The sequence below is a fragment of the Chelonoidis abingdonii genome, chromosome 6, assembly GCF_003597395.2.
Source record: "Chelonoidis abingdonii isolate Lonesome George chromosome 6, CheloAbing_2.0, whole genome shotgun sequence".
NCBI classification, from domain to species: Eukaryota; Metazoa; Chordata; order Testudines; family Testudinidae; genus Chelonoidis; species Chelonoidis abingdonii.
Window position 1 is genome coordinate 131850286 of NC_133774.1, and position 144179 is coordinate 131994464.

Below are 144179 nucleotides of genomic sequence, written 5' to 3' on the forward strand. Positions count from 1 at the left end.
GTTGGCTTCTTTGGTTTTAATGTATTGCAATTTACATCTGTTTATAGATATAGGGGGTAAAATTATTGGAAACACCCAAGTTCCATTTTCAAAAGTGAATTAGGCGTCTAGAAGCCCAAGTCTTGTCGAAAGTCGGATCAGACTTATGCTCTTAAGTCACTTAGGTGCTTTTGAAAAGTGTCACAGTGTGAGTAACCTTTTCAAAAGCACCTAAGTGAGTTAAGAGCGTATCCTCCAATTACTGACCCAGTGCATGCTCTGGTGGTTGGAGCAGAGGACTGGGAGTCTGGAATTCTGGTTGTACTCCGGGCTCTACCACTGTGAGCCATTGCAATTCACAACCGCACTTTTTTTCATCAGCTTCTCCCTCTCTGAAATCCTACCTACCTCCAAGGGGCTTTGTGAGGATCGATGGATTGATGTTTACGAAGTGCTTTGAGATCACTGGACCAAAGGGCACTGTTTCAGGATGGGGAGGCACTGTCTGATCACTGGCAATGAAGGCTTTGTTCTCCTTAGTCTTCCCCCTGTCTTTGCATAGGTTCTCAGGGAAGGATAACCAGGCAGGTCTGAAGCCTGCAAGCCAGTCAGGTTCCACAGGAGGAAGGCAGGAAACTTCTAAGAGTATTTGGCTGGGGGAGAGAGAAGGAAAGGGTGGGTTAGAGCCAGGAGGACTTCACACTTTGTGGCAGGACATGACAACACAGAATTGTAACTAATTGGAATGGTAGGGGGAATTTCAGGAGTCAGGGAGTAATTACCATTAACACGCTGCCCGTTAGGCAAGGTTCTGTGGTGACGGCAATGACCACAAGTGACAGTAACCCAAACACCCACGACAAAATAAAACAAAGCAAGAGATAGGTATTTCTATGATCCCGGCTCCTTAGGAAAAAGTACACAATGACCTCAACTTTATGGAGGTATTTGATTTGTAATTTATGGAGACCCACTGGCATGCGCCATGAGGAAGTGAAATATCCTCCCTGCGTTTTGGGTTACAGTGGTTCTGCCTGCAGGCCATTTTTAGAACTGTCTGGAAGCTTGTTTTGTGCCAGCACCGGAAGAATGTGTCACTGCAAAAATGATCCCTGTCACGGTCTCCAGTACAGGCATATTAGCTAACTGTGATGAGTGAGTTGGCAGTTTTTCTTCTAGATGGTTTAACACAGACTAGAATCATTACCATCAAATTAACTCTTATGTTTCTTCTGTGACCGTCTCAGAGAGCAGGGTTATCTCTTCCTGAGTTCCCTCTGAGTCAACATTTTCCGTACTGTGATCCCCAGGATACAGCAGAGAAATGTTTTGGGGACATACCCCGCTCCATCCTAGCTCCACATCTAGCCATAAAGAAAGGGGAGTTGGTCCTGATCTCCCTGGACCTGTCTGTGATCCCCAGGTTGAGAGTCCACGCTTTAGCTCATTTAGTTAGGGTGGGTCAGTTAGTTTGGCTGGGACAGTCCCCTTTCTCAGCTCTGTCCTGGCCATCCCTACTTATTTATCAAAGCTGGGCATTTCTCCCAGCTGTAGGGCAGAGTGGAGATCAGTGGCTGCTGCCCCAGGGTCAGCCGAAGGCAGTGTTGAAAGGAGAAATTTGCAGCTGGTGAGCAGCACTGCCTTTAGAGCTGATCCTCTCGCCCCCCGGGCAGCACAGAGCTTGGGGCGTTAACCCCAGCACCAGCCGCAGGCAGCTTGGGACTCGGGGGGTCAGCCCCAGCCATGGGGATCGGCAGGTCAGCTGCAGGTGGTGTGAGGAGGACAGGTCTGGCAAGCCCTGTGCAGAGGGCAAAAGGGTGGGCAGCTCGGGCGAGTCCTTGGCCATCCTGTTTTGAGTTTAAGAAATATGGTCACCCTACCTTTAGTGATGTGTTTTGAAAGTGGACATGTTAGATTTAAATTTCCTACTGTGGCTGAGATTCAAGACTGCAAGCACCAGGTAGAGGGAAGACTAACATATAGACAAGCTAATGTATATAAGCTGCTTACAGGCATAAAAACTATTTTAAAATACAATTACTGTAATGTGGTGATGACCGTAATGAGTACTGATTAAAAGTAAAGATTACTGCCAGAGTTCTGTATAGGGGGTATCACCGGGTGACTGCCCCAGCCACATCTGGGCTATAATGAATTAGCTGCTTCCCAGTCTGAGAGGGTGGGACTGAGGAGGGCCAGGTGATAGTTATAAGGCCCAGGTATCCATTAAGAGGGCTGATAAAGCTTTGTTTGGAGAGTAGGGAGCAGGTAGGTTCTTGTGGAAGGTCCTGAGCCTCCAGAGGGTTGGGGACTATAGGGAACCCAGCCTGGGGCCAAGTGCTCTATCTCAGAGCAGGGAAGCATGCCAAGAAGAGAACCCAGCAGGGGCTAGGGTGACCCGATTACATGAACAAAATATCGGGACACATGGGGGGCAAGTCCAGAGCGCCGCCGAAGCCAAAAAAAAAAAAAGCCCCGAGCCAGAATATCAGGACAAATGGCGTTCCGACCATACATCTGTCAGGACACAGGACAAACAACTGAATATCAGGATGGTCCCAATTTTATCGGGAGGTCTGGTCAACCTAGCAGGGGCTGAAACAGTAATCCAGGAGAACCAGCGGGGGCCCAGAAAGACTCTCAAAGGTAGTTCAGAAAGGACTGGGAACAGGGCCAGAGGGAAGACTGATGAGAAGCCCTGGAGTGCAGAGGAGCCTTTTTATTTATTTGGGACTCCTTTGTTTGGATTTGTTACCCTAAAAGGGGGACCCTGCCAGAGGGCTGCGCCCTGTAAACCCTAGGAGAGACAGAAAATCCTGGGGAGGAGGAAACTGAGGGAGGGGGTGTCTGCGGCGCATGCTCAGCCAGCATGGGGCGCAATGGGCCAGCCACACCCCATAACAGGGGGTCTTTAGGGTAAATGAGCATTTGCCCCAACAAGCTATTCACACAGTCAAACCTATATGTAGAGCAGGAGATCTCTCCCTCCCTATCTGGGGTTTTCAATCAATAATACCATGATGTATCTTCCAAGCCTTGGCATTCAGGCAAAGCAAACCACAAATGCTTCCCCGCTGTCTGAGGAGAAGAAACCAAAACGTTTCTTTTGTGTCTGTGGAAAAAGTGATCCAAACCAGTAATGTTCCCTGCTGTGGGAGATGATGATAGAAGATGCTAATCCTCAATATCCGTCAACAGCAGATTATGTTGTAGTTTTCCATGGCTTCACCTTTTAAAAAGACTTCTGGTGTTGGGTGGCGTTATAAAGGCAGTTTGGGCATCACAAAGTAAAGGATTTTGGCATGTTTTATTAAATTCTGAGGCAGTGATGAAGTGCTATTGTCCCTCTGAAACTCGTTGTTGGCTGCAGAATCCATGGAGTCATGGTGAGTTTTGGAAATGTAAGTGTTTCCAATATACTGTACTTGAATGCACTAGCTGCACAAATGACAATTCAGTCCATCGCCATAAACGTCTGGAGATGGACAGCATAATGCACGCTGCACACTGATCCCTCTTGTATTGCCCTTGGATCATGTGTGAGGGTGGCAGAAATAGAGCAAAGCAAGGACAGAACCTGCAGGAGAGGAAATGCTCTTTAGCAGGATTTAAAATACTAACGCCCCTGTACTCTGTTGGCTAGTAGTCATCACAGAACCAGGAAATTAGAGACAGAAAAAACCTATTCTCTATCTATCTGATAGTGCAAGATTGCCCCTTATCCTACATACAGAGTGTTAGCCAGTTGCTTTCAATGGCTTTTCCTCTGTGGCCCAACTGCCCTCTCTACAAGCCATCAGAGCTGGCTGAGTGTGTGGCTGAGCGCATGTTACTAGCTTTCAAGGCCTGCATGTTTCCTGCAACGTCTACATGAGGTTCCAGCTTTGTTCTGTGATGCTACTAGCTGACCAGCCGGCTAAGGGAACCAGGAACGGGGGTAAGGATATGGCCCATAGTCTTTAATAAAGATCAGGCTGCTCAGCACGGTTCTTAGGCTGCCAATGTGGCCTGACTCCTATTAGACAGGAGGCAAAAAGGGAAAGTTAGAAGGAATAAAGGAGATGGGGACCTTTGGTTCATCTCTCAGGCATTGCTCAGGACAGTGATGTCCTCTTGCTCCATCTCCTTGTCTGCTCTGGCCAAAACATCACTAAGGATTGGAAGGGAGGGCTGCAGGTGTGATGGTAAATCCTTGCATTCCAGCTTCTGGTGGCAACCATTCTGGCAGTGCTGACGATGCCAGTTGTATAGTGAGGGTGATGCTGCATCCCATGCTAAGTAAACTGCCAAGTGCGCCCCAGAGATGCGCTGTCCCAGAGGGCTGGCCATCGTCTCCGGGCACCATTGACCAATCAGAAGGCATTGCTAATGGGCTAGGACTGGATGCTTCCTCTCACCTGAGAAGACTGGGGTTGCTGCTCTGAATATTTTGTTACCCCATTAGTCCAAACACACTCACTTCACTCCATCCTGCTGAGTCTATTCTGAAGGGTCACAAGGCAGAGGCACAGAGAAGGGAAGAGGGACATTAATGGGTTAAATCACAACATGAGACTAGGCGGGCGGTTAAAACAGAACTGTGGAAACCCCAAGTAAAGGGTTAAGAGACAGTAAAGAGGAGCAGCATGGGGCTAAATACGTAGATTGCAGGTAGGATTTTCAAAAGCCCTGAGTGTGGGCCTAGCTCTGCTTTCATTGTGGGAGTTCTACCGCTGCCTTTCATGGGAGCAGAGCTAGGCCAGTGGGAGCTTCGCCGTTGTCTTCAGTGAGAGCAGAGCTAGCCCGACTCCGAGTGCTTTCCAAAATCCCACCCTAAATTTCCTTCCCCACCCCTGGGCTTTGTCGGTATGTGGTCTGCTTAAGGCCTGACCCTGCAAAGCCTCAGGCAGGTGAGGACCCCTCACCCAGGCAGGTAGTTTCATTGACTTCAATGGCATTAGTCATGGGCCTGCTGCTGAGGTCAATAGCCAAACTCCTAGTGACCTCACTTGGAGGAGGCTCAACCTTCTGTGTGAGTGAGAATTAGCCTCGCTAGTAGTAATGGTAGGATCTGGCCTTTGACTGGGAGCTCTTCAGGGTGAAGGCCTATTTCCTTCGCTCTCTGTGAAGCAGCCTGCATGCACTTGGGAGCTGTGTCAGTAGTTGTTTACTGCTACCAGTAATAGTAGTTAAAGAGCCACATGCCTCCATTTTCAGGTGCTTATACTATTTCAGAATAATCACCCTTTGCCTGTAATTTCTCCAGCATGTTCTCAGCCTAAAAGGGAGTGGGTCTGGGAAATTTGGTAAAATTCTACTTGATCCTTTTAAAGTTATCCAAGGTTTTTATCCCACAAGTTAAAAAAAAACACCTGTTCAAAAGTATTTTCCTGTGGATAACTCAAACCTAGAGTTTGAAACCTACCAGTGTTATTGCATAGGTGGCCTCCAAGAAGAAAGGCCATCAGTATGTTTGAATAAACTAAGTGTCCAAGTAGCATTTTGCGTACTTGAAGTTACCCCCTTGCATCTGGTGATGGTTCCCTGCGACTGTCAGGCGTCGAACTGCCTGCTTATCATCGCAAAGTAGAAGCTGGATGGAACTGAGAGAGTTGGTCTTGTGGCCATAGGACAGGCAGAAAGCAGATAAGCTTGCTGATAAATAGAACAATGCTGCCATGAATGGGGTGCCAGATCACCTTCATTTACACCCTTGAAGAGAGATCACAGGACGGCTCCTTGAAGAATAAATGGCTCCCCAAGAACTTCTCACTAAATCCTTTTATAGTTACTCAGCATTAATTACCCAGAGCTCTGGCTGGTTCTGTTTCCTTCTTCTTCTTCTTCTTCTTCTTCTTGTGTTTCTTGTTGCGATCCAAAGTATCTGACTTACTGGAGGTAGGGATTGAGTTCATGACACTGCTCCCCTGCTAAAAGCTAAGCATGTGCTTAAGTTCTTTGCTGGATCAGAGCATTAAATTATTCCGTCCCTGGGAGCTCATTTATTTTAAAGATATCACTGACGATGCAACAACTTGGTTTATGTCATCGACTTGCGCTGCTTAGCAACACCACAACATTCTAGACCCTATGAGCAATGGGAGCAGGAAGTGTTGGAGAGACTGTCTAAAGTCCATTCCTGCGAGACGTTTTGGATTTTGGTGATCTGATCCTTAACTCCATTGATGTCAATAGCAAAACTCTTATTGACTTTAATGGTGCAGATTCAGACCCTGAATGAAATGACGGGAAAAAAAGAAGATTTGTATCAGTGGCGCCTACATAGCAGCCACTGATCAGTTCGGTAAGAAAGTTTGGTGGTAACAGTCAGATGCCCTCCAGGCTTCTGAACTGCTGCTCCTTACATCTTGGATAACCTATTTTTTTCTTAAGTTAGGGTATTATTTTATTTTCTGTAAAATTACATGTAATAATCCGAGGTTTAAAAAAACTAAACAACTTCAGGACATACATTCAGCATTAGAAATGCAGGACTGTTATGTCAAATTGGATTTGTAGAGTGTCTCTGAACAAGTGGAAAGTAAATTTTTTAGTCAGTTTTATCCTGATGACAAACTGCAAAATGTCCACCCATTTTCTGCAATCTTTGGTGAGGAGAAAAAAAATGCCCTGTTGGGCTGAAAGCAAAGCAGGTGCTGACTGAGCCAAAAGGAACATTTTAAAGAAAATTACATTATATGCTGCTGAAAATAAGGGTTAGAATGGAAGCTCTTCTATACTGTTGTTGCCCCAGTATGTTGTAGTAGTAAAAAGCATCCCTCTGTCATGGCAGCATGGCACATGCAGACTATTGAAAGGCTCAAACCAAAATCCTACTTCAAACACCTTGAACCTTTGGCAAAGTTCAGATCCTAGTCTCAACCTGGATGGAAACTTTGCAGCAGGCTCCTTTCTGATATCAGTCGGACAACTCACTGCGCATAAAGTTAAGCATGTGCATGAATCTTCGCAGGAGATGGGCATTTGATGGTACAGTCTTTGGGGCAGTGACAGTCACGTTGTTATGAGTGTACAGTACCTAACGTAACGGGGCCTAGTCCCTGAGTGGGACGTCTCAAGGCTCTGACAATACAAACAGATGAGAATGGAATGGGTTGCACCAAGATCCCAGATTCACATAGTCCCCAATCTTTGTTTGGATCTGGATCTAAAGCCAGCCCTGAAACTTGTAGCTCAGGCCTGCCTCTAGGTGAAAGTGGAGGATAGCCCTGTTGTAAAAGAAATCAAATGGGATACAAGTATGACTGCAGTGCAATCAGATAGGGCACCCCAGGAATTTAAAAACCACAGATGAAGTCACCTGTTACTTTGGGATCGGAATGAGTTTGGGATATTCAAAGTGGTTTTGATTGAATATGGGGGCTCCTTTACTAATCCCATAGATCAGGCCTGCACAACTCGTAAAGCGGCAAGGGCCATATTACTCCAAAGAAAACAGCTGAGGGCCGAAACCCCCCGGCCCCGTGGAAACACCCCGCCCCAGCATCGCCCAGCCCTGCAGAAAGAAACCCTCCTTCCCCAGCGCTGCACCACCAAAAGAGCTGTGGGCCAAAAATGAAGGTTGGGGGTGGGGAGGTGATACTTGATTTTAAATCAGCCAGGGGCTTCCAGCTGAAGAGGTGGCTGGGAACCCTCAGGGGCAAATTAAAGGGCCCGGGGCTCTGGCAGCTGGGGGAACCTGGAGCTTTGCGGGGCTGGGGCAGGGATTTAAAGGGCCCAGAGCTCCTGCCGCTGAGGGGAGCCCAAGCCCTTTAAATCCCAGCCCCAGCCCATCTGCTGGAGCTGCGGCCGGGATTCAAAGGCCTCTGGGCTGCTCGTGGTGACGGGAAGCCCTGAGCCCTTTAAATCTCAGCCGTGGCGGGAATCTCTGCGGGCAGCCCAGAGCCCTTTGAATCCTGGCCGCGGCTGGGATTTAAAGGGCTCTGGGTTCCCCGCCGCTACGGGCAGCCCAGAGTCCTATGAATCCCAGCCGCGGCTGAGATTTAAAGAGCTCTGGGCTCCCTGCCACTGCGGGAAGCCCAGAGCCTTTTGAATCTCGGGCGCGGCTGAGATTTAAAGGGCTCAGGGATCCCCACCACTGCCAGCTGCCCAGAGCCTTTTGAATCCCGTCTGTGGCTGGGATTTAAAGGGCTTTGGGCTCTCCACTGCTGCGGGCAGCCCAGAGCCCTTTGATTCCCCGCCCCGGGCCGCACAATGAGCCTCCACGAGCCACATGTTGTGCAGGCCTGCCATAGATACTGTGACTCATCAGCACTGTGGGTGAAATCCTGGCCCCACTGAAGTCAGTGGCAAAATTGCCATTGACTTCGCTGGATCCAGGATTTCACCCAAAGTATAATGTATATGGGGGGTCAGGTGTCGTTTGTTTGTATTTACCATTCACCCAGAAGAGTCGTTCCTGAGATTACAATCTGTACTGTCTAATTACAGTACACCTACAAATGATACCATTGTATTTTACTATCTCAGGCCAAGTCCTGAGATCTTTGCTCAGTTTTTGCTACAGTTGGTCAAAAAAACAGGAAAATGTTATGCAAATGTTCTTGATGAAAAACTCGTTCCTTCTTTGTTGTCAATGTTGTGACTTTCAAAACTGTCCTGCTGGCTGCTGTTTGGTCAAATAATCAGGATGAATTTTTCTGTGAAATTTTCTAAAAAATGTATCTTTCTTTTTTCACTGAAAGATTGAAATTAGGAAAATTTCCAGCTGCTCTAGTTTCTTCCTCAATTCTTTCCCAGGCAAATGCTCCTGGAATTTCCTGGAGGGCTTCAGGAATTTGCCTGAGTGAAAACAGAACAAGTATCTCAGCATCTCAGATGTGGGGAGGGATAGCTCAGTGATTTGAGCATTGGCCTGCTAAACCCAGGTTGTGAGCTCAATCCTTGAGGGGTCACATAGGGATCTGGGGCAAAAATCTATCTGTGGATAGGTCCTGCTCTGAGCGGGGGGGGGGTGGACTAGATGACCTCCTGAGGTCCCTCCTAATAGTCTATGATATTTATAATTACTCATTTGGGACTGTGTTGTCCCCTTCATGGACTACTCCCATCTAGGGGACAGGAAACTGTGAGTTTCCTATACATTTTTCCCATGTGGTAGGGAGGAGGTACAGAGAACAGGATGTGTAGTCATCCCTTCTGTTGCAGAAAGGGTATTCATCTCCCAAAACCAGTGGATCAGCAGAGTTCTTCACAAAGGATAATAATGTAACTAGCCTCTGTGAATAATGTACAGAGACCTTGGTTCTATTCCCAGCTCTACCATTAGCCTGCTGGGTGACCAAGGGCAACTCACTTTGCCTCTCTGTTCCTCAGTTTCTCCCTCTGTACAATGGGAATAATGATACCAAGCTCCTTTGTAGAGTGCTTTGAGCTCTACAGATGAAAAGTGTTATATAAGTGCTTTGTTATTTATTATTATTATTAATAATAGTGAGTTAAGTCTTTGGGATATCTGTTTTGACAGTGGCCCTTTAATTTCATCATTTTTTGTTTTTGTTTTTACAATAAAAATTAATACCTATTTCACCCCATTTTTATCAGGCTTGGCGTTTCACTGGTTCCTTGCTCTCATTTTCTAAACAATTGTTGTTTGATTAAATCCCTTTGGTGTTGTTTTCAGATGGGGAGTGGGAATGTAAAACTTTTAACTCTTTATGGCCTGAACTTCCAAATGCTCCTGTCGTTTTTGTTATTTCTAGAGAGCCGGGGTTAACGCAATTCAGTGCTCCCTGTTCTGGTCATGTACTGTCTCTTCATGTCCTTTCAGCACCTAAGAGATTTATTTTTGTTTAGCTTTCCTTCTCCATTCAAATTGAGATTACTATTATTAAGATGTGTTTAGAGTACAGCATGCCACTCTTTCCTCTTTATTTTGAGCTTCTGGCTGACTACGCGTGATAATTACATGTAACCACTTCACTTTGTAATATATTCCCCATATTTCCCTTCCAGCTGACCTAACACTTTCATACAGTAACATACTACAAAGTTCACTAACCCTTTTTATCTGGAGGCATAATTGGGGGTGTGTGTTTCTGAGTCTCTGAAGTCCACATCAATCCTTCTAAGCAAACTTCCTTTCAAATGCAGATAAAGTAGAGTACTCTTTCTCAACGCAATGAGAAAAGCTCCTTTGCCTCCGTTAGTGCCTGTTTTATGATATCTCTTTCATGATTTTAATAGAAAAATCAGCAAATTTAGCTTTCCGGACCATCCAAGCAGCACTGTGAATCTAGTTGTTCTTGATTTTGACTGTATCGTAAATTAGCCTATGGAGTCTGATAACTGTGATTTGAATATAATACCTAGACATCAGTGCAGATGCCCTTTGCCACAGCCTCTCCATGCCGGTACTCTCAGGGTTTGTGTATACATGAGGGGGTTTTAACATGACTGAAGTGATAGCCAGTTAACACAAGTTAGCTAAGATGTTTGTACATGACAAACTGGGTACCCCCTCAATGTCTGTTCCAGGACACACACATTTGTGATGTCTAGACTGCCAAGTACACAGATGTGTTAGTAACCTCGAGGTTACTAACAATCGGTCAACTCAAGTTAAAAACATAGTGTAGATACATTCTCAGTTTGCACAGAGGGGGAAGTTAAGGCCCCAATTCAGGAAAGTAGCTAAGCATGTGCTTAAGTTCATCCTTGTTCAGCAAAGCCCTTAAGCATGTGCTTAAGTCCCATTGAAGTCAAGGAGATAGCGATACAGGGACAAAAATAATAGACAAACCTGGATAGACAGAACTTAGCAACTTTGGTTTTCCCTCTGTGTTTCCATTAATGACAGTTAACTGTGGCTTTTAACTGAACTACAACACACTTGTACAGTTTGAAAGTATCTGAAAAACATTTCCTTTGCCCACCTCATGTCCTATTTTCCACCAGGCAATTCACCATGGATCAGTTGCTTTGGAATACACATCCATTCAAATGATACTGCAAGTGGCATTTTGATCTGTTTTGCCTGTGTTCCAGTGAGTTACATTTGCTCCAGTAAGTATTGTTGGTTATTTTATCTTGCCACTTTATACTCACAATTGACTGAAAATACCTCATTTGTAAGAAGCTATTTAACCAATTCAGTAGCAAGACTGCACCATACAAGACATTCTTGCAATGTACAGTTTCATCAATCTGGCATGTGAAAGTCATGTTGCTCCCAAACCCAGCCATGTAGATCATCAGATGTGGAGCTGGCTTACTAAACACTTGACTTTCCACCCATCATCTAGGAGGGCATTGTTAATGAGGACACTACTATGGTAGGTAAATGTTGTCACAGTATTTAGCACCTGGCTGCTAACGCTGATGATGAGTTTGAAACACTGTTTACTTAGCAGTGATTGGTTTACAGCCACAGTATTTGAAAGCCTAATTGCCTAACCAATGTCACATCTCTGGTTCTTCTTCATGGGTCTAGGAATGCCCAGTTATCTTCCAAAGAGGAGTTCTTTAAAATAAGATCTGTTGAAGAGATTACTTTACATATTGCATGTAAATTATATCCCTCGTCAAAACCAAGGCTCTTTGCCAGAAGAACACATTGATTTTTTTTAATGGTTAGCATGATCTGTTAAAAGAGTAATATGCATTTTATATATTGCCTATGCACGTAGTTATTTTTATCATGTGCACGCTTCCACAAAGCTCAGGAGGAAATTACAACTGAAAAAGTTAATACATACTTAACTCGAGATCTGAATTGGGCAAGCTTGTGGCAGCTTGTTGAGCTGGTCCTTTTTTTTGGAGATAAGCATTCATTACAAAAATAAAGGATGAATTTGTAACCCCGTTGAAGTCAATGGTTGTTTTGCCTTTGACTTCAGTTGGGTCAGGATTTCACCCCTAATCTCTGTCTCTTACTGTTGTGCAGATGAACTTTAAAAATGTGAACAGAGTGTCATTAATACAGTGGTGTCTGCCTGAGTCTCTAGCCAGCCTGAAACAATGAACCTGATTCTCCCTTGCCCTGCACATTCTATAGATCAGGGGGAGGTGGGTTTAAAATGCTGCCAAATCAGAATGGCAGCATTCTAGACCTACTTTTGCACTAGTGTAAATGACTGTGCCAAGCACAGGGCATCACAGAGTCAGATGCAGTAGCAATCAGAGAAGTGTGGCAGCCCCTACTCATCACAAGTGGGTATTAACTTTAAAGCCTAATAACCCTCATTTGAAATGTCCACATTGTTAATTCATTACTGATCAGTGCATGCAAAAATGAAGCAAGAGATTATGAAGGTCTGTGCCATCTGCTAAGAATGGCACTGCATTTTGTTGTCTTGGAGGATGGAACTTGGTTTGTGGATGCAGCTTTGGGGAATGTCAAAACTCCATACCCTTTCCCCTCCCCTCATGTGACTGACTTACTCCTGCAAGAGATTGGTTTCTTTTACTTGTTTTGGTCTCTAATAAAACAAGACAAAACAACAATCACCTCTACCCAACAATAGGTTCACATGCTAAGGCATGTTGTGGAGTGAGCTGGTGTCCAAGCTTTAAATAAATGTATTTAGATTTCCTCCTTTATTTGCTTAAGTCACAACAGTTTTGTTGTATAGGAATTATAGCAGCACCAATATAATTAGTTCCTATTATTAAGCTTGTTGAGGGATGCGACACTTGGCCATTTTAATTCACTTCTGGCTGGAGCCTGGCACACAGGCTCTTACCTTTAGTGCAACGTTTTTAACTGGAGATTACAGACAATGTAAAATTTTGAGATTTTAAATGCTTTTGATCAGTATCAGAGCAGATACGGTTGAACTTTGACAATTAAAATGTTGCAACAGGTTCTTCCATGTAAAGCTTTTTGAAAGGATCACATTGTTCATATGAAGGTCATGGCCAATGCAATAACTTTTCTGTGTGCACAGTATTTCTAAATCACAAAATGATGACAGAGGTTGGTTTCGTACTGCAATAATCTGGAGTCTTTAGGATAAGAGTAAGTCCAACGTAATGGCTCCCTTTATGCTGTATCCCAGGCCAAAAATGGTTGAGTGGAGAAAAAACAATGGAAGAATCATCAAGTTCCATTTATATGGAAACCGTTTCAGACAACCTGCAAACCCAATGTTATGTCAGTGAATTAGGGACTTCTACTAACAACCAATAAATTTGTGTATTAAATCTCTTAACATTCCCAGACAAACCAATTGATAAGAGGGGTTACAGCTGACAAAGTATCCTGTAATTTAAAGGAAAAAGCTGGAAGAACACTTTGGTTTAAAAACTTAAACGTTAGAAAACAGGACATTCTAAGTAAAAATTTAAAATAAAATCCCCCCAACCTTTGAACATAGGGAAATTCACAGAGAATCCTCTGCTCCCCTTATGTCAACCCTGGCTGAATTACTGTTCAGGTGACAGGTTTGGCCACTGGAGGATAACTTGGCAGTAATAATTTCATTAGTAGATCTCAGTGCACTTTACAAAGGAGATCAATATCATTATCTCCATTTTATAGATGGGGAAACTGAGGCACAATGTGGTGACGTGACTTGCCCAAGGTCACCCAGCAGGCCAACAGCAGAGCCAGGAATAAAAACAAGGTCTGCTGAGTTGCAGTCCAATGCACTAACTAAGCCACATTGCTCTCCATAGTCCCTGCCCTTTTGGCTGGTATTTATGTCTGGAAGTTGGCTGGTACATATATATGCATCCAGTTTTGGTCCTCCCAGTACAGAAAGGATGTGGAAAAATTGGAGAGTCCAGTGGAGGGCAATGAAAATGATTAGGGGGCTGGGGCACATGACTTACGAGGAGAGGCTGAGGGAACTGGGGTTATTTAGCCTGCAGAAGAGAAGAATGAGGGGGGATTTGATAGCAGCCTTCAACTACCCGAAGGGGGGTTCCAAACAGGATGGAGCTTGGCTGTTCTCAGTGATGGCAGATGACAGAACAAGAAGCAATGGTCTCAAGTTGCAATGGGGGAGGTCTAGGTTGGATATTAAGAAACACTATTTCACTAGAAGGGTGGTGAAGCATTGGAATGGGTTACCTAGGGAGGTGGTGGAATCTCCTTCCTTAAAGGTTTTTAAGGTCAGGCTTGACAAAGTCCTGGCTGGGATGATTTAGTTGGGGTCGGTCCTGCTTTGAGCAGGAGGTTGGACTGGGTGACCTCCTCAGGTCTCTCCCAACTCTAATCTTCTATGATTCTATGGTTTGAAGATGCCTGCTCACAACAACAGGAGCTGTGTACTGTTGGGGAACACAAATTAGCCCCCTTAATCCCACAAAATTCCATAGATGTTCATCTAAGGGTTCTAACCTACACACTGCCTAGTGTTAGCATCTAGTGCTTTGAGCTCCTGCAGATAAAAGGGCACTAAAGTAATGAAAAGCAGGCTATTGGATAGCACTCTCTGTGGCATCCATCTGTGCTGCTGTACCAGAGTTCAACTGCATGAGTTAGGAGCAGCTTTAATTTGTAATTTCCTTGCTGTTGTCAGATTAAAAGCGTGGCTTGGGTCCTTTTTTCTCTCTGTTGCGCTGGCATCTCTTGAAGTCCCACCATTATGTTTATTTTTATCCTAATTCTTTGAATTTATATTGTATATGAATAGTGCACCACAAGGACCTTTATGCATTCAGTTTCTCTCTCTTGCCCATCTAATGCAGCCACCACACACAGCTTTGGAGCAGTGTCACTCCCATCCTCTGCAAGCTTACTGCCAATTTTGCAAAAAGAGTCAGTCTTATTGCACCCTGTTTTCCCAGCCCCTGTCCAGTGCTGCCTAACACAGGGAGAGTTAAACTCTTCTAGTGCGTGTCTTGTATTTGCACTTTACGTTTTCTTTGAATAACTCAGAATGTTGTTTGCAAATGAATTGAACTTTTAACTATATACGTCTGTTAGTCTATAAGGTGCCACAGGACTCTTTGCTACTTTTAACTATAACTCTTCTAACTCTCACCTGTAGCTCAGGTCAGGTGTAATTTATTTTAGTGTTTAGGTCCCAGTCCTGCAAGGACAGATGAAGTCTATAAAATTAAGCACATGCCTTAGATTTTGCAGCATGTATCAATTGAAATCAAATCCAAACCAACTTGTCGCTGCTTTCGCTTCCATATGTTTTTATTCGCCCCACATCTTCCCTTGTCATTTCCCTTCCTGGTGTTTCAGTTTGATTTACTTGCCCTAGAACGAAAAGACCTGCTGAGAAGCTGTAGCTCAGACAGAAGTGCTGGGCTTGCTGCAGAAACTGCTGGGTGAGGGTCTCTGGCTTGCATTAAAATCTACGGACTGATTTTCCCTCTCTTTTCTGTATTATTATTCCTGCTGCCTGAGCCTGACCCCTCCAGCAGAGAGGAAGTGCCTGGCCTCCCCGAAAGAAAGGCCAGAGGAGAGCGAGGGGGCGCTCAGCCCCCCAGCCCTGCCCGGCATAGGGCAGACCCCGGGGAGCGGGCTGCTCCGAAAGCTGCCGGCCAGGGGCGCAGCCGTGTCCTTCCCCCGGGGCAGGGCTGGGGGCGTGGGGGGAAGCGTAGGGTTAGGCACCTCCTGCGGCCAATCGCACGGAGCGGTGACTTCGTGCCTCCATCCAGGGGCTGCGGCAGGAACTACAGAGCGGAGCCCGGCCTCCTGCGGGGAGGAGAGGAGCGGAGCGGAGCGGCCGGGCCCCTCGGGAGGGCTCCCCGCGGCTGCAGCGCCCCGTTCCCCCCCACGGCATGGCGAGACCCCCCGCCCGCGCGGCACGGGGACCCTTTAAGGGGAGGGGGCAGGGGCTGGGCGGCTTGGCGCGGGGGTGACTCCGCTCCCCTCCGGCCACCGCTCGCGGCTCGCCAGTCCCCGGGCTCGGAGCGACGATGGTGCAGCTCGCCTGGGCTTGCCTGGTGCAAAGCTGCCTCCTGCTGCTGGCCCGCGCGCGCCCGAGCAGGAGCCCCTCCAGCGGGGACCCTGCCGCCGGCTGCGAGCTCCACCGCAAAGTAAGTGCGCGGCGCGGTGCGGTGCGGTGCGGTGCGGCGCGGCTCCGTCCTGGGGCAAGGGCAGGGCTGCCTGGCCGGGAGCTCCTGGCTGCCGGGGCTGGGCGATTCCAGGCGTGGCGGAGACCCGCCCTGCTCCCCCGGCGTGGGGCATCTCCCCATGGGGAGAGCGGGGGGCAGCCGCCTGTCCCGCTTGGCTTGTGGGACGCAGTTCGGGGCTTTGCCCGCGCCCCGCGCAGGGAGAAAGGAAGTCCTGGATGCCCCCTCTTCCCCGCTTTCCCTGCCCTGCCTTCGGGGATCTGTGGGGTCCCTCCCCCAAGCCCCTTCCAGCTCAGCTCTCGTGCTCGGAGACCCGCCGGAGCAGGGGCGAACATCCCTCCAGAGACAGGGGAGGGGAAAGGAGCCGGGCACCTATCCCAGTGAATAGTGAAGTGATGGGATTTCCAGTGCCCGTAATGAGACCCAGCCAGGGAGATAAGGAGGAGTGAAGAGCGCCAGCCTGCTGTTTGCGTAGGTCCTCGCCTTGTTCCTGCCGGATTTACTTTCTGCAGCTCCGGGTCCTTCCCCAGTCACTCCAATTCCAACACCCCCCGCATCCTGCCAGCGGTCAGAAGTGTTCTCCAAATATGATCCTGTCAGTTCTAGCTCTTGATCCTGGGAAGCCACCAGCGTTTGCTCTCTCTGCACAAAATGGTTTGAATTAAACTGTCTAGTTCAATCTCCACTTAAACTCTTTTTGTGAAATCCTGCACATGCAACTAGCTAGGTCCATAGACTGTGCTAGACTTTTTAAGTCGGAATGAAACTGTGCAAAAGGCAGGCAAATCGGTTCACTAGCTGAGCCAAGTGTAAACATGCTGCAAACTGTCCTAAGCCTGCTCTGTGGATGACCCCTGGAACCTTTTAACTTGAAAGTGGTAACAGAACATAGATCCAAACAAAGTAAAACCTTGCTCCTGACATTTATTGCTTGAGAATATCGGACTGGCTTTTTAAATGACCATGTGATTCAGTTTTCCATAGAGTCTTTGACAGTACAGAAAATTTACAGAAGACTTGTTCTTTTGTCTGTTTCCAGTCCTCTTAGGCCTGGCATACCAAGTTTTATTAAGGTACCCATAATGTATTATTCCCTCATGGAAATCCTGTGGTGGTGCTCTCTTTTAATAAGAACTGCTGCAAGAAATGTGTAACTAAAACCAGTTTCTCATAAAGTAGCCACCAGCAGTTTTTCCTTAGTGCTCAGAAAGAGTTCTGGCTAGAGCAGCTCCTAATATAGAAGAAGGTGAAATCAGAGCACAGAAGGATTAAATGCCTACTGTGAGCATCATGTGCAAACAGAGAATTGATGGTAATGGACATAATACACCTTTTAGTTTAATTAATGCAGGATGACCTCAGTCTGTGCCTGCCTGCTATGGTATAGCTAAGTCTTGCTAGGATGGTTGCCTGGAGACAAACTAATAGTACAACTTGGCACTGATTTAGCATGTTACATGGTCAAAGACCTGTGCAAACATTAACTAATGAGTCCATACCCTGAGGAGGTAGCTATGGAATATTATGCCCATTTTATGGATGGGGAGAATGAAAGAGATTAAAGTGACTTGCTCCCACCCACAGAGTGGCCCAGCTTTCTGCAAGGGTATGTGCCCCGCATGTGCAGTGCCTGTTATGTGTGCAAATCAGGGACGTGCCCCTAGGAATGGGCATGCACAAATCCCAAACTTCACATCCACAGTGCTTGTTTGCACACACGAGTCAGGCACAAGAAAAGGATGAGCGCAGACTTGGGAGAAATGGGACTGTTCTGCTTCAGGAGGCAAGTCACTCCCGTGAAACAGATGGGAGTTACGAGTTGTTTGCAGTGTTGTAGCTGTGCTGGTCCCAGGGTATAAGAGAGACAAGGTGGGTGAGGTAGTGTCCTTTATTGGCCAACTTCTGTTGGTGAGGGAGACAAACTTTCAAGCTCCACAGAGCTCTTCTTCGTGTTTGGAGTTATTAGTGTCCTACAGTGCAGCTTAGCTCCAAGCTGTGGATGTAGTTTTGGGCTGGGCCGGGGAGGGGGCCATTGACCCCCCCCCCCAAAAGTGCAAGTCTTGGGCAGGCATGGAATTTGCCCTCTTTCCCCCCGCCACGCACAACCCTGTTGGCTTAACTGGAGCTGCCCCCACCTCCCAAATATAGAAGTCAGACTTTGCCTATGCTCCAGGCACCAGCCTGAATCTGAATCTACTTTCATAGTTTGTTTTACCTTTAGTAAAGAACTTCTCAGTGTCATGGCTTGCTGCTGGCTTTTGCCAAGACTCGTCGTTTCTGCCAAGGTGATCCGTTACTTTGGCACGCGGTTTGCCAGAATTGCTACCTGGCTGTGTTTCTGTTAGTTTTTATTTTTTATGAGGATAGACTATTGGCATATCGCTCAAGCCCCAAGCTGAATGGTTGACAACCATACTAATTTGCAAACTAGCAGCATAAACTTTTGTTATTACTGGCCTGTTTGAGGCCATCTCTACACAATTGAATTTGACTGTCTGAACACAATTATTCCCCCAGTGGTATTAGCTGACCCATGTTGAGCATGATTAAGCAGCAAGTGAGGATGAGGACAAAACATGATGAACAAAAGTATAAGGCCAAGATTTTCAGAAATAACTAGTGATTTTTGGAAGCCTCAGTTTTTGAGTGACCAATCTGAAACACTTCAAAGGGGCCTGACTTTCAGAAAGTGCTGAGTACCCACCCTCTGAAAATCAGATGCTTTTAAGTTCAGCATCCAAAAAATTAAGGCACCCAAAGTCACTGGTCACTTTCGGAAACCTTAGCCATTCTTTCTCTAGTTCATTAAGAAGTGCTGCAGTGTGTTGCTTAGAGGCAACCTGACCTGTTCTCATGTACCTCAGAAGATGCTCAACATGGTTTGCCCCATCCACGCTCACTTCTAATGTTTAGGCCTGCGTTAGCTAACGTGATTGCAGCCAACAATGTTCAGACACAGCAAATTTCATAGTGTAGAGCAGACATGAAAGTAGCTAAGATCCATCAACATGCAGGGCCCCTATAATTAGGGAGGTGACATCCACAATTGGCTCATCTCTGTGCACAATACACCCTTGGTTTTACAATGATTTAGGGATCCTGTGGCAGGATGTAGCAGTTGACCAGTGAGGTAAGGTTGGAGACCCTTGTCATCAGGAGCTGTGTGAAGGTTTGGTAGCTGGGAGAAAGCCAGGGATATCTTTTTATTGCTCTATCCACTTGTGAGCTTCTCTCCCACACGCTGGCTGTAGGGATGCCTACCTGCAGCCCACCTGTCTCATCCTGGGTCCTGCTGCCTCCTACTGAACTGTCCATACATCAGGCAGCAGTAGAGTCTGGGGCTTTCCCAGTCAGAATCAATCAGGAATTGGGGCTTTGGAGCACCATAGACTTGACCTCTTAAGAGTTGGTAAGACAACTCCCACCTTTTCATGTTCTCTGTATATATATATATATCACCTCACTGTATGTTCCATTCTATGCATCCGATGAAGTGGGCTATTGCCCGCGAAAGCTTATGCTCAAATAAATTTGTTAGTCTCTACGGTGCCACAAGTACTCCTGTTCTTTCTATAGACTTGATGTGTGTCACGCTACAGGCAGCTTATTGGAGATGCCAGAGTGGGCCTAGCACAGATGATGCTCAACACCTGCCAAGGTGGAAGGCGGTTTGCCAGCCGGCTAGTCAATTTATTACTGGAGCCAGGATGTAAACTAGATTTTAGTGTAATCAGTGGTGGCACTCTCATAAAACTGGGTCATGTCTGGAGCGCAGGTGCCAGACTGGGCTTGGCTCCCTTCAGAGCATGAGGTGTAGAAGCCATGGGCTTGTGTGAATTTGTAGCAAGGACTTTAAAAAGCAAAACAAAAAAGTTTTGGGGCATCTGTAAACTTTGGTAGAAAAAATTGTATTTATGGAAAGCCGCAAACCTCTGATTGAAAACAACATATTTTCACCAGCAGTTGATGCAACAAGACTTTTACCCTTTGTCAAGAAAACCTGAGGTGAAATGTGTTAATGATGTCTCATTATCTCCTGATTACTATGCCATTAAAATGTGAGACCGCCTGTAGTTTTCCATATTGGCAGTCTGCTTCCTCAGGTCATTAGGACAGTGGGAGAAATGACACTATTCAATGATAGATTTTATTTTCAGGTTGTATGAATAGGAGTATCCAGCTATTTTCAAAGGGGTGTTGTGTATAAAGGAAACACGCTCTTGAAATGCCACATGAGCACTTCTAACTCCATCTTTCTCTCTTTTTTTTTTTTTTTTTTAAACAACATTCCCCATTGTGCCTGAAGAGAATAAAGTTGTTGTTTTTTTTTAAATTCCAGTTCTTCAAATTATGGGATGTGTCTTTTTCTTACCTCCCTAAATTGCTTTTACACCTGCCTTCCTCTGTGACTCCCAAACCTTCCATCCTGATGCAAGTGTGTGTATAGGGTGTCTGAAAGAGATAAGTTGCTATTTTAAGGAATTGGCAAACAATAATTCTTCAAAAAAACAATGAGGAGTCCTTGTGGAAGACTAACACGGTTACCACTCTGAAATAATTCTTCAGAGAGCTTTCTTGTCAAAGCTCCATGTTATAGCTAAAACTGCAGCCAATAATTCTCCCCAAATCCTGAATTTTTGGCACAGTAGAAACCATTCTATGTTTTCCTGGGGGAAAAAAGCTTTTAAAAGAATTAATTTGCAAGATGTCTTTTGTGAACATTTAGGGTTTTCCCCATTCACAAACGAACTCTTTTGATCTGGTAGAGTATTTTGCTAAATGTTGATGCATGTTTATGTGTTTAATGCCAGCACCCAGGGATTAGCAGTTTAACTGTTTACTAGTGTAAGGAGCATTGTTCATGATAAATGGGCCAATTAATCTAAATGGCTAACTTTCCCCATTATATTTGTTTCAAAAGAGTATACACAGTTTGTCCCTTTATGTTCTCTCATCCGTCTGCTCTAAATTCTGGCTTTTAGTTTGAAAACTTATTTTTATTTTTCCTCTCTGGTGAAAAAGATATTGAATTTGGTTTATTTTAACAGTGTATGTAGTGCAGTCCTTTTCCCCAGGCAAACTCCATTAAACTAGATTTAGGATATTAAGTATGTCAGTAATTTAAAGGGGGGGAAATGAAGAGAATATTATTAGTAATGTATTTAACATTTGCATATAAGTGCATGGGGCACTTCACTCACTGTATAAAGACATAGGCCCTGATCCTCAAAAGTCATTAGGCACCTAAATATCTTTGAGGATCGGGGCACAGTCCCTGCTTTGAATAGAATCATAGAATATCAGGGTTGGAAGGGACCTCAGGAGGTCATCTAGTCCAATCCCTGCTCAAAGCAGGACCAGTCTCCAACTAAATAGCTACAAGCTAAGTGGAATGGGAAAAGATGGGACACTGAAAGAGATAAGCAGGAGACAAAGGGGATAGAAGGAGTGCAAAAAGCACATGCAGAATAAGATTTTGGGGCTGCTTGAGGGATGTATGCCTAGGTTTGTATTACAGTACTTTAAAAAAAAAATGAGACTATGGTAGTACATTCAAAGAGGCCATGTGGTGCAGCAGATTGGCCACTGGACTGTGACGCAGATGACCTGGGTTCTATTTCTGGCTCTGAACTATTACAGTGATAGAGGCCTAAATGAGACTGGGGCCACTGTACATTCACATAGTGACATTCCCTGCCCTGAAGAATGTACGGTCTAAATATGCAAGACAGACCTAGAGTGGGAGGGAAGAACAGAGGTGATGTGGCTTGCCAAAGGTCACACAGCAAGTCAAAACAGAGCTGTGACTAGAACTCAGTACTCTTGATCCCCAGTTCAGTTCTGTACCACTGCATCACACTGCCAGTGAAGAGTCCTTTCCTTGTTGATTTTCTATGTTCTTGCTCATTTGTCACTAGCTTTCTGGTAACCAGGTGCCCAGTGTAATTCCACTGGAGATCTTTGTTTGTTTCCATTGCTTAGCTGCATTATTCATTTTCTGTATCTTTGTAGTGTTTTACTGCAACCAATACAAGGGTCCAACGGTTTTGAAATAACTGTTGGGGAGGGAAATTACAGTATCCCTGATAGATGTGTTACAATAAAATACTTTGTGCGGATGTCATATAAACCTTCCTGTTTGGCAGGTTTTAGCTCTGATCTACCAACGGATCTTTGTCAGCACATGAAACGTTCTGTGTCAACAGACAAACGAAGTAGGAGGTGTATAGTTGGGGACTGAATGTTATGTCCCGTTACGGTCCTGTCAATGCTGCTTGTTTCCTCCTGGACAAGCAAGCTGGCAATTGCAACTAAACCTTTCGCTGTCCATTTAAAATAGACCAGTCCCCAGATTCAAGCTATTTCATGATGTCTCAAAAATAAATCCATGAAAAGGCTACTGGAAACACCTCTTTGCAAGAGCATTTGGCACCTCTGCTCTGCTAAAACAAATAAAAGGAAGTCAAGGTGCACACAGAGTTGTAAAAGGTAACTGGATCAGCTAATTTGGGGAGACAGCTTGGCCTAGTGGTGAGGGCACAGGATTCTGTTCCTAGTCTTACTAGCAACTGTGATTTGGCCTTAAGCAAGTCACTTTGCCTCCCTATTTCCCTCAGACTCTTTTCTGTCTTTGTGGGCTCTTTGCGGTAGAGACATATTATCTCCTATAATATGTGTTTGCAGTGCCTATGACAGTAGGGGTCTGATCTCTGCTGTGGCCTATCTAGCTATGGTCTTTATCTGGCCCTCCTCACTGTCATATTCGAGCACCTCACAGTCTTTAGAGTATCCACACAACAATGCTCTGAGGCCCGGTAGTGCTACTATGCCCATTTTATTGAGGGGAAACTGAGGCAGCCTGCAAACTGAGCAACCAAGGTCTCCCAAATCCTAGGCTTGTGTCCTGATCACCGGACCATCCTTCCTCTCCTCCTTCTGGCATCTAGGCATGGTCACAATATACATAATAAAGTGACTTGTGCCTAAACTTGAGGGTGGCATGATCCCCCTCTGGATCCTGAGAGTCTGATTTTCCTCTTTCGCTGGTGTAAATCAGGAATAAATCATTGAAATTAGCAGAGTTACATGGCCCCCTTTGCATCTCTCTGGCAGTGTCAAAGGGCTGTAAAGTGTAATGCCCACTTTCAGGCCCCTTTCTGCTGCTGGAGCACTGTAAAATGCCCTTAGTGGAATCAGACCCAGTGGCTTTATCTGCTAAATGCTCTTGAAACGAGGTGAGAGAGAGAGGCTGCCAACTATTGCATAGCCCTGGGAGGGTGAGCAAGCGTCACCACTGTTCCTGTGTTATCTCACAGCCACTTTGCACTTTGTCAAACTGCTCCCCTTTGGGGAGGGGGGGGAAGGGGGATGTTTGTTTACTTGCTTTTATCTCTAAACGACATGGAAAAAATACCTAACAATAGAAGAGCTGCACAAGGGCAAGTTAGGATCAGTGCGTGATACGCACAGGGTGGAGTTTTCAAAGGCACTCGTCCTGGCTGTGTTCTCCTCCAAGTCCAGGGCAGTAGAATCAGACCACTGCAGAATGCATTCTGCATGTCTGACCCACAATTGCCATCTTGGGTGCTTGGGTGGCTTTCAGTATCTTAGTATCTGAGCACCTCACACTCTGTAATGTGTTTACTCTCTCAGCATCTCTGGGGCGCAGGCCAGGGTGTTATCCCCATTGTACAGATGGGGAGCTGAGGTGCATGGGGACTAAGTGACGTGCCCAAGGTCGCAGAGGATGCCTGTGGCACAGCAGGGAACTGAGCCAAGCTCTCCCCATCTCAGCCTTGTGCTTTAACCACTAGTCCCTCCTTCCTCTCGCATCACTGCCACCTCGTACTCTCAGTCAATGCTGAGTAGCACTCTGGCACAATTAAGAAACTGTCCCTACTTACTGGACACCTACTAATCAGAGGCCTATAACAAAGTTGTAGATTTGGGGGCGGGAAGAGTGGGTGGAAGAAACATAAGGCAGCTCCAGAGGTAGCCCCTTTGGTGAGCTGCCCAACCTCCCCTGAACACCTTCAGTGTCTGGAAAGGGGGAGGCTGCTGGGGAAATGGGCATAAGTAATAACACCTGCTTTCCTAGGCGAGTCGGGGTGTCAAATGCTTTGAACACTAGCACCACCTTATGGCAGAAGATGCAACTTCCTGCAGCTACTTCTACAACTCTGCTTTGGCCAACGGGATTGATTATGTTCAAGTGTTGGGTTACTGTCCAGAACGGACTCTGCCGTGCAGTACTAAGGGTGTGCTTTCCTGCCAAATGTGCCGTCCTTCCAAAGAGATGGTAAATGGAGCCCATTCTGCCCATGGCTAATGCCGGTTCCTGTGGGAATTAAAGATCCCATAATAGTTTTCAGAGACAAGTGTGGAGGCCCAGCCTGCCCTCATTAGTAATAACTCTTGCTGCTGTTTAGTGCACAGAAATGTCTGTAATAACATCCAAGTACTCTTTAGGCACGGAGATCTCATCTGAGACTGGGTGATAGCCATTGCTAAGTGCATAACTGGGGCTGGCTTCTCCAACACAGTACACGGTACTTACAGACTGCAAACTCTTTGGGGCAGAGACCGTCATTCACTCTGTCTGTATAGAGCCTAGCATGGTGGGGGCCCTGATCTGTTTGGCCTGTAGATGCTACCGCAAAATAATTCTTTAATAACAATAATGTACTTTCAGTATCTGATTGCTTTCTAAAGGCCACTGGACTTCCCAGAGTATGTGAGTATTATGGCAATTATGCTTCTGGTGAGTTTGTTTATGATCCTGGCTTAAGCTCACTGTCACCCTTTATGTTCCAGCAGATAAAGCTCGGCTCTCTGCATGTTGGCTTTAGCCTTCCAGCAGCTTTTGTTCGGTAATCAGTTGAGCCAATGAAATTTTAAGCCAGCCAGGGGCAACTCTTTCCCTAAGATTCCTTTTAGCTTTGGCTCCTCCTGTGCATTGCCTGTCACATACAAGATCAGACCTGTTTAAAGTAAAGGATGCCCTTTCAACCCCATTCATAGCTAGGACTGCTCTCCTGTCATTTTGTTTGCTTGCAGCTAGTAAGTGACACCTCTTGTCACTCTGCCTCTCTGATTTCCATTTGTGATATTAACATCTCCCTTGCATTTTCCTATTAAGTAATAACTGGTTTAGTCACCTATAAAATTAAAATGCTGGTGAGTAAAAGGATCTTACACTCTTTAAAGAGATCTCATCAACTTGAAAATCACATTGACTTTCATGGGAGTGGCTGGGTGTTCTGCGCTTTGGAAAATAAGGCCATGTATTTAATGCCTAAATGTAGGCACCCATTTAGAAAAAAAAAATCTTACCCTCGAAAGTTTAGGCCCATGATGTGTGCTTTGGAAAATCTCCCTACCTCTGAAGTCAACAGTAAAAACTCTGATAGACTTCAGCGGGAGAAGGGTTAAGTCAACACTGAGCACTCTGGCAAGTTGCACCCTGAGCATCCCATTCTTAATGAAGGTTAAGACTGTGCAGAAGTTGATGACGGTCTGCCTGGGAAAAGCCTCTTTCCTTACCACAGATGAGTAGCCCATTTGTAAAGATTTCACATCCTGGATTAGTGGATTCTCATTAAGTCAAAAATAAAATAAATCAAAATGACTGTAAAAGCCCTGGGAAATGAAGCATCAGCAGTGCAGCAAACACCCAGTCAACACTTATTCCAAACCAAACCTCCCCTGATACAGAACCACAGTCCCTTGCCCAGGAAGTTCTCCCGTAACCATTTGGAGGATGGGGGAGATTTTCTAAGGGACCAATAGCAGTTAGGTGCCTATCTCCATGGAAGGAGAGTGGAAGTTTGAAAATCTCCTTGTTGGTCTTCCAGGCTTAATTCTACACAGTTTTCTCCTGATATTTAAACACTTGGGACTAGATTCTCCTTGCACTAAAGCCTGCTCTGGAAACACAGAGAGACCTTACAGCGAGTGTAAATTACTTTAGAGGGGACTCAGTGTAAAGGAAAATCCAGTGCTTGTGCCATCAAACTTCCCTCAGATTCATTTTAAAATGACCTCCCTTACTAGTGTTCTTAGTTCCTTTCTGTCTCCTGGCGCAGCTTTTCCTCCAGCTTTGCTGGCTTTCTCTTTCCGTTGTCTGTTTTGTTTTCTCTGTTTAATTGCAGTTACTGTTACATTTATCTTTTCTCACTTCCCCTTTCTGTTCACGGCACTTACCTCACTTAGGTCTTAATTCATCAAACCATCCTGATTCAACAAAGCACTAACCCACATGCTTAATTTAAAGCCTGTGCTTAAATTCCATTAAAATCGTTGGATTCAGAAAAACTTTCCTATTCAGGAAGGGGTCATGGACATGTGCCTACTAAAGTCAGGACAAGTGCTAAATTGGGCTTTGTTCCATGTCTATTTTCACTCTTCTGTTAGTTATTACTTTACATATTTCTGTCCCTTCCCTATGTCAAACCCCTCTTAGAATCATAGAATATCAGGGTTGGAAGAGACCTCAGGAGGTCATCAAGTCCAACCCCCTGCTCAAAGCAGGGCCAACATCAACTCTCTCATCTCTATTAAACCATCCTCTCCATCCTCCCCACTCTACTTTCTCTGTTTGCTTTTTCCTCATTCATGCCCTTTTCCACTTTCTTTTTCCATAGTCTTTTCCTCACGTTCTTTTCATGTCCCTGCCCTGTCCTTCCTCTTTTCCCCATCTAGCAGCGCATGGTCTATTGTATTTTTCTAGCCTCTTCCTTCAGGCCAGCAGGACCCTTTTGCTCTTGTTTAGCTTCCTGCAGGATGAGGGAGTCAAGGACAGAGAAATTGGAGAAATCCCAACGTGCCAGAAAATGCTGATTCAGCGATAGAGTGGGTTTTGTGGCATGTGTGTCAGTAACATATTCCAGTGTGCCATGCCAGCTGTGGGATGCACCTTTCACTTCTTCGGATGCATGTAACTTTGCCTCAGAACGCTGCAGTCCTCGCTTGATTTGGAGACCTAGCCTCTGGGTGACAGTAAAGTGGACTTGCTGGAGTTTTTGGCTGAGGAGTGCTATGATCTGGAGCTGTGTTCGACAGTGAATGCTCTCAGAAAACATTGTCTGGGATGAGCCACTGTGGAATTATCTTTCAGATTAACCCTTCTGGCCCTAGCCTTTCCACTAGAAATGCACAGGCAATGTGTTTCCAATACGTCTTCTAAGGAGCCTGTTCTGCATTTACCAGCCAGAGCAAGGCATCTAAGCTCAACATCCAAGCACACTTCAATCTAACCCCAGCTCTGGAGCTATCTTTTGGCTGAAAGCTGACCATATGTTTGAACTGAGTGTCTGGATGCCCCTGTTGGAGCCAGACATTTGATAGCCAGATCTTCCTGCCGGGCAGGGATGGGGTGGAGATTCCAGATGTTTTGTGCTTCCCGGCTTGTGGGCGATCAGGAGCAGCAGCTCTGCCTGCAGAGTGCCTCTTACAGCGGGGCAGACCCCATTGTGTACTCTGATTGTAGATTACCTGGGCCCGCTCATCAGCTGGTGGTGAACTGGCACAGCATCTTTCAGTGAAGCTGCTGGAGATGTGGTGACTCCGTGTATATTTACTGTCATGCCATAGACCACTCAAAGGCTTGATACAACATTACCCTCTGGGATTCTTTGAGATGTTATGGGCAGTTCCAGGGGAACACTTTAAATCATTCTCTGTTAAAACAAACAAACAGTGAAGTCTTAGAACCAGACACTGAAATCTAAGCCACCACAGGGCAGGATGTTTTCAGAACTAGTTCTAAGATTTGTTGCTACTAAAGTAACAAAGTTGTGCAGTTAGGACTTTGAAGGCATTTGAAAACAACATTTTTTTAAAAAAAGAAATATAAACGTTTTTCTCTATTTCAAAAAACATTTCTTGGAATGGTGGGCCAGGTCTGGCTGTCAAGCAGCATTCTAGCTTCCTCTTTTGTCTTCTGAAGTAATTGCCTTTTCCTCCCAAAGCTGTGTTGAGTGAGGTAGGTTACACCACAGGGTCGGGAATGGGCATCAGCCACCTGTGCAGCCTGTTTCCAAATATTCGCCGAGTCTGTTCCTTCTCCACCTGCCTGTTACTTTTCATGTTACGTGCTGACTCAGAGGCTCTCCAAGGATGTGAAGCTTGGCAAGAGCATTCCCTCACCAAACATATTTGCATCACAAAAAGCTGTGTCCAGGCTGTTTCCTGGATGAAAGTTTTCTGTCTCCAGCCATGTTTCCTTTTTACTGGAGGGCCTCAGAAATAATCCATGGACGCTAAAACCACAGGCTTTTCCTGGTGGAGAGGTTGGAGGGTGGAGATAGTGGCAGCGACAAGACTTCACCAAAACAATGGCTGCATTTGACCCACTCCATGGGTGGGGTGCCAGTGCCTTCCATGGAGATTGGCTAACTTCGATTCCACTCCCTGTCCGGTATCTGCAGGCAGTGATGTCACCAAGGGCAGAGCTGAAGTCTCTGTTGCTTGGGTTTTTCTGTGAGATGGAGAGGCCAGAGCCACTAGTTTTATTTTTAAAAAATAATGCAAATGGGGTTTTAGGGTTTAAAAAAAGAAACAACACCCGCAGGAAGAGAGGGGGGATTTTACTACCAAAGGAGTCTCACTAGTTGAAAAAACAATCATAGTCCCAAAAGCATTGCTGGTCCCCTGTTGTTAATAGTGCCTAGCTCTGATCATCAGTAGGTCTCAAAGCACTTTGCAAAGGAGGTCTGTCTCATTATCCTCATTTAACAGACAGGGAAACTGAGACATGGAGAGGTGAAGTGACTCCTCCCAGCTGGGCAGAGCCAGGAATAGAACCCAGGTCTCCTAAGTCCCCGCCCCCATGCTCTATCTACTAGGCAAGACTGTCTTCCTTTAAAGAGAGACCATTCCTGTGGGCACCGAAAGTAACTCTACCGGCCAGCAATGTCATGTGGCCCATTGTATTCAGGGTGCAGACTTGCCGGTGTGAGGGGAGAGCCTATTAAAAGAATGTAACTATTTATGGCATATGTCACTGCCGTAGGTATTTCTCTCCTCTCCCTCACTATGTGATTTGCTCCCCATACCCTCCTCCCCTCCCCTCCATCCTGCAGGCCATTGTTCATTTACTGGGCTGTGTTTCTCTCCCCTTCAGCAAAGCGAGCTTAACTCTTACCTGTGGACTATAAAGAGAGACCCCCCATCTTACTTTTTTGGCACCATCCATGTCCCGTACACCCGGGTCTGGGATTTCATCCCCGAGAACTCCAAGAAGGCCTTCCAGCACAGCCACATTGTTTACTTTGAACTGGACCTCACGGACCCCTACACCATCTCTGCACTCACCAGCTGCCAGCTGCTGCCGCAGGGTGAGAACCTCCAGGACGTGCTCCCCCGGGACATCTACCGCCGGCTCAAGCGCCACCTGGAGTATGTCAAGCTCATGATGCCTTCGTGGATGACTCCGGACCAGCGGGGCAAAGGGCTCTATGCTGACTATCTCTTCAACGCCATTGCTGGGAACTGGGAGCGGAAGAGACCTGTTTGGGTGATGCTGATGGTGAATTCTCTGACTGAGGTGGACATTAAGTCACGTGGCGTCCCTGTCCTGGATCTCTACCTGGCCCAGGAAGCCGAGCGCCTGAGGAAGCAGACCGGGGCTGTGGAGAAAGTGGAGGAACAATGCCATCCACTGAATGGGCTGAATTTTTCCCAGGTAAGAGGAAAATGGTGTTTGATGTGGAGCGACTGACTCTGAGGCTGTCTAATAAGGACAAATATTTGAATACAGGTTTCAGAGTAGCAGCCGTGTTAGTCTGTATCCGCAAAAAGAACAGGAGTACTTGTGGCCCCTTAGAGACTAACAAATTTATTGTAGCATAAGCCCTCGAAAGCTTATGCTACAATAAATTTGTTAGTCTCTAAGGGGCCACAAGTACTCCTGTTCTTTTTATTTGAATACAGGGACTCTCTGCTGGAGAACCTGTGAACACAGATCTGGGAGGCACAGCCCTCAAGTGGGGCCATGGCAGAGGGGAAAGAGTGGCCGAGCAGGCACGTGCTCCAGCCAGTGCAGTTACTGTGATACTCCTTGCCGTCTCTCTGCGCAGGGTCCCTGTGTGGGACTCGTCCTGTCCCCTCCCTGCACATATCAGGGAGCCTAGTCCTAGGGTATGGCTACACTTTGAATTTCAAAGCGCTGCCGGAGTGTGGTCAGAGCGGCAGCGCTGGGAGAGAGCTCTCCCAGCGCTGCATGTAAACCACATCCTTTACGGGTGTAGCGTGCAGTGCTGGGAGCTGCGCTCCCAGCGCTGCCGCCCTGATTACACTGACACTTTACAGCGCTGGATCTTGCAGAGCTCAGGGGGGTGTTTTTTCACATCCCTGAGCGCGAAACTTGCAGCGCTGTAAAGTGTGAGTGTAGCCAAGGCCCTAGTGTGGGTGGAAAAACCCACGTCCTTTCCCTGCTCGGAGCATTGAGGTGAGGGCTCCTGGCAACTTCTCCCCTCCCTACCCCTGACTCCTGTCCAGGGCTGGGCACAACAAGGCTTTAAATTGCTTGATGCAGGCACCACACTATTAACCCCTTCCTTGCTGAGAACTGGCCATTTAGTCTAATCTCTGAGCAATTTTTAATTCACGATTGGGGACTTTGCCTGTCTGATTGCATCCTTTGTCTCTCCTGTATGCACTGCACTGGTCAAGGTGACTTGCAGTGGGGTAAAATCAGTTTGTGCCCTTTCTTTGCCACTTTATGGTAAACAAAGAAGGCTGAAAAGTTTGGGGGTGAAGGGCTGGCCCTAGTGCAGTCAATGGGCGTTTCACCATTGACTTCAGTGGGACCGAGGTTTCACCCTGAGTATATCAACCCTTCAAAGAAAGTGTATTTTTGCTTGTTTTGTATGTGTCTTCTCAAACATACCATAAACACACAGTCTTTCCTGTTTTGTGGGAGGGTTTTCCTGGAGGGTCCAGCCATGCGGAGTAGGCGTTCTCTCTGGGCAGTGGTGTGACATTCAGTATTGCCCGGTCTCATGATTTCATCATGGATCTCAAGATATTTCTTCAAGCCCCAGCTGCTAGAATCAAGTGATTCTGTGAGAACCTCAGTTTTTCTTAGACAAAAAACAGTGTATTTCTAGCCTGGTGGTTGCAGAGAAAAGCTTGAAAATGTGACAAGAATGTGCCCTGAAGACTCAGACGCCAGAAGGCAAAGAAAAGAAACCGAAATGTAGTATTTAAAAAAATAAAACCACCGTGTTTTTTTAAGACAGTCTCTTGAGGGGGTGTGTGTGTGTGTGTGTGTGTGTGTGTATATATATATATATATATATATATATATATATATATATGTGTGTGTGTATATAATACACACAATTTTTTTTTTTTAAAGGGCCTGATGATTTTTTGACCCTTGGGCTTTAGTGATACTATAAATCTTTAGCACAAGAGCTTTCTTCTGACTGTTTGTTCAGGCAGCTGTGTTAATTGTGTGTTAATTACAGATCTTGGTTTTAACAGGCAGACTAAAATCGTGCCTCCTCTAATCATGTGTCACTTGAATGAGGACCGAGGTATCATGATCCTGTTAGTGCTGCAGTTATCCATATAGTCTTCCAGGGGAAAAAGAGAGACAGAAACACACCACCACCACCACATCTTTATACATGATAGAAAAGCAAATAAGGGCCCACCCCCATTTTTTCTTTGCAGATCATTATTACTTTAATGGCATTCAGGCAGGTCAGGGAGACATGATTTACCCACGCAGAAGCCTTGCTAGTTTGTTCATATTGTGTTATGCTCCTGTGCAGTCTGTGTTTTATAACCCCTGTTGCTGTTTGTTTGTACTACCCTGTAATTATAACTCCCTGGGTCACCCTTAGCACCTTTCTGAAGGACAGGTACGGTGTTAGCCTCTTGTCCCAGAGGGAGCTGTGTTTAGTTCTGCATGTTTCCGCACTGTTGTTGTGGCACTCTGGAAGCACAGCAACTCTTTGATGATGCAGTGCTGGCTGGCTTGTTGATGGGGCTTCTGCTAAGGGCCCACGAACTCCAGTTCAGCTTCCCTCCCCATATCCTCCAGCCTCCCCCTCGCCACATCATCTCCCTTCTCCCCAGTGGTCTATGTCCTAGGTTTGGCTGCTTCCGAATCCTCCTATTACCCGCATAGCTCCCTTCCCCATCCTCCTTCAACTCCCATCCAGTTAACACCAGTGTTTCAATACCCTTCCTTCCTGATACATTCTTTTTGGAGTGGCAGATTGGGCCTACAATCGGGGATGAGGGAATTCCTGATATGAATTGTACATTTCTAGCAGCTGGGTCCTGTGCTCTTCAGTATTCACAGAAGTCTCAGATGAACCCTTTCCCTAGGTACTGGCTTGGTATTGTAATTGAATGTCTGGGGTTGTTCTCCTTTGAGACCTTGATCTCTGATGTTGCATCACCTTTTCGAACTGCAAAGAGAAAACCGTGGGGTGCAGAGAAATCAGTTAGCCCTCACTCTCTGAGAGGTTATGCTCTTTGGCTGTGGTTGTTCTTCCTACTTCCTCTTAATCGTTATTTTTATGGCTCTGTCATACTGTATTTGCCAAAGGCATCTGTTCTTTACTAACTTGGGCTGCCATTCCTGCTTTGAAATGATACTTTTGGGTTGAATGTACTCTGTATAGCGCTTTTAGCCCTGCGGTGGTGCTCTGTCTTTTTTTTTATTCCTTTTGCTTTTTCTGAGCGCTGTGTAACTTCTGTGAATGTGAAAAGACTGAAACAGTCATCACACTTGGTCTGTCTCATTTATTTTCTAGCCTTCACCCTTCATGCCATTTCCAACCACATTTGTTTAAAAGTTCGCCCCTTGTGGGTCTTGGCGCAATCCCCTGTAAGGATGCGGACTGCAGTCATTGCAGAATCAGGGCCTGCGTTGGGAAGAGAAATGATTTGGATCCAGACAGTTAAACTTTGAAGTGTCAATCAGTGTTGGGCATCAGTTCTTTTGTTTTGGATCCATCCATCCAACATCTACAATACCAAGCCAGAAGAAAATGCTTTTTATCCACTGGCTCCAAAGAGGTATTTTATTAATAAAACGTTTGCCTTTAATTTCCAAGGTGGCAAGTTCAACTCTTGTGTCAGTTCCCGCTGTGCAAGACCACAATGCAAACTTACCTTTGGAGATAGCAATTCAAACAAAGGATCTCAGAAAAGGATAGATCAAGGAGCCATGCATGGCCTGAAGCTAAGGAAGGAATGGTTTAGGTTAGATGTTAAGGGAATGGTCTTGACTTTAAGAGAAATTGGCTGGTGGAATAATCTACCAAGGCTGCTGATAGAGGCCCCCTCACTATGGAGACTTGAGAACAGGTTAAACAGGACACTATTTGGAATGGGATGTTGTAGTGTTCCGCACCTCGGGTGTGGCTTGAAGGTGCATGTATTGTAACAACAATTCCTCCTTGATCTGATTGGAACATCAGGAAGTAGGGCTTCTCTGCACACAGGCTGGAACTGAAGTAACTGAATTGGTTTAATTTACGCCTGTAGTTATTTCAGTGCATGTCTGTGACACAGATTCAGTTATTATGGTTCCAGTTGGTGTGTAGATAAGCCCATAGCCTGTATGTCTAGACACAGAAGACAGGACATTATCTGGGTGTCTCAGCAGGGAAATGGTTAAGTGTCTGCATTTATGTTGGCATACTTAGACTTCAGTTAAGACATTATTAACTAAATTTGACAGTTTGCACCTCTGCCTCAGTGTAAGAGGAATGCAGTCACTGATTTGCAGTCTCTGCATTCAGAAGGGCTAGACGCTTCGTTTGTTCTAAATGAGAGCTTGGATTCTGTGGAAAGACTTTAAAATGACCAGCTCTGCACATTTTGCTCTTGTCAAATTTGAACTGTTCACATCTAAAGCTGCCAGGATTTGTACTTGTTCAGTTAAGAAACTAGTTTCCAATGGACTGTATTTCCTGATTAAAATTAATAATTAACTTGGCACACCAAACACTTGCCTAGTGGAAACAGTCTTCAGAACATGTGAGACAGTGATTGCGTCTGTCTCTCTCTGTCTACCCGTTACATTCCCACAGAGTACCCATCACTGTGTCATCTGACCAACTCCCAGCAAGACTGCAGGAGCAGATCAAGATACGATTTTCTCTTTCTTCTCTGTCATCAGGGCTGGGCTATGCTGGGGGGTTTTGTCGGCGGAGACGCCATGGGAATGTTCGGTCAGAGACGACATGGCTCAGGCATGTTGCTCTGCAGGCACTGACATTTGGGTCATTCTTATCTCTTCTGGCGATGAGTTCCAGGCTGATGGGCCAGTCAGTGGGAAAGTTCTGTCTGCTCCATTTACAAGCCTTGCCTTGGGATTGATAGTACCCCGAGAATGCACAGAGTCACTGGCTGGTGTGTGTGTTTGGGGGCGGGGGGGATGATGGTACAAGGTAACATGATCCCTGGGGTAATTTTAGGCCTATTCCACAGATGGTTCTGAAGGTGAGGACTGGAACTTCAAATGTGACCTGTTAATTTACAGGTCGTAAGTGTTAGGAGGGGAGCATAGAGGCAAAGTGCTTGCAGCCGCCTTCAGTGCTAGGCAGTGGATGATGTGTCCTGAACCAAATGGAGGGCTTTTTAAGATCACTGCTCTCCTATCTAGGTGCATAGAATTGCAGTAATCAGCCCTAGAAGTCACGATGGTGCGGCTCACTGTGGCTGCGACTGAATCCTACCCACAGAGCAGCATTTCCCAGCCACCTATAGGTGGGAAATAACAGCAGTGTTTGAAGGCCTGGCTGGTTGGATGTCTTGCAGCAGGGGGTACCAAGGCTGCAAACTGACTGCTCTGACAATCTGAGGACAGACACCCTCAATAGAGTGTGGCATTATATATACGGCGAGTGCTTTAAAGCACTTTCCTCTCCCTTCTCAGCATCACCTCCACCTTCCCAGCATGCAGCCTCAGCCAGGTGCTCACCCTCTGGGGGGCAGATCTCCCCCCAGCCCTCGGAGAGCCGGGAGGTGGTGCTGTTTGTGTGCGGTGAAGGTGATCTAGACTCAGGCATTGTCTGCATACTGCTGGAGTCTAGTTCATGCTAATCCATAGCCAAGTGCGCACTGCTCAATGCCCTGATCTGCAGTAGATGCAGGTGTTGCTGGTCCTGGGCCACTGGATGCAGAGCAGCTTTTGAGTCCAGCCCAAGGTACCACCTGTCAGGCCGCTTGTGGCCAGTGTTTCTGTGTGTATGTGTGTGGGGCTGGGTGGCGGGGAGAGAATGTCCGCTGAGGCTGTTAATTCTGTGCAGTGGGAAGCTGGAGGAAGTTGGGTTGTGACTGACCATTGTTTAGAAAGGAAAGGGTCTTTCCCAGAACACAGAGGAACTCCAGCGTGGAGTGGGAATCTGGATCCCTGCCCCTCATGGCTTCCTAGAACCTCACTCCTGTCTGCCGTGAGGACCTCACAGTACAGCCACCTTCCCTCCAGCAAGATGCTGCTGTTTCTGGAGCCTCCCCATGGTACTCCTGGTGAGCACCAGAGGGCATCATGAGAGTGGCCTAACGGCCTTTCTTCTCCTCCGAGATTTGACTGTGCTCCCAGCTTCTGCTGTCTCATGGAATGAGCTTGGGATCAGGACTCCCATGGCATCGCCGTCTTGGCCCGGAGATGGTTTTAAATGGAGTTTTAAACACTGTACTGCCTGTGAGTGTGTCTCTGTGTGTCACATCTGCCTTCTCTCCTGGGCTCCTATACTCAGACGTGATGTGCTTAGTAGGAAAACAGTTGGGCTGCTTTGATATTTCACTGAAGTGCTCTGAGCTGAATGGCACAAGCAGCTTCTAGGTAACTTTGGTGCCACTTTCAAAAGAATAACTTCTGAGTGGCAGACAAAATGGTGCAAGCACAAGTCTGCAGCTGACTTGTAGACTGCATAAAACTAGGAATATAAACACTGAGGCATCAGGTAGCTTCCTGACTCAGTTTGCCCACTGGGTCAATGAGAATGGAGCTTAGAATCCGATGAGGGGCATGTCAGTTGATCTAAGCCTGTGTTAGACAATATCCCAATTAGAACTTTCAGAACTCCCCCTCTCTTTGCATGAGGCTTAGCGCTATCTTTGCTAAGTGTACAAAGGTCAAATGTGAACAGACAAGTATTTGGGAGCAGCTTTCCCCAGTTGCCAATGCAATTTGAAACCAGCGAGAGGCTGGCGAGGCAATCCACGCCACTTAAATCCAGTCCCGTCAACGACAGCCAAGTGTCTAACAATGTTTAGGTTTGAGATTTATTGTAATCACAATCCTGTCATATAACCGTGTTAGGGCAGATTTATGTAGCCAGCCTTGTAAATTTCTCACAATCTGGTTACACTGTTCTAATAGGATTAGCAGGGTTGCTACATTTGGCCAGAACTTGAATTAATTCTTGGCTGAAAAACGTACTGCTTAAGGTTTGGTTTATGTAGGGCATCTGCTAAAGGCATTAAGGGAACATTCCAGCGAAGAACTTTGTTTGGGCAGCTTTTGTGTATTTCTCTGTTAACCTGTTTTGGGTTTTTTTGGAGGGTTCTCCATATCTGGTTTTCACAGAATCTGTACTCTCAGTACACTCACTGTTACATGGCTGATTTTCATCCTGTTTGATCCTCGTATATGTCATTTGCACTTCTTTCTTCAAAGTGCCCTAAAAGAATGAATGCGAAAAATGTTGGCACATCTTTGCATGCCATAAGAACTGCAGAAGTTTAAACCTGCTGGTGCCCCAACTGTAGAAATTTTGCATTGAATCCGACTGATTTTGTCAAACAAAATTCTTTGCTACCAGCAAACCTTTTTATTTTAACCCTTCTTAATGCACAGCCACCTGTTCTGTTCTTGCTGAGATGATCACAGTCCTTGTTTTGGTGTAATCTGGGGTGAGGTTTCATAACTCAAGGGTCTCAGAACTACAGAGACCCTGTTGATGGCTACGGTTCATGGTGGGAGCAGTGTATCCTTTGTGCCTGTTGAGGAGAGCCTGGAGTTCTTCAAAGCCCATGCATTGCTTTGTCGCTGGCCTGTAAACTCACTGGAATGAGGAATGCAGCATTTGGCAGGGTGAGGTGTTCTAAACTCCTTTTAAGCAGACACGTTTCAAAGCATATTTGGTTCAGCTGAGAAACAGGCAAGTTCAAGAGTCTGTTCAGCCTGTGACACAAAGCTCTGCAGTGTCGTTAGCATGTGTGTAAGGGAACGCAGCACATTATATCAGTTCTGTTCCATGCTCCTCACTTGCATTTCTGAGAGTTTGGTCTAGACCTCAAGGAATCATTCATATCTGGACTTTATGTGAGGACTGATGGCATTTTCCTGTTTTCCCGTGTTGTTTACATGAGAAGCTGTATGAACTAAAAGACAACCATAATCCTGTACAAATGCACCACTGAACACATCAGAATTTTCTACATAACATGCTGATGAAAGCCTTTTTACTGATGTCTGGGCCCAATCCTGCATCTTTAGTGCAGGTGAAACTCCCACTGACCTGAGCCCGTCTGGCCTTTGTGAGTCTGGATTAGGTTCTTACCTGGGTGTTGCTTTTCACCTCCTTCCCATCTACACACACAATTATTTCATCCAAGTTTAGTGATGCTTTCAGCTCGAGCTTGCTGTGTATCCTGGGGGTGTGGGCTAGAGTCTGGGTGCCTATTTAACCTGCCCGCTTTGCAGTGAGGATACACCTAAATCACATGGGTGCTGACTCTTTTCCAATGCCTTCCCGCAATCCCCCTCCCGCCCTTGTGCCCAAATAGATAGACAAGGTCTCCCAAAATTCACTGGGAAAGATCCTGCTTACTGCAGCACAAAGACTGTGGGATGTACCCCCAGAAGTCCAAGCAACATCCACAGAGGAGCGTAGTGACAGTGAGGACAAAGTGATGTGGGCAGGGCTTTGCAGTGCGTCAGCTCGCACCCAGTGCTCAGACTACAGTGAAAACGTACCCTTCGTTAGCAAACACCACGTAGTTAGGAATTGGAGTGGTTCACTGGGTGTGATGCACTCTGTGTAACCCTGTTACCTTTTTCTGGGCAAAGCATGTTCTAGGAGGAGTTTGCAGGTCTTTGCCTACCTGTGCATTCCTGCTAACAGCCTGTACCTCCCTGCCTACTCAAGCAAAACCGGAGTCAGGGGTTCAAGACCAGTCCCAGAGAGGCAAAAATAGTAGAGGTGGGGGCACTTCTAGGTCATGGTTTTACTACTACATGATTGGCACCTGGTCTGACCTGGAGCCAAGCATCTGCACAGCATGTCTGGGGGCATAGCCCACGGTTCTTTGTGCTGAGATGCACCAGAATTCTTTCTTAGTCAGTTGCGGCTAGGAGAGCTTGTCCATCCTTCAGGGGCAATTTGTGGGAAGGCACTGGAAGACCATAGTCCAATTCTCTCTCTCTCTAAAACTCAGCTGTCATTAAGGACAGTCCAGCTTGACATGAAGAGCTACAATTTCCAGGCTGGATTCTTCAGTCTGCACTGAATCCTGGCCAGTTGGATCAAACCAGGATCTTGAGCTCATTACTGTGGTGACAAGACAGCTTTCAAAATGCCAGCCCAGCGCTGCGGTCAAGGAGGGAAATTTCTCCCAGGTTCTGGATGAAGAGTGAACCAGTGACAACTCAGCAATCCAGCAGCCAGCTCTGCCTGCCAAGGCCGTTTTAACTCTGGTAAAGTTTCAGAGCCACTTGGATTCTGAAAAGGCTGCTTTGAATCCGGAGGGGTCCCTTTCCATTTGGATTAGTGAAGATGTGCCATCAAAAAGTAGCCTATAGTTTGTGCTAGCTGGAGTGTAATGTTTTCATAACTTCCAGTAATTATGAGCTTGCTATGGTCTCCTTGATAAAGGCATTTTTTCGTCTCTTCACTGCCATTAGTCATAGCATGTGAGCACCCACAAACGCTCCTCCGGCTTCGGATACTTGCAGGGATTACACACTTTGACATCTCGGGATCCTGTGATAGTTCAGAGGCCAGTCACACTAGCGCCACTTCGGAGTTTGGGGGATGGTTATAGTCACATTGGTTAAAAAGAGGTGCATGAACCATGCTAGTGAATGGAGCCAGTGGCTAGAGAGGTCTCTAAAAGTAACCCGCCTGCACATCCATTACTCGAGACTCTTCTCTGTCCTGGGAGTGTCTGACTCATGATAGTGTTTGAAATGAAATATAACCACATTTAAATAAGGCAGGTTCTTATCTGAGACAGTCTAGTGTTCCTTGTTTTAGAAAGTCCAACTTGCTGTTGCCTGCCAGTCATTAGTGCCCAGGATTGTAGTGATCCGCTTGATTTTATTGACTATTCTGATGCAAAACATACATGCTGGATGATCTCTCATGAGGATGTTGGACCAGATCCTTGACCTCTCTGTTTGTTTCGGCTGTGCAAAGGGGCTGTAAAGCTGGCTTAACCGTCCATTCAGGATTCCCCCTAAGTAAGGGGATTTGCCAGATGGCACTGAAAAGAGCCACTGGAGTGACCTCACACTATCCCCTCCCAGACCACTGTTTTGGAGGTTGATCTGGAAAAAGGGGGTGTAGGAATAGCGCTGCTGTGCTCAGACAGTTCTTGGCTGCTAAAATAGCCCCTTGGGGGCATGGGCAGCTAAGCAGAATTTAGAGCAGTCCCCAGACTGCTCTAAATTAGGTGGGGGGCCTGCTGCAGGACTGAGACTTGGAGCTCCCACCCCTTCGCAGCTGCAGCTGAAGAACTAGCCTATCGACTTTGGTGAACGAAATGGTTATCTGAGGAGAAAGGTGATTCAGACCAACCATGCGGATGCTCGCAGCCTGGAGGAGGCAGTAGTGTACGGGCTAATGCCACGGTAAGAACCCTGTCACTGTTGAGTGATTGTGACGCATATATGGACATTTTAGGCCCCGATGGAAAGAAACTACCTAGTAATTATCCCTTTTAAATTCTCTTGTGCATGCAGGTACAGCCGGCCCTTCTTGTTAGCTTTCAAAATGTGCCACAATGAACTGGCTGGCTAGCTGACTCCAGAAAAGTCCCATTTAGAACTGGCCTTGACAATAGCAGTGGATTCACACTAGCTTGATTTCCAAGTCTAAAGGGTTGGGACCAGGTAAAGAGTTCATTTTTGCCACTTCAAAATCTCTCTCAAAGAGCCAGTGGCGCTAAGTGTTGCTAAACCTTCGAAATAGCTGACTCTAAAATGCAGTTTTAATTGTTTGGGCGGGTTGAGAGGTACGTTTATTGTGATAGGAAGATGCTATTCAGTATTGTAGTGTTTTGCACTTGAAAACATACCTTGTATTACAGTAGCACCCAATCAGGATCAGAGGCTGTGCAAATCTACCGTCCCAGTCCTGAAGCGTTTCCAGTCTAATTTGGCCTTAGAATCAGTGAGGCTCCTCTGGACTCAAGGGAGCTCTGCTATTTTAACTCTGTAATCCCAGTTTTGTCACTCTCTTCTCCTATCTAAAGCTCTCTGTTCCATCTATTGTCAGCTCAGTTGTCCTGACCTCCACTCCACCTCCACTGCTCCCAATTTAACAATATCTTTGTATTGATCAGCTGCCCCTGATGAAAGTCAGACCTCAGTGTATTTCTGTTCAGCCCAGTGAAATGGAGATAGGGTTCCTTTTCCCCGTTTTCAGGCTGTCAGCACTGGCTCACATGCGGCGAGCTGTCTTCACAGCAAAGGTTAGAAACCGAAATGCTGGGTCAGATCCTCAGCTGGTGCAAATCAGCATAGCTCCATTGCTTTCAATGGAACAGTGTCAATTGAAACCAACTGGGGACCTGGGTCTTTGTTTTTAAATGAGAGGCTGCATCTGAATATGCAGTGCAGACTGGATAGGTAGATCAGGTGGGCCAGAACTAACCCTAAGAGGCGAGTTGCTTAACACCACTGGTTTATAACTATTAGAGATGTCTTGATGCGATTTTTCTGTCTGCCAGATAAGCTGTGGCCGCAAGTAGTCCACTGATGGACCTATACCTTAGTTGCTTCTTTTAGACGAACTGTATAAGAGTTAAGCCTTGGCTCTTTGGCACTTGAAAAAGTCCTTTAAAATTCTACGTTCACTTTTTCTCAATTTTTTAGTTGTAAAACAAATGTTAACATACCGGCATAAATGTCCTTGTGCACTCTCTGTATCATATTTACAGCAACAGTCCCAAGAAGATGTGGGGAAATGCAAGCAGTGCTGTTCCCAAGTCCATGGTTTTGAACCTAGCCTTCTTTCCGGTTTGGATAACTCCCAGGCCAGTGCTCCTTTCCAGACTCTTAAAACACCCTATTGGGTATGGCATGTTTGTCACTTCAGGATCAGTTCATGCCACACAAGATTCTACTCTTGTCTTGCAAATCATCTCCTGACATTTACAGGTGTCAGCAAGATGCTGAAGGGATTCCAAATAAACCCCAGGACACTTAAATGGAAATTGAACAACACATGGATATTCTTTGGAAGTTATCCAGTTTCTAAATCTTTGCTGATCAAGTAGATCAATTCCGGTCCTTCAACTACGAGCTATTTATTCCTCCCTACACCACCCCGGGTGGTATTTGGTTGAAAAGTGTGTATCGCAAGTAGCAAATGTATTAAAGAGACATTGTCATCTGGTTTAGATCTAAAATATAGTTTCCATTAAAGGTGAGCTGAAGGGTTTTATATATTTTGGGCTCATGCCCTTTTTTTGCCTAAGCACAAGGGGGCAGAATCAGAGCTGAGTTTTCAGGTTAACTCTGCATTCCCAGCTTGATTTCTCAGCTTTAATGTTGCATTGATGCTAGTTCATTTGCATGGAATACGTAGACACATGTATTTACAGCACCGACTGTCCTGATGAAACCAGTCTGGGGTTCCTGGGAAATAGTGCTAAGCAAGAACTTTTAGTTTCTCCACAATTTTTTTTTTTTAAAAATCCAAAGGCAAATACCAACGAGTGAACATGTAGGACCACTAAGGCACAAGATCTTAGCCTTCTGCTTCATGTGAATGGCAGTCCTAGTGCCGGCATGCATGCACTTCCTGCTAGAGCTCCAAAAATCTTTTAAGAGCACAGAGCCAGCATTCAGCCGGCATATGTTAGAGCTTAACTTTGGTATCAGCCACAATAACATGCAAAGCGTGAGGGGAAAAGTGAAGAGTTGAATGAAAGGGATGTTCACCTGTCTGTAACGCAAGCTGCACTAAACCTCCAATGGGCAGTCATTTTAACATGCAGTACCCATGAGATTTTGAAAGAGGAGAACCGGGACAAATTCCTGTCACTAGGGGAAGTCACAGCTAAGAAGAGACTTACAGTGCAAAACTGCATCCCCGCTGCTTCAAAGCTCCACTCGCTCTGCCCATCTGCCACAGACAGAGCTGTCCAGTGGGCAGTCCAGAATAGGGCTAGGGTTGAGGGGCTACCAGCAGGGAGGGTCCCAGAGCCTGGGCTCCAGCCCGAGCCTGAATGTCTACACCACAGTTTTATAGCCTTGCAGCCTGAACCCCGCAAGTTCAAGTCAGCAGACATGGGCCAACCGCGGGAGCTTAATTGCAGGGTAGACATAGTCTAAGACGGGTAGGCAACCTACGGCACATGTGCCAAAGGCGGCATGCGAGCTGATTTTTCAGTGGCACTCACACTGCCCGGGTCCTGGCCACCGGTCCGGGAGGCTCTGCATTTTAATTTAATTTTAAATGAAGCTTCTTAAACATTCAAAAAACCTTATTTACTTTACATACCACAATAGTTTAGTTACCGTATATACTCGTTCATACGCTGAATATTTTTAGTAAAAAAGTGATGCATCAAAGAGCGTGTAACAAACTGGTCTACACCAAAATTTGATGATTTTAAACTCTATGGAATCATTGAATTGAATATCTAATACACTGTCGTTTTGTTTACTTGGAACATCTGCGGGCACAGAGCCCCTCAGCTCCTAGTGGCGTCACTTCCCGCAGCTCCCATTGGCTGGGAGCGGCAAACCGTGGCCATTAGGAGCTGAGGGGCTCCGTGTCTGTGAATGCTCCAGGTAAACAAAATGCCCCAACCTGCCAGCGGCTTACCCTGACGGGCCAGGAGCCAAAGCTTTCCAACCCCTGAAATATAGGGTCGGCTTATGAAAGTGTCATACAGATTTTGTTATTTTTATTTATCCATGTTGGGGGGTCAGCATATAAACGAACGGGCTAATGAACGAGTATATACGATATATATTAGAAACTTATAGAAACCGACCTTCTAAAAACATTAATGTATTACTGGCACGTGAAACATTAAATTAGAGTGAATAAATGAAGACTCAGCACACCACTTCTGAAAGGTTGTTGACCCCTCGTCTAAGAGATTGCTCTTGTGTCTGGCTGGGATAATCTGCAGTGTAGTGGGGAGGCTGAGGATGGAACATGACCAGGTCAGAACGCAGGCTCACATCAACACTGTTGTTGCCGTGTTAATATATACCAATCCCACACACAGCTGGAAGGGTCTGGATTTCTAGTTCCCATGGCCATTCCTACCTTTCTGTGGGATTTTGCAGATAGGCGAGAATCCATCCCAGTTCTCATTTCCACCACAGAGGGCAATAGCAAATCCTCCATTTTCACTGCTGTTTTTAAAGACTTTCTTTGCATCTTCAGCACCTCTCTTCTTTTTCCTCTAACATTGTCACCAATTCAAAGGGGAGTCCTAATATCACCGAGCTTAGAAAACATTTGCTGTGAAGTTGGGATGAAAATCTGTGCCGCAGGTTTCATTTAACACCAGCCAAGCAAGAATGCCTGCTGCTGTGTTCACAATTATTTCACTGGTGCATGTCTGCTCAAATTCTGGTTTATCTTCTATTTCCGTTGCCCCTTAATCCTCATCCGTCTCTTGAGGCCAGCCAATTCATCATCTAGGATCTAGCCACAGATCTGCGTAATGGAAACCTGGAGACTCATCATCTGTTCAATCTTCCCCTTAAGTGCTATGAGTATTATGTGGTGGTTTTAACATCCTGTACATAACTTGGTCAATTTCCAAATTGCATTTGCCCCTGTAATAGTTCCTCTTTCGTCTTGTGCACCCTAGTCTCGGGAGCAAAGTAAGTGGAGATTAGCTACAGATAACACCTTCTTTATCTTGGCAACCGAACATTCCAGCAGAGATTTTTATTGACAGGCTCTTATAGCTGAACTGAAGATTATAGTTAATGCTGTTGGAAATACCTCTTCCTGAAAGCAGGGCTGTGTTTAGTGGGGGTGGTGAATTGCACTTGCTTCAGCCTGATTTATGTATGTAAAAGCGGTCCCATATCTTATTTGCTACAGAATCTGATAAGAGTGGCAGGGGGAAATAAGGTGTCTTCCTATTGCCAAGCTACTGACAGGAATAAAAACCAGTTAAAGCCCAGCTGAGTCTCAGATTGTGGTCTCTGAAGCCAGCACATTTCTCTGTGTCAGCTAACTCAGAGCAACTCATCTTATGTTCAGTCATGTGATTTTTGAGGAGTAGAATTAAGATGGGGAAGAGATCCATCCAGACGTGGGTCGGGCTGCAAAGGCTTTTCTTTTGGAGGATCGCTCAAGCAGGCTTCGAAGCCATCCAGGAGCAGCTACAGTGGAGAGGGGGCATTGCAAAGCATTTGGAGTAGGGAAATAGGAGCTGGGACTTAGGAAAACACATTCCAGAGGGACATAAACAGGAGAGCGTGAGGTAAAGTGGATGTGGGTGAGCTGCTTCCATCCACATCCTCATTGCTTTTCCTGTCATACCCCCTCAGTGTGTAAATTACATTCACTTGGCATGTCCACTGGAGCCAGATTGGTGCAAGTGATGTTACTTTGCAATGCATACTTGCTCCTAGTTTTTGACAAACTTGTAAATAACATGTCAGCCCCTTCTCTCTGCCCCCCCCCCATGTGTTAGGCCGGCTTTGGCCCAGGGGCTTGTGGGGGGGTAGCACCAGCTTACTTTAGGCCGAGTTCACTCTCCTAGCCCTGCCACTGATTCACTATGAAACCTTGGGCAAGTCATTTCATCACTCTATTTAATCAAGCCTTTATGTAATTATACAATTGAAGGGTGGGTGAGAAATGCCTGTCAAATGTATATTTATTTGACCATCTCCCGCACCTTTCATATATTCCTCAATGTTATAAGGTGTCCAAGTCTTCTGGCACCTCCTGGAGGGGATCCCAAGCCTCATTCCCCTTCGTGCCTATGAGGGGGGCTTTGCCCTGCTAGCCGAAAGCAGTTCCAGGGCTGAATCCCCATCTGAGGCAGCTCTACCAGCTGAGCCTCTGTAGGCTCATTGCCTTAGAAGAGGGATGTGCCGGAGAGAAGTCCTAGGGTTGTGGTGGTAGGGAACTGGGTGGGGCATAGTGGGGAGCTGCCTGGCAGAGTGTGTAGTTCTTGATTTGGATTTACTGATTGCAAAGCTGCATGGCAGGAAATGCATGTGAAACTGGAGACAAAGCTGGAGAGGGTGCCTGAGTGTTCAAACATTTCTCTGATCTGTCCACTCCTGGCCCTGCAGCACTCACTCTCTCATCTTCTCCGACGGTAGGTTTGCCAGGGCGGGCCCTGGGTCTTCTCAGGGCCTGAAACATTAGAGGCTCCAATCTGCACAAAGCCTCCAAGTGTTTCTGTCGTATTGCTATTTAATTATTAAAGTGCAGTGTTCCAAAGTATTCAACCAGTTCGAGGTCGGTCACCTGGCCCATACGGATCACATGTCCTAACACACAGAAGAAGGCAGCGTTGGCCTTGCCAAGTGCTCCACCCAGACCAATTCACAGACTAGAATTCCCTTACTTAGGCTGCTGCCTGCCGTACTGCTGTCTTATGGCATCTGCCTGCTAACTGGCTTATCTGTGAACCAGAGCCATAGAGCTGTGTTCTGCCTGAGGAAAGAGACAGCAGCCTGGTCAGAAAACCCCTTCTGCTGACTGTGGGTGCAGCTGAACTGGCATGGAATGCAGTTTTGCTGCAAAGTGAGAAAAAGTCCAGCAACGTTTTGGGCATTGTGGCTGAAACCCATCTTAGCCACGGGTCGTAAGCATTGTCTTGGGCCACCCTTGTGGTTAAACTGTATTCAGCTGCATTCGTTGCTGATGTCTTCATTAAACAAAACAATCCTATACCTGGATTACAGCTAGTGGAGTGACTGAGATAATACTTCAAAGTATTTCTCATGGGGTGCCTCCCTACCGTCTCAAATCCTTCCTGGCAATAGCCTGTCCTTGGAGGCTGATGTGTGGGAGGCAGCAGCACTGAACTCGAGGTGGCCTCCTCCTTTCACCCCATCATGCAGGCTGCTGTCATAGGGGTTTCAAGCCACCGATGGACGCTATTCATTCAGTAGCCAGATCCACCGAGTGCCTGTCAGGCTACCATCTGAAATACTGTAGACTCTCACTGACTAATCTGCAGATCACACATTTCTTAGAGGTGACTTGCAAAGTGAGGGTAAAAAATGATTTCTTGCCTTTTTTTTTTTTTTTTTTTCCCTTTTCACATATAAAGATGGCCCGAAACTCTTCCCCCAAATCCGTTTTTCACACTAATAGCTCCAGTTCTTGGCTGGCAGACTCCACAATGGCTGACAAAACAGCAAAACGGTAAGACAGCAAGAGCCAAGAGAGTGACCAATGAGCTATTAAGTGTGGGAGGGACTTTCAGTCACCATGTTAAAAAGTGGGGTTTTTGTTAATGCCTATGTAACATCAGTGACTAATTAACATTTTGAATAGAGGAAGTCTTTGTTAAAGGTTCATCACCCTCAGCTAAGCTGTTGGCACTAAACTTCCTAGAGACTTCCCAAAGGCTCTCCGTTGGAGCTAGGGACAGAGCAAAGCTGATATTCTTGATACTTCTAAGGAAGAAGCAAGCAGTTCAGATAAACCAGGCCTTCTTTATCTAGCTTAGAAAGGCAAACAAAGGTAAGCCCCATTTAATTATTGGTAGACTGCTTTTAAATAACCCCTCTGTTGGTCTCACCTCACTTCTCACTGAAGGTTTAATAGCCAGATATTGCAGTGAGGCCTCTTGTGACCAAAATTTCATCACTTTTATACAACATATTACAGTACATTTACTAGAATGTCAAGTGTGATATAGAATATTTCCAAAGAAAGAGATACTGCATCACAAGGCGTACTTGGTTATTTATATTATGTTCTGCTTTTCCAGGTACTTGGCAATTTGCAAAGTATGTTATGGTCTATAAACCACCTTTGTGTCTGAGGTGGTGCCACATATAACTCCCAGGTATGGCTCCCTTATTATCCTGGCTTTCTTTGTATGGCCCATAGTAACAGCTGCAACTGCAGCTCACTTCCGAGTGAGCAGAAATCGAAAACAGCTACTTTCTGTCCAGTGCCCTGTCTTAATACATATTTGTATGGTCAGAACGCTGAGGGTTCACCCTTTAAGCAAGGCTCTGTCTTCACTTCTTAAAAAGCGGTATTTTCAGGGCAGGGCATCCAGCGTGCATTAGCTATCCTGCTCTAGAATCCTGGTGGAGACAAGCGCTCTGTAGCTGTTACTGTGAGGTAGCTAAGTGAGGTCCACACTATACACCTGCTGGTGGGTCACCTTGCCTAGTTTACCTCAGTAAAACCCAGCATTTGTTCTTTTTAGCAATGAAGACAAAGCACAGGGTTTTGCAGCAAGATAACTATTGCACCCCTTTATAGCACTGACGACAAACCCGAAGTAAAGCCACTTTGAGCTACAGCTTGCCTACTAAGTGCTATAAAAATAAGTTCTCAATCCTGCAAACGTGTGAACCCATATAGCATGGTATAACCTTACAAACGTCTCTCTTGTACTTCAGCAGTGTCCGGATTAACAGCTGCTCAGCAGTATTTAAAATGAAGACACCTGGTTTTGAAGTAAAACCCTTAATTTTAAAGAGCCAGTGCCCACTGAAACATCACTGCTCTGTGTGTGTTTTAACTGTACATGTGACACCAAAAGCCCTGACCCTGCAAACAGTCAGACATATTGTTAAGTTCACAGGTGTGAGTAGCTCCACTGACTTCAGTGGCACTACTGACTTGTGCAAAATTAAGCCGTGCATAATTGTCATGGGGATCCCAGGATCAGGGATCTGAGAACATTGTGTGCCAAGGGAGGTCAGAGAACTTAATTCTCTTTCAGCTTGTTTGCCTTGGGTGTAGACAGGCCCCTTTCTCTTCACCCTGCACCTTCTGCAGCCATTTACATGTGTGTAAAACTGTCCTACTGATTTCTTAGTGTTAAACACCCACTTTGCACTAATGTGCTGGGCTGACTGTGCACAGTTCAGGGCAATGGTGAATTGAGCCTGTAATCAGTTTCCTCTGGTTGTGTGGGACTTTCCTGGGAGAGGAAAATGTGATGCTGACACAGCATGTTAGCATGGGGCTCCAGGACAGGTGTAGGAGCTGAGAATCAAGGATAACCTCTTCCCTAATGCCCTGGGTTTCAAGTTGATTGCCTTCATTTAAAGTGCTATGACTAGTTGTGCTGTGAATTCATTAGCGGTTCTAAGGCTGAGCTAGCTACAAAAGCCACATGACTGACAGTCTTGCCAACTCGAAGTGCTCAAAGCTCATGAGTCAGGCCACAACAATCATGAGAACGGCTTAAAAATCATAAGATTTTTGAAAAATAGATATTGGCTTCTTTTTACTTGCCTTCTGGTTTTCGATCCTGTTTCCAAGCTTTTATCTGCAGTCATGATGGTTACAAACTTATTTTTAAAATGAAAACTGGGCTGCTGATGCAGTCACATTACTCCAGAGCTGGGACTTTACCCAATAAACCTTGGGAGCGTTGACAACACAGCAGTGGCGGATGCAGTGCATTAAGTGAAATTCTTTCCTTCCAACTGGAAGGAAAGGGGGCTAATCTGAACACTAAATTATTGTACTGATGCAAAACAACGAGTAAGAAATACATCTGTGCAGCCTGTTGTGCCTCTTCCCAATACCTTCAGAAGAGCGTCGTCGTCAATGTTGTTGTAAATATTCCTAGTTTTTGGCTGCACTTTACAGCTAAGCAGTATGTTTGACGAATTCTCCCAATGGTCCCAGCCTGTACAATGCACATTTTTCCTTCAAAAGTAGAGAAAACGTACTCAAGTAGCTGCCCTTGCTTTCCGGATATGGGGAGGCCAGTTACTCAAACCATGTAGTCTAGTTTTTAGAACAAAAAGTTGCTCTATTTCTGCTGAAGTTGCTCTCCGTCTTCTTTTCACTTCTTTGGGGGCGATTAGTTCTGACATGCACCACGTAGCTTCCACTGGCTGAAATCGAGTCCACGCGTCTCTTACCAAGAGTCTTCAAAGGAGAGCGTTGGAGACAAGGTGAAGAATGGATGCAAATCCAGGTCGTTAACAGAAGGGACCGGTGGTGTTTCATTTGTTAGCTTTGGCTGTGGGCAAGCCGGGACAGCCATTTAGTCTGTTTGTGCCTCAGTTCCCCATCTGTAGAATGGGATGAATAGCATTGCCCTACCTCACTGGGGTTTTTTGAGGATAACTCCATGAAAGATTGCGCGGCTCTCAGATAGCACAGTGATGGACACTAAATAAGCACCTTATCTATCTAGACAAGGCAATTCTGCTATGCTCCTAGCCTTTGAGTACACATTGCCTTCTCTGGAAAGCAGACAGAGTCTTAGCGTGAAATTGCCTCTCCAGCACTGCTAGTCAGCATTGGCGGTGCTGGATGTGGTGCTGCTCTATACATTGCTTTAATGCATCAGGAATAATGTCAGCTAGGTATTATTGTTACCTGTGATCCATTTCACAGCTTTGTAATGGCATCGTTATTGCTGCTGTGGCATCATCACAGCTTCTCTTCTGTAGGACTGGCCACAGAAGTCATCCTGGAGGCTCACACTGGATCAGGAACTTAGTTCCCTAATGCTGCCACAATTTCAGGGGGATGAAGTGAGGGCCAGCCAGTGCATCGAATGCTGTTGTCTAGGCAGGGCAAAGTGAGTGGTCCCAAGAATAGAGAGAGTAAGAAAAGGAGCTTTACAAATTCTTGCAGCCGGTTCTGCAAGTTTGCTGTTCAGCCCATGTGACTTAGACCCAGCCAATCACTACTTTGGTAAGAGGTGGTTAGGGGAGGACCATAATCTTGACCGTAAGTGGAATCTTCCATTTGGTGGCCAGGAGCTCACTGAGTTTGTGGACTCTCAGCAGAATTAGCAGTAGGGTTGTTTGAGTGAAAGTAGGCTGAGAATATGTGCTACTAGGCCAGAGAGTGTGTATCTCTAGGAGAACATTTCTCCCTAGTGTAATTCTAGTGAACTCCTGGCCTTTGTTCAGAAGTGAAGCTTAGAGCAGAAAGCAATTTAAAAATGTCTTATTGCTCAGGCTGAAGCAAACTTTATTTTTAAATGGGAAAAGAAAAAAATTAAGGGATTAAAACAGATATTGGAATTTCTTAATAAAAGTGACTGGGATTCACCTCATCCAAAAATCACTGTTAATTAACTGTTATTCAAACTTATTCATAGATTCATAGACTCTAGGACAGGAAGGGATCTCGAGAGGTCATCGAGTCCAGTCCCCTGCCATCATGGCAGGACTAAATACTGTCTAGACCATCCCTGATAGACATTTATCTAACCTACTCTTAAATATCTCCAGAGATGAGATGTCACAACTCCCTAGGCCAATTATTTCCAGTATTAACCACCCTGACAGTTAGGAACTTTTTTCCTAATGTCCAACCTAAATCTCCCTTGCTTGCAGTTTAAGCCCATTGCTCCTTGTTTTCTCCCTCCGCCTCCTGATACCTTTAGATACCTGAAAACTGCTATCGGTCCCTTCGTCTCGTCTCTCTTTCCAACTAAATAATCATTCCTTTCAGCCTTCCTCATAGGTCATGTTCTCAGACCTTTAATATTCTTGTTGCTCTTTCTCTTTGGACCGTCTCCATTTCTCACATCTTTCTGGAAATGGCGGTGCCCAGAACTGGAACACAATATCACGTGGAGGCCTAACCAGCTCGCAGAGTAGAGCGGAAGAATGACTTCTCAATGTCTTGCTCACAACACACCTGTTAATGCATCCCAGAATCACATTTGCTTTTTTTGCAACAGTATCCAACATGTTGACTCATATTTAGCTGGTGGTCCATTATGACCCCTAAGCTCTTTCTGCCATAATGCTCTTCTAGACTCTTCCCATTTCTGTATGTGTAAAACTGTGATTGTTCATCCTAGTGGAGCACTTTGCATTCTCTCTTCATGACTTCACCTGGTTTACCTCAGACCATTTCTCCAATTTGTCCAGATCATTTTGAATTTTGACCCTGTCCTCCAAAGCAGTTGCAATCTCTCCCAGTTTGGTATCATCTGCAAACTTAATAAGCGTACTTTCTATGCCAACATCTAAGTCGTTGATGAATATGTTGTTTCTCTAAATATTAATAAATAAATGATCTAGAAGAAAAGGAAATGTCAGAATGAGTGCTCTTATTTACTGTAAAAGAAAGAAAAGGAGAAGACTGAAAGATTGCTTTAAATTTTCAGAAATGGATGATGTTTCTCTTTTTTCCCCCTTACTGTTTAGTAAAGGAAGGTTTTGGATTCATGTTGGATTGGTGTATTTTTAGAAACGCTTTCCGTAGGATTGACAGTGCTTCCCAGGACCTGGCTTTCGAAATAAAAGGATGATAATTCTTTATTATGTTTCCAAATAAATGCTGCGTCTCTGTAGACGGGCCCTTCGTCCGGAGACCACTCTGTCGCACCGGTGCCCTTTTATTTCCCTGTCTCTTCCCACCACCCCCTACATACAGTTCAGTATCCATCGGGTAGCCCTTGGGGAACAGCTTGCTCCTCCAGCTAGCTGGGAGCAGCAGGCCCTCACTCCTCACTTTCCTGTTCCTCCTCTTCTACTGCCTTCCTGCTAGCTTTATAGGCCTCTCCCCATCAAGCTCACAAGTGATTCTCTTCTAGCGCTTCAATCAGCCACACCCTGTCAGCTCCAATCACTTCCCCTTACTCGGAGCTGAGCTAGCAGGCTTGGAGCTAAGGGGGGCTGGGTCAGTGCCTTTTGGCCAGCACCTTGTTACGTTCTCCAACAGGAATTTGATTGCCACATTTGACTAAGGTTCTCTCATCAAACTCTCTGTTAGTTCAGAGCATAAATCTGCAGCAGAATAGCTCTCTGCATGCGTCTTGGAATAAATACTGCTGTCTAGAGGGTATTTTTCATTTCTCTGTGAAAAGGCACTGGGCTAACAGCTGAAGTAAATGAAACGGTTCTGGAAATTGGGAAAGTGATTGATTGGCATTTTGTCTCCAGCAGGCTGATTCTAAACCGATCAGCAGGAAAAGTGTCCATTTACATCCATTTAGGAAAGGAGAGATGCCCAAACATCAGCCAGTTTATTGGTGAATACTCCAAAGTGGCCTGATGCTAATGTCCTTAAGCTGGTCCTTTACCGTGGTTAAAGGAGAGTAGGATTAAGCCAAGGTAACTTTTATTTCCAGGCAAGGCTAATGCTGGATTTCTTTGTGCTAATTGTAATGAGCAGAGCCCTGACAGGCTGAGAGGAGGCTGAAGTACCTGCAGGTGCCATGGCAGAAGCAAAGTGGAAGTGACAGCCCCTTCACAATGTCTGCAGAACGCCCGCTTGGGGAACCAGTTTGCAGCTGCCAAGGCTCAGATCCAACATTTCAGAATTCACTCCAGGCCCTTTTTGTGCACGTTTAAAGTTTTCCAGATGGTTCGTAGGCTTGTTACAGAACTTGGCTCTGCATCCTTTTCTGCCATGCTGGGTGCTTGTGGAACACTGCTGCACTTTATGCAGATACGCACTGGCTGGGAGAAACTTCCAGAAGTACTCAGGAATTTAGGAGCACAGGTCCCATTGACATCAATGAGACTTGTGCGCCTAAATCTCCTAGCCACTTCTGAAAATCTTTTCCTGTTGGAACTATCTGGGCCATAGACCCAGTGACCTATATATCACTAATTTTAAAAAGTAGTATTTAAGTTGTTGTTGTTGCTTGTGAATCAAACTACTAGCAGGAAAACTTTGTGCCTGACTCCTCTTGTTACAGCCAATCTGCTCATGTTATGACAGACATGTCACGCCTGTCACAGCAAGAGAAGCTGTATGTGACTGATTTTTACCTATGTCAGTACAATCCAGCACATCTGGCTTATGGGTGTGTAGCGAGGAGGAATATCTCTGTGTTTTCTGAGTTGTCATACTGTTTTAAGAAGCGCACGAGTGAAAGGTTTCAGTGCAATTGTTAGCTACTCGAAGTACAAGTTCTTATGCTCTGCGTTACAAGATTGCCAAATACACTGTCAGTGGGGTACGTTAATGAAAGGGAGGGCAGGCTGGCACAGCTGGATACGTGCAAGTATTTTCCAACTCGACTATCTTTGGGTACTTGAAAGCACAGCATCTGCAAAACCAAAACCCAGTGTGGCTTGTACTCTTGTACACCTTGTATCCATGGCCCCCACATTGTATGTTTCTATCCAAACTTTGTGCAGAACTGCAGGAAAAGAGCTTAATCCTAAAGGAAATAAAACAAGAGAGGAGTCAAAATGGAGGAGAGAAGCCAAATAATTGACCTTTGCAACTTGGCTGGTTCCTTACCTTCTTTGCTATATTCTTTGCCAGCATCACTGACCTGCTTCCTCCTGTGCACCTGACATCTAATCTAGGTATTGCAGCTTTCCAATTTTTCAAAACTGGACACTACAGCACCCCTCACCGCTGGCAACATTCTCCCCTCCCCCAGGACTCACCTGCCACCTGCAGAGCCGGGCTGGGAGGAGCCGATGGGGAGCCTGCCTGTCCAATTGGGGCATGGCGGAGCAGAGAAGGGGTGTCAATCGCTGGAGCTAAGGGCCAGAGAAAGCACCATGAGAAGCCCCACCAGACCATCATGGGTAGTGAGTCCGACCGCCAGCCCCACTCCTCAAACGCTGCGCGCAGTCAGAATCCCTGCCCTTGGCAGCACCAGTACCTATCTCACTGCTGGAGCCGGGAGCCAGTTCCTCAGATTAAGCTTCTCTCCAGCAGCTGAGCGTCTCCAGCAGCAGTTGCTCTTCCCACCCTCCTGGCAGAGGAGACTAGTTACTGTGGTAACCGGACTTTTGGTGTCCCGTCAGCAGTACTGACCGGACACTGCACAGGTCCCCTTTCAACCAGACTTCCCAGTTGAAAACTGGACACCCTGGCAATCCTAATTTAGTCCCTCTATCTTGGAGGGTGTGGAGGCTTGCATATATATTCATACTATGGCATAATATCTCCCCAGCCATGCCTTATGAAAGTCCGAGTTAGAGCTGCATGGGAAATGGTTTTCCCAACTTGGGAGAATTTTTGAGATTTTGAAATTTTTTTCCCACCCTGAATGGGAACAAAAAATTGAATTGTCACATTTTTCCAAACAGAAAGTCTGAAAATAATTTCATAAGGGGTTAATCAAAAATATATTTTCACTATAAATTAACTTAAATTTTTAGACAAAAATTCATTTCAGCCTGAAAAAAGGAACTTTTTCCATTTCCCATTTTGAAAATTTTGAAACTTTTCGAAATGTTTTTGAAAGTGGAAGTTTGTTGAAAGCAACCTTTTACTGTATAGTTTGTTTTGACAAATTGGCATTTTCTGACCAAACACCGCTCCCCCTAAGCACTTCATTAAACCATTCCCCATCTGCTCTTGTGTCAATGTTCTCTCCATTTCAGCAAGAACACCACCTTTTAGGGAAGTCAGTTTTGGGGCCCTGTGCACATCAAAGTTCCTTTCTGTGAAGGTAAACTGCAAGGCAGTGCTAAAAATTGAGCTGACCACATAATTTGGGGCTGAAAGCCCCTGTCTGGCCAGGTTTGGGGTGGAGTGGGGGAGGGGACGGTCAGCTCAGAAATAAACCTCATCTAAGCTTTAAAAAAATCTTTTTTGCTGTAAAGTCTTTTTTGTACCTTCTCGTTTGCTGGAAACGTTTATATTGCAGTAACACCTAAATGTTCCAGTCCAGTCTGGGACCTGTTGTGCTACAGACTGTATTCACATGATCAATACCCCGTGGACTTTCCCTTGACTATGAAAGTGGCTGAATCTACGTCAGAGTTAGCTAATCCATGCTAGCTGAGGTCGACCTAAACTCTTTCCCCAGTGTAGATGCTGGGTAACAGCCTGTAGTTTAATCTAGCCGGTTGAACTGTAGTCAAGACAAGGCCATGGAGTGTACAAACTGAGTTGCCAATCCTGCATGTGCATAGGTTTATGTGTCCACATAGTCCTATTTCTCTTGGTGACACCACTCAGGTGCTTAAGTGCTCAGGTGCATATGCAGAAGTGCTTGCAGGATTGGGGACTGAGAATGTGTAAAGTCTGTGACATCACAAGTACCGTGAATTGCAATGAGATCTCTGGCATTCCTGTTGCTGCATGCTGGGGTATCATCTGCCAGCTGTTCCCACCTTGCAGTTACATAGTGCACAGTAGCCATGCATTGGTCTCAGAGCGCTCTACTAAAGTGGGGGAAAGCAGGTATGTTGTTATCTCTGTTAGCAGAGATGGAAATTGAAACACAGGCATGTTGAGAGACTTGTCCCATATCACAGTCACTGACAGATTCAGGGTTGGAGCCCAGATTTCTAGAGCCTTAGTCCACTGCTCTGTCTAAGCTAGGCCATACCCAGAGGGCTTCCTAGAGAGAACGCAGACCAGTGTTTTCACTCGTGGGTGCATACCATGAAGTTAGTGGCCGGATTGTTTTTCTCAAAGGTACTTAGAGCTCAGTAGCACCCAGTTACTTTAAAGGGATTTGGGGTGCTCAGAACTTCTGAAGAGCAGGCCACCTCTATCTAGAAGCCGACAGCTGGAGATTGACTAACTGTAGGCAACTACCTCTGAAAACTCTAGCCAGAATTTGCACAGAGGTGGTTAAACTTATTTCTGTGCTGAATGCTGACCCCAACCTAAATGTGGGATAGGAGGATTTGGGCCAGAAATCTGTGCCCGACTGTTCTCAATTTTGTCTTGCGGTTCACCTTTTAAACCTTCTTCTTCGCATTGCAGAGGAGTAACTCCAGCTGTCTCAGTCATATCCAATAATAAGGATTAGTTTTCTGTAATCTTCCTAAAAACTTGCACAATATTTCAAAGACTTCAGCTTCTCAGTGCCTGGGGCATCTGACCTCTTTCCCCTGCACCTTTGATCCGTTATTTGGTTAAAGTTATGAAACCCACCTGTTGTACTGAGCATGTTTCCCTTAAGGACCTATGTAACCAGTTAGAATCCCACCAGCTCCTCTGACAGATACTTCCCGACTATGAATTGCTCCATAAGTCAAGTCTGTACAAGAAGAAACAAAGTTTAATTTTTCTCTTTTATTGAACGAAAGGAAGTTGTGATATGAGAAGCAAATCTGAGTATCTTTCTGCAGTGTTGGGGGTTCATAGAAGTATTGTGGCACAGATCTCTCTGCTTATCCTTCTCTCTCTGCTTTTCTTTCCCGTATCCTTAGAATTTCTGTGGTTCTTGGGAAAATAAGACCTGCTGATGTTGCCTAAAGAACATTCACGTGCAGCAAGTTTATATGCACAGGGCCTGTTTACAGTATTTCAAATCTATCTACCAGAATTTAACCCTGGCCCCTGTCTTTTTTCCATTCTGCCAGGTGAGGAGTGTTGTGTAGCACACTCTCTGACAGGCCCAAAAGACACCCTTATATTCCATTGTCTCCCTTTTTTCTCTCATTTTGGAAATAGATTTTAAATCAGCAGATTATTTTCCTGGCCATTCTGGAATCCCCACTGGTATTTCATGGCCCAGCTTAGTTATTGGTGGGCCTGCTGCTGTATTACACAGGTAAAATCCTTATTCCTTTTTAACTGAGTTGAGCTCAGGGTGGATTTGATTTAAATCATGATTTAAATAACTAGTCAGAAGACTCGATTTAATTATGGATTTCTACATAAAAGTGCTTTCTTGTTGGTTGTTATAATCTTAATACATATCCTTCACCAGTCAGAGAGAGATGTAGGTTTCATTTTTAGAAGGTACACACTGTACATTTTTAAAATGATTTATTCTGAAAACTTTTCAGATTAGTTTTACAGCTATATCAGAAGATGAATGGTTGGTTGGTTATTTAATTTCCAACGGTAATTGAAGCAGATATTTATGAAGTCATTGAGAGGTAAACTATCTCCAATTCAACAGGTTAATCATTAATATTTGGAGGATTTTCTTGCCAGGCTGTATTAGGAGGAGAACATCACCAGACAGACATTTACATTGTTTTATTTAACTAAAACAACGTTATGTATTCTGGATTTTTATTTTAACAAAACAAGCATATGAATTTTTGAATTTAGTTAAACATTCAAGTTTTTTTAAATCGGGTTTGTTTTTGTTAAAATTGTTTTTAACTATTTTAGTTAAATGAAATATTAAATAAATTCACTATGTCAGCTAGGTCAACATGATAAACTTAAAATATTGACTTATGCAGCTAACTCAGTTGTCTTCACCTTCATTTTCCTGTTTGTTCATAATCTGGAAAAGAAAAAAAAGCTTTCCTACTTTTACAAGTCCCAAACAATTTCTCAGTTTGGAATGAATTAGTCCAAAGGAAGAAAATAGTCTTTCTACACTGGCTGAAGAAGCTACTGCTGTTAAAAGTGAGATGATCACTTCAACGGTCTCTGAATCCAAGTGCTTAGGTGACTTCCACCGGTTCACTGGTGTGACTTTCTTGAAAACACCATCAGCAAACATATTCTTCTTGAATGGTTCTTATTCTCAAACTGGGTCTCTTTTATGGCTTGCTGCCATCATAGGTTTTCCCTTCTAGTGCAGGGGCGGCTCCAGGCCCCAGCACGCCAAGTGCGTGCTTGGTGCGGCAAGCCGTGGGGGGCACTCTGCCAGCACCGCGAGGGTGGCAGGCAGGCTGCCTTCGGCAGCTTGCCTGCGGAGGGTCCACTGGTCCCGTGGCTTCGGAGGAAAGCCTGTCTGCCATGGTTGGGGTGGCAAAATGCCTAGAGCCGCCCCTGTTCTAGTGAGAGAATGGTGTGATAGATCTCAATTCAATGAAGGCTACACTCAGAAAGACCTCAAGACTTCTGGAATATGCTGCTCAAACAATTTCACTTTTGTTTCTACTGCCTGTCCCTCCCTTCTCACATGTATCTCCAGACTTCTTCTCCTTGTCCAGATCTGTTCTGCCCCCAACACTCTTCTATTTATTGAACTTTTTGAAACCTTGCACTTTTAGAGAGGGGTCAGGGATTGACTCTGTACACAGATTTGCAGAGGGACAATAGGGTTCAGGTCTGTTATTTCTCACCTCTGTATATTTATTTATTTAAAAACATTGTTGCTGTTAACAAGCCTGTTATCTCTGGAGACACAAATCCACAGTTGAAAACTGCAAAACTATGCATCTCTGATGGTATCTTCTAGATACCGCACTGATTCCCATTGGGTAGATAGAAAGATTAACTTAAATTAAGCCCCTGGAACCCTATAAAATTGGGTCCCTAATCCATGAACTATTGGAACTCATTTACAAAACTTTCCTTAAACATTACATGAATATGTTGTCTCATACTACAGAATTAGAATTTATAATCCCTATTCCATGATGAGATATCTTTGAGCTATAATGTATCTTAATTAAAACTATCTTTAGATTGCTTTTTGAAGAAAAAAACTTTTTTATCAAAAAATATGATTTAAATTGAAAAAATGATTTTTTTTTTAAATCATTGATTTTTATCCACCCTGGTTGAGCTGTTTTTCTGCTCTTTGCTCCTCCGTGTTAACTAGCACTCTCTATGTTGTCTTTTCCCCCTCACTTTGTTGCACGCTCTGTCTGAAGCCACATTATTTGTTCCTTCCATTCTTCTTTTTCAGTAGGACTTGAGTCCTGATTCTTTACAATCATCCATGTGTTTTTCTTCTCTGTCTCGGTAGCTGGCTGATACCATCTCTTCCGTCTTTCCCATTCCACCTCCTGTTTTTCCCATTTGCTCCCTTCTCTGTAATAGGAGCATTGGGTGGTTTTGTAACATTTAGGTTACTCGGTGTTTCTCTGCTGGACTTTGCAAGCAGCGTTGCATTTCCAAGCACACTGTGGTGGGTTGGCTGCATTATGGCTGCATCTGTAGTAGCATTTCTCAGAGACTGTCCTGGTAGTGCCATTTCTTCTGTACTTGTGCTTGTACAGGCAGATGTTTTTACCATTGTGTCATCTAAACCCTCTCACAGCAAGACTTATCAACATGATACTACAAATGACAATTCTCAGCAGCCTGCACCAGGGATCGCAACATTGGGGCCACCAAAAGTGTTAGCAACAGTGGGAATCCTCTGGGAAAGAAGCAAGGCTTTTCAGTGAAGCCAAGTTCAGCTCTGGGTCAGCTGCACTGTTGCTAAGACCTGTGGTCAGTACTGGGTGAATTGACTTACTGGGACTAAGACTCAAAAGGCAGATGAACACACCAGCTTTCCCTTACTAGGGAATTGTGCCATTGCCTTGGTTCTGAAAGACATTTAGACTTCTCTACAATGTATTTCAGAATGAAAATGAGGGAATCTGGAAAAGTAGAGACAGACATGGCATATGGGGAGAACATGGGCAAGCTGAAAGATTGGGGAGGACAAGAGAGGTGTCTGAGTCCTGGGAAATCTGCTTCCTTGTGGAGGCTTTTCCTCCAAAAGGGTCATGGGCCAGATCCTTGCCTGGTATATGTTGGTGTAATTCCATTGGCTTCAGCTGCCCTTTAATTCTAGTGGGAGGGGCCTGTGAGTAGCATCCTCCTAAAGTTTGTCTGCTGTTAGCATGAGTGGAGTGGGTTGAGAACTGTCCTGTAATACTCATGAATGGTCTGCAGTTCCCACTCCTCCAAGCTCCAAACTGATGTGCTCTTTGGAATAGTTTCATGCAATCACAGTGTGGCAATCCCTTCTCAGCCTCTTGTGGGTGTTGTGATTGTTGCTGTCATCAGATGACTGGACCCAGGGCAGACTTCTCTAAGCCTCTGCTGCATGGAAATCCTCAAAGAAAAACAGTGAAATGAACTTACTGTGCGATCAATGGAAGCATTGCAAACCCAGGTGTTAGGTAGTGAGGATAAACAACTTACTGTGGACATGCAGTCTCTCGAAGCTCATTTAATTAGAAATGAATTATCTAGAACATACTATATTTTTCTTTTAGACGTTGCTTTGTCTCTAAACCGCCTTTATTTTTCCCCCGCTAGATTGTTCTAAATTGATAGATTATTTTATTGTATATAATATCGAGTCCTGAAAAGACTCTTCTACCAATTTCAGCTTAGCAGAACATAACAACATCTAAAACTTTTTAATACAAAGAAACAAGTATATAAAAAAGATGAGTATAGATTTGAGCAGCCTGCCAATCAGTATTGGCTCATTGACTTCATTTGAGCACACAGTCTAGGTGCTGGAGTCTCAAGTATTCCCAGACAAATAAGTCAAGAAGCCTTTGGATGAAGAAACTAAATTTAGAAAATTGAGGGTCATCTCAGAGGCAACACTTGCAGAAGAAGGCAATTTAATGTGAGTACATTAAACCAGTGTTACAGTGAGTCACTAGGATGTTGAGGTGATGAGGGACATGTAAGTACTTCCATAGATAACCAAGTCAAACCCTCAAAGTTAGGAAATACCAGAATTAAGTTTCTGCTTCGCAGTCGTAATTCAGTTTCTTTTTGCACGTCTTCTGGTAGTCTCTAATTACGTGAGAACTTACTGTTTTCCCCTCCACCAGACCCCTTGGCACAAATACCTATTTTCTACTAGCTCCCTTCTCAGAAATGGTTGAATCATTTTTGCATGGACTTCTCCAAAGGGCACATACTGAGACAGGTGCCAAGCATGGAAAATGCCAGCCCAAAATATCAGTTGGACTAAGCCATAAACACCCAGCAACAGAAGATTATAATAGAAGGTCTTGGCAGTTCCAGGTCAAGGCAGTGCGGGACTGTAGGCCCACACCCACATAGGGCCCTACCAGGGTCACGACCCCAGCAAATGGGGGTGGCCCCCTCTCAGGTGCAGGATCAGTGGAAGGGTGACCTCCTCGCTGAGCAGCAGGGGCCTAAGCTTCTGTGGTGGAAGGTGTGGAAGCGAGTGGCTCCCTCCATGGCTCTGCTAGCTTTTCCTCCCTCTGCTGGATGCTGCCTGCAGACTTCGGCAGCCATCCCTGCCTCACTCTGCTCCGGGCATGCTTTCAGCATTGCCAGTCCCAAATATTTGGGTTCTGAAACATAATGAGATTTTACAGGATCATAAATGTGGGGATTTGCCTTCTGTGGTTTCATCCTTTAAAGTTCATGTTTCTTCAAGCTTTTCTCTGCAACCAAGCAGGCTAGAAAGTTGCTTTGACGCCAGGAGTTGGGGCTGTAAGAATCACACACAATGTCATGAGACTCTCTGTAGAATGACAAGAGTTGGCCATGCTTCATTGTCAAGCGTTTCTTCACAACTGTATGGCCTAGAGGCTTTTTTTAAAAATGAAAGCCAAAATTCAGATTCTGGGACTCTAAGCATGTACGTATTGTTCCTGTGCCTTATTTCGGCCTCAAGTATTGGAGCCCTGCAAAATTGACACATGTGGTAACAAGGTTGTGTCTACACTGGAGGCATGCACCCAGCTGTCCCAGGTGGTGGTGTCCAAATCCCCCAACTATTTATACTCAAGGCTTTTAAATGCCTGTCTAGGGGCACGGTGAACCCAAGCTGGCATGCTCCGTTGAGGATATGTGAGACAACGTGTGTTGAGTTGTGACTTAGCAGCTGTGGAGGCAGCAAAAGCATGGGCACCTGGCTTATGTTTAGACAGTCCAGCAGTGCCATTCCCATAGTTCCCTGTGTCTGTATCTTCCAGACCTTCTGGCCTTGGAATCTATGAAAGAGGCACTCAGTCATGGGCAGAGGTATAACAACCTAGAGGGATTATTTTTGGTTATTTGTATTGTGCAAATACCTAGAGCCCAACCAACAACAAGGCCCCCTTGTGGGAGACAGTTCACAAAGAGGAGTAATAGAATGCAGCAGGCCCAATGCAATGTCAGTAAACCATTCATACCGCACTCTGCCATCTTGTATTCCATAGATAGAGTCTCAGGGCATGTCTACACTACCCGCTGGATCGGCGGGTAGCGATCGCTCTATCGGGGATCGATTTATCGCGTGTAGTGTAGACACGATAAATTGATCCCTGTTCGCTCTCCCATCGACTGCTGAACTCCAGCTTGGTGAGAGGTGGAAGCAAAGTTGACGGGGGAGCTGCGGTGCGCTGCGAGGATGCGAAGTAAGTAATTTTAATTCGATAAGATACGTTGACTTCAGCTACGCTATTCTCATAGCTGAAGTTGCATATCTTAGATCGATTTTCCCCTCCCCCGCCCAGTGTAGACCAGGCCTAAGAGTTCACATGTGAATAAAGCCAAAAAAAAGAAGTGTTCATCCATATAATGAGGTGTTGGAAAGTGGTTAGGTGTTTACAGGGCTGTTATCTTTTAGTTATATTACAATAGCACACGGGTATTTCATGGCCCAGTTCGGGAAAGGATTCTCTCTTACAATCTTCTACTCCTCCCCAGTGCTTTTCCCAGTTAAGAAAAGAAAAATCTAGACTGAGCATGAGGAGAAATAGGCTCATGGTGAGATGTGTTAATGACCAGGCTAGTTTCCCATAGGAGGAGGTTTAAGGGCAGTTATATGAGACTTTTAAAACCTAGAAAACATATGGTGAGGACTGGAGTAGTCCTCCTTTTATGGCGTGATGGAATAATTGCCTCGTAAGTCACGTGTAACTGACTTGGTTAGACCTCCCATGTGTGGGGTGATTGCTTCTAGGAGGGTTGGACCAAATGCAATCCCCAGTTTATCCAGGAGCTAGGCACATAACATCTCATGGCAATAATACCTCAGATTGCCTTTTATCTTTTCTTTGCTGAAGAAATACATTATTTTAGTTCAATGCAGAACAGTTTTTTGGATGAAGGTAAAGTGTTGAAAATACAGGGATCTGTTTGACTCTAGGCATAACAGGTGAAATATTTGTCATAAAAATATGACCATCCCCAGCCCTGATCAGAACTCATAGCATTTGTCGTTTACACTTTATCTGCTAAGCTACATAGGCTCAATACGACCCAGTGACACACACATGTTAAATTTGGTACTGAAGTTAATATTCTGTAAACGCTTAACTCAGAAAGGGACTTAAACACGTGCCTAGATTTAAGAGAGACAAGGTGGGTGAGGTAATATCTTTTATTGGACTGATGAGAGAGACAGCCACCTTGGCACTCTAATATCCTGGGACCGACACTGCCACAACACTGCCTAGATTTAAGGCATTTGAATGGGGTTACTCACATGCTCATGGCCTGAATGCAATAGAAACATATACTTTATATCGTACTTAGTATTTCCTGTTTACTGCTTGTGCAGCACTTCAGGAGGCCTTTGTTGGAGGGACAGCATGCAATGATTATCATTGTAGCATATTAAGAATTACAAACAATGTAAAGGCTACAAAGTTTGGACATGTTGGATTTTAGTTGTTCATACAAAGACCTGATGCAATCAAAATGTCGTGCAAATCAGACAATTTAATGTATGTTTCTTGTTCATCTGTTTATTGAACAAGCACATTTTCCTATAATAGAGCTGTAGACTTATCCCTAAACAGGGCCTCCGTATAATACTTTTTGATTATGGTGTTAGTGCAAGTTGATTAGCAATGGGAGAGGACAAAAATCCCACTGTGAGCCCAATCAGACTCTGAGACAATCTTTTCCAGCCATCCAAAGGCACACATACCATGGTGAGGGGCTGTGTTAACAGCTCAGTGGAAAGATTCTTTACTTCTCTGATTAGTGACGACAAATGTCAATCCATAACTTGTGCAATGGTTAAAGGGAAAGTGGCAGATCCGTAACAGGTGTAAACCGTCATAGCTGCATTTGGAGCTGTGACGGTCTACCCCAGCTGAGGAGCTTTTCCTAGATTGTCTGAGTTTCAGGCTGTTCTCGGGACAGCCCAATGGGAGCAGAGTTAATGTGGTCTGAATGGCCTTACCCATGTGCGTGCTTTTGAATACCGAGAGGAGTGAGGGGGTCGTGTGACTTTGAACCCTAAGCTGGAATTTCTAGGTGTGCCCAAGTTTGTGTGTTCCTGGAAGGTTTCTTTGCTGCAGTACATGATAAGATTTCTGTCAAAGGTCCTTGATTCCAATAGAGATTTTGAAAATGAAGAAGAGTTCTGTTAGGCAAGATCCCAGAGAGGCAGGAAAAGGAAGTAAAAGATGGAAGGTCATAGAGTGATATTGTAAGGGAGACAAGGTAAAGGGAAAGTCCACTGCAACAGAAAATTGTGGTGAAGAGGAATAATATTGACATGTAAAAGAAGATGCGGTCTAGGCTTTGGTGCAGATTTTTGATATTACAAATGGCAGTTGAAAGTCAATAGAAACTAGGCATCTACCTGCCATTTGTGCCTTGGAAATCTTCCTTGTCTGTATTGGAAAAGTTCACTAGTTTCACTAAAATGATCTTAAAAATTGCTAGTTGAACCACTGCAAACTCTTAATGTAAATGCACTTTAGTTAACCCAATTATAAAGCAAGAATTAAACCACTGAAAGTCCATTGCATTATGGATTTCCACTGCTTTAAATATATTATTTATTTAAATCGCGAAACCTGGAGCATATGTATAATACAGACCATTCCGCAGAGCTGACCAGGGAGGGTGGGACAATGGAGATCAAATATTTGATTTTTTTTTCATGGCAACAGAATGTTGAAGAAATCTGTGCAAGGGGTGTCTTTGTTTGTGAAACACCCAAGACTCTGGAAATATCAATAATACACCTAAAACATAGACACGCCTTTTTGTAAAGAGACAGGGAAAAAGTGTTATAACGATGTCTGGGGGAAAAGAAAACTTCTGGCAAGAACAGCACTCTGAGAGGACCAAATATGAGTGGATGATGGGAAGGATGATCAGTATATGATGAAGCAAACCACTTTTAATAAAAAGTGCGTGAGCGTGAACCATTAAGAAGTGGTTAGAGCCGATGTTGTTTAGCCAGGGAAAGTTATGGACGTGGAGAAAAGAATATCTGGTAAAACTAAATATTTCTAAATCAGCAGGACCAGAGGACACACGTCCAAGACTTCTAAAGGAACTAGCACAGGATACAGCGGAACTGCTAGCCAGCATTTTTGAAAATTCATGGAAAACAGGTGAGACCCCAGAGGGCTGGCGAAAGTAAATGTAGTAACAATCTTTAACAGGGTAAAAAGGACAGCTTTTAGGAATCATAAATTATTAGGGTTGGAAGGAACCTCAGGAGATCATCTAGTCCAACCCCCTGCTCAAAGCAGGACCAATCCCCAAATTGTCCCCTCAAGGATTGAGCTCGCAACCCTGGGTTTAGCAGGCTAATACTCAAACCACTGAGCTATGCCTCTCTGAGTGGTTAGTCTGACTTCAGTAGAAGATAGCAACATTGTGAAAAGGAAGGCTCCAATTTGTAAGCATTTATATAGCGAGCTGTGTGAAATTTTTCAGCCAAAACTTCTTTTGGCAGAAAATTGGTAACATTGAGACATTTCTTGCATTCCTGTCAATTTTGCCAAATTGTTCTGGTTGAAAAAAACCAAAATCCTATATAAAAGGATCTGAAAAATCGAAATGTTTTTTTAACAGTTTTGTAACAAACATTTTTGATTTTTGATTGACTCTGTTTCAAAATTTCCTTTCATTTTATTTTTAAAAACGCAATTAAAAATGTTTTAATATAGTCAAAGTCAAAATATTTTGATTTTATCAAAACGAAATGTTTAATTCCACCTGAATTTTTTTTCAATGTTTAGATTTGCTGAAAATTTCAAAAACATTCCTTTTCAGTTTGATTCTTATACCAATTGTTTCCCCCAAGTTTTTTGAAATTGCTGGCAAACGAAAGAATCTGTTCTTCTCACAGTTCTACTTATGTAGACTATCATGTTGTTACACCAGGAAATAAATGTGGCTCAGTGAGATGCAAGCAGTGTGAGTTCATTTAAAAATAAAAAAAAAAAAAAAAATTGTCTGTCTGTGGGCAAAGTGAATGTAATTAACTTAAACCATTTGGCCTTCAGTAAGACTTTCAATACATTCTTGCCTGGAAAAAGAATAGGGCCATTAAGGGAATGTTTAAAAGGTATGGTAAAGTACCAGCAAAGGCTGGATCTCCTGGGCACACAAGCTAAGAAAAGGTATTCAACACATTCTGACCTTTGAACTTACCTTATCTTATGATCATTAACTATGCCAGGATAGCTACCATGGTACAATCCCTGTAGTGTGGATGCAGTTACACTGGTATAAAGGTGTCTCATTCTGGTATAGTTTATGGCTATACTAGTATAAGGCACAGGGGTTATACCAGTATAACTATTTTGCTAAAAATCACCACCCTAACTTGAATATTTGTCCCAGTAGAAAAACTATGTAGACCAGGTCTTAATGTTTGTAAAGCGCTTTGACATCATCAGATAAAATGTGCTAAATGAGCATGTGTGATTGTCACTGTGGAAGCTGGCTGCTCACGATGGAGCTAGTCATGAGGAAAAGATAGAAACCAAGTGTGCTTTTCAGATGGTCTGATGTGGGCTAAGTGCCACTCCCCTGTTGGCTGGGAGTTAAGCAGAACATACTGTGTTGATACATTACTGGCATTTGGCCTTTGCAAGCCGTTTTTAAAGGAAATTAGCCAATGAAGCTACTGAACCACTGACAACTATTGCTGAAGAGTCTGAGTAAGTCAGGGAGGGTTCAAAAGACTGAGGATAAAAAGCAACTGTGATCACAATTAATGTGTCGCTACAAACCAGACACACTGGGTTGTAATGGACAAGGATGATTTGTCCTGTCCCCCCACAAATGATACTAAACTGGGAAGTGTTGGGGGCAGGGCTGTGGGTCTGAATTGAGCAGCTCCAGGTGAGCTGAGGGGACGTTCTGTGTTTATCCTAGTGCCTACTACTTCAGTTGAACAAACCGGCAGCCAGGAGGGAGGTGCTGGGAGGGGGAGAGAGGGGGAGTTGGCTGCCAGTGGGTGATGAGCACTCACTAATATTTTTCTGTGGGTGCTGCAGCCTTGAAGCACCCATGAAGTCAGTACCTATGGTGCCAGGAGCTGTATAGAAACAGCACAAAAAGACCCTGCCCCGAAGAGCTTACACTCCAAGTCGTGGGGTTACTTCATGGCCTCCCTACAGAGCACAGTTAAGATTGTTTGAGTCACTTAACTGAGCATTTCTTATCTTAGTGTGTTGGGATTTCTTTCAAGTTTAACTCTGAATTTCCTGGGTTTGTAATATTTGGTTTTAGGATAAATATGCCAGCTTGTGTTGTGTTGTGTTTTTTTTCTTTGTTTTTTTTAACCTGTAAATTGCTGGATGACATGCACGCTCCACCTTACCATCTTAATCGTAGATTTTTTGTTTATTCATTCTATAGAGGTTTGGCTTAGCATGGGAGTTTTCTATCTTGCTCTGAGTCAGGACAAGAGGGACAGTGAAAGGGGAATAAGATATCACAATAGTAATACCGACATATAGGTTGTTTCATGAGTTTAAATGTTCTAGCGTTGCGTCTCTTGAGCTGTGGATGCATTCACCTGGAGAAAGATGTGGTCAGTTCTGCAGCTGTGCCAGTAGGAGACACTTTCAGGTGTTTTTGTGTGCATGTGTGTATAGACATTGAAACCTATAGTTACAGTTGCCTGATTCTTTCCATTATAAAACTGTTTGCAGTTGCTTGGAACACATGGGCAACCTTTAATTCTAGTATGTACTTCTGAGTGATTGACTTTGCAGCGTCATGTCCTTTTAATGTCAGTTATTTAGATGTATTTAGCGAGAGAGAGGTTCACTGATAGAGAAAATACATTCTTTTCTTTTCTCCATCAGTTATGTTGTAAGTTTAAAGCTTGTAAAGCACTTTAAGATACTGGGACAAAAGATGCTATATGAATGCAAGACATGAGGTGTACTTAGGGCTAGTCTACACTTACTGTGGATCAATGCTGCCAGGGGTTGATTTGCCAGGTCTAATGAAGACCTGCTGAATTAACTGCAGATCGCTCTCCCATCGACGCCAGTACTCCACAGAACGAGAAGCGTAAGGTAAGTTGATGGATAAGTCGAGTTTCTCCCGTCAACCCAGCACAGTGTAGATACCACAATAAGTCGACCTAAGCTATTCACATAGCTGGAGTTGCGTAACTTAGATTGACTTAACCCCGTAGTGTAGACCTGCCCCTAGAAGTGACTTCAGGATACTTACTACTACTTTGGCGTAGTCTGTTTTGTATTGTGGACAGATCCTTAAGGGGGGGGTGTGTGTGTGTGTGTGTCTCTCTCTCTCTCTCTCTCTTTTTTTTTTTTTTTTAATAAATCCAATTCTAACCCTGAAAAACAAATTGGACAAGGGAAAGTGTTGCTTTTCTCTCAGCTCTTCTCTTTGCTGTTAGGGTGGCAGCAGGGTGTATTCCATCTGGTGCGATATCCCACATGGTACATCAGGTGCAACATAAGGGCGGGGAATGGTTTGGAAGGGGATGTCTAATAGCACGCTTATACTCAGACCTCCTGCAGAGTTCCGGTAACTCTCTGAATGAAACTCCTGCTGTCTCCATGCCTTGAGTGGGTTTGCAGGGTTACTTGCTGTCGCTGGAAAGTTCAGGTTCCAGGCTTTGAGAAGGGCACTCCCAGCCTTTTGCTTCAATGGGAGTTGAGATGCAGCCACAGCACATCTAAGAAGTGCGTTGCATCTAAGCGAGGAGCCCTGCTTTCTTCTCAGCACTCAGTTTGAGCCATTACCATGACAAAGGAGGATTATTGACTTTCATTGCCACGATGCCTTTGATTCGAGGCTCGCTTTGATTTGGGGCGGCTGTGCTTACTTGCACAGAGGGACCAGTCTCCTTCAGGTGAAGAGGGAGAAGAGAAATGAGCGCAGGACTCAATTGAGTGGGTGACGGCAACCAATGCCATGAGTTGCTGAGAAGGGATGCCAAAGCAGCCGTAATGCCTTAAGACAGTTAAAAGCAAATTGTCTGGCTGAGCGGGCCCATAGCAAGGAAGATGCTCCCCCAAACTATAATTCAAGGGGTTGAATGCCCCTCAAAACTGAGAGCTGAGAAAAAACCCCAGAAGATGAGGCAAATGATCGAACAGATGTGAGCGCTTTTGTTGCGGAGACTTGGAGGCTAGCGGGATGGCGATAGGCTAATTTGAGTCGCATAATGCCAGGTTCCTTTCATATGCAGAGCAGCGCTTTGATCTGGGCTGGATGAAAGTGCTGAAAAGTGGAGAGGATGGCAGGGGGTCTTTTGTCTTTGACAAAAAAGGCATCTGCCGGGCTCTAACCTCCTCTTCCCCACCCCTTTAGCCTAGCAGGCTGTTCCAACAATGCCCGCAAAGGGGACAAGTGTCTTCTGACAGCTGAAGAAATCTCAGGGAGGAGAAAGACTTTCAGCAATATATATATACACCAGAGAGCTTAATCGATTTTTTCCACAGTACAAAAAGATGGGGGGCAGGGGAAGAGAAGAGAGACAGATCTCAGTGGAAATGAGAGGTGGGGGGGACCTTTCTAATAAACTTGTTACTTTTGTTCTCGGAATACATCTTTTCAGGAGATGCTTTGATGCTGGTGTGAATGCACTTAATGGAAAGCGGTGTTTGTGGGGGTGGGGGGGGGAAGAGGAATATTTCTGAAAGAAGGATAAACTTGGAGTGATTTCCTGTGGATCTCAATGCAAGGAAGATTTCTAAGTTAATATTATACAGTATGACGCAAGAGGTACTCGGAGAACAGAACTCTACCTTATGTACCATTGGTTTGCAAAATCAAGCTTAACACAAACAGCTGGCTTAATTGAAACACTCCCTAGCCATGCAGAATTAATTGTAAAGGTCTCTTGCAATTTACCGTTGCAAATTTCTGTCGGGCTTCCCCCTCTTCTCCCTTTTCTAACAGTGTACAGTAGCTCAGTTTCCTGCTTGCTGCAGGGGATTTTAACTTGGTGCCAACATCCAATTCAAAGGCTCTAGATCAACGGGGGGCCTGATTCCAGTTGCTTACTTGTCTTACCCCTGTGTAAGTCAGTAGAACTATTCCTGCTTTAGTATACCTGGTAAGTGAGATGAGACTCAGACCCTGACAGTCTAATTACTGTGGGCTTCCCAGATCAGCACTTTGTCATAGGACTAACATGTTCTCTTAGGGCTTGGCTACACTTGCAGATGTAGAGCGCTGTGAGTTAAACCAGCTCTCAGAGACTGCAGCAGGGAATGCGCTGCCATGTGTTCACACTGACAGGTGCAAGCGCACTGGCATGGCCACATTTGTGGCACTTGCAGCTGCATTGGGAGTGGTGCATTATGGGCAGCTATCCCACAGAGCACCTCTTCCCATTCTGGCACTGTGGTTTGTGGGAAGGGGGTGAGGATGCAGGGCATTCTGGGTCCTGTCCCAGTGCCCCATGATGCATCGCTTCACTTCCTAGCAATCCCTGTGCTTCTGTCCACATTTATTGCCACCTGTCAACATTTCACACTTGTGCGCTCTGTCTTCCCTTTTGGTCTGCGGTAATGATCCCGAAGTGCTGAGGAATATGCTGATGGGTCTTGCCAACACATCGCGTTTGGCAGTCGAGTTGCTCCTTAAGCTATAAACAACTGACAGTGAAGAGTCCTACCATGATATCGACTCACGTAACGCATACGACATGAGATTGCTTGTGGCATTCATGGACATGCTCACCACGGTGGAACACCGCTTTTGGGCTCAGGAAGCAAGCGATTTGGTGGGATCACATCGTCATGCAAGTCTGGGATGATGAGCAGTGGCTGCAGAACTTTCGGACGAGGAAAGCCACTTTCATGGGACTGTGCGAGGAGCTTGCCCCCACCCTGCTGTACAAGGACATGAGATTGAGAGCTGCCCTGACGGTGGAGAAGTGGATGGCTATTGCAATCTGGAGCTGGCAACTCCAGACAGCTACCGATGGGTCGCTAACCAGTTTGGAGTAGGAAAGTCAACTGCTGGAATCCTGTTGATACAAATTTGCAGGGTCATTAATCACATCCTGCTCAGAAGAACCGTGACTCTGGGTAACGTGCATGATATTGTGGCTGGCTTTGCACAAACTGGTTTCCCTAACTGCAGAGGGGCGATAGATGGGATTCATATTCCAATTCTGGCACCAGGCCACCTAGCCTCTGAATACATAAATCAGAAGGGATATTTCTCTCTGGTTCTCCAGGCGCTTGTGGATCACCATGGGCATTTCATTGACATTAACGCAGGCTGGCCTGGAAAGGTGCATGACGCACACATCTTTCGGAAAACTGGCCTGTTCAGGAAGCTGCAAGCAGGGACTTTTTTCCCAGACCAGAAGATCACCATAGGGGAAGTCGAAATGCCCACTGTGATCCTTGGAGACCCGGCTTACCCTTTAATGCCGTGGCTCATGAAACCCTGCACGGGGAGCCTTGACAGCAGCAAGGAGTGGTTCAACAACAGGCTGAGTTGGTGCAGAATGACCGTGGAGTGAGCTTTTGGCTGTTTAAAAGGCCATTGGTGCTCTCTGTATGGGAAGCTGGATCTTGCTGATGACAACATCCCCATGGTTATATCTGCGTGCTGTACCCTCCATAACATTTGTGAAGGGAAGGGTGAAAGATTCACTCAGGCATGGACCTCGGAGGTTCAACACCTGGAGGCTGAATTTGAACAGCCAGAGAGCAGGGCTATTAGAGGGGCCCAGCGCAGGGCTGAAAGGATTAGGGATGCCTTGAGGGAGCAATTTGAGGCTGAAAACCACCAGTAATGTCTGGTGCCCTGCACAGGAGTGAAGTGCAGTGGTTGCAATGTTAGTAGGAATCGCTGCTTGCTATACTGACTTGCAGTGCGTGTTGCTTTCCTGGGCTAAGGTATCTTTTACTTAATGCAATGATAAAGAATGTTTTCAAAGCCAAAAAATCCATTTATTTAAAAGAAAATCCATTTATTGAAAAGAAATATAATTGCTTAGGAAACAGATGGCAAGAGGGGAGGGGGTGGAGAACGGTTCAATCACAGATTTCCGTATGTCTTGTTATCATACTCAGCCTTCCTGTCTGGAGTGCTGTGCAGTGAGTGCTGCACTTCAGGCTGGCTACAATGCATGGTTGAGTGCAGTGGGTAAGGATCATAGTTTTCAGGGCTGGGTGGTGAAGCTACAGGTGTTGGAGGCAGCTGGTGGCAATAAGAACCTGGATGTTGGGGAAGGTGGGTTCGCGGTGACATGGGGGCACAAGGGACAGAGTTTTGGGACAAGGGCTGCAGGGGGAGTGGGCATGGTAGTGCTCCGCTTGCATGGCTACAAGTGCCTGGATCGAGTCCGCTTGGTGCTTTATAATGCTAATCAGCCGCTCCGTGCTTTGGTGCTGACGCTCCTCATTCTGCTGGCAGATCCTCCTTTCACTCTCCCTCCACTCCTGCACTTTTAGATTCTCGTTAAATGACTGCTGCATTACTTCATGCAGCAGGTCCTCTTTGCTTCTACGTGGCCTCTTCCTAATTCTTTGGAGTCTTTCGGCCCACGATAACACGGACGGCTGAGATCTCAAGGTTCCATCTGTAAAGGTAAAACGCAACACTTAACAGAGGCAGGATTGTTCACACCAGACAGAGCAATGATTCACCCATCTTAAAGACAAGCACAGTCTACACAATAGCATAATTTTCCCATCTCAAAGCGAGCGCACATAACCCAGAGGAGACCCAAAATGGTGAGCAAGCACAGGGTCAAGGGGGGCTGATCGTTTCAGGGCTGTACTGTGCTCTGGGTTTCTGTGCCTTGGGGAGAGCCAACAGCTGCAGGGGGCTCCTATACTGAACACTGTCCCCACATTTTCCACAAGAGTTTGTCCTGAAAGATATCTTGCTGCTGTGGGTGACCTGGGAAGCAAGGGAGGGTCTTCTACTACAGTGCAGCTTCCGCCCCGGCCTATATTCAGCTTCCGCCCTGGCCCATATGCAACAATGATCCCCCCCGCCCGTCACGGCACAGTGGTGCGGACATGTTAGCCTGACTGGGAAAAGGAGCACAGTAGCTCTCCCAAGGAACCTGCACAATCGGGTTGCCCAGCTTTTCATGAGACTTGTGAAGAGATCACTGAGGGTGATTACCGCAATGTGAGAGAGCACATCAATGCCCTATTCCGCATCTAGGCATGCACGCAGCCCTGACCCTCCTTGCCCCAAGAGCCGGCATCCAATAACTTCCTTCCCAAAATAAAAGCCACTTACCAGGCACCTCCTCTGGTGTTTTGTCCTTCCCCAAGCACTGGCCGCTGCGACTGGCTACCTTCCTCCTGGCTTGAACAGTTCCTGGCTGCATGCATCTTGGGATGCCGGGGTGTCTTCCTCCTCCTCAGCACCTTCACTCCTGCTTTTGTCCTCGTCCTCCTCCTCCTACCTTGTTGAACTGGGCTCTGAAATGTCCATGGTGGTCCTCAGAGTGGAGGTGGGGTCGCCCCCCAGTATTGTGTCCAGCTCTTTGTAGAAATGGCAGGTCATGAGGGCAGCACCGGAACAGTTGTTTGCCTTGCAGGCTTTGCGGTACTCATTCCACAGCTCCTTCACTTTAACTGTGCACTGCAGTGTGCTCGGTCATGGTCCCTTTCCATCATGTCCCTTGATATCTGCCTGAAGGTATCGTAATTCCTATGGCTGGAGCACAGCTGGGACTGGACAGCTTCCTTCCCCCAAACACTGATGAGGTCCAGCAACTCACCATTGCTCCATACTGGGGATCTCCTGGTGGGTGGAGACATGATCACCTGGAAAGATGCACTGAGAGCGCTCCACGCCTGGCTGAGCAAACAGGAAGGGGAATTTCAAAATTCCCAGAGAATTTAAAGGGCGGGTCTGATGGTTGGTCACCCGAGGGCAGGACAATAGAGTTCAAAGTGGTGACCAGAGTGGCTAGAACAGGCATTGTGGGACACTTCTGGAGGCCAATCAGAGCACATTGACAGACCAGGGCGTTCACACTGGCACCGCGGCGCTCCAGCCAGAGCGCACCAAGCGTTACGCTTCTCGTGGAGGTGGAGTACCAGAGCGCTTTAGCCGCGGAGTCAGAGCTCTGTACGTGCCTTGCCAGTGTGGACGCATCATGAGTTAGAGCGCACGGGGCTGCTTTAATGCACTCTAATTCGCAAGTGTAGCCATGCCCTCAGTGGTAACACTAGATAAGATTATCAACTCTGAACCAAGTCAGTCACACAGATTAAACACCTTGAGCACATGAGCTCAGGAATTCTCTTTGCTATGAAATCCCCAGGACTATCAATCATTGACTGTTTACTGAAGATAAACTTTTCAACAGGAGCACTGTTTGAAGCAGCATCTGGTATCGCAAACAGCTGAAATGACACCATTCGCTAACATAATTGTGTGGGTTGAATTTTAGGTGCTGTTCCTAAATGCAGGAGTGTCTTTACAAAGGCACACATGCTACTACAAGATAACAAAACCCTAGCTTCCTTCGGCAATCTGTGCTGTGTGCTAGCTGCATTGTAACTGTACATGCTTCTTTGATAAACAGGCCACCTTCTACCTCCAACAAATGCCCTCACACAGCTTTAATAGCCTGATGCTGTGAGTATTTTTAGCACTAGCATCATCCGCCCTGCAGTGCACTGGATCCTGGTGCCATGAATTACTGTATGAAATTAGGACTCTCTTGATTCCTACGTATTTGGCATAGCTTGACTTTTCTACCTCCCAGTGCTGCGGGCTTGATCTTGAGTTCCTTTAGCTCCCCTTGATGACAGCGAAGGAGTGCTGAAGGTACAATTGGGTGCCATGCAAGCAGGAGAGCGCACCCTAACTAATTTGAAAATGTTGGCTCAGCAGTGGTTCTTTCTTGGAGTATGTCCACACTACCCGCCGAATCGGTGGGTAGCGATCGATCTATCGGGGATCGATTTATCACGTCTCGTCTAGACGCTATAAATCGATCCCCACTGCACTCCCTATCAACTCCGTAACTCCACCAGGGCGAGAGGCGGAAGCATAGTTGATGGGGGAGCTGCGGCTGTCAATCCCGCACTGTGAGGATGGGAGGTAAGTCGAAATGAGATATGTCGACTTCAGCTATGCTATTCTCATAGCTGATGTTGCGTATCTTGCATCCCCCCTACCCCAGTGTAGACCAGCCCTTAATATCTATCTCAGTACTGTGCAGCGCTGTAGCTTAGATGGTTGGAACTAAAATGGGGGTGTTGCTTCATGGAAAGTAAAAATTGGGGAGGAATTGTTTAGTCCCTAAATTCAAACAAAAGCAGCCAATTGAGGCCAATGTCCCCAGCCGCAGAGTTGGTATCCAGTCTTTGATAAAGCTGTACTTGCCTGGGTGCCTTTTGCAGAAAGGACAAGGCATGAGACACCTAATTCCCATTAAGAATGAATGGGAATTGGGCATCCAGAATCTTATCCCGGAGCTTTAGATGTTCTTCTAGCTGAAATATGGAATATCTGATTAGAACAGCAAAAGGGCTTTTCCACTCCTACAACCGCGTTACCTCTCCGACAGTCCGGTAGACCCTTGCTGATCTTCACACTTCTGTGGTGGACAGCTCCCACCTTTCAGAGAAGAGTAGTGAGCCAGGGGTTGTAGTGAATATTTATATTAGTAAGGCTTTGTGAAGTACATGTCAGTGCCCTGTAATAGGCTTGAAAAGATTAAATCTTTATTCTGACAATTGTAGTTTTTAGTTTTAAACTGCATCTTTATGGCACAATGTCCTCGCTTGTTGTGGTTGTTGTGTGTTTGCGATCTCACTGATTCACAGAATTTAATAAGGCCTCCTAGTGGAGATGCTCCTTATACTGGCAAGAGTGCTTTTGCTGTTACTGCGTATACTAGATCCCTGAACAAAATAAGCCATACCAGCCAAAGCACTTTTTTGCTGGTAAAATCGCATCTATACTCAGGCTTATGCCAGTAAAGATCACACTCCTAACTGACATTTCTATACCAGGAAATGTTTAAAGCAGTGGCTCTCAACCTTTCTAGACTACTGTACCCATTTCAGGAGTGTGATTTGTGTTGTGTACCCCCACTTAAAAACTACCCGCTTACAAAATCAGACACAAAAATACAGAAGTGTCACAGCCACACTGTTACTGAAAAATTGCTGCCTTTCTCATTTTTCTCATGTAATGATAAAAGAAATCAATTGGAATATAAATTACATTTCAGTGTATAGTACATAGAGCAGTATAAACAGGTCATTATCTGTATGAAATTTTAATTTGTACTGATTTCACTAGTGCATTTATGTAGCCTGTTGTAAAACTAGGCAAATATTTAGATGAGTTGATGTACCCCCTGGAAGATCTACCGCTAGTTTAAAGTGTAGAGCTGGCCTTTGTCTCAGTAGGCCCCCTCTAGTCTTTAGCGTCCATTAGGGCTTGCCTATACAGGAAATTAAAACCAATGAACCAGAAGTGTGAAATTAAAGGACCTTAGTTAAAGCTCCTGAAATCCCAGGGTGGACACACTTGTTCAGAAGTGTCCTTAGTCCACTTCAATGTTCTTCCAAAGTGAATTAAGCGAAAGGAAACTAAGGCCATTTAACTTCTGAATGAGAGCATCCACAGAGGGATTAATGCATTTTAACTACGGGGATGTCTACATTACAGCCAGGGGTGTGCATGGCAACTCATGTGGACATACCCATAGTTATAATCTAGCCAGTTATGCCCTAGCTAACCTGCTAAAAATAGAAATGAAGATGCCCCATCTCACCTCCCTCCCCCGACCCCACTGGGTATGTGCTTGCTTGTGCAACTCACACGGAAGTCCGTGCCACAGCGTCTTCGCTTCTGTTTTTAGCAAGCTAGCTAGCATACAGCTACCGCAGCTGTGTCTACACGAGTTGCAATCCACAAGATGGCTGCAGTGTAAACTACCCTGAGGCACTTTAAATTCAGGCCTTTTAGTTAACCCGGTTTAACTTTCTTGAACTTCCCCAGCGGGACATGCCCTTAGCGGGGTGCTATTGGTGTGAGAAACAGAATTCCTGCAGTACCTGAAATAGGTGGGCACTAAGTGCTGGTTTTGTGTCTTGAGGAATAAAACAGATAGACACAATCTAGACTAATACACCGACGTAACATGTTGTTTGTGGGTAGGTATCAGGTTTGGTTGTAGTGAAGACAACATCATCTCACATTATGTGAACATAGCTCTATAACATCTGCGCTCCCCTCCATTGACCCGAAGGGAGGGGAGGGACAAACTGACATGATTAAATCCCATGTTCCCAGTGTCGTCTTATCTTGACATTTGGTATATGCATCCATGCACCTCTGAGCACAGGCTGGGGAAACCCTTACATTTTCCATCAGAGGTCACCAGTCCAACAGTTTACAAAAAACAATATTAATGTCTTCTGCGAGGCATTGATGGTGCTTATGAGATCTCTAGTTTGGAGGAATTAAGGCCACCTGATGTCACTGGTTCTATTCATAGAATCATAGAATTTCAGGATTGGAAGAGACCTCAGGAGGTCACCTAGTCCAACCCCCTGCTCAAAGCAGGACCAACCCCAACTAAATCATCCCAGCCAGGGCTTTATCAAGCCTGACCTTAAAAACCTCTAAGGAAGGAGATTCCACCACCTCCCTAGGTAACCCATTCCAGTGAAACGGTGTTTCCTAATATCCAACCTAAACCTCCTCCACTGCAGCTTGAGACCATTACTCCTTGTTCTGTCATCTGCCACCACTGAGAACAGTCTAGATCCATCCTTTTTGGAGCCCCCCTTCAGGTAGTTGAAAGCAGCTATCGAATCCCCCCTCATTCTTCTTTTCTGCAGACTAAACAATCCCAGTTCCCTCAGCCTCTCCTCATAAATCATGTGCTCCAGCCCCCTAATCATTTTTGTTGCCCTCCATGGGACTCTTTCCAATTTTTTCACATCCTTCTTGCAGTGTGGATTTTAGCCAAGGTAGTTGTCGAAGAGGGAGTAATGGTGCTGCATGGGCCATGCTGGTACCCACTTCCATCTGAAAGGCAGACTGCTGTCAGATAGCATTCAGAGATCACTATTTACATACTGCCATAGTGGGGATGGATAAAAAATTTCCTCTGGTCAGGGACATTTGTAAAAAAAAACAAAAACAATCTCTCTGTGGCGTGCATGGATATGTTTATATACATGGATGCATAGACACCAAAACTCATCACACAATACTCAAATAATTATTTGTAGTCTCATGCTGCCTCAGAACCCTAGTCCTCGACCAGTATCCCAGTGTGGTGGGAGTTGTACAAACACAAAGCAAAAAGACAGTCCCAGCCCCAGAGAATTTACAATCAAGTATAAGACAAGTGACAACAGATGAATACAGAGATGAGGGAGTACAAGGAAATAGTGAAACGATACTGGGCAGTCTGATCAGCAATGGTCAGAATAATATTATGGTCGTGCCAAGGTCAGGAGCTGGACAAGTTCTTTCTTGGTGTTATACTTCACCACCTTGCACATCTCGTAGATTTGATATTAACAATATTAAATTTTTCCTAATCCTCTTTACTTACTTTGTATTCTGATGAATTTGGTATTTTGGTACATTTGTTTTATTTAGAAAAAATGAATAAAAATTATAAAAACACCCAATCTGAATATCTCTATCTTTAGTTCATGCTGTTGAAAAGCATCAGTAGCTCTAGATGCTTTTTGTAGTACCTGAAATAAACAACAAGCAAGAATAAATTCCACACAGCACATGAAACGAAGCGACTCAGGCTGGAATAATTCCCCCCATATCTAGCCAGGTACATCCTTCAACCCACCTTCTGCTCCAAAGGCAGAGAGGATGAGCTTTGCAGACTGTCTGGGAGGCTAGCAAATCTAGCCTCTCTCACTGCAAGGGGACCAGTCAGGAGCTGATGTATCCTCATGGGAAAAGGCCCCACCCCTTTAAACCAGGGGCCTGTCAGCTTGAGCATCTCTGCTAATAGCAACTGCCCTGGTGCCGGAGGAAAGGAAAGAAAAGGGTGTTACAGGGGCTTTTTGTCTTTAGTTGACTTGCTCTTATATTAGCTCAAGTCATTCCTATTGGGTACAGCAGAGGCATGTAAAGAGGTGAGTATCTCGGAGGCAGAGGGATTTGGGGCTGGGATAAAGAGGTCGTGTAGAGGGAACCATAGGGAACAACCAAGCTTGGGAGCAAGGTAAGGCTGAGGACAATTGTTTCTTGGTTATACTAACAATAAAGGCAAACCTCCAGAAGAGAGGAATGTTTTCTCTTACCCAGTGTGTATGCACTGTGTTCAGAGCAGATAGAGGGTCTCTCAAGTGCCAAATCCATTTAGGGCTTCTATAGCCCCAAACCACTAACTGAAACTCAATCAGGCAGGCAATGCAGACTGTAGGCACTGTTGTTACATGCTCTCTACGGCCCTAATTCAGGAAAACATCCATGTTAAGGACAGCTCCTAAGCATATATTTCTGTCCCATCAAAATCAGTGACAGGGTTGAGCTCAAGCCATATTCTTAAGTGCTTTCCCAAATGTAGATTTAGATGAAGCCCTGCTTGGTGCAGAATACGACTTCTTACTCCTGCTTCTGAATGGCCCGAAGCAGAGAGAGTGTTTCTGCAGAGGTCTAGTCGTGAGGTGGTAAAGGCATGGTAACTCCAGCAAGGGCTGCACCCAAAAGAACCAGTAGTCATCTTCTCACCAGGTTCTCTTGGCACCTGTTTGAGCAGCCCAGGATCTAGAAAGACATCACCCTCCCAAGCTGCATACCTGGGTAGCAAACGGTCCCTCAGTCTGCAGTGCTGGCCCTTCTGCTTTCTGTCTGCTGCTCTATCTCCATGGGTTGCACCTCAGTCTGCTAGCTCTTACCCTGGCCCCGATCTCCTCCAAATACTGAGTCACTTGTCCTATTGCATCCCCCCGGGATGTGTAGAGGTGCCACAGTGTGTATCTCCTCTCCTAAGCCCAACAGCCTCCTGTATTTGGGTGAGCAGGAGGGGAGGCAGGATAGACGCACCCCGACATAGCAGGGTATCTGTTATTTCTGATGTGTAAATGTCTGTACCTCTGCAGGAAGGGTGGGTAGTGAAGTATGTGGATTACCACACTTGGAGTGGGAGTAGAGCTGAAGGTTCTTGTTCTTACTGATCTTCACAACAAGTGAGTTAAGCACTTATAAGGAACTCTGTCTTTTCCTCCTCCCTCCCTCCCTCAGGTGATCTTTGCTTTGAATCAGACTCTCTTGCAGCAGGAGAGTCTCCGCGCAGGCAGTCTCCAGACCCCCTATACGACAGAGGACCTTATCGAGCATTACAACTGTGGGGACCTCAACTCCATCATCTTCAGCCATGACACTTCTCAAGTGAGTCTTGCCGCTGCACTCCCTCATATTTCTCACCTGTTCCCAATGGCCAGAGAATTCCCTGGTTCTGTTAGTGTCCTTCAAAGAACAGCACTGCCTCCACTCCAAAAAGGTCTGAGTCTTGTTACCACTAAGTGGAACCATTTATTGTTCTGTTTGGTGTCATAGAAACGGGAAGGGAGAGAAATGAGGGAGATGTTTCAAATGATTTTGCCTGCCTTCTTGTCAAGCTGTCCCTGATTTGGATTTTTGGGGGGTTCCATTCCTCTTAGTTTGAACCTTTTCTTTTCTTGCAACATGAGAGAGTTAAAAGCTTTACTCAGGAGTCCAGTCAATCCAAGCATACTAACTAGTGTTAGTGTGACCGGTTACAGCAGCAACACCTGGGTTCCTGGCATGCAAGGGGTTAACGCTGGCTTCCCTAGCATAGGTGTGCTGAGGAGGGGCTGTATACTTCACAGGGTTTGCCAGGCTGGATATACAGGTATATCTGTCCTCCTCCCCTCTCCACCCGTCCTGTCACCCCTGGTGGAGGTGCAATTTATAGTGGCAAAAGCACGCAGTAGAGCATAAATCATTTCCCCAAGCAGAATTGGCTATACTGGCAAATGGACATTGTTGCTGGTATAACTGCACGTACTGTAGGGATTTAGCTGTGTTGGTCAGGGGAGTGATTTCTTTCACCTTCCTAATTGACACAGCAATGCTGGCAAAACCTCCTGGTGTCGACCAGACTTAAGAGAGTATGTCTACACTGCCGCTGGGTGTGACCCTCCCAGCCCAGGGAGACAGACCCGCGCAGGCTAGTCTGCTTCAGAAAGATGCGTGGCTCTGGTGGAGACTTGATCTAGCCGCCCGAGCTCAGACCCAGGGGCATGGGTGGGTGCGACAGCCCGAGCTCTCACCCAAACTGCAATGTCCACGCTGCTAATTTAGCATGCTAACTTGTCAGTTGGGTGGTTTGTTTTATACTGCAAAGCTTTGCCCTGGTTGAACAGTCCTTTGCTGCTCCACTGCCATGTATTCTGCAGATCTCTCCCTCCCCCAGGTTGCAATTATTTATCTGTTAACATTTTGCCCCCTTCAGCCTAGAACCACAGGGCCCACTTGCCCTCTCACTGGGGCGGTGGAACCAGTGCAATGGAGAGGAGAATCAGGCCATAAGGGTTCTTTCCTGGTGGTGAGTTAAGAATTATCACTCCCATCCTACAGATGGGGAGAATGAGGCAGCAAGAGATTTGTGGCCTGTGTTTCAAAGGTGCTGAGCAACTTCCGTCTCCTGTGGATTTGATTTGCACTTGTGGGCTCTCAGCACCTGGGAGAATCAGGCCCTGTGGGACTTGCCCAAGATGACGCAGCAGGATGTTGGCAGAGGGCCAGATTCTGTGTGTGAGAGCACTGCTCTAGATCCGGAGAAATGTCAGTCAAATTACAGCTGATTTACACAACAGGCCAGATGCTGATCCTGGTTATGCTGGTCAGGAACAGGACAAAGATCCTCCCAGTCTGCTTCTCTAACCGCTAGTTCACACTGTCTTTCCTTAGATAGGCCCCTTCTCAAACGTGGGTAAAGATTGCTAACAGGCTGACTTGAGTGGGTGCTTTTCTCTCCAGCCAGTACCAGAACATACTCTGTCCTATGCTCTGGCTTGTTGCCTGTAGGCAGCGAAGTCTTCCCTGGCCTTTCCTTTGAGACAAACAGGGTGTCTGACAGTTTAATTTTAGCACCAACACTCCAAAAGGTCACTTTTATTTTGCAAAGGCCCCTCTGGCATCAGGCTGTGTAAGGGAAGAGGCAGGTTAGTCCCAGTGGAGCGCAGGCACAGGCGTTTTGTGCAAATAGTGACCTGTGTGTGTGAGCCTCACTTTGGCACTTATGTAACACGGGACAAATCACAAGCATTTTAAAGCCTGTATTTCCCCCATCTTGGCAATGGGGAGGACAGTCACCTCCTCACAGTGGTGGCTCATGGATTGGCTGCTTCATATTTGTCAAGCCCTTTGAGCTCCTTAGATTGTTTGCACTTCTATAGCACATGCAGTTCTTATATATATTCCTGTCACTGTTGTGTTTGTATCTGAGCCCTGTCTCGGGGCGGGGCATGCTTTGCATTTAACCCCGCTCTTTCGTAGCCTCGTTATTTAGTGAAGCCTTGCAGCAGCAAAGAGGTGTCTAAGAGGAAGTCTTGAAAGCATAAGGGGGAGAGGGATTATGTAGGAGGGCAGAAGGGTGTATATGGCCTGATTTGTGTATAGTTTTTGTATTGGTGTAACTGTTAGTTAATCTATAATCTGTTAGTTAATAATTATCCCAGTGCAATCCTGCATGCAACTAGTATGGGTGTGTAAAAGTGTTTTATAGCAGTACAGTCTTTCTACTTCCCATATGGGAATAGCTATATTGGTATAATCATAGAATACTAGGGTTGGATGGGACCTCAGGAGGTCATCTAGTCCAACCCTCTGCTCAAAGCAAAACCAATCCCCAGATTTTTACCCCAGTTCCCCAAATGGCCCCCTCAAGGATTGAACTCACAACCCTGGATTTAACAGGCCAATGCTCAAACCACTGAGCTATCCCTCTCCCCTGGGATACCTGCATCCACCTGCTGGGGATTGAGTTAATGCTGTACAGCTTTGTAGTGCAGACAAGACCTACATAGGAGAACTGGGATGAAACAAAGAAAGATTGGGTTTGTAGTGAATATCAGGAAAAATGTATGAAGCCACGTAGAGTCCGTTGTGGGAACAGTCTCCCAAGCAGTGCGATGGAAGCCCCAGTGCTCTGATACTATAAACAACAAGAAAATGGCCTGTACGGAATCATTTGGCCTTGTCAGGGTGGTGGCTGGATAACCTCAGACCTCTGATTACATAGGATTGTGAGGTTCTGCCTAGCAGAGCTGAGTGGGAGGGGTGTCCTGCTGATCTGACACTGTCCTCTGTGGCGGAGCACGTTAAGTAGGGGGTGCTGCAGGACTGGAGCTACTGTCACGTTCAGTCCATTGTGCCGCATTGTGTGCATCACTGTCTGCGCACACCTCGCCATCGCGCCAGGTGCATTTGCAGCTGAGTGAATTGTTGGCAATGATAATAATAAATAACACCTAGTTCTTACGTAGCATTTTTCCTCCACAGATCTCAAAGTGCTTTCCAAAGGAAGTGAACATCATTATCCCCGTTTCACAGATGACCATACAGATTAGACATGATTATTTTATTAGATTACTGCAGATTACAGACAAGTAACCTTGCTTCCCATCCCGAGGAGAGAACTGCCCTGTTGATACTATGCCACATGTCTCTGAGGGACAAGTTGCCCTTCACCTACATCAGAGTCCTTTTTCTCCACCACAGAAAGCTCACCATCAGAGACAGATTCTGTGTGAGCTGGTCAAAGGGTGACCTCCCTGTGGCCCTAATAGTCTAAATCTATTAAAACAGCAATTCCCAACCAGTGGGACATGATCTGGGAAGTGCTCACACCCCATTGGTGGAGAAATAGCAAAGAAAAAACAAAACCTACCAAATTCTGTGGAAGCCAATGAGGGGAAGGAAAGAGCAAGAGATGCCTTCCTTCTGGAACTCCTCACTCTTACAGCACCTGCTGCCCCCCACCTTGAATCTCGGGGATTTTGTTTTTTAATCTCCTTCTTCTGAAGCATTAGGGATGGCCTCAGCCGGAGATGGGACTTGCATGGGGCGGGCTGGGGCTCTGAGGTGGCATTGAGCATTCTGTCTCTCAGGTGCTTGGCTGGCTGGTTCTTGCTGGCATGCTCAGGGTCAAACTGATCACCATACATGGGGTGGGATCAGGAAGGAATTTCCCCCCCAGGTCAGGCTGACCGTGATCTCAGAGGTTTTCAACATTATCTGCAGCGTGCGGGTGCATTATCTGCATATGTCTCGCTTCATCGCTGCAGGGGCCTTGAGCACTGGTGCATATTGGTCCCAAAGGGTGGCAAAGGATTGCGGGGGGGGCTTGCAGCAGGCAACCATAAGTGGATTTGGGGCTACTGTGAGGGAACTGGGGACCACCTTGTAAATGGTGCACATGGAGCTGGTTGAAAAATGGGAACGTTTTTTAATGAAAAAATTGTCCCTTTTTTGGAAAAATGTTGAATTTTTTTTGACCAACTCTGGTTGCTTGGTTATTATTCTCCCCCAGCCAGAGCGGCTTGCAGGACAGCAGGCAAAAGGCTCATGTGACACTGTCCCTGTGATCTTAATCTTGTAACACTTGGGGGGTGTAAGGAAAAGGTATGAAGCTAAAGATAGACAGTGACAAAAATGGATTTCCTCTAGCCACGCAAGCAGGATTCAAGAGCTACCATCTGACAAACCCACAATGTCTGTTTTCTTTGTATCAAGGTAAAACAAATTCAGTTGCACAGTTATAAAATCACATACTTGGAGAAATGGAGCATTATTAACAAGTCACTGAGAGGGGTTTTTGTCCTGCTGTACATGCTTTTTGTGGGGGGCGAGGGGGAACGCCAGGCACCTCATTGCCTGACCTTGACACTCTTCGTCTCCTTGGAATACACCAGTGAAATAGTCATTTCCCACAAAGATTTTTCTTCCTTGCCTAGGTCCCAAATTTCATTAACGCCACCCTGCCACCCAACGAGCGCATTACCGCCCAAGAGATAGACAGCTATTTCCGCCAGGAACTCATCTACAAACGCAATGAGAGGATGGGAAAGCGGGTGAAGGACCTGCTGGAGGAGTACCCCGACAAGAGCTTCTTCTTTGCATTTGGAGCAGGTACGTGCTAGATGAGCTCTTAAATTTGATTACTTTCTTCCTGAGTTTTTACAAACTCTGCTTTCAAGCCCTAGACTCAGTTATAAATCCCCAGGCATAACTCACTACAGGATCAGATCCTTAAAGGCATAACAAAACCCTCGTCCCTTAGTTGGTTCTTTAGACATAGACCGTTATTCAAATTAAAGATCAATGTGAACTCTTTGAAGCTCGCCCTGTAGGTAGGCAGGGTTGTCGAAGGTGCATACTTGGTTTACTGCCTCATGCTAGCTTAAGTCTGAAAAGTTAGTTGGTTGATGGGTATATAGTTCAATCAGTAGTGCCAAGATACTTCCAATGAGATTGGGGCCCTGTTATGCTTGCTTTGCATTTGTGCTTTTTAGTTATTTTCCTAAGGAGCAATTGATTCTCATTGGTTGGTCACCATTAAAACATGTTGATTTACAACTAAATAGAACCCTGACACTCAGTCTGATACTTCTTTTTGCTAACCAGGAGGATACAGTTTATCTAGACACATTTATTTTTATTGTCTTAGAAAATGGTAAATTTTCTTATTTACTAGATGATTGATTTTCTACTCATGATTTGTATCAAGCTGCATTGGGATTGAAATTGGTATTCAACTAAAAATGCCCCAAACCAGCATTTGCAATTTTTAAAATTACTTGAATAAAACTACATTAACGATGTTGGATACTAGTTTCTGTATACATTTATCAAAACATATTTTGCATTTAAAATTAACTGATTTATTGCAACGAAGTATTATCTGTAGATAATGTGTTGAACTAACTGTGATCACCACATCCTTCAAGATTTTAGAACTGCTGGACCATACTTTCACACCTAGTTTTTATTCATAGACTGGAAGAGGAAAACAAGCATTCCTGCTTTTTTTTAACTTGGAATGAACTAGTCATTGAACTGAACTAGTTGAATAAACTGAAATTAAGAAAATATTCTCTCTGCATTTGCAGAGTAGGCTACTGCTGTCAAAAACTGGTTTAACACTTTAACCAACTCTGGTTCCAGTGGCTGAGCCGGTGACCTCCACCAGGACAGTGGTAGGACTTTCTTTAACACTTGGCAGCAAACATGGAGTGCAATATTATTTTTGCATTTAATTTAAATGATCTTATTAGATTATAGAGGTGTAGGCCTTAACATAGGTTGTCAATTTCAAATTTAATTTTAAATGTTTATTTTTAATAATCAAACTGTATTTAATTTTAAATAAAAATCTGATCTAAATGAAAAAAAAAACCCTCTTCATTTTCATACACCCTGGTCCTTGTGCTGAAGAGCTGACAGTCTAAATAGACAAGACAGGCAAAAGGGAGTGCAGTGGGGACAGAAGCACAGAAAGGGGAAGTGACTTGGACCAGCCAAAAACAGAGCCCGCTGCCTCCCAGTTAAATTTGTCTGTAAACCTTACTGGCCCTGAAAAGGGGAATGCAGCTAAAACCACACTCAAGGAGAGCAGCGTCCTGTCAAGCATGAGATGCACATGCCACATTCATCTGCTCAGTGGATGTTGCTTCAGTGAGGATGGAAGGTCTAGATAAGGAAAGGGAAATATTTATCTGAATGCAGGAACAGCATTTACAGTAAGGAGGAATCTCTACACATGCAGCAGGTAGCTCTGGTTACAGGCTATCTGCTTAGCATAACAAGGATCTTTCACACTGAGTAGGGTGGTAATGAAAGGTAGCTGATAGTATCTGTTCAGGCATGCACAAAGATTGCATACATACCATCCTTCTGCACTAATACTCTGCTGCCCACAGCTCTCCACCGTGGAGAAAAGTGACTCAGGGTATGGCTACACTTGAAATTTCAAAGCGCTGCCGTGGCAGCGCTTTGAAGTGTGAGTGTGGTCGGAGCGCCAGTGCTGGGAGAGCTCTCGCAGCGCTGCATGTAAACCACATCCTCTACGGGTGTAGATTGCAGCGCTGGGAGCCACGCTCCCAGCACTGCGGCACTGATTACACTGAGGCTTTATAGCGCTGTATCTTGCAGCGCTCAGGGGGGTGTTTTTTCACACCCCTGAGCGCCAAAGTTGCAGGGCTGTAAAGTGCCAGTGTAGCCATACCCTGAGACTAAGGGCTTGGCTACACTTGAGAGTTACAGCGCTGGTGGTGGCTTTACAGCGCTGTAACTTACTCCCCGTCCACACTGGCAAGGCACATATAGCGCTGTATCTCCCTGGCTACAGCGCTGCCTGTACTCCACCTCGACGAGAGGAATAAAGAGAACAGCGCTGCTCTTGCAGTGCTGGGGTGCCAGTGTAAACAGGAAATAATCTTACTACGCTGTAACTGACCTCCGGAACCTTCCCATAATGCTTTTTAAGTAAAGATAACATTCTTTGTTTTGTTGTGATGCCTTTCTTTGTTTTGTTGTGAACTCAGGGGCTCCCGGAGCTGCTTATTTAAAAAACAAACACAGCTACTGTTTGCTTGAGCAGAGGCAGGCAGGTGGATGAATGTCTACAGCTAGTGTTTGCTTGAGGAGAGAAGCAGCCCAGAGAGGGGGAGGTGGGGTCTGTTTTGGAGGAGCTGCTTATCTGGTCTGAAGGCTATTTGCATTTAGTGAATGAGAGAGGAGTGGGGGAAGGGGTTGAAACTTTTAAAATGATTGAAGGTTGGTGTTGTGTATCTTCAAGTCATTAGAACTTGCAAGGCAGGGAGCTGACACAGTGTCAGCTCCAAAAATCCACTCTCTCTGTCTCCCCCACGCTTCCTGTCACACTCCACCCCACCCTCCTTTTTTGAAAAATACATTGCAGCCACTTGAATGCTGGGATAGCTGCCAATAATGCACCACTCCCAACAGCGCTGCAAATGCTGCAGATGTGGCCACACAGCAGAGCTGGTAGCTGTCAGTGTGGCCACACTGCAGCGCTTTCCCTACACAGCTGTATGAAGACAGCTTTAACTCCCAGCGCTGTACAGCTGCAAGTGTAGCCAAACCCACAGCTTACTTGGGTTAGGGCATTCAGATGTGTGACACAAGTTCAGACTTTGAATGTGCTGGTATAAATCAGCTGCGAACACCACTGTCTAAACTCCTGTCATGTCAGAGCAGCATGTGACTCCCTGATGGGTTCATATTGATAGTGACAGACCATAGATAGGAGACAAACGTCAGCCACAGAAGAAGGCATGAGAAGAGCTAGTCTCTTCCATGTACTGCTCCAGTGATTGGGTCATAACTGAACACTGAATGGCCAGCATTCAAATACAAATGAGGTCAGATGGACCCAACAGTGAGCATGAAACTAGCCTGTCCCAGAAGCACTGTCCTGGAAGAAGTAATGACGCCCCCAGGAGCAGCACATGCAATGAAACGGGCAGGTATAAACCAGAAATGTAAAGATACCTATTCGTGAGTGTTCTTCCCTATCTTCCATTTTGTTTGTTTATTTTTTCTCTCTCTCACGACTTGTCTACCCAGCAACTTACATGCAGCACTCCAGGGTGTGAATCTACAGTAGTGGTGGGCAAACTACGGCCCGCGGAATGTCCTGCCCAGCCCCAAGCTCCTGACCCGAGAGGCTGCCCCCAGCCCCTCCCCTGCTGTTCCCCCTCCCCCACAGCCTCAGTTCTCCCCGCCGCTGGTGCAATGCTCTGGGCAGCAGGGCTGTGAGCTCCTGGGGCAGCGCAGCTGCAGAGCCTGGCCTGACCCGGTCTCTGTGCTGCGTGGTGGTGGTGGCGTGGCCCGGCTCCAGCTGGGCAGTGTGGCTGCTCCAGGCAGTGCGGTAAGGGAGCGGGGGGGTTGGACAGAGGGCAGGGGAGCTCAGGATGGTCGTCGGGGTGGGGGTATGAATGGTTGGGGGGGAAAATGGGGGGGTTGAATGGGGGCAGGGTCCCAGGGGGCAGTCAGGAAGGAGGGGAGTTGGATGGGGTGGTAGGAGACAGTCAGGGGACAGGGAGTGGGGGTGTATGGATGGAGCAGGGGTCCCAGAGGGGCCAGGAGGGAACGGGGGGGGATTGGATGGGGCAGGAGTCCTGGGGGGGAGGCAGATAGGAGGATGCAGCAGGGGAGATAAAGAACAGGATGATGAAAATGGAGCCAGATTCTCAGCTGCTAAGAATAAGTGTATTTACACCAGCAGAGAATCTGGCCCACAGTGGACGGAATGCCTCCAGCAGCACATTTCCATAACAAAATAAGGGGACGGGGCCACCAGGGAGCCTGGGTGCATCCTCAAGTTGCTGGCTCACGCCACCATGTCTACGCACCGATGTTACCCCTGCAGGTTATGCTGGCCCATGTTATAATAATCACATTTTCACTTGCAGTGTAGACATATCCAAAGAGGGCAAAGTTAAGGTAAATTGGGTGGGGTGCTTGTGAGGGATGAAGGATAAGTGCTCATTTCCAGAGGTTTAAAACATTTGGTTTTTAGAAAGGTGTAGATTGTTGTAAGGAAACCGTAACATTGTTTTTTGGTGTTAACTGCTCTCCACTGAAAAACACTTTCATCTCCTACTCTCTTCTAATGAATCTTTAGTTGGGGCGTGGATGGGGTGCTATTAACCTCGCCTCTTTTACCTCCCTTTCCTTTGTATTTGAATTTTTATCAAAACTTCATCAAACCAGGACAAATTGATAGACCGTTTGGCTTTCAGTGGATTCAAATGCGGTTTGATGCTTTATTTAGTATAGAAGTTCGTGCAAAAAACTAGCATTAGTGCGATGTTGCAGGTGAGACTAAAGCAGTCAGAAGAGAGGAAACGCAGAGTTAATAGGAAAAGCTTAGCTTTAGCTCTTCTCTCTGTATCGTGCCATAAAATATAACCTCACTTTGTATTATGAATATATGTTGACCTTTTAATTGCATAGGCCTTGATGGAGGGTAGGGGGTAAAGATGGACCCTGCACAGCTTCACTGACGTCAGTGGATTCTGCACAGGTCAACATTAGCCAATCTCCATACAAAATCATGGCTGTAAATTCCAATTTCTTATGCTATGCCACATGTTGTAGGTTAAGGTATAGTAGAGTCCATGTTCAGACATGGCTTATTTTGTAGATTTCATTGAGAGTTTAGAGAAACAAACACTTGTCCTACATATTTTAGTGAGATATTTTTCACTCATCATTCAATTACAGAACAAGTTTAACACAAACATAAATGTAAAAACAAAATAAAAAAAAACAAACCACCAAACAAACTAGCTGAGCAGATTCTGATGAAACGTTCCAGAAAGTCTTGCCTCTTGCCAAGACAGAAATTAGAAGGGGAAGCCTGTGTTTTGGGAGCTGATAATGAGCTCCCCACATCAGTCCATGCCATCCATACAGTTGAGAGATTTCACTGGGGCAGCTGATGAGAGTTAAATGCTCACCTGTGTGAGTAAAAGATAGAGAAGGTCCCAGCCTGCCCCGTTGTGCACAGAACAGTTGACCTCTGTAAGAGGTTTGGCCCACTGAATTTTTTAAACCCTGAGACAATTCCTGTTTGTCTCTGAGGTGCTTCCTCTCTGTTCCTACTGAAAAAAACAAGGGCTGTATTATTCTGAAGCTATTAACACAGACTTGAATGTTGGCAAACTCTCAGGCTACAGAAAGAAGGGCTATGGTCAAAATTTCTTCTGTTACCAACAAAAATCAACCAATTACTTAAGGAAATAAAGAAGCTGTTCACATACTATGACTCAGATTTGTATGACATTAAACCTCCAGGGAATGCTATTTTCTTTCCCTAAGTTTTTGTTTTTGTTTTTACAGACCGCCTAGAAAGGGGAATTGGTATGAAGAGCCCGATTAGCCAATGTCTGAATTAACAATTCAGCAAGTTGTTAGAGACGTAACATCACAGAAACACCAGCTCTTACTAGTTTTCCTGCTGAATCAAGCAGCTGTGTGACTTAATATGCTCTAAATTCAAATTAATTCACAGACAATCCAGCACCATCTAAGACGTGTACTGAAAGGAACAGTTGTGATCAGGGAGAAGGTTTGTAGGTTATCACAGAGGACGGATTGTCACTGACCAAGTGCACAACGGGTAAATAGGTGCTAGGCTGTAATAGGAGAGGGACTTGGTTAGAAAGAGAAATGACAGCTGCTGTTTAAGCCAATGCCTACTCAAGTCAATGGAAAGGCTCCCACTGACTTCACTGGGCTTTAAATATGACCATAAGGCACTTGTCAGAGCCATCGATGTGAAAGGCTCTCTTCCATGCCATAGGAATTTTAGATGGTCAGCCCTGTGGGGCAGGAATTGTCATGTCTTGTTCTAGGTGCTGGACAAATATACAATGGGGTCCCACCCTGATTGGTCTTTAAGCATTACTGCAATAGAAATGTTAATTAGTATCAATTTTTATGATTTGTTTGTTGTTTTGAAAAGATGCAATTTAGGCCAAGAAGCCTGAAGAATCTAAATTAAAAAGGAAAGTCGTAATTGTGACTGGGTTTACAGCCTGCGGAACAGAGGAGATTGATGACATGAGCTAGCAGAAATATTTATAAAACAAAAGAATGAATTCAAAGCCAGGATACATTTGTCGTACTTGTAGGGAGGTTTTAAAAAACCCTAAGGAACATACAGTAGGATTTTCAGTTACCTGGGCAAGCTGGGAGCCTGATTTCCTTTGAAGGTCAACTGGAGTTAGGAAGGTAACTTGCTCAGGCACTTTTGAAATTCCTATCTACAATCTAAATAATCGGAATTGGGACTCCAGGAGTAAATAGGGAATGCAGCCAGAGCTACTTTGTGCAAAGGGGGCTAAACTTATGCAGTAAGTTACTGGAAAAGCCAACAGATGCAAAGTATAAAGACATTCAAGAAACACACTCGGGCCTGAAAGAGAAGAGCGATTTGAAAAAAACCAAACCAAACTCCAAAAAGAGCAGGCAAGTGAGATCATGATCAATCAGATTAAGTCAATTTTGCCTCTCCCTGTATGTGAAGGGCCTGATTCTCCCCTGTGCTACTCCGCTTCTGGGATGCAGGATCATTGTGAGCTCCATGAGCGGAATAGAAGGGCTGAGTCCCAGAAGGTGTGTGAACATATGTAACTTGAGAGTGGCTGATCCAGCTTGGCAGCTTTTCTGTCTGTTTACTCAGTAGCTTCTGGAGACTACAGCTAGTGTAGGGTTATCGTGATGGCAGTCTCCGATGGGGATGTAGTCCGTGGAAGCAGGAACCATTTCCAAAGCCCCAGGGGTTGCACAAAGGGGACTCGGCCTGGAGACTATGACAGATATACACAGTTGAAGTTATGAGTGTGCAAAAATACCCCTTCCAAGGCATCAGTGAAATCTTCAAAATAAGGTAAGTCAGGAGAGAGAGCTGCTCAGAGCAGATCTCGATGGTGGTCAGCTGACAGCTCCTTGTCTGTGCTAGAGTTCCCTCGTTGGTAGCAGCGGTGGGAGATTGTGTCTAGAAAAGGCTGGTGTAGACATGTCTCCAAAGCCCTTTCTCTGGAAATCTCCCACCACTGGGCTACCACCAGCACAGCGCTCTCCAGTGATAGCAACCATGAGAACGTTCCTGCAAAACAGGGCCTAGGTGTTTTTACCACCATGTTTCCTAATGATGCCAGTCTTGCTGTCATGGTGATAAAAGCATGAGCAGTCTTTCCATTGACTTCAGTGGGCTTTGGATTGGGGCCTGGTTTTCCTGTCTCCAACAGGTGGAAACAACTCTTCCAGCTGGTTACATCAGACTTATATTTTTCTTATGATGAATTCTTCCCAAGTCTTTCCTTTCTGGCAGGATTAGATTCTAGAGTATGGTGCTTCCTGGCAGTCCATCCCCCTTCCTCCCCCCCTACATTAATCTGGCCAGTCTGTGAGAAGGTAGCCCTCTCTGGTTCTAAAAGACCTGTGAGCCTAGAGCCCAACCCCAAACTCAGCTGAACTAAATCAAGAGTGTGGGACCTGGTGAGGTTTTTCTTTTTTTCCACTTGTCACCCAATTGCCTGAAGGTATCTGGCACATCAATGTCCCAAATTTAGGAGGAGGCCAGGAGAATCCAGACAGGTTATTGAATGGAAGTAGTTACATTTCAAAAGAGCATCTTAATGATATACACTCTAAGGGCCAGAATATCAAGAACTCTCAGCACCTGTTGGGAATAACAGCAAATTCCCCCACTGACAACATTGGAAGCTGAGCTTTTGAAAATCTGGGTACCTTCATTTAGGCACCTAACTGAGAGCTGTTGGGTACTGAGAACTTTTTTGAAAATCTGGCCCTGAAAGTATTAGATCCAAGCAGCAAAAAGACTTGACTGTAAAATGTGGCTTTGGTCATTGGAAAAAGAAGCATTTTTATAAATTTATGGAACTTCAATACTTCAGTAAATGGACTGAATACATGAAAATGTTTTGAAAGTAACTTCAGAGAGAGAGACTGAGAACTTCTCATCCAGGAATAGAGGTTTAATAAACAACTTTGACAGGAGTCCACAAGTCCTGCTACATAGGTATTAACTGAAGAAGTAACTGAATCCTGCCCATAAGGAAGTGAGCCAATGAAGAAGTGACAAACACTGATACGTGAGTCCAGCTGGTGTCTGAAAGTGTGTTCTCTGCTTTCAGTAAATTGGGTGAGAACGAAAGTAGCTCCTATAATTTGAGGCCTGAAATTACTTCCAGTTAGGGTTGTGATTTTTTTTTTTTTTAAACTGGAATAGTTTTACCAGTACAACCCCAATGTAGATGCAATTATACCGGTATAAGGCAGCTTATTTTCCTTCCTGAATAGGAATAGTGTATAAAGCACATTTATACTAATAGAACTGGTGTATTAGGTAGGGGGCTGTGCACTTTAACTAGACAGGTATAGTTAAACCTTTACAACTTTTGTGTGGGGACAAGCCCTCAAACAACTTAGAGAAAGGATCTTGCTCCTCAACAAAGGACAGAAGCTGCAAAATGACATGAGAAACTTGCAGCAGCAGAAGATGCTTCAGCATAAAGCAAAGACCAGCAACAAGCTCAGGAGCCAGGAACAATCCCTTAGCTCCAGCACAGCTTTGCAAATGTTGGTGCCCACGCCCAGCCACGCCACCACCACACAGTAGGTTAACTCTGTCACTGCCATTGATTTTAGTTGGCTGTTGAACTGTTATGGTCACTTAAGGTTTATTAACAGCTTCTGATGTTTAAACACTCACTAGTTGGATAACATATGTCTGGAAAAGAGACGTGGGATTTAACTTTAAGATGATTAGTTTTCAGTCATTTGCCTGTCTTAAACCACTGTTCAAAGCAAGTTGATGGATTAAAAGGCATGAATACTCTTTGAGCGGTTTCTTTAACTGAATTAAAGCTCTTCTTCAGTTTCTGAATTTCATTGGACTTAGCCAGGTTGCCCTTTCTATTTAAAAAACCCACAGTTTTTGTTTAAAAGAAGACGAATCCTATGCCTGTTACCAAACTTCCCTTTGCCATCAGTACATTGTTTGGAGAAACTAGGAGGTAGGTTAATTGCACAGGATCCACCTACTGAGTTTGGGAATAATTAATTTTGAGGTTAGCTCACCTAGAGAGCAGAATACAGGAAGTGGCTGTCATGCTTATAGGAACTGTAACGTCTGTTGGAGGTGTGCCTCAGGAAAGGTGCCGCAGATGAAGCTGTAACGGCACAAACTCCTTTATTGCCAGTTTTTGCTGCTTTTCTTTGTAGACTAAATTATGCAGGGTTAATAACTTAGTGCTGAGTTATAGCATCCGTTAGGCACAAAAAGAGCCTGTGTTGATAGACTGTGGGTTCACACATCCTTGAATTTGTATCACAGGGAACAATAATTCAATTTTCCTGATCTTTGTTTCTCCAGGCTATAATTTTAGTAATTTGGGGGTTAAATTACTTTGCACACTACATCCTAACTCTTACACAAACATACCCTGATGAGTTCCCAGGGGTGGAAACAGATGGGTCTGTGGTCCCATGCAAGCCTGTGCACTGGGATTCCTTGCACTAACAGGGTGACACTTCAGGCCAGTATGGAGGCAACCTGGACCAGAGCTGGTCCTCCCTCCACTGGATCCTTCGCTTAAACCCCTCTTCCATCGCAGCTCTGGTCGCAGTCACGTGGCAACATTTCTTTCATTCTATTTGTTTTGTGAGGCTGATTTTTCCATCTCTGCCAAGTGGGTAGCAAGATTCCATCTCTGTAGTTCAGGACAGTCTGGGTAGAATGGCTGATGATGCCAAGACAAATGGGAAGTCTTTTCCAAATGTGCGCTGGACACTGCCCAAGTTAAGCTTGGCAAAAGGCATACGAAACTTATTACATCAGGGGTTGTTTCTGCTATAGGCTGCCTTTGTTATGCCTGGTCAGGCTTTGTCAATATAGAATAGGAAGGTGATCCCACGTAGATCACTCTTGCCTCCCAGAGGGTCAGCTGTTTTGTGACCAAAATTTTTGCAAGATCGTTAATGGTAGATAAAGCTATCGGGGACACACTCCTACAACCCTTTCCCCTGCTCCAGGTTATCATGCTTCATCCAGTTCAGCTCCTTTTAGGGAAAAGCAGAGATCGGTATTGATTGCTTTTGGAAGTCCCTGTACATGAAAGCATGCTCCTCTATAAACACCATCCCCTCCTGGAGAAGAGCTCCTCAGCCTCGCTTTGGTGTATATCTTGTCCGCATTGGGTCCTAGAAACTGCATCTTGAGATTACTCCCTCCCAGTTGGCCAGGAGGCCATGCTTAGGTTCTAATTTTGTTACTACTGCACCCCACTCTGCAGGGAAGTCATTTGGGAAAACATGAGCCCTGTGGTAGAGATCAGCCCAGAAGTTCAGGTTCCACCTCACGTAGTGATCTCAAGAGAACACAATGCTGTATTTTGCACTGTCCAAGTCATTCAGCGGGGTCTGCCTCCTCCTGGATTTAAAAAATTCTAACTCTCTGGTACAAGTGCCAAACCCTGTGTTCTGTGAGCTGGGTGATCAGCCTGCAGGACTAACCCGTGCGATGCCTTCCTACATCTCCCCCATGGATCTGGTCTGCCTGGAATTTCTCCTTGTGTTTGTGTTCCTTTGGGTTACTGGCAGTTCAGAGCCCTTGCTCGCCCCTTCACCAGCTGTTGGGAGGAAAGGACTCTTCGCCTATCGGTGCCTTGATGATTGATTTGGTGGATGAGGGAAGAAAGCAGAGGGTGAGTTGCTGTTCTTCCTGTCTCTCAGCTGTCTGAAGACGGAGCCAAGAACTATCCTTCATGCTCACAGGACATAGCCTGTGAGGTGGAAAGTAGATAAAGGAGAGTCAGGCTTGATCATACAAGTAAACTTAATCCAGTTAACCAGTTTTCGTCCTGGGCATATCTGCAGCTGTCATGGCAACTGTTCTGGATGTACTTCCTATTACTTTAAAATGTTTTACATTTCAGGAGCATTTTAAGAAAAGTGGTTACAGATTCTCCTTCCTTTCCTAGATGATTCTAAAAAATTAGAAGCCTGTTTGTCTAAGATATTTATAATGGCTTGTTTTAGAAATCCACAAAAGCCATCTGAATGTTCCTATTAAGGTCAGAGGAATAAACATCCTGATTTAGGATATCCCAGCCATTAGGACCAGTAGCATCACTCTGTGGTTGCATCACCATAATCACATGCTACAGCTGTTCTTACCACTACTCGGAGGGCATCAATCTAAAATGCATTTCCTGATAAACATTTTTGTTCACCCATAAATATCCGCTGGTTTGTTATTGTGGGACAACTTGTAAGTTATGGGTTATGTGGGAGTTTGAGGGAAAAGTTCTGAGATATTTCTGCTAAAGAAATACACACAAAATTACATGGACTTCAAGTTTTAGGTTTTTTTACATGGACTTTAAAAGAAAGGGCTGATCAAATTATTGATCTATCAGCATCAGATAGAATGTTTTGCTGAAAGTCTGACAGTGGCATCATTTACAAAATGCATTCTTGCGACATATAATAATTAAGAGACAAATTCTGGAACACCAGTGAACCCGTTAGTATCTGGTATTCCCTCATTTGCTTAGCTAGAATTTTACAAATATCCAAATTCACAATGGTTTAATTTGGGTTTGGCAGTCCCTGATGAAATGGATATTCTTGACTTAATTGTAAAGAATAAAACACCTTTGTGTGTGTTCAAGGCAGGAAAGGCTGCAGACCAGAGAAATTGAGCATGTTGTGAAGAATGTTGTTACTTAGGATACTGCAAAAAATAAAGAAACTGACCCAACCAAAACCCCTTGCCCAATAGAATCACATAATGCAGAACATTTGAGAGGGATGTTAGGAAGATTTGAAATTCAGAGGCCAATACTTTAACTGGTTTGTAACCGCATATTGGTCAGACAGCTTTGTTATTTGAACATATTGCCCATCACAATCCCTGCACTCCACTTCCTTTCAGTACAGATTAAAGGCTTGGGTTTATTTACTCTCCAGTAGAGAGTATGGCTGAGCTGGTACACACAACAGCTCCTCAGTTCCCTTTTGAGTCTGAACACAGAAGAATAGAGATTCATGGCTCCCCAACCCCCTGCCAGAGTAAATTGACCTCTCAAATGCATCACTTCACCTAGTGGTACAAGGATAATGGAGAGCTGTGTATAGAAAGAAAGGAGGAGGCTTTCTGATGGGACAAGGGCCTGGGGCTTTTCTTTTGGGGGCATTCAAGTGTGTTAGGCCAAAATAGAAAACAGGTGAAAGAGGCCTACTCCCTGTCATGCTTCTGTGGACTCATTCTCTCATGCAGCACGAATGTTTGATCTTAAACCTTGGGAGGGTGAATCCCCTCTCTTGTTGCTTTCTGTGAGTAGATGGATCTGGTATATATAACCAGGGCTCTTACTCTAGAGGGGGCTTGGACTATATTTGTTCCCAGAACAGAAACAAAGTAGTTACTAATGACAACTTCACTGAGATAGTGAGCCTCTCCCCTAGCTCTAAATAGGGGAGAGGCTCACTATCCCAAATATCTGAGATCCTGTGGTTGCGGCCCTCTCTCATCTCCCCCTTCATCCACTCTATTGTTTGCTACTTTTGCATCCAATATCACATCTAGAATGAGTGTGTAATCTCCTCGGGGCACAGGCCTTCTCTTTCTCTTTGAAGTGAAGAGCGTCTGGCACGCTTTTGGATGTTTCATAAACAAAGAATATAACAATATCTCATAGGCATGATATATGAACAGCTGGGTGGTAGTGGTGTTGATTTCTGGTGGTTGTCACTGTTGTGAAAGGAGTTTTTGATGGCCTCATCACATGTCTGGGCATGTTTGTGAGCACAGTTGTGTTTTCACGTTTTCTTTTTTGTTGTTGTTCCATTTCTCTTTTGCCGAGATTTATTAGCTCACGATTTCTCTCTGACAACAAAGCCTTGTCCATTTGCCCAGTGATGTCAGCGCAAAGACTCACATTGACTTCAGTGCACTTTGGATCAGGTCCTAAGTCATTTTGTTAAAAGAAAACTTCAGTGTAAAAAAAATGTTCTTATCACGCCATCAAATTACAAAGAAGAAAAAGGACCTGATCCAGGAAATCACTTAAGCATATGCTTGGCTTCAGTGGTACTTACACAGTGACTGCTTTCCAGAATGGCAGCGTAAATCACTGTTATTATTTTTTGTAATTTTCATAAACAATAAAAGTTACAAAAAGGAAAATGACTTACAGCTTATTTGTTACCTAACACTGCACATTTCATCAGATATCCAGTAAAAGTATGCAATTGTGCAACTTTACAACTTGTCAAAGGTTCAGGACCAGACAGTACAAAATCAGACACTATTACACAGGCATAACATGTTAGGGTGGGGGTAACAATAATGTAAACTTACACAAATAGGAAAAAGAGGGAAGGAGAAGGCTGGGGTGGAGGGTGGGAAGAGGGAGGGAAAAAAGCAGAGAGGTGAAATTGAATGGAAGTCTGGCATTCTTTGAGCTATCTCAGCATTCTTAAGCCAAATGTATCATGAAACCTATCATCTATCAGATTTCTTTGAATTCCTATACTTGCTCTCTACGTGGAGAAGATAATATTTCTTTAGCTGAAAACTCAGACGGGTCCAAATACCACTGCTCTATTTTGGGCATAAGCCTGCTCCTCCATTTTTGTCAAATCACGCACTTGGTAATCATTGCGGCCCTCAAGAACCAAAGTCTTTGTGGTAGAGTTAAACCCAGCATGGTTTTGGACCATAACCTACAATATAACTTTCAGATGAGGATTGGTTGTTGGAGCCAAGGGCTATTTTCACTCTTGTGTCCACCTCTTTCCACAGCTGCCTGGCTGGGAAAGGGGTCCCACAGTATATGCATCAGGGTTCCCTTCTCTTTACTGCCACGCCAATGAACCTAAATTGCTGTTAGGAAAAAGAATAATTAAAACTCAGAAAAAGAGTTGCCATTTTGACAATGGGATATAGATTAGGACACAGGAAATGCAGCTTATGATTGAAATGTCTGAGAACCTGAGATTTTTAACACCTAAGGTAAGTGCTGTTGTTTTAAAAACAAAGATGGCTGATAATGAAATAAAAGTTAAGAACCTTGGTATTGGCTTTTGATCAGTCCGTTTCCATGGAAAGTCATGTGTCCGACAGAGCACCTCACAAATGCAGTGTCTTGTTTTATTCCAGATGAGCACTTCGCACAGGCTGCGGCCTTACATATCCCAGTCTGACCTTGCAACAGCAACTCATGCTGTAGTGATCATAGGCTTGATTATAGTCACTCTCGATCTAGCAGGGCAGCTTGCAACTTGGTTAGAACACATCCTGGTGTTTGTTCACTCATTAGGCCCGCCTCGCCTGCTTGCCAGCAAATGCCAGTTGAGCTGGCACTGTTTGGTTCTTAATGTCCTTTTGGTGACTTCTCTTCAGACCCCAGCCTGTTGAGTATCAGAGCTCAGACCACACCATCCTTTACAGATATCACCATTTCTCCCCAGCTGGGAGTTAAACTGCTAGAGTGAGCCTGGGGGTGTGGGATTTGCTGCTCCTGGACATCTGTCTCAGTACCCCATCCCCAATTTAGGGAATATACCTAATACCTCATTTTTCCATACATGATTTTTGATTGGCATACTTTTTCTACCTGCTTGTGACAATTTTAACACCAAGTGCTTCTGCCGGAGGAAGGGAGTTTGCTACAAATTATAGTTTTATTTAATAGCAGGCTGGCAAATGACAGAACAGGATAGAGCTTTGAAAGTCTGTGCTGTACCTCCTGTGTCTAGGTCTCCTTCCCAGAATCTGTCTCTGAGGTAGGAAAACAAACCTGAAGTCACAATCAGTCTGCATGCAGGAAGAAAAGTCCTGGGGAGGAATTTCTTTTCCCATGCTGGTCAGCGTTTGTTATAATAGACTGTTATAATTAATTCATTATGATGTCAGTTCATAGGCAAAGCAGCATACACATCTGACTGAAAATGGAGTGGGCTTATAAGAACATAACATAAGAACAGCCGTACCGGGTCAGACCAAAGGTCCATCTAGCCCAGTATCTGTCTACCGACAGTAGCCAATGCCAGGTGCCCCAGAGGGAGTGAACCCAACAGGCAATGATCAAGTAATCTCTCTCCTGCCATCCATCTCCACCCTCTGATGAACAGAGGCTAGGGACACCATTCTTTACCCATCCTGACTAATAGCCATTTATGGACTTCACCACCATGAATTTATCCAGTTCTCTTTTAAATGCTGTTATAGTCCTTGCCTTCACAACCTGCTCAGGTAAGGAGTTCTACAAGTTGACTGTGTGCTGTGTGAAGAAGAACTTCCTTTTATTTGTTTTAAACCTGCTGCCTATTAGTTTCATTTGGTGACCCCTAGTTCTTGTATTATGAGAATAAGTAAATAACTTTTCCATATCCACTTTCTCAACATCACTCATGATTTTATCTATCATATCCGCCCTAGTCTCCTCTTTTCCAAGCTGAAGAGGCCTAGCCTCTTTAATGTTCCTCATATGGGACCCCTCTCCAAACCCTAATCATTTTAGTTGCCCTTTTCTGACATTTCTAGTGCTAGAATATCTTTTGAGATGAGGAGACCACATCTGTACACAGGATTCGAGATGTGGGCGTACCATGGATTTATATAAGGGCAATAATATAACTCAGTCTTACTTTATCCCCTTTTTAATGATTCCTAACATCCTTTTTGCTTTTGGACCGCCTTGCACACGCGTGGACATCTTCAGAGAACTGTCCACAATGCACCCAAGATCTTTTTCCTGACTCGTTATAGCTAAATTAGCCCATCATATTGTATGTATAGTTGGGGTTATTTTTCCAGTGTGCATTACTTTACATTTATCCACATTAAATTTCATTTGCCATTTTGTTGCCCAATCACTTAGTTTTGTGAGATCTTTTTGAAGTCTTCACAATTTGCGTTTAGTCTTAACTATCTTGAGCAGTTTGTATCACTGCAAACTTTGCCACCTCACTGTTTACCCTTTCTCCTGATCATTATGAATAAATTGAATAGGATGGTCCTAGGACTGACCCTTGAAGGACACCACTAGTTACCCCTCCCATGTGAGATTACCATTAATTCCTACCCTTTGTTCTGTCTTTAACCAGTTCTCAGTCCATGAAAGGACTTCCCTTTTTATCCATGACAGCTTATTTAACGTAAGAGGCTTTGGTGAGGGACCTTGTCAAAAGGCTTTCTGGAAATCTAAGTACACTATGTCCACTGGATCTCTCTTATCCACATGTTTGTGTCCCCTTCAAAGAACTCTAATAGATTAGTAAGACACGATTCCCTTTACAGAACCATGTGACTATTGCTCAACCGTTTGTTTTTCTATGTGTTGAAGAATTTTATTCTTAACTACTGTTTCGACTATTTCCCGGTACTGACGTTAAGACTACTAGTCTGTAATTGCTGGGATCACCTCTAGAGCCCTTTTTAAATATTGCGTACAATTAGCTAACTTCCAGTCATTGGGTACGAAGCCAATTTAAAAGGACAGGTTAAACTTGTTAATAGTTCCGCAATTACATTGAGTTCTTATCAGAACTCTTGGGTGAATGCCATTGGGTCCTGGTGACTTGTAATGTTGATTTATATTAATTCCAAACCTCTCTAGTGACACTTCATCTGTGACAGTTCCTCAGATTTGTCACTACAAAATAGTCAGGTTTGGAATCTCCCAATATCCTTAGCCGTGAAGACTGAAGCAAAGAATCATTTAGTTTCTCCGCAATGACTTTATGTCTTAACGGCACTTTTTGTATTCGACGATCGACAAGGGGCCCCACTGTTGTTTAGCAGCTTCCTGCTTCTGATGTACTTAAAACTTTTGTTATTACTTTGAGTTTTTGGCTAGCCGTTCTCAAACTCCTCTTTGACTTTTCTTATTCACACAGCATTTGCACTTAAGCTGGCAGTGTTATGCTCCTTTCTATTTGCCTCACTAGGATTTGACTTCACTTTTTAAGGAAGTCTTTTCTCTACTGCTTTTTTACATGGTTGTAAGCCCGCGGTGGCTTTTTTTAGTTTTTTACTGTGTTTCTTATTTGGTGGTATACATTGAAGTTGGGATCTATATGATGTTTAAAAAGGGCCTATGCAGCTTGCCAGGATTTACTTTAGTCACTGTACCTTTTAACTTTTTTAACTAACCCCTCATTTTGTATAGTTCTCTCTTGGAAATTAATGCCACAGTGTTGGCTGTTTAATTTTTCTCCTACATAGGGATGTTAAATGTTGTTATATATATAGTCACTATTTGCAAGCGGCCTGCTAAGTTTACCTCTTGGCCAGCTCTGCGGCCTCCACTCAGGATTAATTTATGAGTTACCTCTCCCTTGTGGGTTCCCATACCAGCTGCTCCATGAAGCAGTCATTAAGTTGGAAAATTTTATCTCTGCATTTCGTCCTGAAGTGAAATCCCAGTCAATATGGGATAATTGAATCCCCACTATTCAGAGATTCATAGACTCTAGGACTGGAAGGACTCTCGAGAGGTCATTGAGTCCAGTCCCCCCCTTATGGCAGGACCAAATACTTCTAGACGCATCCCTGATAGACATTTATCTAACCTACTCTTAAAATACTCCAGAGATGGGATTCAACAACTCCCTAGGCAATTTATTCCAGTGTTTTAACTACCTGACAGTTAGGAACTTTCCTAATGTCCAACCTAAATCTCCCTTGCTGCAGTTTAAGCCATGCTTCTTGTTCTAATCATTAGGGCTAAGGTGAACAAGTTTTCTCCCTCCTCCTCATGACACCCCTTTAGATATCCGAAAACTGATATCATGTCCTCCTCTCATCTTCTCTTTTCCAAACTAAATAAACCAATCTTTCAGCTTCCTTCATTGAGTTCTTAATTTTGATAGCCTCTCTAATTCCCTAGCATTCATTCATCAACTATTACTGTCGCTGGTCAGGTGGGTGATAATAGATCCCTAAGTTTATTCTTATTAGGCATGACATTTCTATCCATAAGACATAGGAATTTGCTTAAGATTTTAACATCATTGAATTCACATTTTCTTTTCACGTATAGTGCCATCCTCTTGCATGACCTGTTTGTCCTCCGAGTAGTTTGTACCCGAATGATTTGAGTCATTGATGCTCAGTCACAGGTTCTGTCGACTGCCTTATATACATATTCCTCCTTTATCAAAGGCACACTAGTTCACCGTACTTATATTGACTTCTAGCATTTGTTTACAGTAACGCACTTTTAAAATTGTCTCTGTTTATTTGTCTACTCTTTCTGACTGTGCAGCATTCTTTTATGTGATGTTTTGTCATCTGATCTGGCCCTTACATTATCCTCTTCCGTCCTCTGCTCCTGACTATAACCTGGAGATTCTCTATCATCAGACTCTCCCCTAAGAGAAGTCTGTGTCTGATCTACATGCTCCTCTGCAGCAGTCGGCTTTCACCCATCTCCTAGTTTAAAAACTGCTTAACAACCTTTTTAATGTTTAGTGCCAACAGTGCCAATTCACTGGCAGAATTATGCCAAAGCCAGCTAAATCCTCTCCAAAGTTTAGTGGATTTTACTGAAGTTATAGGTGAATATTTGTCTCTAATTGCTTATTTTAAAGGAAGTGAGAGATTGAATTCTAGCCAGGCCAGGGCAGTGTCTAACCCAAATCCAGAGCTATTTTTAATTCACTACAGTTGGATGACTCTTAATTTAATAATCACAACAATATAATAATATCATGTTTATGACATGATATTTAGGGCTTTTCCATTTGCAGAGCACTTCGGTTAAATGCTGTTGTTCCATATTGATACCAGTGTAACTGTATATCTCTGAATGACCTCATCTGTTATGAGGTCAGAGGGCAGCGCCTATTCACACAGGTGCTGGAACTGGGGATGCAGCAGCACTCTCTAGCTTGACGTGGTTTCCATCTATACAGGGCTACAGTTTGATTCAATGGCTCTCTGCACCCACATTGAACAAATTGTTCCAGGATCCTGGCTTGTGTGACAATGTGTAGGAACACTTTGGAAAAGTTTGGGATAGGAAGTGAAGGGTATTTTATCCAGTTGAATCTATAGGAGAAATGTAAGGAGGACAGAATCATTTATTTGCCACAGTGACATATTGGTGGTGATTAGCAGCAGGGAACTTCAGAATGACCCAGTGAGAACATTCTGGCACCAGCCAGATCACCGGTATTGACACTTCTCCAATAATTTGGTGTATTATGTACTTCAAGACCTCATAGAAGAGAAATGGAAACAGTTGCTCTGACAGATCTTCTGCTCCTAGAAGTGTGGCTATGGTGGATTGTTGAGGGGCATTTTTCTTTGGGAGGGGTGAGGATGGTTACTGCTCTTCTTGTTTACTTTGCTCCAAAGTTTCTAATTTTTTTTCTTAACTGCAGGTCATTTCATGGGCAACAACACAGTGATTGATGTTTTGGGAAGAGAAGGGTATGAGGTAGAGCACACTCCTGCTGGACAACCCATCAACAAGTAATATATTCATGTTTTTATCATATTTGAATAGCCATTGAGATAGATAAGCTGCAGACAACCATAGAGAGACTGTGGAAATAGACAGACATCATTACATGTAGACTGCTCTTCTTTGCTATTTCCCAGTACAATTCCTTTGCTCTGTTTATCTTCTGGGAGCTAATTTGGAAATGTGGTCTGCGTGACACTTGCCAGGTTGCTTTTTCCCATCACTTGGACATGTTTTTCCCATCACTTCTAAAGCCTTGAGTTAGCAGGTAATTATGAATGACAAGTTAGATCTGTTTGGGTGGGCAAGCTGGCTTGTCATAGTGCCGCACAAAAAGGGAAGGACTGCTGGTTTTTCTGTTTTATAGCCCCTTTTCCCCAGCCCAACCCCAGCTTGGCACATCTTCCCCACATCCTGTGCTCCTGGGACCCTTCTCCCATTCCTTCCCTCTCTTGTGTGTTTAACCAGTCCCTCCCCTTTGTCTCTTTCCCCTTGTACACAAGTACAGTGTCATATCACTTATCCTGAAAAGTCTTCCCTTGGTCTCACTTGTCACCCCATCCCTTGTACTCTCTCTAAACCCCTGAGTCTTCTCTGCCTGACTCCTTGTGCAACGTTCTCCTTGACTTTTCCTATCTGACTTCCAGCCTCCCCACTCTGGAGCTGGCCTCACCAGCATCCTCCATGACCCTCTTTGTATTAAGCTGTATTCTTGTTCCCAAGCTGTCTGCTGCCACCAATACCATTGATCACTCTCTCTTCCTCCATTTTATCCTTCTTTTTAGACGAGGACGCTTTTCTCTTCTGCTTCTCCTTGCTAAGCACTCTTTCCTCATCCTGCCTTCACTCCTACCTGTGGATAGCCTTCAAGGTTTTCTCCTCAGCTCACCTTGGTCTCCCTCTGTGCTCTCGCTCAGGTGTTCTGCCACGGTTTCAACTACCAGAGAACTGTTCCATCTCCCCCTCAGTCTAGCCTTGCATCTCCCTCTATCTCAGCCATCTCCTTCTGGACTTCCTGCCAATATTTCAGACTCCAAATCTCTGATCTCCCTGCTCTGCCTCCTTTCTCTGTCACAGCCGATCATTTCATTATTCTCCCTGCTTGGCTTGCCATCTTGGTCCCATCTTCTATTGGTCTCTCCCCTGCTCCACATATAGGTGCTCGCTAAATCCCGTGTTCTGGCCTAGTATCTAAAATAAGCCCATTACCTTGTATTCTCACTTCTAAAACCTTTGTTTGCATTTTGGTCTTCTTTCACCTTGACTACTGTAATATTTCCCCTCATATCTCCTTTCTCCATATACCTCTTCCTTGATTGTCATAGTTCCTTCTCTGAGCACCACAGTCACCATACCTCCTTCCCAAACACCTCTGCTAAAGGGGCTCGCTGGGGCTGGGACCATCTTTTTCTTGTGGTCCAATGTAGGAACTTCTAGGCACTAAGACAAATTATATTAATGAAGTCACTTCCTTTCCTTCTGACCACGTCACCTTCGTCCTTGAATCCTTTCACTGGTGTCGACTATTATTACAAGGGATATACGCTCCTTGTCGGGCTACATTTTAACCTTGCCTTCTCACATGGTGCTAAGCATGCTTTGTCATGCTTGACACTTGCCCTTAAACCAGCCTCAGCGTGGGTTTCAGCCACATGCCTTGCCATAGCCCTCTTGTGAGCAGTATTCTGTTCTCTAGAGGTTCTTCTACTGCACTTATCACTGTAGTATCTGAACACCCTGTGAGTCCTCTATGCTCATCCATAATAGCCAATCAGCATCTAATACTTGAATCGCTTCTTTTTTCAAAGAAAAAGTGCATGGTTTAAAAACGTTTCCTAGAAGGATGAAAAGCCTGGGGAAATGAGGTTTCTGTTTGAGGAAAGCCTTTCGGCCAATCATTCTTTACAAGTGCCGTGGCAACTTCTTACGCTCCTGGAGAAGAGAGCTTGTGCCGTCCTAAATCCCACTTCACGTGGCTTCGAGATGGGAATAAAAACAAAGGCTAAAGAAAAGTCACAGAGTAAAATCTTGACCCCACTGAAATCAATGGCAAAACTCCCCTTGCCTGGAACGGGGCCAGAGTTTTGCCCATAGTATTTTATACATTAAAGGAGGCAAGGGCGGGTGTCAAAGAAACAGGCCCCTAACTCCCACTGACAGTCAGGGAAAGTTCAGTGCCTAATTAACTGCCATTTGTGCCTTCGAAAACCTCCCCCTGAAATAATTTTATGATGTGCAATTTGAGAGCTGAGAATGAAGCCCTTGGTGGAGCTGTGGCTGAAACCTGCTGAACAAGGAAAGTGATCAGGGAGTCAGAGATTAATCCTGTATTCAGAGAAAAAAATGAAGATAAATGGCTCTGTTAAAATGTTCGGAATAGTCATCTAGGACTATTTCAAAGCAAGGCTAAGATGGGAAATGAGTTTAGAATGGAATGAAAAACAAAGGAAGGAAAGTCCCTCTTGGGATGATTTTGAGGCTCATTACAGGATAGCTCAGAGGCCTGGTAATGGGATACAGAGGTTTTCACCTCTCGGTCACTGGCTTGAACCTGCTTAGACTCATATTTTAAGGTCAGAAGTGACCATCAGTCTGACCTCCAGCACATTGCAGGCCACAGAACCCCACCCACCACTCCTGTAATAGATCTCAGGCATAGTTACTGAAGTCCTCCAATCATGATTTAAAAACGTCAAGTTTCAGAGAATCAACTATTTACACTAGTTAAAACCTGCAAATGACCCGTGGCATATGCTGGAAAGGAAGGTGAAAACCCCCCAGGGTCTCTGCCAATCTGAGCTGGGGGAAAATTCCTTCCCGACCCCAAATAGACATTAGACTCTGAGCAAGTGGGCAAGTCCCACCAGGCAGACACCTGGGAAAGAATTCTCTGTAGTTACTCAGAGCCCTCCCCATCTAGTGTCCCATCTCCGGCCATTGGAGAGATTTGCTGCGAGCAGTCGCCAATCAGCTACCTGCCATTGGAGGTAGTCCCATCACACTATCCTCTCCATAAACTTATCAAGCTCAGGCTTGAAGCCAGTGGGATGTGGTGGGGTTTTTTTGCCTTTTGTTTGTTTTTTTGTTTGTTTTTTTTGCCCCCTCTGCTCCCCTTTGGGAGGCTGTTCCCAAACTTCACTCCTCTGATAGTTAGAAACCTTCATCTAATTTCAAGGCTAAACTTGTTGATGGCCAGTTTATATCCATTTGTTTTGTGTCCACAATGGTGATTAACTTAAATAACTTCTCTTCCTCCCTGGTATTTCTCTCTCTGATGTATTTATAGAGAGCACTCATATCTCCCCTCAGCCTTCTTTTGGTTAGGTTAAACAAGCCAAGCTCTTTGAGTCTCCTATCATAAGACAGGTTTTCCATTCCTCGGATCATCCTAGCAGCCTTTCACTGCACTTGTTCCAATTGGAATTCATCTCTCTTTAAACGTGGAAGACCAGAACTTCACACACTATTCCAGATGAGGTCTCACCAGTGCCTTGTATACTGGTACTAAGACTTCCCCGTCTCTACTGGAAATACCTTGACTAATGCATCCTAAGATTGCATTAGCCATTTTCATGGCCACATCGTACTGGCGGCTCAGTCATCCTACGATCAACCAATACAGTCAGGTCTTTCCTCTGCTCTGTTACTTCCAACTGATATATCCCCAGCTTATAGCAAAAATTCTTGTTGTTAATCCCTAAATGCATGATCTTGCACTGTGCACTATTAAATTTCATCCCATTTCTATTGCTCCAGTTTACAGGGTCATCCATATCTTCTTGTATGATACAGACGCTCCCCCACCCCGGGTTACGCAAACCCAATTTACAGAAATCTGCATTTACGGAAAAAGTTCCATAAGCTAGAAATAGGAGGGTTTTTTTGTTTGTTTAGGGTTTTTTTTTTTGTGTAATGGTATACGTTTCCAACTTACGCAAAATTCGAGTTACACAAGGCGTTCCGTAACGGAACACTTGCGTAAATCAGGGAGCGTCTGTATTCTAGTCCTCCTCCATATTGGCAATACCTCCCAACTTTGTGTCATCTGCAGATTTTATAAGCACACTCCCACTTTTTGTACCAAGGGCATTAATGAAAGTATTAAATAAGATTGGTCCCAAGACCGATCCCTGAGGAACTCCCACAATAATCTCCTTCCAGCCTGACAGTTCACCTTTCAGCATGACCTGTTGTAGTCTCCCCCGTCAACCAGTTCCTTATCCACCTTTCAGTTCTCTATTAATCCCCATCTTCTCCAATTTAATAATTTCCCATGTGGACCTGTATCAAATGCCTTACTAAAGTCCAGGTAGATTAGAGCTACTGTGTTTCCTTTGCCTAAAAAAATCAGGTATCTTCTCAAAGAAGGAAATCAGGTTGGGCTGGCACAATCTACCTTTTGTAAAACCATGTTGTATTTTATCGCAAGTACCATTAACCTCTACGTCCTTAACTACTTTCTCTTTCAAAATTTGTTCCGAATCCTTGCATACAATTGAGGTCAGACTAACAGGCCTGTAGGTCGGTAAATGGTCAGAAGTCCTTCCCAGATGATGGCAATCTGTGACATATGATCTCAGCCCAGCCCCAGTGGACATGTAAGCACATTCCCATGCCGCTATCCTAGGAGGCTGTCTCACTGTAAAACACCTGCATAGATATGGGAAGTTTAGCTTTAGTTCCTACCCTCCAGGACAGGGGAGTCTTATGGGGAAGTATCTTGGCATCTCAGTCTGGCACTGTTCATTGGCCCTGAAGTTACTTGAAACGTTATTGTAAAATGGGAAGATGAACATAAGAGACGAGAGGAAGAACAGCAAGTGGCTGAAGCAAACACTTCAGAGTGAAACAGAAAGGAAGCCAATCTGCAGCATAGGGAACAGAGCAGAGTGAAGGGCTGTCAGGTGAGGGGGAGGATAAATCAGCCTGCCCTCCAGAGGTGTGATACTATGTAGTGGCAGCCTCCTCAGCTTCCCTCTTAGGGCAACCTGAGGGCCCCTTTGAGCCACCGTTGTTGTGCAAAGGGAACATACAGGGCCATAGCCATGACTTGCACGCTCACACTCTGTGTGTGTGCACATGCTTTTCTGTGAACGGAGGACCAGACAGGAGACCGAGTGAATTGAGCTCCCAGCTCTGGGAGGAACCAGCAGAGCCAGCTGCGGCAAGGGCTTCTGTTCCTTTGAGAGGGCAGGAGCTGGAGCATGGAGGGGGAGGCAAGGCTTCTGTCCTAGCAAAGGGCAAGGAGGAGAGAGACACTGCTCCAGCCCCACAGCAGAGAGCACCGAGGACAGTTATATATAGTGCCTTGAATTTAATTAAGCTCCTGGTGTCTCTGTTTTGAGCTTTTAAATGTTATTCCTGATTTTAGGCTGAATATGTATTTCATAAAATATTCATCATACAATCACAGCCGTGATGAGTGCGACTCCCGCTCCCCTCTGCAGCTGCTGTGTTCAAGGAGAGTTCTGCCTGGGCGACCTGGCCCCAGGGGAGGGCGATGCGGCATGTCTCCAGGCCTCTGACTATCCCTGTGTCACTCGGGGTCTGGGATCTGCTGCCATTCAAAGGCCTGAGATCTGCACCTGTAATAACCGTGTCACTCTAAAAATACAAGGCTGATGTGTGTGAACAGTGAATAAAACAGGTGCCCTGTGCTATTTGAATAGGCACCTCCCAGCCTCACCAAAGGATTGGATTCCTAACTCTCACTGTGATGTGTTTGTGGCAGTGCCCGTGAAACGCTAGGTGCTTTCTAAACCCTCACAAAGGGGCGGTCCTTGCTCACAGTTTCAGGACAGATGGGATGGCAGAGGTTAGGGGAAGGACAACAACAAATAGGTCCACTTAGGTTGCTGTAGGCAGCACAGTAGCAGTGGGTCTTTAAGAGGGAGTTAAGTGTGGAGGAGCTCAGCAAGTTTGTAGCATGCCCAGGGCCCAGCGGTGATACTGTAAGAAACTGAGAAAAGGACAGGAAAGACTGGAGTGGAGGGAAGCAGGGCACTGTAGTGCTTGGACAGGAAAGAATAACTCAGAATCTGTTTGCATTCCAAACCCAGCCCTGTATTAAGTGTCTCTATCTGAGATCTTTCTTCAGAGTGCCTTCTCCTTCACGGTCCCAAATGTTCTCATTTCTTGGCACTGCCTCTGTCCTCTCAGTCATCCTGGCTCAGTGTTCAGTTCTCCGTTTTCTTCAGGAAATGATTGCAAAATCACTCCTAATTTCGTTCTCCCCTTCCAATGGGGACTCACATTCCATTCCACAGCCTCTCGCCTTTGATCTGTTTGATTGAAACTTGCTTTAAATTCCATCACAGAGTTCAGGTTCAGTGACCAGACCAGTCTGGAAACTCCAAACTCTCACTGAAATCAGCCCATCTTCTCTCTGGGAGCCTGACTCTGCCGTTGCAGCAAGAGAAGGGAAATGCTCATTGTACTCCCAGGGAATGGCCAGCTGGTGAAAGCAACATATTTTTGCTCACTCTCTTCCTTTTATATTTAAGAACAAAAGAACGACCATCCTGGGTCAGACCAATGGTCCTTCTAGCCCAGTATCCTGTCTTCTGACAGTGGCCAGTGGCAGATGTTTCAGAGGGAGTGAACAGAACAGGGCAATTCCCTTCTCCTCTAGTCACAGTTTCTAGCAGTCAGAGCTTTAGGAACACCCAAAGCATGGGGTTGCATTCCTGACTGTCCTAGATAATAGCCATTGATGGACTGATCCTCCATGAACTTATCCAGTTACAGTTTTGGCCTTCACAGCATCCCTTGGCAATGAGCTCCACAGGTTGACTGTGCGTTGTGTGACAAAGTACCTTCTTATGTTTGCTTTAAACCTGCTGCCTGTTAATTTCATTGGGTGACCTCTGATCCATGTGTTATGTGAAGGGGTAAATAACACTTCCTTATTCACTTTCTCCACACCAGTCATGGTTTTATTAATCTCTATCATATCATCCTTCAGTTTTCTCTTTTCCAAGAGGAACAGTGCCAGTCTTTTTAATCTCGTCTCCTGTTCTAGACTCCAAATGATTTTTTTGTTGCCATTCTTTCCACCTTTTCCAATTCCAATATAGCTTTTTTGAGATGAGGCAACCAAAACTGCATGCAGTGTTCAAGGTGTGGGCATACTATAGATTTATATAGTGGCATTATGTTATCTGTACTATTATCTATCACTTTCCTAATGGTTCCCAATATTCTGTTCACTTTTTTGACTGCTGCCGCACATTGAGCAGGTGTTTTCAGAGGACTATCCACAATGACTCCAAGATCTCTTCCTTGAGTGGTAACAACTAGTGTAAAACTCCATCATTTTATATGTATACTTGGGATTGTGTTTTCCAATGTGCTTTACTGTGCGTTTATAAATATTGAATTTCATCTGCCATTTCCTTGCCCAGTCACCCAGTTTTGTAACTCTTCGCAATCTGCTTTGGACTTAAACTATCTTGAATAATTTCAGCCAAAGACAGTCTCCAGCCTGTCTGCTGCTTCTCCTCGTGCTATACGTTAACCTCCAGATCACTCAGGTATTGAGGCTGTGCTCCAGCTTTGAATGGAATGCTGTTAAAAAGATAGATCGTCCAGGTGCTTAAGAGGAATTTGCATGGGCTCCACTTAAGGGAAAATACCCTTTCTTACAGACACCAAGGATTGGGTTGTAGCTTTAAAGCTACTTCCCTGCATCAGGCATGGTGCAGAGCTGGCACCAAGCAGATAGTGTGTGCTTGAAGATGAGACAGATTGCTTCCCTGGTTGCACCAGCTCCTACTCCGCTGCCATCATGGGTGATGGGTGGAGCCCCCCTTTGAGGAGGATAGCTCCCTCTGGCCTCACCTGTTCTGCCCGAGGTCACCCCTGCCATGACCTGAGCCCCTTGCGGCTGGAGGACCCCCACCAGAGGACCCCTGGGCCATCTGAAGCTGCCCCACTGACGCCGCACCTTCCCTCTTGAGACCCCAAGCTGCCCTGTGAGAAAAACTTCTCTTCTTGAAGAACCTGAGTCCAGGGGGGTTACTTATGAACCCGAGAAGCTGAGTAGTACATACTGCCTCCTCAGTCCCTGGAACCTTCATGGGGCATAATAATAAGCAAAAACTTCCCGTGCAAACCGCACAACCAGTGTCCAGTGGCAGCAGTACACCAGGGGAGGCTTAGCCTGCCCTGGCCGATTGTACCCACCACCCATGGCAGCCAGGTTCAGAGGAAGAACAGCAGGCCCATAACTGCTTTTTGGAGGAAGGAGTGGTCCCTGTGCTCCCCAGAGCCAGCCTTGTGGGGGAAAGAACCTTCCTTGTCCCAGCACATGGCCTTTCTGCAAGTGTCTCCTCTCTGCAGCATGCTTCAGCTTTGCTATCCTAGGGGCCTTCAAAGTGATGTCTCCAGCCTCTAGGGCTGGCCTAGATCCCCTCGAATCAATGGGATCTGCTGCCACCAAGCGACAGGCTGACCAGACACACATCTCCCATTAAAACTCTCCATCCCATAGGGGCCCCTTATTGTAGTGCCTGAACATCTCACAGGCTTCCATGTATTTCTCATCAGCACACACCTGTGAGGTAGGGCAGGGCAGTTATGTCTTTTAACAGATGGGGAGCAGAGCAACGAGAGACTAAGTGACTTGCCAAGGTCACCGGGGAAGTCTGTGGGAAAGCAGGGAACTGCATGCTGGTCTTCTAGCTCCCAAGCCCGTGCCCTAACCACTGGACCATCTTTCCTAGCTGCCAGTGAGTACTTCAGAACTGGTGTTTAGATTCCCCAGTGGAAACGGCAGCATGGCTGTGAGTGTGAATTAACCCTGTAACTACTATACTATTGGAAGCTGTATCAAACTCTTCGTTAAAAGGCCAGTTATAGACCATCTCAAATGCATTCTCTGCTTCTGTTTGTCCCATCCCTGAGGGCCTGCATGGCTCCAGGGATTACTAATGATATATAGAGCCTTTCGTCGCTAGATCACTCGTTTACAAGATACAGATTTGTAATGGTGAGGGTAATTCAGCTTACCCCAAGGAATGTGGTAAATTGTGCATCCTTTGGAGACTTGAAACCTAGGCTGGGTCTACACTACGGACCTATATTGGTATAACCACATAGCTCGGGGTGTGAAAAATCTCTGACCAATGCAGTTATACCAACCTAACCCAATGCGTAGACAGCGCTTGATGGGAGACAGCGCTCCCTCCTCTCAAGGAGGTGGATTAACTATGCCAAGGGTAGAAACTCTCCTATCGGTGTAGGAGCATTTTCCCATAAGCACTACAGCAGTGCAGCTGTGTTGCTGCAGTGTTTGAAGTGCTGACGTGCCCCCAGACTGGCTGCCTTTCTAACAGATCATTCCACCTCAAGCTGGGCCAGATGCAGGAATAACAGGGTGACATTCTCTGAGCTGTGCTATGGAGGAGGTCAGACAGATGAGCATCATGGTCCCTTCTGGCCTTAGAATCTATTATTTTTTGGCCTGATTCTGAGAAACGTTGACTATCTGCCAGTCGGACTTTAGCAGGCACTCAGGGCCTCTCAGCAGCGGCGTTTTGGCAATGTCATCAGCCAAGCGCATTATGTTATCCTTGAATGATCTTTTTCTCCTAAGCTCAGCCTGTGCATTGCTCCGTGTCGGAGACACTCGTTCCTTAGCCCCTCTGAACTGAAGAGACTCTGCTTGACCCGAGGTGTGACTTGGGGGGGAAACAGAGGATGGGTAGATGGTAAGATTTGAACCAGCAGAACTTCCAGAGGAAATACTTGTTGATGTAGGGGATCAGGAGGCTGCATGGCATCTCGGTTGCCATGGGGCTGGATCAAGACCCCCACTCAAGGGCGTTCCAAACATTCTGGTTTTCTTCCCTCCCCCCAGCGGGAAGAATCAAAAAACCTGGTCAACCTTCTCATCATCCTCACCTGCGTACACCCCCTATGTGATCACCCAGGAGCTGCACCGCCCTCCGCATCCTCAGAAAGAGGAAGAGGAGCTTCTGCCCCACCTGCTGCTGCCAGAGAGTGTCCACCTGCTGGAGAAAGTGGACAGGAAATACAAGAAGAAGAAGAAGAAGCAACAGAAGAAGCAAAGGCTGCGCCAGTTTAACGACCTCTGGGTTCGCATTGAAGAAAGGTACCGACTAGTGGGGGAGGGAGGCGCTCCGCTACATTAAGATGGGCTGTTTATCGCAGCTCATTAACATACCACAAACCCTGTGTTTTTAAACTCTCTTCACTTCCTCTGGGGCAAATCCAAAGAGCAGAATTTGGCCTCTTATCTCCTGCAATTCTTATTTATGCATTTAGATTTAAATAATAATAGAAAGGCTCCTGTTCATGTCTCTAGTGCCCTAACACACCATTAACAATGCAACTGGTTCTGTCTGCATAATTGGCTTAGTATCACAAATAAGGTGGGGTGAGGGTGGGGAAGAGGTAACTAAGGTGGTTTTACCCACCAAGAGAGCTGACTCTCCTAGGACAGATAGAACCACAAGAACCGTAGCCACCTTTTGAACTGTGTGTTGTTCCTCAAGCACCTTCCATCTGCCACTGACCCACTGCTAAATGTGCATCTGTAGTTTTACTTATTTCCTTCTCATCTGATAAAATGCAGCTCTGATTCTCCATCACCTTGTGCCAACATATACCCCAGGGAAATGTGCTCATTCGGACGGGGAGCGTTCTACTCCCACTGCGTGCAGTTTAAATGACCTTGGAAGGGGCAGGGCAATGGAGAATCGGCCCCTACAAATTTTGAACAAGTTTATCAATTCAATTCAGTGGGACTCTCTGAATCGTTATTTTTCATCAGCCTCAAGGTAGAGAGCACTTCAGAGCACCTGCACTGCTTTGATACATTACATCAACATATCATTGCTTTTCCATCCCTCTGAGTGATATATTACGGGGACAGGTTGGGGGAAAGCTGCAATGGCTGTTCTTGTCTGAGTTTAAATACAGAGATGATCATTCTACTGTTTATTAAATGTGGTTGCATAGGTTGCTATAATTTTTGTTTACTGCAGGTAGTAAAGTAGATGTTAGTTATAGTTGGTGGTGGTTTTTAGTGCTATAGCTGGTATTAGCTTGACCTTTGGCAGACAGTCCTAAAGGATAACCCAGAGCCTTTACCAGTTTGGGCCCTGATTCTTCATACATCCACACACGTTTAATGTTATGCATGCGACATTCCTGTAGAAGTCAATGGGACTGCTTGTGCTAAAGCCTACTCCTGAGTGTTTGCAGGATCAGCTGAGGTAAGATGGGGGGAAGTGTCAGTTGAGCATAACCGGGGGTAAGGGCTGTTTCTCCAATTTCCACTTCAGGAATGCTCTAGTCAGATATCCAGGGATAAAGTTCTGTTGGTGGCTACTGTCAGCAACCCCCTCCTGACTCCAGGTATATGTGCCTTTAGGGCCTTGACACTGGCGGAGACAGGGCTGCCCAGAGGATTCAGGGGGCCTGAGGTTTTCGGCAGCAGGGGGCACCTGCTTCGGCGGTAATTCGGTGGCAGGGGGTCCTTCTGCTCTGGGACCCGCTGCCGAAGTGCCCCGAAGACCCACGGCAGGTACCCCCCACGGCTGAATTGCAGCCAAAGACCCGGAGCGGAAGACGCTCCGGGGGCCCTGGACCCACAAGAGTTTTTTCTGGGACCCTCGGAGTGAGTGAAGGACCCCGCTCCAGGGGCCCCAAAAAACACTCATGGGGCCCCCTGCAGAGCCTGGGGCAAATTGCCCCACTTGCTCCCCACTCTGGGCAGCCCTGGGCAGAGACCAGATCTCTCTTCTTTTTGCACCTTTGCAGTTTTATTTCCACCCATGAAATGCATCACTTGAACCAGAAACAAAGTCTGATTTTTTAGTAATGACCCTAGCAGCAGAGGGAGTAAATGGCTAGAGGATGAGCCTCCCAAACAGCTTCTGTACTGGGGGAAAACAAGCTGAGTGATATTTTTCTTCTTGGTTGTCTGCCTTCCAGCTAGGGAGAACTGTAGAACGCCACTATATATGCACCAGACTGTCACTAAACTGCCCATCACTGCGCTTCAGGTTAGATTCTTTCCATTGCAGGGGTCTCTGCACTGTTTGAATGTGTGGCAAATTAATACTAACTTTACGCCCTAGATGTCCTACACTATCTCTGGGTGATGGACACTTCCTGAAAAGAGCCAGCAAGCACATGCAAACCCCTCTGCATGCTTCTCTTGTGCTAAGTACCCCACCTAGTGGTGCTGTTTCACATGACACTGATGAAATTCAGTCATTCGCAGGAGCCCTTCAGACATAAATACTCAGTCCATCTCAGAAGTCACAGCCCTTACTCCTATAGATCCATCTCTGTCCGTCGGTAAATCTGTTGTGCTTGGGTCTGGGCCATTCATAACTTAACGCCTGTGAGCACGTAAACATGAATGGCCTAACTCAAGTGATTTCAGGCAGTCTTGTAGTGGGCTTGGCCTGAATTGCTCTGGTCTGTGCTCCTCTACGTATCTGCTCTCTGCTTTGTTGCACTGCCAGCTGGCTTCTGTCCAGTTACTGAAGGAGCCACCTGCGGGGGCTTTTGGATATGGAGTGGTAAGTGTTTTCAAAAAGCAGACTAATTACCTTCAAATTCCCCAAGCATTTTTGCGTAATGCACTCGGCCAATGTAAAGCAAGAATAGTGCACAGCAGCTGGAGCTCGCTGGTGCAAGTGAAATGAATATGCTTGTACCGTTGGGCAGATGTGCTTGCTGGAATTTTGTTGGAATTTATTTTACTTTCCACCTAACAATGCTGGGCCAGGGGATTTGAGCTGTTTCCGCCTATAGCCTCAGGGCCAAATCTGGCTCCAGCCTGTTATCCAGAGAGCAGTGCCCGCACCTCACACTCTTCTTTGGGACAGGCTTTTCACGTGGACCTTTGCTTCTCAGTCTCTAGACTGAGAAGCATTTCTAATAGATGCCTGGATTTTCCTCACTCCCACTGTCCCATGTATGGCCTATGTGCTTTCCCCACCTGCCAGTGGTGCTCTTTCACATGGAGCATCATTTATATGGAGGCTGAAGAGAGGCTTGGTTCATGCTAACGTGCATGTGCAAACCGGAGAGAACCTGGACGGAGTTCAGGCTCAGCTGTTGACAGCAGATGCATCAACCCTATAAATTGGTGCCACGTGTGTGGCGAGAATGCTGGTCAGCAAAGCCTTCTCTGTGGCAAGGCGAGATTTATCTGCTATGGTTGCTGATCAGCCGAAAGGCTGGCTGCAGGGGCTCAGGAATGTTGCTAATACCTCTCTGCTCCCCCGGGATCGACTGTCCCTTCTGTGAGTGAAAAGGAGTCTAATCAGGTAGATCCCAGCTCAGGGACAGGAGTAACAGCTGTCAGTGGGGCTAGAGAGGTTCAGCATGGGGAGAGTGAAGGGCTCCCTTTCCTTGTGGATCCATGGGGCAGGGAGGCCAAACTCGGCCTCATTCAGGAACCCAGAAGATCTGCAGGCAACTCCACAAGTTGCCCGTGGACCCTCCTGTGGGCATTTTTGTGACAATTTGACTCCTGGTCTGTGGTGATCATGGACCCTTGTGACTAACTGCTGACCAAGATTCTTCTCTCTTTGCCTTGCAGTATCACTGACCCACCTCCCCGGATTCGCATCATTAATGGCTACATTACAGTAGAACCTCAGCCACGGGGACATGGGCGATCCAGTCACCTTCACACAGAAACCAGCCGGGCCCACATGCCTGTTCACTCTCTGCTCATCTTGCTATTGACATGGGCGTTGCAGACATTAACAATGCTGCAGTGAGACTTGGGGTGAAACTGCAGGATCTTTGGCTAAAAAACTTGTGGGGGGAAACATACAAGACCAGAATCTTCAGGTGGGATGCCTGTTCTTTGGAATACCTTTAGACTCCTCCTTTTCCTGAATCTGAACCACTAACACTATTAACTGGCTTGACATGACCAATACAGGAGAAGATATTTTTAATGAAAGCCATTATTTATTCTTCTCTTGCAGAAGAATTATTGCAAGGTATCCCATAATGCTCTTGGGAGATATACAGTGTCGCTGTAACATAGCTGTTGTTTAGCTGTATGAACTCGACTAAATATATTTTTTTGCCTTCACTGCCTCATGTGGTGCAATAAGTTAAATGCTACCAACTCATTGGTGACTTTGGCTAGAAGAGAACGTTTTGGTCACATCAGCACAGCTGAGAAGAGGCTGGTATCTGATGTCTGTGTTGGTATCTGCCACTTGGATTTCTCCCCATTTTGGGCCCCAAATGATACATTTCATTTAGGGGAAAATGTTCAAAAGGACCGAAGTGGGTTGGGAGTTTAAAGTCCCTTTGAAAGTTGCTTTTGACAATGTTACTCTTAATCAAGACTGGCCTTCTCTGAGCGGAGAAGCACTGCATGTAAAACGTGCGCTGAGGGAATCCGGGCCCTTAATGCTTAGCAACATTTCTGAGGGGAGAGAAGCGAAGCCAAAATCACATTGAGTCAAACGCCTCCATTGACTGGGCTTTTCTGTAGTGCAGCCCTGTTTTTCCTCCCATTCATCTCATTTTTACTCAGGCCTGGTCTACACCTATCTAAAATTCACCCCCCGAGGGGCAGAGTTAAGTCGACCTAAGCCCTGGTGTAGACACTGCTAAATGACCCCTTTCCGTCACGCTAGAAAATGTCTGGGTCACAGGGCTACGGGGGCATAGCTGCAGCTGTGCCTCTGTAGCGCTTGTAGTGTAGACGTGGCCCAGAGTGCCCAGAAATGCAAGCTATTGGGGTACGTCTACACTGCAGCTTGGAGCTCCAGTAGACACATACGCACCAGTTCTGCTCTAGCTAGTGCACTGAAAATAGCAGTCTTACTATGGTGGCATGGTGACTCAGGCTCGCCATCTGAGTACCAGCCCATCTGAGATCCCAGGTGTGTACTCGGGTGGCTGGCGCCCAGATGTCTCCCCAGGCTGAAAATTACACCTTCCAGCTCCTGTGTAGATGTACCATTAGCTGAGGTGTTGCGAAGTGGGTCCAGAGGGTTCCTGGCGCCTCATAATGCTGCCCGACTGTGAGACAGGGCATTTCACTAACTGCTGGCAGCTGGCTGGGGAAATGAACTGAACCAGCTACACTTCCCATTTTCTTTTAACTAAAGCCCCAGCTTCCCCTTTCCTCCTCCTGTCTGGTGTGACTTCTTCACAGTCGCCACTGCACAAAACAGTCAGTGCTGGCTTTTCTCCCTGCTCCCCACAGGCTCATTCCTGAGCCTCTGCTGCTGTTCAGAGCTGTTCCCCAGCAGCGCTAACAGGAGTGAAAAGGCCACAGTCACTGTTGGGTCACTGGGAAGCTGGAGTTTGACCCTCCACTGGGTCTCTTAATCCCTAACAGCCCATGGCCTTTCAGGCATCAGCCTAGCTGAAGCAATAATCCTGTCAGCCTTTGTTCACGTAATACTCGCTTTGGGGTCAATGCCTGAGTCCAACCGAGGACACAATATGGCCCTTACTGGTTTATTTAACCACATTAATTGTTCATCTATGTAAATCGCATCCTGAGACACAAGCTAACCGAAATAGAATTGCTTTCATTCAGTGAGTGTGGAGGCTGGCATACAGTGTGCATGGGCGAGATCATTGGGTCCAACAGAGCTGTCCCCTTTGCTCCCAGATTCCAGGGCTAGCAAAGGTTTGCCCTGGCACCAGTTCAGTCAGCCTCAGGGGCCGTCCCAGCAGCCATGGGTAGCCAGAAGTGCTCAGACTCCGGGCTGTTGCTATTTTGTTGGCCTTTGGGGCTTGTGTCCACTTGGCAAGACTTTTGGAAGATTGTAGTGTAGTTCGGTGGTAAGAGAAAAGTTCCCTGAACCCGCCTAACAGACCTGAGATGTGCCTAAGGGACTGCTCTCCATTTGTCTGTCCAAAGCAACCGGGATAGCTTCGGCTGTCTTGGCTCATTGTCCTGAGGTTCAGTCTGCATTGGGGTGGGGGGATCTTCTAGGTTCTGGAGTCCCATCTAAGACCTCCCTTGCCATGTTGGCCAGAATCCCTAGGCTGCTGTCTCCAGAGCTAAGTGTAAGGTTGTATTTGGTACACTTGTACATCTTGGCCCACTTGTCTTTCACTCGTTCTTCCTTGTCCACTTGCTGACTAGCTGCATTTGGGCCACCCACCCACACCTTAAAAAATTCTTTTTGTACAGTGTCCCAGATATTTTACATGAAATCTGGTTTCTTTGAAATCAGTGTGACTACTGCCATTGACCTCAGTTGGGCCAGGATTTCACCCTCTATTGGGGAGGCTGTCACTTTCAAAGTACACCTCTACCCCAATATAATGTGGTCCTTGGGAGCCAAAAAATCTCACCGCCTTATAGGTGAAACCGTGTTATATCAGGTTTGGTCCGGTACTGGACTGGACCGGCTTCCCTGGTGGTGATTTAAAGGGTCCGGTGCTCCAGCTGCTGCGTGGAGCCCCAGTCCCTTTAAATCACGGCCAGAGCTCTGGCAGCAGGGCTCGGGTGGGAATTTAAAGGGCCTGGGGCTCCCCGCAGCGGCCAGAGCCCCAGGCCGTTTAAATCACCGCTGGAGCTCCGGCAGTGGGGCTTGGGCGCTGATTTAAAGGGCCCGGGGCTCCACACAAATTCAGATACAACACAGTAAAGCAGTGGGGCTTGGGTAGCACTTTAAAAGGCCCGGGGCTCCCCGCTGCTTTACCACGTTATATCTGAATTTGTTTTATAGCGGGTCGCGTTCTCTTGGGGTAGAGATGTAATAAGTGAAAGAAATAGAAATTAAAGCTCATTCGAGAATCCACTGGGTAGGTAATATAATTCTGTCTGAATTAGACCACAGCCTCATTGTCTCTTTGTTTTATTGTGCTGAGTGGCATGTGCTTAAAAAATGACACCCCAGATCAATATTCAGTTTGTACCCCAGTATTACAGGGCCCAGTGTGCTTGTGTTGCTTGAATAATGAAAACTTACATGATCATGAATGTGATATTTAAAAAATGTAACATTTGTTTAAAAAAAAACCTGGACATCATTCATGGACATCACTTATCTTGACCTGGTGCATCTTCCAGTCAGTCACTTTTTGTTATTTCATGGGTTGTCCCTCTGCTGCTCGTGGCTTTTCAAGCATTACATCTTACTTTGTTTTCTCATTTATTTCCCATTCTGTTAACGACTGGGATTTCTTCTGGAGCTTTGTAGGAGGCAATACACAGCACAATGCTCTTTCTTACACACTAATGTTATACTCTTATCTCACACTGCTTCTCTGTAAGCTATGAACACCCCCCCGGAGTAAAAGGGGGATTCATTACGAGTTTACTTTCAACCCCCCTCAGAGCATAATCCTCAAGATAAAATTGCAGAAAGGAGCAAAAAATTGCATGTTCTTCAACCTGGTTCTCAAAAGCTTATGTGCAAAACCACGCCAGTGTTCATGCTAACAATATGAGCTGGAGTAATGCATGCAGCTGTCTGTTCTCCAACACCCCTCTAGGATCTCACTTGTTTTGACTTTCTTAAAGGAGCAGCAGCACAAAAGAACAAATAGAAGCAAAGCACTAAAAGTGGGGTTTGGGTGTTTTTTTTTGTTTTATTACGTTTATTTTTACCATGAATAATGCAAAATTAGACTTCTTCAGATCAGAAAAGGGCAAGGCTCACAGAACGTGAAAGATAAATAGAGATGAAAAAACATAAGCTTTTGTTTCCTTTATTCTTTGTGCTCCGCTTGATAGGATTTGTTCCCTTTGTAGTGTCCGTGATGGAACTCTGTAGGAGAGTGTAGCACTTCTGAATTGACGAAGAGGGCCAAGACTCTCTCAATTTCACTTCAAACGCTGGGTTAGTCTTATGACTAGTCCCATTTTCTTCCCTGTTGAGTTTAAGCTGCAATTACTCCGCCAGCATGGTACACATGCTGGTAGAGTTCACTGGGTTACTATAGGATCTTTTGATCAGCTATTTAAAATACTGTGACATAGAGTGTGTAGAAACCACATTCAAAGCTCGCATTTAGACAGCCGTGGAATGCACTTTAGAAGTTAAATTTCTCCAGTAGTTTGATCTCTGGAAAAAACAGGAGAAAACCCATCATTTACACTGAATTGATTTTATCAGAATAAAATGCTTAAACCATTAAACTAGCCCAAAGAAACTGTGAACTTGGTGTATTCCTCCTGAAATTGGTTATACAGCCAAAAGAGTGTTGGTTTTGCTCAGTATGGGCCCAATCCTGTAACCCCTTGTCATGTGTGCAGTCTTGCCCTATGCAACTAGTCCTAATGAAAAGAGAAGGGTTGGAAAGTCAGGCCCTAACTACGGGCAGGTCCACACTTAAAATGCTGCAGCTGCGCCACTTTAGCAAAGATGTTACTATGCCTACAGAAGAGCTTCGCCCCTCGATGTAGTTAATCCACCTCCGCGAGAGGTGGTAGTTATATCAATGGGAGAAAATCTCTCATCTACATAGCACTGTCTACACTACGGGGGTTAGGTCAGCATAACTGTGTCACTCAGGGGTGTGGACTTTTCACTTCCCTGAGCGACATGGTTATACTGCTGTCAGTTTATAGTGTAGATCTGGTCTGTGTAATAAAACTCTAGTATCTGAATGTAGTGTGAAAATAAAGTAGGAAGACAGAAGAATGTGCACAGCTCGATCCACTTGTGTAAACATCTCGGGCTAGTTCTTCAGCAGAGCTCCACACTCAACAGCTACCATCTAGACACCAGAATTAAGGGGGAGAATTTCCAAAGTGCCCAGCAGCTGCCATAAATGTCACTGGAGTGCTACCTCACACACACGTAAAATGGCCCAAAGTCTGAGCTCCGCAGAGCTCAGAAATTAGCCCCCAAAAATGTAACGTTTCACTCGGGCAATGTCTCTATATTATACAACTTGTCTTGGTGACTGAGTTTGTTGACCTGTAGACTGACAATCATTGAACACCTAGAATAATAAAGTCCTTAACTCGTATGGTTCCTTTCTAACATCTGGAATAAATAGCTACAGGTGCATTGTGCTTTTACTTTCTTTTGTAATTGCTTTTAGTTTTTAACCAACTTTTACAATTTTTTATGGCAAAAGAAAAGTAACATCATTTTCCTTTCAGTCTGCACTCTCTCCCTGAAGAGGTGCTGCTTAGGGCACATTCTGTTGTATCTCTATAGTCCCCTCTATTCTGAGGTATTGGGAGTTTTGCATGTATGCAGGGGTGGTTTTTAAGTTCTGAAAATTGCAGCAAGTCAGATTTTAAAAAAGAATAGAGTGCCCAAGTGACTTAGGGCTCAGATCCTCCAAGGTATTTAGCACTTCATGCCCATTGACTTAGGAATTGACCCTAGAACTAATTGGGAAAGTAGAATTATTTATAAAATTCAGAAAACGCCATGAATTGCATTGTTATAGAACATGAAGCCCCCAGACTCTCTCTGCCACATAGCATGAAAGGCAAAGCCTAAGTTTCTTAAAGCCCTCACTTCTTTAATTAAATGAGTAGTACTTAGCTTTGATCCGACTTAAAGTGCCACGTTCCTTCACGTTCTGAGCTCCACTTGCACTGACTTGAATAGGAGATGCAGGGACTCAGCACCTCAGAAAACTGGGTGCTTATATTCTCACTAAGTTAAAATGAGTAACACAACAAAATCCATCACCAACCCTGCTAAAGGCTACATTAAACAGGCCCGTTGCCAATGCATGCACAGTCGCACGTTTAGTGTTTGATTATGAGTTGAGCACAGTTGGTGCATAGCTTTTGAAAATGTGCCAGGTAATACGTTTTGTAGTGTGGCTCGTTTTAACAGACTGGTGTGTTTTTAACAAAAGTGAAAACTTACGGACCTGCCTCTGTGCTCTCTTGTGCCTCAAGATATTCTCTGATGTGTCCAGAGGGCCCAAGACCTGCAGTTTACTCTGAATGTATAAATGAGACTGAAGTGGTACATAGGCCTTGTCCTGAACATCTGCACTGAGGTGAATTTCACGCCTTGTGTTTAATTATTTGAAAATGTAGCCCATAGGATTAACTTGCCCTATTAAGCAGATTAAGGTGCTAATGGCTAGGAAAGGAATTAGAGCAGGAATGTTACAAGAAATCCCTCTGCCGAGCTTGGAAGGGCATCTATGAAAGGAAGTAGGTAGGACAGATGTTTGAACCAGCGCAGACCACCAGTTGGGGCAGTATAGCCATCCTAATGCAAAGAACCCTAAAATTCAGGCTTCTGAGCTACAAAAAGATCCCAGAGAATCTGTAATGTCATTGAAGGACCCAATTAACCATCTATATACAGTAGGCCCTCATTTTCAAAGTTAGCATTGTACACAATGGTACATAGCTATGTACAAAGTAATATTTAGTTACATATTCCTACCTTGTTCACACAAACACAGAGTGTGTGCAGATAAAGTATCTGTACTCACATGACTGGTTAGGCAGCTAATTAGCTGATGTGCATGCACAGTCTACTGATTTATGTGTGTGCATTGGTGTCTTCACTTCTGTGTTAGGCTTACACACATGTATTTGTGCATCTTTGAAACCTGGTCCATTAGATCCCCAGTTAGCTGTGTCATGCTTGCTTTTCTTTTTTTGCATTTAGGTGGGGATGGGGGGATGAATCTGCTTTTCCTTTTACTATTACCATTCCTCAAATACTGGGTCTGACTCTCATGGAGGGGGAAGGATCTGACACATGACCTCTGCAAGGGTTGAGGTCAGCAATACCTGAGACTTCTCTTTTGTTCTTTAATGAGGTGAACAACCAGCTAAGAAGGAATGTTTGGATTCAAAGTACTTGTTTGCTCTTTGGGTGAAGACACACAATAAGGCAACAGCTTTAGAGGCATGAACAACTCATCGAGGAACCCCCCTTTCCTGCAGTACACAAACAGTGCCCAGTGTCCTTTGGGGTCTGTGATTCTGGGGATCTGGAAGCATCAGGGATATACTCAGATTGGCTTATGATGGGACAGCATAGTTAAGGCTCCAGCTAAATTTCTGTTTAAGGCTGAATTTTGCATCCTCTGAAATCCATAAAAATGGTCGTCAGTCTATACATTGGTAAGTATGGGGTAGAGTTTATGGTGAAAATCTGAAGTCTACTGAGACAGAGCATCATAAAAAGGAGGCATTTGCACAGTTGGACTGTCAAGCTATCAAATTAATCACAATTAATTGTGCGATTAACCAGTAATAGAATACCATTTATTTAAATATTTTTGGATGTTTTCTATATTTTCAAATATACTGATTTCAATTACCACACAGAATACACAGTGTACACTGCTCATTTTATACTTATTTTTGATTGCAAGTATTTGCAATGTATAAAAACAAAAGAAATTGTATTTTTCAATTCACCTAATACAAGTACTGTAGTGCAAGCTCTTTATCATGAAATTTGAACTTAGAAATGTAGAATTATGTACAAAAAACTGCATTCAAAAATAAAACAATGTAAAATTTTAGAGCCTGCAAGTCAACTCAGTCCTACTTCTCGTTCAGCCAATTGCTCAGACAAACAAGTTTTTTTATATTTGCAGAAGATAATTCTGCCTGCTTCTTGTTTAGAATGTCACCTGAAAGTGAGAACAGGCGTTCTCATGGCACTGTTTTAGCTGGCGATGCAAGATATTTACATGCCAGATGTGCTAAAGAGTCGTATTTCCCTTCATGTTTCAACCACCGTTTCAGAGGACATGCGACCATGCTGATGACGGGTTCTGCTCAATAACAGTCCAAAGCAGTGCAGACCAACGCGTGTTTCATTTTCATCTGAGTCAGGTGCCACCAGCAGCAGGCTGATTTTCTTTTTTGGTGGTTCCGGTGCTGTAGTTTCTGCATCAGAGTGTTGCTCTTTTAAGACTTCTGAAAGCATGCTCCATACCTCATCCCTCTCAGATATTGGACAGGACTTCAGATTCTTAAACCTTGGGTCGAGTGCTGTAGCTATCTTTAGAAATCTCACATTGGTACCTTCTTTGCATTTTGTCAAATCTGCAGTGAAAGTGTTCTTAAAATGAACATGTGCTGGGTCATCATTCAAGACTGCTATCACATGAAATTTATGGCACAACGTGGGTAAAACAGAACAAGAGACACACAATTCTCCCCCAAGGAGTTCAGTCTTAAATTTAATTCCACCCTTTTTTTTTAATGAGCATCATCAGCATGGAAGCATGTCCTCTGGAATGGTGGCCGAAGCAGAAAGGGGCCTATAAATGTTTAGCTTATCTGGCACCTAAATACCTTGCAATGTCAGCTACAACAGTGCCATGCGAAGGCCTGTTCTCACTTTCAGGTGACATTGTACATAAGAAGTGGGCAGCATTAATCTCCCATAAATGTAAACAAACTTGTTTGTCTTAGCGACTGGCTGAACAAGAAGTAGGACTGAGTGGACGTGTAGGCTCTGAAGTTTTACATGTTTTGTTTTTGAGTGCAGTTATGTAACAAAAATTACATTTGTAAGTTTCACTTTCAGGACAAAGAGATTGCACTACAGTACTTGTTTGAAGTGAACTGAAAAATACTCTTTCCTTTATCATTTTTACAGTTCAAATATTTGTAATAAAAATAATATACACTTAGTATTCTGTGTTGTGACTGAAATCAATGTCAAAATGTGAAAAAACATCCAAAATATTTAATAAATTTAATTGGTATTCTATTGTTTAGCAGTGCGATTAAAACTGCCATTAATCATGATTAATTTTTTTAATTATGATAAATTTTCGAGTTAATTGCATGAGTTAACTGCGATTAATTGGCAGACCTATTTTTAATTATTTTTTTGTTAGTGCAAAACTAAAGCCTGTGGCAGGCAACATGACATTTATGCTACCAGACTCCTTTTGCTGGGATCTAGTGCCTGGCATGAAAAACAAGCTCTAAAAATTGAAAAGTTATTCGACCTTCATTTTGGAAGGACGGAGTTGGCTGCCCTAGTGCAGGTGACCCAGTAATGGACTGTCGGTAATGCGCACACACAGTGCTTAGCTGATCTGAACTCCTGACACAGCTGTAGCTACCACCACTTCCCACTGAGTCTAACAGGCAGCCTGGAGGTGATAGGGAATGGGGAACTGGTACTGGTGTCTGAGGATCTCAGCTAAAAACTGGACTCCCGCTGCAGCTGCTCCAGACAGCACCCAGCTGCAGTTCACTGTCTGAGGGGCACAGCTGCTAGCGTAACTCCTGAGGCAGCTTCATGGACAGGTTGCCCTTGGCGGGGCAGTGACAGGGCATTGGATCCATGAGCCTTTCACAAAGGTGACTCATACAGCTGTGGATCACCAGCAGAGGGAGTGCTGGGCTGGCGATCCTTGGGTGCCTCCTCAGACAAGCACTGCCTGGGATGTTTCTTGGTTGGGGCCAGGTAGAGTGACCAGATAGCAAGTGTAAAAAGTTGGGATGGGGTGGGGGGTAATAGGTGCCTATATAAGAAAAAGCCTTCCAAATTGGGACATCTGGGCACCCTAGGGCCAGCGCTGGGATCATGGCTGATATGGCGTTGGGGAGATATTACCCTCTGGACCCCTCCATGCTGTGGTGGGGGTCCCTCACCTGTACGAGCCCTGGAGCGCTGAAACTGCCGTGCTTCGCAGGGCAGCTTCTTCAGTATTGGTGATGCTCTGTGGCATAGCCACCTGCTCTTCCCCTCCCTGTCCACCACCCAACCTGCAGCTCAAGGGCATCCACACATTGGGAGATTCCCCTCCCTAGCAGCCGGAGGGGCATCTATCCATAGCCCCATGCTCCCCCCTCACCCCACCTTCCCTGCTGACATCTCGAGCATCCCTATACAGTCCCTGCAGGAGGCCATCCCTGCCTGCCCAGTTTGCCACTAGTCTGGAGGGAAGTGATTCCTCTCCTCTTCATCAGCACCGGTCTGAGCAGCCTCCTGTGGCTCCTCAGACTCCACCTCCTTGCTGGCAAACTTGGTACGTAGCTACTAGAGACACCTATGTGAAACTGCCTCCGTTGGTTTGCATTGGGGAAATGGGCAAAATGAACGGGCAGCAGAATGTTAAGTAGTACAAACTGGCCCCCACCATTCATGTTTACTAATCTAAGGTGGTGTCAAGGATAAGACACTGTTTGTGGTTGGGGAGCTTTCCAAGTTGACATTGTTAAACCTGAACATTTGCATGGATACTACCACAAATAATCAGCAGTAAATTAGGGCAAACAGGGGACAACTGGAGAGACAGCAGCAGCAGACCTACACTGTGCCTTTTGAGATTAGGGTGACCAGATGTCCCAATTTTATAGGGATAGTTCCAATTTTTGGGTCTTTTTCTTATATAGGCTCCTATTACCTCCTCCCCCTCCCAATTTTTCACATTTGCTGTCTGGTCACTCTATTTGAGATAAGACCTTGATTGAGGTCTCTGATATCACCTGAAAATTTGGAGTCGGGGAGAAAGAAAGAGGGGAGAATAATTTGATAAAAACTCTTTTATGGTCACTGATAATAACTGAGTGATTCAAAACATGTACAGCTAAATAGTGTTTAACTTGGAGATAATGCATGGATCTTTCCAAGAATGCAGTATCCCTACATTGACACTAGGTGTGCTCATGTACTTCAGAAGCAGAAAGCACATGATATTAGGAGAGTACCAGGCCCACTGCATGCTGGCAAGGGTTTGGAGACTTGGGCCTGGTCTACGCTACGAGTTTAGGTCGAATTTAGCAGTGTTAAATCGAATTAACCCTGCACTCGTCCACACAATGAAGCCATTTTTTGTCGACATAAAGGGCTCTTAAAATCGATTTGTGTACTCCTCCCCGATGAGGAAAGTAGCGCTGAAATTGACATTGCTGGTTCGAATTAGGGTTAGTGTGGACATAATTCGACAGTATTGGCCTCCGGGAGCTATCCCACAGTGCACCATGGTGACCACTCTGGACAGCAATCTGAACTCAGATTTGCTGGCCAGGCAGACAGGAAAAGTCCTGTGAACTTTTGAATTTCATTTCCTGTTTGCCCAGCATGGAGAGCTGATCAGCACAGGTGACCGTGCAGTCCCAGAACTGAAAAAGAGCTCCAGCATAGACCATACGGGAGGTACTGGATCTGATCACTGTATGGGGAGATGAATCCGTGCTATTAGAACTCCGTTCCAAAAGATGGAATGCCAAAACATTTGAAAAAATCTCCAAGGCCACGATGGACAGAGGCCACAACAGGGACTCAACACAATGCCATGTGAAACTTAAGGAGCTGAGACAAGTGTCCCCGAAAGCCAAAGAATCAAACGGATGCTCCTGGATAGAGCCGCAGACATGCCACTTCTATGCTGAGCTGCAGGCAATTCTAGGGGGGCCGCCACCACTACCCTGTCTGTGGACTCCGATGATGGAGACTCTCAGTTGCCGTGCCTGAGGATTTTGCGGATGGGGAAGATGAGGAGGAGGAAGAGGACAAGAACAAGGACAAGACTGAGGAAAGCACACAGCACACCATTCTCCCTGACAGCCAGGATCTTTTTCTCATCTTGACTGAAATCCCCTCCCAAGGTGGTATCCCGGATCATGAAGCCGTAGAAGGGACCTCTGGTGAACATACCTTTGTAAATATTAAAACATGGTTTATAAGCAAGTGTTTTTAATGATTAATTTGCCCTGAGGACTTGGGATGTATTCGTGGCCAGTACAGCTACTGGAAAAGTCTGTTAACATGTCTGGGGATGGAGCGGAAATCCTCCAGGGACATCTCCATGAAGCTCTCCTGGAGGTACTCCAAAAGCCTTCACAGAAGGTTTCTGGGCAGCGCAGCCTTATTCCGTCCTCCATGGTAGGACACTTTACCATGCCATGCTAGTAGCAAGTAATCTGGTATCATTGCATGACACAGGCTGGCAGCGTATGGTCCTGGTGTCTGCTAGCATTCAAGCAACATCCATTCTTTATCTCGCTGTGTTATCCTCAGGAGAGTGATATTGTTCATAGGAACTTGGTTGAAATACAGGAATTTAATTAAGGGGACATTCATAGGTGGCCGTTCCTACAGGTCTGTTTGCCTCTGGCTGAAAAGAAATCCTTCCCTGCAGTTAGCCAAGTGGTGGAAGAGGGGGGGAATTGGCACTGAGGGATCTTCCCTGATACCAGCCACGCAGTTGGGGAAGGGTTAAAGCGATCATCACAGAGAAAAGGATGAGCGGGCTTCATGTTGAGCTGTTTACGTTTGGCTAGCAGGGATCTTCCCTGATACCAGCCATGTGGTGCGGTGGGGAGAGGGTTAAAGTGGTCATCCCAAAGAAAAGGATGGGGGGAGGTTAGTTTGGTTCTTCTTTGAGTGGTTGTTCATGTCCACTCCAAGCAGGTGTGCACACGCTGTGTGCACGCCAGCGAGAAAATTTTCCCCTAGCAGCATCCGTAGGGTCGGTCCTGGCGCCCCCTGGAGTGGTGCCACTACGGCCCCCTATAAAGGGGCCCACCAACCCTCCACTCCCTCAGTTCCTTCTTACTGCCGGTGACGGCTAGCTGGAACTTCTCTTGCACATAGCAAGTTGGCAGTGTCCTATTCTCGTGTATAGTCCGTGTATATAGTTAGTTTACTTAGGTCATTTGTATATAGTTCTTGATAGTTGGGGGGTTCCCCCCCACATTTCGTCGCCCCTTGGGGCATGCCCAGGTCCCCCGAGTTTAAACTCTGCAAGGACTGTGGGAAATTCATGCCTAAGAGTGACCCGCACTCTGCTTGTTTGAGGTGCCTCGGAGAGGGCCACCAAAAGGACCAGTGCTCTATCTGCAGGGGCTTCTGCCCGAGAACTCTCAAAGACAGAGCTCAAAGACTTAAGAGTCCTCCTGATGGAGGCTGCCCTGCGGCCACCCTCAGACCCCGAACCAGCCGAGGCGGGGCCCAGCACGTCTTCCTCGGTGCGGAGTGCACCAGCACTGACATCAGGACTTAGGGCCAGCCCAAGTCATCTAAAACCCGGCACCGAACGGAGTCGGGTCATAGGAGGTCAGCCTCAGAGCGGCACCACTCACCGTCTCCGGTGCCCGCTAAGAAGAGGAAGCCAGTGAGGGAACGGTCACCCCACCAGGACCCCCAGAGGCCGACGCCGTCCACAGGTGCAAGCGGACAGGCTGGGCTACAGCCCTCGGCTGCTCCATCGACTCCCACACCGCAGAGAGGGCGGTCGAGTCCAGACCGGGCTAGATCCCCTGACCTCAGCAGAGACATGCGTCTCCCCTCGACACCGGAGGCATTTGAGGTGGCCTCAGACTTGATGGGACTCCCAGCGCCGGCCTCCTCACACCATAGTAGGGAGTTGCCTACCACAGCCCGTCCCCCAGTACAATCGAGGGGCAAGCCGGCCATGCTGTCGCCTCTCTCCCTGCCCTGCGCCACTAGGGCGGCACCGGCCCAGATAGGAGGCTCCCCGCCGCCTCAGCATCACTCTCCAATGGCACGGGGTGCTGCTCCCCCTAGGTCCTCATACTCAGAGACTTCAGACTCAGAGGCAGACTCCTATCGCTCGGTCACGGAGCAGGAAATCGGTTTCGGGGGTGAGCCACCAGTGTTACCCACAGTGGCAGCAGCAGCAATGGCATCCGCCCTCACAGTGGCCATTTTGGACCCCCTGGGCCTACCACCAGTCGGTAGGCCAGGCGTTTGGTCCTCGATCAAGGTCGGCCTCAGTCTCCTTGGCATCGGGGGCCCCAGCGCAGTTGCCTCCTCCACCAGCACCGTCGCCGGGCAAGGTTGTGCCATATTCAAGTTCAGCACCCCCTAGCTGGGCAGCGGCACCAGCACCGACTACAGTCTGGTCTCAACAAGCACCGCCTGATACGCCAAGCTGCTCACTGGCGACCCCGGTACCGGTCGCGGTGCCGCATTTAGAATCGGAACTGGCCCTGCAAGCACAGTACCGTGTGCTGCAGGACCCCGAAGGGCTACATTCACCTAAGGAAGGGCAGATCCAAGTAATTTCCTCGTCTTCCTCCCCAGACGAAGCAGTCTCGGGCACGACTGTGACACCGGCCCTGGAGGACACTCGGATCCTCCAACAACTGCTCCAGCGAGCAGCTCAGAGCCTCGCAATCCAGGCTGAGGAAATCGAGGTGGACGCGGATCCGGTAGTAGACATCCTAGCTCCCTCAGGGCCATCCAGGGTGGCTCTTCCATTAATCAAGACCATAGCAGATACGTCCTGCACCTTATGGCAGATGCCAGCCTCACTGGCCCCTACTGCCAAGAGAACAGAACGGCTTTATTTCGTCCCCTCTAAGGGGCACGAACACTTGTACACTCACCCCCCCAACTCCCTGGTGATGGACGCAGCCAACCAATGGGAGCGTCAAGGGTTTCAGGGGTCAACACCAAAGAACAGAGACGCCAAAAGACTTGACCTCTTTGGCAGAAAGGTGTACTCTACAGCAGGTCTACAACTCCATATTGCCAACCAACAGGCAATTGTAAGCCGATATGGTCATAACACATGTTCAGCCATGTCGAAGTTTTCGGAGCTCCTCCCTCAGGACTCAAGGTCAGAGTTTTCGGCCCTGGTGGAGGAGAAGAAACTGATCTCCTGAGCCTCTCTCCAGGTGACCCTAGATGCGGCGGACTCAGCCTTGTGCACCCTGGTCGCGGGCCTGGTCATGAGGCGGGACTCAGTGGTGTCCATTCCCCACTTGGTGCTGAGTTCGCTACGGTGGTGGCTTGACCTGCAGAAAGTGTGCAAGGGCGTCCCCTTCACTGCCGCTCAACCCTCCCTCTCTCTGGTAACGGATGCCTTGGATCGGAGTTGGGGAGCGCACCTGGGAAATCTCAGGACATAGGGCTTGTGGTCACCGGAGGACCTCGAGTTGCATATCAATGTCAGGGAGCTGAGAGCAGTCCGCTTGGCTTGCTTGATCTTCCAGTCCCACCTGACCAGCAGATGTGTTTCAGTCCTCTCGGATAACACATCGGCAGTCTTTTATATCAACAAACAGGGGGGTGCACGCTCCTCTCCTCTGTGCAGGGAAGCCCTCGCGTTGTGGGATTTCTGCGTTCACAATGCTACCCACCTGACAGCGTTCTACCTTCTGGGGGAGCAGAACGGTCTGGCGGACACCCTCAGTTGCTCCTTCCGGGGTCACGAGTGATCCCTCCGATGGGACATGGTACGCTCAATCTTCCAGCTCTGGGGCTTTCCCCAGTTAGACCTGTTCACCTTGAGGGAAAACAGGAAATGCCGATGACTCTGCTCCCTCCTGGGCCGCAGTCCAAGGTCTCTGTCGGATGCCTTCCTCCAGTCTTGGGGAGTCAGTCTGCTCTACGCCTTTCCTTCGATCCCTCTGATACACAGGGTGATTTTGAAGATCCACAGGGACCATGCACGCATAATCCTGATAGCTCCAGCATGGCCACGCCAGCATTGGTACACGTCACTCCTGCACATGTCCATTCAAGCACCTCTAACGCTGCCCCTGCTTCTGGACCTGATCACGCAGGACTGGGCCTTCCTCTGCCACCCGAACCTGGAATCTCACCACCTCACAGCCTAGATGCTCCATGGCTGAACTCGGTGGAGATGCAGTGCTCCCAGCAGGTCAGACAAGTGCTGCTCGGTAGTAGAAAACCATCAACCTGGGCCGCCTACTTGGCCAAATGGAAGCGCTTCTCCATATGGTCAGGTCAGCGAGGTCACAATGCTCTGGGAGTCCCAATCCCTATTATCCTAGACTGTTTGCTCCACCTCAGACAACTGGGCTTCTCCCTCTCCTCGGTTCGCGTTCACTTGGCAGCCATCTCGGCGGAGAGGGGGTACCTTGGTGTTTGCGAGCCTGCTGGTAGGGCGTTTCCTCAAGGGTATGGACAGGCTATTTCCGCATGTTCGTCAGTCAGCTCCTGCCCGGGACCTGAATCTGGTCCTCTCCGCCCTCTCGGGACCTCCCTTTGAGCCCCTGGCTTCGTGCTCCCTGTTGTACTTGTCGTATAAGACCGCCTTCCTGGTGGTGATCACCTCGGCCAGGAGGGTGTTGGAGCTCAGGGCGTTAACATCTGAGCCCCCGTTCACTGTCTTTTATAAGGACAAGGTCCAACTTAGACCTCACCCGAGCTTCCTCCCCCAGGTCGTCTCACAGTTCCACATGGGACAAGATATCTTTCTCCCGGCATATTATCCGAAACCACAAGCCTCCAGTGAGGAGCGGAGGCTACTTTCCCTGGATGTCCGCAGGGTCTTAGCCTTTTACATCGAGCGTACCAAGCTGTTCAGACGCTCGAAGCAGCTCTTCATTGCGGTGGTGGATGGGATGAAAGGGCTCCCGGTCTCCTCTCAGTGAATCTCTTCATGGATCACAACCTGCATCCGGGAATGCTACCGCATAGCTACGACCCCTGTCCCTTCAGTCACGGCCCACTGCACTAGGGTACAGGCCCTCTCTGCAGCATTCCTGGCTCGGAGACTGACTTAGGAGATCTGTAGAGCGGCCATGTGGTCCTCCATCCACACGTTCACGTCACACTATGCCATTATGCACCAGGCTAGGGATGATGCAGCCTTCAGGCATGCAGTACTCCAGTCAGCAGTGATCTCCAACCCCACAACCTAGGTTCAGGCTTGTGAGTCACCTGCTTGGAATGGACATGAACAACCACTCGAAGAAGAAAAAATAGTTATCCACCTTTTAGTAACTGTTGTTCTTCAAGATGTGTTGTTCATGCCCATTCCAATACCCACCTTCCTGCCCCTCTGTCGGAGTGCCAGCAAGAAGGAACTAAGGGGGTGGAGGGTCGGTGGGTCCCTTTATAGGGCACCATAGTGGCACCACTCCAGGGGGGCGCCCGGGCCGACCCTATGGACTCTGCTAAGGGAAAATCTTTCGGTTGGCGCGCACGCGGCGCGCACACACCTACTTACTTTGAATGGACATGAACAACACATCTCGAAGAACAACAGTTACTAAAAGGTAGGTAACCGTTTTTTTCTGTTGCTGCACATTAACATGAAAACCACAGCCCTAAACAGACAACTCAACAGGCTTTGCTTGGTATGGGAAAAGAGGTCGCTGCTGTTATAAAGGTTGCAGAAGCCGAAAGACTATGGCTTACCATGGTCGCCTTCAAGCCGAATTCTGTTGCCTGGCATGTTTGATTTCTAACACCAAAGCTGCAGACACTCAATATAAGATGCAAAAAATGACCTTGTACTGAAATCACATGTTCTATGTAATGTGAATAGTGTTGTTCACCGTGAAAGAGTATACCCATTGTTCTGTAAAATGTAACTTCTAAAATACTTCTCTCCCTTTTTTAACTCCCACAGCTGCAAATGTTTCAAGCCTCCCTCCTCCGTCCCAAATGCTATCTCAGATAAGGCAGTGAAAAAACCACACACGCGATGAAATGTTCTCTGAGCTCATGCAGGCATCCCGCACTGAAAGAGCTCAGCAGAAAGGGTAGAGGGACACAATAGCCACGGACAGGAAGGCCGCAGGACGTGATTGTGTAGCAGAAAGATCGAGGGATGCCGAAGGCAACGCGGGGCACTGGCGGTGAACCAAATGACATCGATGCGGGTTCTGGTGAGGTCAGTGATGTCAGGGCTGGAAAGACTGAGTGCTGGCAGCCCCCCCTGTTTAACTGGGCCTCCCTCTCACCCCCCCCAAGTTCCTTAGCCACCCTCCCCCTCACCTCATGGCCGCCCCAAGTGGGTTGCGTGGGGAAGCCCGGAACACCCCCAACATCCTCATCCAAGTGGGTTGAGGAGGCTTGGACATGTTCAAACAAGTTCGATGCCTTCTCCTTCCCTCTCCCCTCCCTCCCCCACACCCTGGGCACCCTGTGAGTTAGTACCTATTTTTATAAACTTAATAAAATAACTGGTTTTTGATGTTAATGACTTATTCCCCAAGCGTGATCGACGGGGAGGGCTTGTTTGCTACAGAATAGATCAAGCTAAAAGGAGAGGCCTTGGGTGTGTAAGAGACAAAATGGAGGATGCGAAGGCGGCCGTCATCGAGAATAACCCGGAGGAAGAAAGTACGTAATGCGCTCGTTCGCCAAGAGGGAATGATAAGACAAGATATGCCAGCATACAGAAAAAATAGTTGCAAACAGTTAGATCCAAACTACTGTCCACACTTAGACTTAATTCGAAAGATAGATCATCGTCTCTAGAATATTGCTGCGTTCGTCTACGCTAACTCTTGCGTCTGATCCGCTTTTGATAGAATCTGTATACTAGTTGTTATGACGGTTTACCCCCCAGCCTGGAAGCCTGTGGGAAACCTATCCCTGGGTCGCAGAGGGGGTTGAAGTAGCGACCTCAGAATATCTGAGTTTTGTGTCAATCATGTTCCAAGGCGTGGCTTAACAAGTACTTCTATTTCCTTTCTTCTGTAGTGTTTTGAGCCTTTATTCCCCAGCTTCCTGAAAGCTAGTAATTTTTTGTTCGCAATGGATCGTATCATCCTGCAGAATGTAGCTTTTAAAGGATATTCCCGGTCGTGAAGTTCTGTTTCGATTAACTCACATTCTCATATTTGTGGTTGTGGTACGATGCACTTGTCTTTTCACGCATGGTGTCCCCGTGATAATAGGCTCTGGCTCCCAGGATTTTTCTTCCTTCCGTCTTCCCACGCTGCAGCGTGACGTCGAGGTCTTTTTACCTGCTTTTGGCCACTATACACTGCCACTTACATTCCTTTGATTTCCTATTCCACCTCCTCGCCTTTTGGTCCTTTCAGTCATCCAGTTTAGCTGTTGTCTCGCATGAGCACGAATATGTCCTGTATTGCTTTTCCGTTGCTTGGTTGTATTACATAGTTATCGCGTAGAGTACCTTTGCTAACCGCCTCTCGGAACTCACTCTCTTTCTGTTGCTTCTCATTGATTCACGTTTTTCAAAACTTAGCTTTCGATAGCTCTAAGCATTTGATTATACAAAAAATAAGAGTCCCCAGTGCTTATCTCCTGTTCTGAGACGTTATTGCTAACTCTCTACCCTCACCTGTGAGAATACATATTTGCAAGTGTGAAATCAATGTACATCATAGGCGATGCTACAATACATTAGCTTCACTCAGTCTTCTTTACACCTTGCATTACACTAACAATGGGAGTTTCAGAATAATTGGTGCCCAATATTGCCCACTGAAGAGTAACAGGAGCATACGCTGAGCCCCAAAATCATTCTAGAACCACCATTATGAGGATGCGGTATGTATGTATTTTGGGTTTTCTATTTACTGCAAACAAATGATATCAGCTAGCATGAGAGTTTCAGGAGAATGGTTCGTTTACCCTCATAGCTCAATATTAATGCTGTCACTCAGGAGACACACATTCTTTACACGTTTATATCAAGGCTTGTGTCGACCTCCACTGGAATGCGGCAGCCCCGCACCCAGAGCACTGCGATTTCCTGTGTTATATCCGATGTTAGTGCTTTATTGGTCATGTTATATTGGTCAGAAGGTGATTTCCAGTTGTAACTTGCTTAAGGTTGGGGAGTAATAGAAAAACTGTTCTTGGATGCTACACTGCGGAGACAAGAAACACGCAGCAAAAGTCGAAACCCTTTCCAACTGGAGTTAATTTTTGCCCTACGACTTCGCGCAGCCTCAGCAAATGCACTTGAGTTCCAGTTCTTTCTAACTTTTAACATAGAACCTTGCCTTTCCCAGTAATGGTTAAAAAAAATACTTCCTCCTTCCAAATTGACACAATCCAGTTTCTAACTGTCACACCCCCCTCTCCAGAAGATTGAACTTGCCTTTCTACTGCCTAGCTCAGTGTGAGATCTTGTGTTTTCTTAGTTCAAGATCATTCTACGTCTCCGGATGGCTCCAAGAAAGCTGCTGGTTCCTGTACAGAGGATCTTATCTTATGACATAAGTATCCATTGCTACTTAAGAAGTGGAGGAGTTTACCATTGTCATCCAGCAGAGCTTTAGGTCAGTGTTGGCAACCATCTGGATGCGGCTCGGGTGGGGACCAGTTTGTATTACCTGCCGTGTCAGCAGGTTCGGGGACGGGTGGTGGTCTGGTGGCGCGGCCAGCCTCCGGCCGGCCCATTCCTTCACCTGCCGCTGGTTTTCCGCTGCCATCCACTTGGCCTGGATTTCAGCAATACTGCTTGTTTTTCTCATGCTTCAGGAATACCTCCATAATAAAAGACACTCAACAATGTTCATATCTGCGCACTCCGGTTTTAATTGATTACAGAAGTTTTTGGACTTGGACAACTCTAGCTGTCTTCTCCCTGGAAAGAGGTTGCAGAAGGTTTGCGTTAGTTGCCTCCTCCAGGTTGGAGACGGAAGAAGAACAAGAGTGTGTTTTCTAGTTTCCTCAGTCTACATAAGGCACTTTACACTGTTTTGCATTGTCATTGGGGATCTTTAAATACGGCCTTTTCCTTTCACGTCCAGAACAGTGTAGGAGGCTTTGCTCAATAACTGAGAATAACCCTAGAGTGTCACGGGTGGGAACAATAGCAACGATCCTGATTTATTGAATCAATGCAAACTCTGATTTCACCCACTGCAGGATCTTAGATAGAGTTTGTCGTTTTGATTTTTTTTTATTTTATGAAGTATTGTTGATAATTGATGTTTTACGTACTCTTCTGTCTTAAGGAAGAGTATACTTCTGTTTAATCGGGGTGTACTCGATGGCTGATGTAGTCTGACTTTTGGTCTTGCGATTTGGGTGTATTAGTAGAGTGTTCTAGCTGAATTTTTGAAATTATTTTGTTACTCAGACCTTGTGTAACTTTTTTTTCTAGAGGTTCCACAGAAGAAATTCTTCTTTTGTCATTTCTTTGTGAAGTGAGAAGATCTTGCATTATACAAGTGAAGGTGGAGGCATCTAGGGCCATACAGTCGATATACTTCAACTATGAGGACTCCACGTCTTGTCAGGACTTAACATAAGGCACCCACCGGTCTGTGACGCCTCATTTCGGGTGGGGAATGATACGTGGAGGTATGGCGCTTTCTAGTGATTACAAAGTTGGGGCATTTGTTAAAATGGCTTCAACAAATTCTATTTGACCATAAGTAGAGCTTGACGTTATATAAAGCACATTAACTAGGTATATTAGACAAGGGAATGATGGATCCGTAAGTAGAACGTGGAGAGGTGATGGAGCCTGTCGTACAATGGCTTGAGTTTTCGCGCTTCTCTTTTATCACACAAATTATATTGTTTGTGGGTTCCCTCATCTGTCATCGGATACATTTTGTATTATTCCTCTAAAATATGCGATGGTGTTAGTCTCAACATTTCAAAGGTCCAAATCAAAATAATTATCTCTTGGTTAACATTGTACCTTTATTAACCGGAACTGCCCTCTAACTTACTATACAAATACTAATATTTTCTCGTCTTTGTTGTGCTCTTTCTTCTTTTTCCCACTTTTTTCCTTTGGGATTGTGGGTGTGTCACAATCTCAGCTTTTCCAAATCTGTCATTTCATTTTACATTAATTAGCTGTTTTCCAAATGTCAGTTATTTCTTATCCTTATCGCCCTCAACATTGCATACAACAAAGCTCTTTGCAGTTCTCATTTCAAAATAGATCTATACTTCATAATGGAGCGTGTATTATGGTGGGAAGGTGATGGGTTTTTTCTTTCTAATGTTTAACGAGAGCTTGCTCCTGTAAGTGTTGACCTATTCCTTTTCCATAAAACATATACTAGTTTGTCAAGTCTGCTCCCAGTTTCTAAGTGCCCATTCTCATGTTTTGTTCCCTTTGTGTGGATAAATAACTAAGTAATTTGCATAACCACACATTTTAATTTTGAAGAGATCCCATATCTTCGTAATTTTTTCTTCAGGCGGATAAGAATACAGTGTAAGCAAGGATTTTATTTCGGACTTTTAAAATGGCATTCTCAAGCATAACTAATTGAATGTTACGAACTGAAAATAATGGTGGAAAGAAATGAATGACTAAGACTTTGCCTCAGTTTACCCATATGCTAAAATGGAAATACATTACCCGCATCTCCAGGGTGTTGCGAAAATAACTTAATCTTGGATGAAAGATGCTGCTGCCCAGAAAGAGAACTTTGCTTGTCTTGATGCCTTCCCATTTTCTTTTTTCTTCCAGCCCTCCCAAACCCATACATGTTGTACCGACATGCTCCGGTCCCAAATGGAATGGCTCTTTAAGTCCCAACTTTCTTGAGCTTAACTTGCAGTGGACTGTTGTAGTGTTTGTGATTGTGCCATCATAGAATGATCCTGGACCTGATTTCTTTCACCTCCACCCATAGCGTGTCCTTGTTTAGCTGAAGAGACTTTTGCTGGACACCAGTCTGTGTGGAGGTAAGTTCCTATGCTTTTTGGTTCAATTTTCGTTGGTCAATCCAGTTGAAGATTGTGTTTTAGGCTGCCACTACCAAATGGTTTTGTGTACTAAAGCTCGTCCAAAGATAGGTCAGTTCTCTCAGGCGCCATCACTTCATTATTTGTGTTTAGTAGACTCGTCTTTCACGTTTGTGGTTTATGTACTGGCTGCCTTGGTGGTCCGGTCCCAAGATAGGGATATGGGTTCCGTCTATTGCCCCACCATAGTTAGGGAATCCCATTGCAGCAAAGCCATCTACTATGACCTGCACATTTCCCAGAGTCACTATCTTTGATAGCAGGAGCTCAGTGATTGCATTGACTACTTGCATGACAGCAACTCCCACAGTAGATTTGCCCACTCCAAACTGATTCCCGACTGACCGGTAGCTGTCTGCCATTGCAGACTTCCAGAGGGCTATTACCACTTGCTTGTGAACTGTGAGGGCTGCTCTCATCTTGGTATTCTTGCAGTTCAGGGCAGGGGAAAGCAAGTCACAAAGTTCAAAAAAAGTGCCCTTACACATGCAAAAGTTTCAGAGCCACTGGGAATCATCCCAGACCTGCAACACTATGTGGGCCCACCAGTCTGTGCTTGTTTCCCGGGCCCAAAATCAGCGTTCCACAGCATGAACCTGCCCCATTAACACCATGTCCACATTGTCGGGGACCGTGCTTTGAGAAAGTCTCTGTCCATGTCCTCATCACTCTTGTCACCATGCTGCCATCGGCTTCTGGTTCTGCATAAACTGCATGATAATGTGTGAGGTGTTTACAATGCTCATAACTGCTGCGGTGAGCTGAATGGGCTCCACGCTTGCCGTGCTATGGCGTCTGCTCGGGCAATCCAGGGAAAAGGGTATAAAATGATTGTCTGCCATTGCTTTCACAGAGGGCGGGTTGACTGACGACATTAACCCATAACCACCAGTAACAAATTCTTGGCCCCATCAAGCATTCGGAGCTCAACCCAGAATTCCAATGGGCAGAAGGGACTGTGGGAACTGTGGGATAGCTACCACAGTGCACTGCTTGGAATGTCGACACTTGCCACTGTACTATGGACGCACACCGACAAATTAGTGCTTAGTGTGGACGCATGCACTCGACTTTATACAATCTGTTCCCAAAAATCAACTTCTGTAAAACTGGAGTGATTTCGTAGTGTGGACATATCCTAATAGTCATCCTAAAGGAATGTGGATGAGCTAGCACTATCTCTTTTTAAAACATTCCAAGAAGCATTTCAAAAAGGCACCTTCCCTGACTCACTTTATTTGACACGTTTTACTTGTATTTGGCAGACTAAAATAACCCCTTCAGAAATGTAAATCTTATCTACAGCGAGCACTTCGAAATTGGCATCTTGAAAATATTTGTGTAACCCTTCTGCCCCTCTGAATTGGCAGCAACAAGGGCCGGGTTCAGTATCCAGGGATTCCATTTCAATAACACAATGCCAAACCAGCTCGAGCCCCCACCCAGTGACCTGGGACACTTACAAACCACACACCCCTGGGCGCCTCTAGGAGGCAATACTTCCCCTCTCGCAAGCACGGAGTCTGAGTGTAGCAAAATCCTTTTAATAAAGGAAGGAAACAATGCAGCATCCCATTGGAGAAACACCACAAACAAGATTATAACACAAACCATAAGCAAAAACCCATCTCCAAGTATGTTTGGCAATGTCCTTTCCCCCTTAGGGTCTTAAGCCCCATCACTCCAAAGTCTAACAACCTGAAAGTCTCTGGTCAGTGCCACCCCAGAATTCAAAAGCTTATCAGCAGAGTTTAACCCCCCCAGCCTGGGTGGAAATGGGGGGTAGGGGAGAAGTCCACACAAGGTGTTAAGGGGCACCTTACTTGGGCCAGGGCCAACTGCTCCGCCTCTCCATGGAGTTCTGCTGCAGCCTTCACCACGACCAGCTCCACTACACCAGCTGTGCCGCTCCTCCAGCCATCCCTGCAAACCGCTTCATTCCGCTCACCGTTCCATGGGCTGCTCCAACATGCTGCAAACTGCTCCCCTCTGCCAGCCACTTAACAATAGGTCTTCAGGCTCCCCCACTAGTTAACACAGCACTCAGTGATCTCATCTCAGCTCTTAGTAGGGGAGCCCCGGTGCTGGTGCACCATTGGCCCAACCTGAATTTAGCACAGCAGTCTCTATATGGACTCCTAATGGAATCAAAATTAGCTGTGCTTTTCAACAGTGAAGAGAGAAGGATATGCAATTGATGTTCCATGCTCTCAAAATAAGCCCATGCCATCAGGTGTGTACACACCAGCCCCCAACCTCTCTCAATTCACTGGGTTTTGGAACCCATGTCCCTTGTCTAGCAAGTGTCACTTAATTTATATTGAGACATCTCTGTCATAAAGCAGTCTCGTAGTTCCTCATTCACATAATAGGGTGACAACACTTTATTCCTCCTGCCCCAATAACAAGAAAACTGGGATCCCAGAGCTGTCAAAAATAACCATCCCAGGCTGCCATGGGCTACTCATGCTAGGTGAGGTGGGTGTGCCAATGCAAATACCTAAAATTCTTTCCACACTCCCCATAATTCACCACCAGATGTCAGGTAGAGCTCATCCTGACTCTGCTTACATCCTCCCCAGCCGAGAATTTGTCATCCCGACAAATCACATTCCCTACTATACCAACTCACTGGTCCCCTCCAAAGGGCCTCACATAGCCCACTTTAGCTTCCACAAACCTGTGTGCTAAATGTATTGGCTCCTCACTAGTCACCCCAGGTGCATCATAAGTTAATGGTTTCACTGGTCTTATTACCCTGTCTTGTCCTATTGAGAATCTCT

At 45.6% G+C, this 144179-nt stretch overlaps 1 protein-coding gene across 1 annotated transcript; it reads left to right on the top strand.

Moving 5' to 3' along the window:
* The first annotated feature begins 15798 nt into the window (after positions 1-15798).
* LOC116824774 (metalloprotease TIKI1-like) lies at positions 15799-119091 on the top strand. Its single transcript, XM_032780316.1, has 7 exons — positions 15799-15918; positions 29078-29638; positions 80253-80399; positions 84992-85166; positions 104991-105081; positions 114933-115187; positions 118659-119091. Exons 1-7 carry the CDS (start codon positions 15799-15801, stop codon positions 118840-118842), a joined length of 1533 nt encoding a protein of 510 aa, XP_032636207.1. The 3' UTR covers positions 118843-119091.
* The last annotated feature ends 25088 nt before the right edge of the window (positions 119092-144179 follow it).

What these genes read in the sequence shown, in the direction of transcription:
- LOC116824774 (XM_032780316.1), top strand. Translation starts at nt 15,799, where the DNA reads ATGGTGCAGCTCGCCTGGGCTTGCCTGGTGCAAAGCTGCCTCCTGCTG. An exon ending in ATGGGCTGAATTTTTCCCAG is followed by an intron (nt 29,639 to 80,252) that starts GTAAGAGGAAAA and finishes TCCCTCCCTCAG; the next exon opens with GTGATCTTTGCTTTGAATCA. An exon ending in TGGGTTCGCATTGAAGAAAG is followed by an intron (nt 115,188 to 118,658) that starts GTACCGACTAGT and finishes TTTGCCTTGCAG; the next exon opens with TATCACTGACCCACCTCCCC.